General features: G+C 36.8%; 2 protein-coding genes and 1 long non-coding RNA gene across 23 annotated transcripts in view; 2 read left to right on the plus strand and 1 right to left on the minus strand.

Annotated features, from left to right (window-relative positions):
* Positions 1–4,874: 4,874 nt before the first annotated feature.
* GOLGA4 (golgin A4) lies at positions 4,875–72,748 on the minus strand. Of its 9 annotated transcripts, none has more exons than XM_050340566.1 (26): positions 72,585–72,748; positions 66,999–67,094; positions 58,342–58,440; positions 52,498–52,563; positions 50,983–51,270; positions 48,965–49,012; positions 48,494–48,550; positions 44,811–44,909; positions 44,152–44,290; positions 42,188–42,375; positions 41,182–41,265; positions 40,228–40,375; positions 34,026–34,204; positions 32,901–33,032; positions 31,715–31,888; positions 26,720–30,780; positions 25,920–26,041; positions 24,750–24,880; positions 20,835–20,948; positions 15,630–15,650; positions 15,383–15,451; positions 14,754–14,829; positions 12,828–12,931; positions 10,156–10,242; positions 7,670–7,733; positions 4,875–5,629 (listed from the first exon to the last, which is right to left on the minus strand). In XM_050340566.1, exons 1-25 carry the CDS (start codon positions 72,669–72,671, stop codon positions 7,704–7,706), a joined length of 6,699 nt encoding a protein of 2,232 aa, XP_050196523.1. In that variant the 5' UTR covers positions 72,672–72,748; the 3' UTR covers positions 4,875–5,629; positions 7,670–7,703. The 9 variants fall into 9 exon arrangements, with proteins under 9 accessions (XP_050196523.1, XP_050196434.1, XP_050196247.1 ...); XM_050340477.1 differs by having other exon boundaries at positions 31,715–31,870; positions 50,983–51,297; XM_050340290.1 differs by having other exon boundaries at positions 50,983–51,297.
* Positions 72,749–84,917: 12,169 nt separating this feature from the next.
* LOC126653250 (uncharacterized) lies at positions 84,918–90,391 on the plus strand. Of its 2 annotated transcripts, none has more exons than XR_007632203.1 (3): positions 84,918–84,996; positions 88,269–88,320; positions 90,057–90,391. It is a non-coding gene; the product is annotated as an uncharacterized LOC126653250 (long non-coding RNA). The 2 variants fall into 2 exon arrangements; XR_007632204.1 differs by having other exon boundaries at positions 84,944–84,996; positions 90,040–90,391.
* Positions 90,392–91,791: 1,400 nt separating this feature from the next.
* LRRFIP2 (LRR binding FLII interacting protein 2) overlaps positions 91,792–144,179 on the plus strand; it is a 55,072-nt gene continuing 2,684 nt past the window's right edge. The window contains exons 1-13 of one of the 12 annotated variants that reach the window (XM_050310715.1): positions 91,792–92,063; positions 102,565–102,669; positions 112,072–112,158; positions 127,147–127,191; positions 127,827–127,940; positions 128,356–128,427; positions 133,519–133,689; positions 133,984–134,076; positions 136,156–136,248; positions 139,696–139,797; positions 140,051–140,183; positions 141,473–141,522; positions 142,962–143,082. In XM_050310715.1, coding sequence (XP_050166672.1) covers positions 102,580–102,669; positions 112,072–112,158; positions 127,147–127,191; positions 127,827–127,940; positions 128,356–128,427; positions 133,519–133,689; positions 133,984–134,076; positions 136,156–136,248; positions 139,696–139,797; positions 140,051–140,183; positions 141,473–141,522; positions 142,962–143,082 — 1,171 coding nt within the window. In that variant the 5' untranslated portion in view covers positions 91,792–92,063; positions 102,565–102,579. Of the gene's footprint in view, positions 92,064–102,293; positions 102,313–102,564; positions 102,670–104,070; positions 104,188–112,071; positions 112,159–122,717; positions 122,737–124,768; positions 124,903–127,146; positions 127,192–127,826; positions 127,941–128,355; positions 128,428–133,518; positions 133,690–133,983; positions 134,077–136,155; positions 136,249–139,695; positions 139,798–140,050; positions 140,184–141,472; positions 141,523–142,961; positions 143,083–144,179 lie in introns of those variants that run through there. The other 11 variants (XM_050310724.1, XM_050310771.1, XM_050310762.1 and 8 more) reach the window with 11 other exon arrangements.

Genomic DNA, 144,179 nt, shown 5'->3' on the forward strand with positions numbered 1-144,179 from the left:
TGCCTATGTTTAAAAACCTAAACATAGCAGGTGCTACGTACGGCCATGAGCAGCACACTACAGAGCAGCCACGTCTCCCTGAAGGACCTAATTCATGCTGGCCATTGCCACTGCTGCATTCTTCCCTCTTCCTCCATTATTGTAATGAGCAAGTCACATCTAAAAAACCCAATGTTAAATCCTCCAAGAGATGCAGGATAGACAGAACTATAGATAAAGGTACACCTATATTCTCAGAGACTGGCATAGCAGTTTTGTATTTATTCACTCGTTGAATAAGGAGAGCACTGTAAGACCAGCTCAACTTCCGTAGTATTTTTAGGTAGCATGGGAATATCCTCATCTTGAGGAAAAGGACACACAACCTGGATCTCTCCTGGTCAAACTGTATCTATAGCAACATTTCTATGAGGTCCTACCACAGCAGAACCTGCATAAAATACACAGAAACTGTGCTTCATCTCAAACAGTTTAACATGCTCAGAATCATTATGTCCTGAATGTGCTATCCCTGAAGCTAAGAGGGGAAAAAATCCACACTTAACTGAGCCAGACACCACCTGTACTGAATTTTTGGTTGGATTGGATTTTAACTGAATAGCAGCACTGGAATCTTGGGGGTGAGGCGTGGTGTGCTTTAAATAAATGCAGGTAACACTCACCGTGGCTGCAGGGCTTCAACATGGGTACAGTTTCTTTCAGTGTGGAAACATGTTTCCGGGAAGTTGAAGTCAGAATTCAGTGCAGGCAAGAAAAAAATTCATTCTCTGAATACAGCTCAGCCTAATTACAATTTTCTTCATCATAAAGGAAGGCCCTAAATTTTCACCTTATCCTTCCTCCTTTTTCTTTCCCCTCTTATTTAACCACTGTTCTAGAAAGGCCACATAATTGGGGATACACTCTACATACACTCTGCTGTTCCTCCTCTTCCTTTAAGCAAAGTTAAATGCTTACAGAAATGCTGGAGGTGCAAGCTGTCCAGATACAACCAGAGGCAATCAGGCAAAGGTGTCTCTTGCCGCAGGCATGCAGACCTATTTTGGCAGCAGCACACACAATGCCCTCCAGACCTGGGACCTGGTAAGCCCCCAGAGCCACGCAGGCCTTGGTCTCCATTTGGAAAAGTTACCCACCAAATCTCTGGTTACAGCAACACACCTAATTAGAAAACAATGACTTTGTTCATTTGCCCAGTGGCCATCAGGTTTGACCTGGGCTGCCCTGGAAGCCACAACCAAGAAAAGCAAGTTTTGTCACAGCAGACTCCTGCACCACACTTAGCTCCATCAACATCCGTTGCTATACCATGATGTGCTAGCACAGCCATAAAGTAACACATGATGACCATGGGTTTAGTTACCACTTCAATGAAATGTCACGTGGTATTTAGTGGCAACTGTAGGAAATAATGGCTGTCACTGTTCTACAACAAAAGAATTCTCCATAGATGTACTTCCTTTGAGTCCATGTGCTTTTAAAATTACTCTAATGCATACAGGAAACCAACTCAATGTTAACAGAGGAAGACTAGAATCAGTGTGAATGAGAGCCTGAGAGAGAAAATTAAAGGTAGCAACTCCTAAATCATAGATAGACATGATGTAGAAGAACATGCAACATCCTGCTTTCTTCTGTTCTATCATCTCTAATTTGCCATATTACGAATATACACAACCAGAATTTGAAAATCCCACATTAGCAATGCTTTTGAGGACCAGTGTCTACAAGCTACACCATAGCTTGGTCTGGATATTCCATGCACAGTGGAGCAGCTGCCAGTTTCTGCTCGTATTGATGGCCTTAACAAAGTTGTAATGACACAGTAAGAGAGCTACCTTTTCTTGAAAAAGCAGATGAAAAATAAAATTCTCAATTTTACAAACTCCATAGAGGAAAAAAAAGTATTTTCTGTAGCACACACAGATGGACAATAAGATTGCATGTAAGAGTATGAATTACAAAAATCAAACCAATCTTCTCAGTATTCATCCCAGCTAGATTTGACCTAAAATGAGGATTTCAAATCCTCAGATACTACGGAACCAGATACCATGTACTACATAGGAGAGATAATAAATTTTAGCAGAGATCACCCAGAAAGAGATACTATAAATGGCAACACTGGAAGTTGGATGGATTTGTAGATAATGTTTTATGAAAAGTTTAAAACAGTATGTTGCTAGTAAATATCAGCTGAGGCACTGAAATAACACATGAATAGAAAACCTGGTATTTTTCATCTAAACTGGACACTAGAGGATGCTTGATAAACCTCTTAAGTCTTATCTTTATAAACAGATCTACACATTGTTTTCTGTGCACATGCATATGGGCCCATAAAATTACAAATATCATATATATATTGCATATAAGAACTGAGGTAAGGTTCAAATTAAGAAAATCAAAATACCTTCTCTCTCAGATGCATCCTTTAACAACCCAGTCTACATGAGCATGGCAACCTCTAACCTTTACTAAAAAGGCAGGCAAATATCTGATACAGTCTTTGACTTTTACCTATGTGTGTACAAACAGGGGTATTTTATAATCACAAGTATGTTTGGTCCGAAGCATATTAGGTTATACTCACATTAGCACTACTAGAATCATTTGACACTCCAACAACAAAAAAACCCACTAATCATGAAGTAACCATTTTCATGCTTTCACCTTAACTTGTTTTATTTATTTAAACTCTAAAGCGATGCCTTATTTACATATTCTCTTTAAAAAATTAGAAGTTAAAACTTGAGTCTGATGAAACTATTGTACTTAACACATTTTCCCATTATTCCTATGAGGAATGTGATTGCTAATGAGTTACATATAGAGGGAAAAAACCCTCAAACATTTTTTTCAAAATGTGAATATGGGTAGTGGTTACCTGATTTTATTTTTTAAAAAAACAATTACTTTCTGTTGTGGGTTGGGGTGGTACACAACATGGCTTCAGGATACCAGCTCCCTTTATTACAACAGTGCAGCTACTTATACAGTTCTAGATAACACATGTACACGCACCATTGGTTTACCACTAACATAACAACTCATGATTGGACATAGCCACACATGTCTGAATACAATAGGTCAGCTTTCCTGACAGGAAACCCATTCTGTGTTACAGTCCTTACTGTCCGTGGTTAACCCTCTGCCAGGTGTAGGCGTTCCATCTTCGTTAGCTCAGCTTATAGAGAGCCCAGAACCAGCTGGGCTCCCCCACAACTTTCTAATCCGTTTTGCATTCTTTATTTAAGTCATTTAAGGGAAGAAAATATTATTTAGTCCATCCAATGTTGTATGAATATTATATAGACTATTACAGTTTTTTCCACCGCACTTAGGTCATGCTTGACAAAGTACAGTCCATAACTAGTATCTTTCATGGAAAAGGGAAAAGAACAGAAACAGAAAACATGAAAAATAGGTTATCTGTGAGGACAAGAGTGATCATAGTGATACTCACTGTCAAAGTAACAGATCCCTGCATTTAAGTTCCCAAAGCCTACAACAACATATACCTTACCTGGAAACCCAAAACTCAAATATATGTTTTCGACTGCTGTAATGATAGCAACAGCAAAATCCCACAAATCCTCAGCCAGCCATGCAAGGAATAAGCTTTTCTCAAAGCCAAACATACCCATGTCAAGTCTGGTCAAGGTCGCTGTTGTGAAGGGCTGGAGGATGCCCTTCTGCTACCCAACAGCAGCAGCGAGAAGGGTTTACATTGGAAACAGTTACAAGGAGTAATGGACTTTTAAAGCAGATTTGATACATTTGATGGTTGATAAAAGGAAAAAGGTAGACCGCTGTCCCCTAAAAACCCCAGAAGCTATAGATAACAAAACAGCATAAAAAACCAGTTTTGCCAGAGACAAGGCAGTGGGAAATAAATATGTAAGTCTTGGTCCTTAACTATCAAAGGCAACCCAAGTCTCTTTAGACCTTAAACAGCAATTTAAAACCAGACATACTCCACTCCCTGTGGAGAAGGACTTGGGGGTTTCCATGGATGAAAATCTGGACATGAGCCAACAGTGTGTGCTTGCAGCCCAGAAGGCCAGTGGTATCCTTGACTGCATCAAAAGAGGACTGGCCAGCAGGTTGAGGGAGGTGATTGTCCCTCTCTACTCTTCCCTTGTGACATCCCATCTGCAGTGCTGTGTCCAGGTCTAGGGTCCTCAGCACAAGAAAGACATGGACCTGCCAGAGATGGTCCAGAGGAGGCCACGAAAATGATCTGAGGAATGGAGCACTTCTACGAAGACATGATGAGAGAGACAGGGTTGTTCATCCTGGAGAAGGCTCTGCTCATTGCAGCCTTCCAGAGTATGTTTTTACGTGAACAGATAGTGACAGGACAAGAGGGAATGGTTTTAAGCTGAAAGAGGAGATATTTAGATAAGATCATAGGAGGAAATTCTTTACTGTGGGGATAGGGAGGCAGTGGGAAGAGGTTGCCCAGAGAAGTTGTGGATGTCCCATCCTGGAAGTGTTCAAGTTGGATGGGGCCCTAAGCAATGTGTTCCAGTGAATGGTGTCCCAGGCAGGAGGGTTGGAAATAGATGATCTTTAAGGTCCCTTCCAACCCAAACCATTCTATGATTCTGTGATAATTTAAAACTTTTACAACACAAGCTTCCCCACTTACTACATTCTTACATCAGCTTTTCAGCTTATCATGTGTCTGTTTCACAGGTTGTGATCCCTTGAAAATCTGAAGGTCTCCACTGACTTTTTACAGTTTAATGTACTTGAGTAGCTCTTTTTATGAGAGCAATTTCAGCCTGGAAATATCTCAGCTAAGGATGTCTCAAACAGGAATAAGAACAATACTGGTAGATCCTTTCAAAGAAAAGTCATACCAAAGATGTTCCAAAATTATACAGTAAATAAACTTTATTTCATCTCAGCTCTATTTAGATTAGTGCTGTCAACAGTCACAGATCAGCATATGATACAGTTACATATTAACTATTTACAGGAATTTACAGGAACATACCTTTTCTCCACAAAAATATAAGTACAAAAGCTAGGAGTAAACAAATGAGGTACTGCAATTTGGATTTATTGTAGGCAAAAGCATATAGAAGTGACCTTTAGCAAACAATCAAGATCAAATCAGAAGAGAATAGTCAACGGAAGTTCCTAGTTCATCAGAAAAATCACCTCAACCACTACTCATTCAAAATGTATTGCACAATTCATTCAAAAATAAAAAAAAAAATAAATAGAAAAAACAAACAATTTATTTCAACTCTTAAAAAACACCCAGTAAAACCTGTATAGAGATACAGTAGTGGGTAATTCCTTCCTAGGATAAAGTCTTTTCTCTCCTTTAAAAAAATAACCTTTAACACAAAATAGAAGACAGTATTCAATAGAAGAGAAAGACTCATCACCAAATAACCCCTGATTAGAATTTCTGTCAAGGCAGTTTTAACTATATTCATGGTCCAAAGATGGTGCTGAGTTTTGGTTCCTGCTGTTTCATTTGTGACCTTGAATAATAGCTTTTCTTCTTGTCCCTTTTCAAGGGAAAACAACAGAGATATAAAAATATTTCTAAGCAGCAGTGTCATGAGACATTCTCATCACAAATTCTTCAAGATGGTCGTAGCCATGACTAGAAGAATGAAAAATTAGAAGAAATGAACAAATGTTACATTACTGACAGCAACTTCGATAATCTTAATATTAAAATAATGACATTATTTATTGTATGATTAGCAGGTAGAAGAATTTCATGTAAATCAAACTGCCAAATTATTAAGTGATTTTGAGCAAGCAATTCTATTGCAGTATCTGCAACACAGTTGAGAAATTGATGAAAATGAAATAAGCTGTAGCAAAACAGTCAGAAGTCTCACTGGAAATAGTCTACCACATCTCTGCATATTAATCCAATGAAACACAGGGTTGTCCTCTCTGCATAAAGGCCTATCATCAAACTTGAAATGATAATGTATAATTTTGGAGCTAGCAAAAAGCCTCCTCTACCACAAAAATACTGACTACCTTCACAATTAAGTCAGCATCACCTTAATTTCTAAGGTATATACATCCAAGAATAAGAGACAAAAATACTTGAGATGAAGTAAGCAATTGCAATCCAATGATGAGGTCTGAACAGTTTACATGTATACTGGTTTAATTTATGAAAGTGTAACTGGTAATTGCTGACATTAAGGTCAACATCAACAAGCCTTCAGTGGTATGTTTCAAATGCAGCTGAGAACATCTAAATTTTTTACACCAGCATTGTAACAGCATGACAAGAATGTAAGTTTCAAACATACCTTCTGAAATAGTGTTGTAAATAGCTTTGTTCCACTATTATCAACAATTCAATTATTTTCAACTGAGGGCTATTAAAAACAGTTGCTGATTTTGTCAGAAGTGATCAGGGCTAGGAGGTAAACAGTCCAAACTCTATTGTATTTTAAGTGCAATAAAGTGCATTCACCATTGTATTCAAAGGTTTAAAAAATCATGAAGTAGAAACCATGACTGTTAGTAAAGACGAACAATTTTTTTTCTTTGAAAGAAGTACTATTTTGTGTTGGAGGCTGTATTTGCATGACTGCAAGAGAGGAAGATAACTTATCAACTGCACTGTGGTAACTAGCAATGGAAACAGCCTAAGCTAATCTGTTCTGCTGTGGTGGTGATACAGGCCAACAACTACATTTGTAGCCAAGGGACAGCAACTGCTTCACATGCACTGAATCAATTCCTGGTAACTCTGCAAAGCTTTCCAGTTTGCAAAGGAGGAAAAGTTGAGCTGACCATATGCTATAGAATTTATCTGCAGAGTTTATTATACATCAAACGCCACTAGTGACTCAATCATAACCTTATCAGTCAGCACAGAAAGCTTTTTCCTGTGTACTTCCATATTGTATTCCTCCCTCAACCACTATTGCTTGCATGTTGCTTGTTTAGCTTGGCTAGTCTGATGCAACCTGCGTCTTTAGGCCTAAGTCAGCTGTTCTGTTCCTGTAATGCCACAACTAGCATTGCAGATTCATAATGAAAATAACTTAATAAAACCAGAAGGCACAATAAACTGAGAGCATAAAGCTCACCTAATTGTTCTCCCTAAGGTCTCTGCTTTAGCTCTGCTTGATATCAAACCAAAGCTGAGATTCAGAAAGGTAATATGTTTACACGCATATTTACACATATCCTAATCCCTCTACAAAGAATATTTCATCAATCTTTTTTAGAATAATTCATTCTCACATTTAAAAGATGTAATTAATTTCCAGTAGTACAGTACGCTTCCCACAAATCTGACTTATTTGCCTATTCAAAAAAGGAACTCATATAAAGACAAAACAAAGCCAAGTGCAACAAAATCCAATATTACATATTAATTAATTTAAAATCTGAATTTTTTCAGAGATTTCTGTAGCTAAATCAATATCTGAAGTTATGCTTATACCTCAAAAAGATCTGTTTTGAATCAATATTTACCATTTTCAAACTTGGCTTTGTAAAACAAAACATGATTAAGAGTAGAATAAAATTTACCATACACATGTAGAACAAATATTTGATTTTTAACAAAGGAAAACAGGCAAGAAAAAAGCAGAGGAATGGTTAATCTCATAATACATGTATCATCTTTAAATAAAACAAGTATGTATTAGACTTCACTCACCCACATGCTAACTAAGCACAGACTGATGGGATATTCAAAAGATACCACTGCGAGGTGAGGCAAACTACAAAGCCAGGAAGAAAAGAGCTTATTGGACTACTGTGTTAACAGTGTTATATAGTGTTAATAGATAAGAGCTCTGTGAACATCTACAGTTTACTGATGAGATTGCTGCAGTTAGAACACAATAACCATGTAGTAGAAACTAGATTAGTGAAGATGATACATTAATCTAGTATATGTTTACTGGCCTTGTACTGTTACAAGTTTTCAGAAACCTGTTAATAAATAAAAGCCCACTGAGAGGGTATATAATTACTCATAGATACTTAGTACCACATAATTACTGTAGTAGCACAATTAGTTAACAGTTTACACATTAAAATGACAGATGTTCTGGCGGTAAACTAAAATACAAACAAGCTTTACGTTAAAATACATATTTGTGTTGTAGTTCAGAACTTTACTGCTCATGAGATCTTAACACCAAATATTTTCAAATAACAATATTATTTCAATATTAAGTGCGGAGAAACATCACTACCATGTTAGTAAATGCCAATAAATAAACCTCCCAAAAATCAAGCATATTTCTTGACAGAAAAATTCATAAAGATCTAACTTTTTAGTTCTAAACAGAATTACGAAAGACTCACCGCCCAAAATAATTCGTGCTTCAGCAAACAAACCTAGTTAACTTCAAAAGTGAAGAAAAAAAAAACTACTTCCTTCATAATATGCCCTAGTATTTGAGTATCCATTAGATGTCTAATTCAATCTCTGTGGATTTGGAATGGAGAAAATTCATAGGCTAGATCTGAGCCAAGAAGAGACTGGTACGTCTTTTAATGACAATATCCTTAACAATCAAAACACTTGCAGCCTGCAAAATAACCCTCACCATACATTTTAGCCAAAATTTAATACCAAGGATGAAACTTGTTGGATGAATTCAAGTTAAAGTTTTATTTCGTATCAGAAGTCATGAAGGTCTCTTGTAGGAAGAACAGATTTCAAGTATCAAAAAGCTGAAGTGACTGCAAAATAAGGTCCATCTCCCTGATCTCAAAATGTTTCCTAAATATTACTCTAACTTGCCAAAACAAAATGAAACAAAAAAGCCTCAGCTTTCTATTTGAATGTCAGAGAGAAAATCATGTTTAGGATACATGGTACTTACTGGAGCTGCAGTATTATCAATATTTATATACTTCTAAAAGTATTTTAAACACTTAAGATTGCAAAACATTCTCAGACATACTAAGTGTCCAGGAAAATGCTGAAGTATTTAACACTTTGCTCAGATGTGATACTGTAAGCAAATGAAAATACAGATTTTTAAAAAATTTGTTTCAATGGATCAACAGGATTTTAATGTAACTACTTCAAATGAAACGTAAAAATGTTCAAATTTTTATTTTATTCTGGTTTTGCATGTGCTAAATAAATATATATGCAAGGCCAGTGAGAGAAACAGAATGGTATTCCTCTTCTCACTTTAATTCCTAATTATTTCACTAAGCTGACCCACAAAGGGAGGGATCTGGTATTGACTCCAGATACAATATACAGAAGACTATTACTGCAGTTTTTATTTTGATAAAAAGTAGCATCAATGCATAAAACAGTAACAAAGAAATGTAACCAAAGAAATGGTTATGCTCATATAACCTTATCCCTTTTTAGGTCTGCTTCTCAAACCCAATTTCACCTTTCAGGTAAATAGATCAGCTGGTTAATACCAAGAAAACATCACATAATAAATGTACTGAAACTGGGAAAAAGTTAACACTAAAGTGTTGAAGACTTTTATTTTTGACCTCTCCTGACCCAGAGTGAACTGACATATTTTCATGTTTTTTCAGTACAAAAATAAAGCAGACTCTTACAAAAAGGCCCCAACCCCAAACAAACTCCCAGCCTTGTTAGGCTACACACTTAAAATAAAATTGTACATATCTCACTTCAAACACATATCCCAGGTGATAGAGCTAATCAGTTTTATATTCTATAAGCAAAATGTTTTTGCAGCCTCTTGTTTTTGTCTGAAATTTTATTCCAGGACTGAAAAAATGTTTCTTAATATATATTTTCCATGAAAACTAATATGACTTCCACAGAAACTTCTGAATTTAAGAAACATGAATTTTCTGTCAGATTACTTTTTTACTTAGAAAATTCATCTGCAGAATAGTAGTAACGACTGGACTTGCTTTGTTCTGTTGTACCCATCACTATGAGAAATATGGCTTAAATGACGAGGAAAAATACTAGTAAAGAAAATATGCTTGCTTTTTTCTCACTCTTGTTACAAACTCAAATCTAGAGCTCGAATTTGATATTCCACTGACGAAGAGGGAAGAAGGAAGAGAAGGAGCTCAGTGGAATGTAGACACAGGTAAAAGGGGACTTAAAAATAAGTTTCTAATTCCTTATTCTTTAAACCTAATCCTCATGCATAAACTTGCTTTACTCATATAACTTACCATTGGTCGAGCATCTTCCCGTTCTAGTATCTTCTGAGTCTGATCTGCTGGGAACTTTAGCACTGTTGTTATAACCTTGGCCATTGTCTAAAAAGATGTATGTTATCTATAAGTAATTCCACATGCACAAAAATGCTTTGTAATACTTTAAAATTAATTTCATTTAAGAATACGATATACTATTTGTACTAATGTCAATGGAAAACAGTAAAATCAGTAAGATACAACTATTTGTTTCACACTGTATATGCACAACATATTCTGTGAATTATATGAAAACAATGAAGGGTCATCATTTCACATTATCACAAACTTCAGCTACTGTAATACGATGTGAGTTCTATGGTACCTATGCTCAAGCAATAGAGTCCATCCATAAGACAATGTATTGAACAAAGTGCAAGCTTAGAAAAAGCTGGCAATCTCGTTTCATACATCCCACCAAGAAAGAAGCAAATAAAGTTGGACTGGAGGGCAAGACAGTAAAATCCCCCTGCTAAGACACATACACACCTCAGTCAAGCAGTTTACAAAGAACGTGATAAACTACAGATTACATATTATGACTGTTATTCTGGATTCTTAAAATTTGTATCAACCCTCCACATTTCTCTTATGTCTCCAGCACTATAACCTAATTGGTGCATTCATTAATGTCTTCATAGTATTCCAGAACCATTTACAAGGTTGCATAAATGGCAATCCATCCTAGATAATTTGCACAGATTTCTTTGAACTCCTTTCAGTAAAGAGGAAACATGTCCATAGGTATCACCAACTCCACTACTGAATCACCTTTGAGACATGGTATATATATTTGTACTATAAAAGGAGATCATGCACAGTGGAGGGCCACCAAATGATCTTACAAGAGAAAATTAGACATAAAAATTACTCTTCTGGTCCAGGAAAATAAAAGCTGAGAGAAAGGTATATCTGTATTCAGGGGATAAATCACAATACAGATCTTTTAACTCAAGGATTGTGTTTGAGGGGAGAAAAAGCACGTCAATACTTTACTAACATGCTTAAAACAGTGTTAAAAAATTTTATCAATCGCACCATCACTGCTCATGGTTTTCCACTCAGTGTAGTAAGATGAAACCAGTTCTCAAGACAGAGTTCCATAAATTAAAGATTGTATGATATAATCCTGATGAGAGCAGATACTAAGCTCAGTGTCTTCCAGCAACACATCTAATGATTGAAAGGAAACCAGCAGATGAAATCAGCTTGAAACTACTTTTTGAAGCAAAACTGGAGACTGAAAGAAACACAGAAGCAAGACCTAAAGACAATTTTCTTTAGCACTGATTGTAATTTTGTTGCTATTATTGAAGAAATGCAAATTCTAGTATAGCACTGTTACAAAGAAAAAAAATGTAACAATTTATACTCCAAAGCTTTGAGGCATGTATAGAAATGTTTCGTATATCAGTGACAGATAGCCTTGATGAGCAAAAAAGAGGTTTCACATTAGGTTTTCTCGAATGAAAATTTGCTATGTGCATCAGCTATATGCAATAGTTGTCTGAAGCTGTTTCAAGACTTGTTTTAAACTCAAACATTGCTGACAGATTTTTTTAGCATTTTCCCTTGTCTAAGTCCCTCACAATACAAAATCATAAAATCTACTACTGTAGGTATTTTCCTTTAACTATTTCATTGTTTAAGTAGGAGAGCTATCCAACGAGCCACAAGCTTGTGAACAGAAGGTAACTAGTGATTCTGGGGTTTTTGGATCAGGGATTTCTATTTTTAATAAAAAAGGAATTAATATCACAATGAAAAATGGGATAAAAAGACAGAGAATGAGGAATCCCCTAAAGACAAGATGTTCTGCACAGTCCAAGTTTTATTCTGTACAGAGTACAATGAAGAACAAAGCTAATTAACATAGAAACCTACATAAAACCTCTTTGCTTTATAGTAGTCTAAGTTGAAAGCAGGGCAACAGTGGAAGAACTCCAGGGAGGAGGAAAAAACCAAATACAAAAATTCATCCAAGTAGAATTCATTATCCAAGAAAAATATTTGTGTTACAACATGCCTCTTTTGAACCTGGTCAATCTCTAAGCACCAGTACTGTACGAAGCTAGTAAAATTCCAGCTTAGGAATGATTTCACAACTTGCAGCATACAAGAAGCCTACTGAATAGATTTTCTCTATTTTTAAAAAGTAAATTAATACTATCTAAGATGCACAGATTTGGGAGCCCTATAAAACACCTTTAAGCAAAAACTGAAGAGATACTTCATCATCTTCAGTGCTATTAACAAACTATTATTTAATCCATTATCTGCTATGTTTGTGTCAAGATGACATCAAAAGATCACTTTTGCTAATATGCTGCTAGTACATTAAGACTGAATGACAACAGGACTTTTGCTAATAAAACTGTATCTATCCATAAACGTTTTTGTCTTCATAGGTACACTGGTGAGAGATGTGAAAGCCTCTTCCTCCTACCACTCATCTTGGCATGCTGACAAACTTTTAAGTTATGGATCATGCCTCTTTGGAAAACAAATGTGAAAGCCTATTGAATCCTGTGTCAGTAATAAACACCATGTAACAAATCACAAACACATGGTATTTCACATCTATACAGCAAGGGTGTTAAACTGTACTCTAAGCTGAATCACCTGTCACCATATACAAATTTCCATACCTTTGTCTCACGACCCATCATATATTCAAAGAGCACTTTCCTCAAGTATTCAAACTCTGTAGGCTCCCCAAAAATGGAAACGTCAGTATGGTGAAGGTTTCCATCTGTGTAAACAAAAATAAGGGCATATTTATACCGCAAGTCACTCATATGAATCTAAGTTTCACCAATGGCATGAAACTGAACAAGAACAAATGCTGGATTCTGCACTTGGGACGGCAGTAACGACAGCCCTGAAGAAAGGCATTTGGGGCTGCTGGTTGGCAGGAGGGTCAACAGCAGTCAGCAGGGTGTGCCCTGGCAGCCAACAAGTCAAACCACATCAACAAACACAGCATCACCAGCCAATCAAGAGAGGATGGTTATCCCACTGTATTTAGTGCTGGTGCAGTCTCACCCTCAGTGCTGCAGGCAATTCTGGGCCCCACCATTTAAAAAGAATGATAAGGTACATGAATGAATCCAGAGGAGGGCACCCCTGCTACTGGATAAGGTGCTGGAAGGCATGTCCTCTGAGAAGTGGCTGAGGATTCTGGGTTTGTCTGGTTTGAAGAGGAGGAAGCTGAGCGGTGACCTTACCACTCTCTACAGCTTTCTGAGAAGGAGAAGTTGAGAACTAGGTGATGATCTCTTCTCCCTGGTACCCAGTGCCACAACTCATGGAAACGGCTGAAACCTGCGTCTATCAGGGGAAGCTTGCACTTGATGAAACATTTCTTTACTCAGAGGGTAGTCAAACCCTGGAACAGGTTTCTTTGAGAGGTGTTTGACGCCCCACGTTTGTCAGCACTGAAGAGGCATATGGACAGTGCTCTTTAAAGCCATGCTTTAACTTCTGGTCAGCCCTGAAGTGGTCAGGCAGTTGGAGTAGGTAATTGGTGTTGGTTCCTTCCAGCTGAACTATGCTATGCTATGCTTCTTCCTACCTGCTTCTTTTCCAATCAGAACACACTGAGGAAATCTTTGATGACATTCCTTCCCAGCCCTGCAATAGCAGAAGGTATTCAATACCCATAACGACATCCCATCCTTGGCTCTGTCACCTTGTGGGAAGGTGACATGGACCTTTGGGGAGGGCGAGGGGGGGAAAGTGAGAGCTGCACATCATTCTGAGATAATCTGACCATCTGCAAAAATTTGCAAGGAATAGGTGTTAACATGTGGCTTCTGAAAGTCTCCTGAGTTCATCCAACAGAGATAGGTTTCCACAGGATGGCAAAACTCAGCATCTCTGATACTAGCGAGGCTCAGTTCTTGAGCCCTCAGTCTCATGCAGGATGTGTTCCTCAACTAAGCAGTCACAAATCTTCTGGAGGTAAGCAATACCTCTTCATTTCCCTGTGGATTCTTTAAAACAACAGAGCCTGAGAGGAACAGTACACCACCAGAGAGAAGGTCCAGTGGCCCATACTCTGTCTCCAAAGTAGCCAGTAACCAATGTCCAAAGGAGAGCACATGAGCAGTGCAAGTCTACATCTGTCAGTGTCCTGAGGGTGCTCACAGGCCTCAGTGGCTGTGATCGGCCTCCCCTGGGATCCCCAACCCCACTGGATCCTGCCAAGGGCCCAGAGGATGTGTTCCAGCTCAGTATGGGGCCTTCAGTTCCTGCCTGAGCCATGCTGTACATGTGCCCATCTCTGTCCCTGTCACCTGGGTGGGCCTGGGACCTGCACAGCAGAGAGTTCAAGAACTCTGATGTATAGAGCTCTTTTAACTGTATGACATAAAAGCCAAACAAAATGCTGTGTGATTTGCTCATCTGAAATCACACACCAACTCTATTACAACAGACAAGACAAAACAAGGACGTCACAAAAATATTATATGAGTGTCTTAAGGAGACTGACATTTTAATACATTGTCTAGACCAAAGTATATCTTTCAAACAAATGAAAAATCTATTTCTGATGAAAACTGTGTACTTACCTCTGTAGGGTGTTCCAACTGGTGTGACATACATATTCTTCTCGTAATTTTTCAGCCGGTCTTCCAGTACATGAATCTAAATAGAGAACAGTCAAAATGATAAATGGTGTTGACAAGTAAGTAAAATAAGCATCACTGAAACAGTTTTCGCTAAACATCATCTCCTATGAAACTACTTAAGGAAATGTGTGTACAGGTGTACATACGAATAAAAATAACTATAGATGTTATATATATATTATATAACCCACATTTTTATTTTTACATATATATATAAAGCATACATAAAAAAAGCACATGACAAATACCATCATCAAAAAGTTTTAGTTTTGAAAATAAAAATCCAGAATTTCATGACATGCACTGTTACCTTTATCACAGTGCAATTGCTTGGTTAACCAGTATCACAAGCATGTGGTATTTTCATTCTCAGTGAATACAAGAGTACTTTGGAAAGTACACAGATCTGAGAGCAAGTATGAGTGAAAACTATTTTGTTTGCCTACTATTTTCATAGTACCTTGTGTGGAGATGTGCCACATCATCACTTGAAAAGAACAAACCTTTCAATACTGAAAATACAGAGTATCAAACAAGAATACTTTTTACTCGTTCAACATCACCCTTACCTGCTCTTTCAATTCCTGCTCTTTCAGTTTTGAATCGTTGACTAATGTTGTCTTCTGTGCAAGCTGTGCCTGAAAGAACAGTCACATATGGAAATCATCGAGGAACTGACGAAAATACATCATAACTACCTCTGCAAAAAATCTCTTTCTCCTTTTAACACACAGAAAGTTATAAACAGCATTTCAGCTTTCAAACTGTTCTGAAACAGAAGTATTAGAGGGACAAAATAAGTAACGTGAGACTTACCTTTAGTTCTGTCAGTGTGACCTAGAACAACAACAACAAAAATTCAGATTAAAACACATAAAAAATCCGGAGTATATCAAGCACTGAAGAAAGAAATATCAATCATCTAGTTCTGATACAGTGGGTTAACTGAGGATGATAAAAATCGAAATTACCAAATACCCATGTACTTATAAAAATAACTAGTCTCATGGTGTTTAACTTAGTTGTATTGTCAGTACATAAAGCTTATATTTAAATTACCTCATTCAATTCTGTAAGACAATTATCACAAATATAACTTCAAAAACCTAGTGTTTCAAATCTTTACAAAAACATATTGGAGATGAATAATAACTGAATGAGTATGAAGTACATCCCAGGATACCCTAATACCCTATTAATACTATTTGTAATGGTTTTTTTACGTCAATTCTTTAAGCCACATTTCGAAAAGTAAATATTTACCTGAAAATGGCTTGAGTTAAGAGCTTCACGAGCTCTACATCTTGCAAAGATGTTTATGAAGTACAGAAAAAATTTTAAGCTGATATTTCTTTCAATGTTCCAATTTTAAGGTAAGTAATGCTTTAGTAGTTATGGGTATAAATCAAAGTTTGTAAAAGCATTTCAACATCAAATCATTTATGTGTGAATTTTTTTTCAAGGTAACCAAAACCTTAACAGAAAAGTGGTACATATTAGTTTTTTTTCTTCCCAAGCCTCTTTGGAATTGTGTTGAAAATGAGAGCCTTCCCCCATCTCTGTAGGCTGATAAAACCTGTAGGTTTTCCTACACTACACAAGCGGAAAGTAGGGGAAAATCAATCCCCAAACCTGTAAGTGCAATTCTTTCTTCTGAAGAGCTCAGTCATCTGATCAGACATTTATTTTCTCATATATATGGAGACAGTTTCTGATATTTTTACATCCAAATGATAACACTTAAGGTTGTTAGTATTTGTCAATTGTTTATTGCAGTCAGACAAATATTGTTCAAATATCTATCTTCACGTCAAAGTGAGTATGTTATGCATGATGTTTGGAGTAGGTTAACATCAAGCAGCACAGGAAGATTTGTAAGACAAACTTCTCTGATCTGGGAGTCTCCAACTTTAGACAACAAATGCCCACAAAAAATTGCTTCCAGTCAACAGAAGACTTCTGAGCATTTTTACTACTAGTGATGAAGCGAAAACCCCCCAAACACTAAAAGAGAAAAACGTTACAGAGCAACAAAATAAAAAGGAAATAAGATGAGACACAAAAAATACCATGGTAAATGTAGGATGATGGAATTCATTGGAGTGCACTGTAAAATGCAGATGTGGATTTGTACAGTTCTGCTCTGGTTTGCTGACAAGGCCCACAGACCCTGTCAAATTTTCTTATTTAGCTCTATAATGCTGCATATATATATTTTCATAGAATGCTCTATTGTATTGGTTGCAAATATGTGCTATTGCACCAGGTAATAGCAAAACTAGTTTCCTGCAGACATACCAAGGACAGGCAATGGACAAATTAAGACAGGTAAGAATTAAAAATGACAGCCCTTAATTTCTAAGGAGAACAAAAGACAACTATCCCTTGACCCCAGAACAAACTGTGTCAAAGAGTAGGAATCCTATCCTGGAATATTGATAAAAGAGGAACTGAAAGCCCAGTTACATCACTCTAAGTATTTGAGCTTTGACTGGACCAGAAGATGTACCAGGAGTTACATGCACATTATGTTTTTTTGAAATGAAATCACCACTGTGAATAATATCAAATAAGATATTTACATTCAGTTAAATCAGCTAGAAAAAGAAAGCTTGTGAACAATTTGCTAAACTTAGTTAAAATTCTCAAAACTACTCAAGAAAGTTTGATGCCTATATTCCACAGAAATCAGATAATGAACTGCCTTACACTTACCAAAAAAAAATAAAAAATATCCTGTTCTTAATCTGCAAGCACTTTGAACCAGGTTCTGTGGTACCTAAGTACATACGCTACCACACAACCTGGTCTTCCTCCTCCCCAAAAGAGAAATCATTTAGACTTTAAAACTAAGCTGTTCACCAGCAATGGAGTTCTCTGAACTGGCTTATACCTGCCACACATGGAACAACTCCTTTGAGTTTCTCCAAAGTCTGCCATGGAAACTCCAAGGAGTGGAGAACTGTGGACAAGATTCCAAACACAGGCTGTTTATTACTGTTTGTTTTGTTTATTGCAATCAATATTTGCAATATTCAAATATTTTACAGCTCTATGCTACCTTTGCAAAACTGTCTGATGCATTTCTGGGAAGAACTAAGGAATCAAAGAATTGCAGAATGATAAGGGATTGGAATGGACCTTAAAGATCCTCTAGTCTCAATCCCCCCTGCCATGCGCAGGGACATCTCCCACTAGACCAGGTTGCTCAAGGCCTTATTCAACCTGGCTTTGAACACCTCCAGGTATGGGGCAACAACAACTTCCCCAGGCAACCTAGTCCAGTGTCTCACCACCCTCCCAGTAAAAAATTTCTTCCTAATATCTAACCTAAATTTCCCCTCTTTCAGTTTGTACCCATTACTCCTTGTCCTATCACTGCAGTTCCTTGACAAGAGTCCCTCTCTGGCTTTCCTGTGAGCCCCCTTCAGATACGGGAAGGTTGCTATGAGGTCTTCATGCAACCTCCTCTTCAGAATGAACAGTCCCAACTTTCTCAGCCTGTCTTTGTAGGGGAGAAGCTCCAGTTCTCTTGTCAACTTTGTGTCCCTCCTTTGGATTTGCTCGAACAATTCCACATCCTTCCTAGGTTGGGGACTAGAACTGTACACAGTACTCCAGCTGGAGTCTCACATGAGTAGAGTAGAGGGATAGAATCACCTCCTTTGACCTGCTAGCTATGTTCCTTTTGATGCAGTCCAGGATTCCATTGGCTTTCTGGGCTGTGAGCACACACTGCTGTTGTGTGTTCAGTTTTTCATCGCCCACGACCCCAAGTTGTTCTCTGCAGGGCTGCTCTCAGTCACTGCTCTGCCCAACCTGTAGATGTGCCTGGGGTTGCCACAACCCAGGTGTAGGACCTTGCACTTTGCTCTGCTGAACTTCATGAAGTTTTGATCAGCCCACCTCTCAAGCCTGTCAAGATCCCTCTAGATGGCATCCCTTCCCTCCAGTGCATCAACTGCACCACACGTCTTGGTGGTGTCTGCAAATTTACTGAGGGAGCACCCGATCCCACTGTTGATGTGGCTGACAAGGATGTTGAGCAGTATCGGCCCCAGGAGTGACCCCTGAGGGACAGCACTAGTCACTGGTTTCCATGTGGACAATGAGCCATTGACCACAACCATTTGCATGCAGCCATCTGGCCAGTTCTTGATCCACTGAGTGGCCCATCTATCAAATCCACGTCTCTCCAATCTGGAGACAAGGATGTCATGCAGGAAAATGAACAATTTACACAAATGCTTTGTGTAAATCTAGGTAGATGATGTCAGTTGTTTTATCCCTATCCACCAATGCTGTAGCCCTGCGATAGCTCACCAGATTTGTCAGGCATGATTTCCCTTTTATAAAGCCATTTAGGCTGTTACCAATCACCTCTTGGTTTTCCTTGTGCCTTAGCACAGTTCCCAGGAGAATCTTCTCCAAGATCTTGTCTGAGACAGAGGTGAGACAGACTGGTCTGTAGTTCCCTAGGTCTTCTGTTTTCCCGTTTCTCCAGTCATTAGGGACTTTACCTGACTGCCCTGATTTTCCAAAAATGACTAATGGCTTAGCAACTTCATCTGCCAGCTCCCTCAGGACCTATGAATTAACCTCATCAGGTCTCATGGAACCAATTCAGGTTCCTTAGATGGTCTCAAACATGATCCCCTCCTACAGCGGGTCTTCATTCTCCTTGTCCCTGTATCTGCCTTTCATGACTTGGATGGTGTGGCCGGAGCACTTGCCATGGAAGACTTTGTCACAGAAGTCATTGACAACCTCAGTCTTCTCCATACCCAGGGTAGCAAGATCTCCTGTTTCCTTCCAGGGAGGGCCCACATTATCCCTATCCTTTCTTTCACTTGCAACGTATCTATAGAAGCCCTTCCTGTTATCCTTAATATCCTTGGCCAGACACAGTTCTAATTGGGCTTTGGCTTCTCTAAACTTGTCCCCATCTTCCAGTACAATTTCCCTGTATTCCTCCCAGGCTACCTGCCCTTGTTTCCGCTCCCTGAAAGCTTATTTTTTCACTCTGAGTTTGCTCAGCAACTCCTTATCCATCTATGGAGGCTTCATGGCATTTTTGCCCGATTTCTTCCTTGTTGGATGCATTGCTCCTGAGCTGAATATATGAATATATGAAATACCATTCCTAGTATATAGATTTGATACAACTTCCATGTAAATATGGTAATCCTTAAATAAATATGTAATCCTTAAGATTAATGTGTAATACGATACTAAGTGACCACCTGTGTTTATAGCAGACTTCCATAACTAAGTAGTTAAAACAATCAACAAACAAGTTCTAAAGATAAAGTAGTCTTCAGACTTTTCATAACCATATTTTAGGGTTTAGGAGTCACTTAAAGAATCTTCCTCTAGGTAACAGGATTATGTAAAATTATCAGTAGGTGGACAAGGGTTAATTAAGAATAAAAGGCAGTCTTCAACAAATGTTTCGGCTTTTCCTATTAGGAAAACAACACATATCATGAAATCGTTAAGAAAAGTAATACAAAGGGTGTTTTAAGCAAGTCCAAGGCAGAGGGGACAGACATTAGGACAGTGAGGTAATTTGTACGTTAAGTTTCTAATGTCAAATATATAAATTTACTCTCCCCAGAGCTGTCTGTTGTCAAGATAGAAAATTTAAACATAAGGTCAATATGAATTCTCATCAATGACTCAACAACTCATACACTTTTCCTTTCCTCGGTGTAATAACTAGTAATATTTTAATCAAAGAATTCCTCAGATTAAAATGTGGTATCAGAAACACAGAAGCATGAAATCAGTCTTCTTTCAATGAAGGCCATTCTGTCTATAACTGATATATTCAAAGCACTATTTCAGAACCCACTGAAATTTGAATTTTAAATATATCACACTAAAAAGGACTTAATGCCATTTCCTTTCTTTCTAAAGGGCTTTCAGTAAAAAACTGAAAAAACTTTTTCAGTAAAAAACTACAGATTTTCATGAAGACCAAGAATTTCACACCAAAACTTATAAAAAGTGTCAGCTCACTTTTTCATTGTTCCAATGTTCCTCTTCTGCAATCCTTTGTCGGCATTCCTTTTGCAAGTCTTCTAGCTGTGCCTGTAACTCATGAACTTTTGCTGTCATCTCTTCTTCACGCGACTTCAAAATACAGGGGAAAAAATAATTACCCATCTAATAATTGAAAACCTTAAGTATAGTGGACATAAAGCAATCAACAGAAGTTACACTATAGATGGAAAGAATATGCTTGAAATCTGGTATAAAAGCTATATACACAAGAGGACAACAGAATAGAACAAGAAACAAACCAGGGGTGCTCAACAATAAAGATTACAGAGTCACAACTACAGTTAGTTTTCTTAAAGATTACCAAAAAAACCTGTTTCTCTTGGGCACTAAACCAGCATTTGAGTACAATCCATTAAGTGTGTGAAGGTCATTATCTTCACGAAGGGGCAGATGATGATACATAGTTAATTCCTATACTCTAGAAATGACAAGGACTTCAATCGTTTCCTCAGTCACTCTCACAAAGATGGCACTAACGCAGTTTTAAGCACATTTTCAGAAACAATGACCAATGATTTCACCGTTCACAAGGGTCTGAAAGGTACTAGCACTGCAGGGGAAAGAAGCAGTGGCAAAAATGGTAGGAAGGAAATGAACTTTTCTTGCAGAGAAGAAAAATACGATGACCTAAAACCTAGGAAGTTAGTCTACCCAAATGACACTTTGCAAAAACAAGTATTTTTTTAAAACTGTGTCCCCTCTGGCCTTTCTGTGAGATCACATGTTAGGGACCTTATAAAACAGTACTCCAATTCCAAGTGTATGTCTCCACTGACAAATGAAACTAGAAGTTTAGTTTCACTCATGCTAATCACACAGGGTAGTCAGCTGACTGCCTTCTATGCATTAGTACTTCGAATAAAATTAGTACAATTAATCAACTGAAAACAGGTAAAGAACAGCTGATGGAAATTTTGTTCTATGAAAAAAATCTCAGAAGTACAAATTATAATGATACAGAATATTTACTAGAAAAGCAGGTGCAGAACTAGAATGCTGATCCAGGTTAGATTTAGGGTATGTCATTACTAAAAAAATAATTATTTCCCTGCAAGGCCAATTTTTAGTGTTCTTTGAACCCAAGATAAGAATGAAACACCTTCCCTCTGCAGCCGCTCAGCCCAAAAATCATCACCAAAAAGAAAAAAAGCACATCTGCTCTTAGTGAATGAGAAGTCATAGTATCTGAGCAACTTGTAAAAATTGCTGTAAAGTGTAAAAGTTTTAAGAATATCCATCTTCAAGAAAAATCTTGCTCAAACATCATGACCTCCAAACAGTTAGCTTCTTTTCATTAAAAAGATTTTTCTATGCTCTCAGAAGTATATCACCAATTATTGTTTCTAAAATTGTTTTTTTTTAATAGATTTATATGCCTTTAGTTAAAAATCCTCAATACCTGGCATATTCAGTGATGGTGGTGGTTGTTCTTGTGGCTTTTGAGGATTTTTGATTTTTTGAGGATTTCTAGACTACTGTTTAATTAAATAAATCATTTAATTAAATAAATTGCATGCACATCATTCTTAGTTATAAAAGGCAGTTAAAAGGCTGAAAAGAAATTCAACCCAAAATTATGAATGACACTTGTGTAAAAGGGACAATTTAATTTGTAATTTGAAATAATTAGAGATCAAGTAGGGTTCCAACATGCTATTGATCTGTATTTACAACAATAACTTATTGTTCTATACATCACCTGGCATACTCTGAAAATAAAATGCATGCCATTGGGATTTAATTACAGTTATAGACTAAGACTTCAGTGAAGTTATAGTTTCCCAAATCTTAACCCCAAAGCTGTATCCTGTACTCATACAGAAAGCATTATGACAAATGGAAGGATACATACTTGAAGTTAGGTATTTTACTTTTAGCTCATAGATAGGCTTAAAAAGCTAGCTGGAACACAACATTCATTTTTTCTCTAATTGTATACTTTAGCTAAAAAAAAAACAACTTAGGACCCAAATTACAGGCTATGCTGATTTACAAATCCTCTAATTAGGGAGATTTCTATGAAAACTTACGTGATAAAAGTTTTCATGAAAGATAAGAAAATACAACATAAAGCAAAAGTGGAGCACTTCACAAGTAAATCATGGGAAGTTTAACAAACTGAATGATTCCTGCTTGTCTTTAAGGATACATGCTCAGATCAAATTAGACTTATTTTTAGCATCACCAACCATGTTCAAAATGCAACAGAGAGCTACAAAGTTATATGAGCAAGATTCATTTTTGCTTTTGGTTTTATTTTTGCTTCATCTTCTTACCATTTGTGACAGAGATAATCCCCTCTGCATAAATGTTATGATGTAAAATTTTTCAAACCTGTAATGAGCCAAGTCAAGTATAAGTGGTAACTGGTAACTTTAGGCTAAATCTGCTGATGCATATGCTCCTATTTCTACCAGAGATCTCAATAAACATGACATACTTTCAATTTAACATAAGAATTTCTGAACTTTTGAGATGCTTCCAATAATTTTTCAGGTAAAAAGGTAAGAAAAATAATAAAACCAAAACACACATATACCCACAAAAGAAACATTTACTCTGAAATTTAAAATCTCAAACTACAGTTTATTGCAGTTCCAAGTAACTGTCATTGCCATCATCAATGAGATGCAAAGAATGGCAGTGTTCATGTCCCCCAACTACACAGAAGTCAAATCAGCCTAGACCTTCAAGATCACACAATGACTATAGCATGTGTGTTTCTGACCTACTTGCAGTATGGACTGCAAGTATCAGATAAGAGAGGAATTACACCTGCACAACTTCAAATCACATACCTATTTGGGGATAGAAACTGAGAACCTGAATGGCAGAACACTGCACACTGAGGTAAGAGAAATCTAAATCCTCCAGAAATGCATAATTTAGACCTATGTTTCAAAAAAACTTGATCTTTTTATATCATGCGATTTTTCTAAACTAAGAAAGAAAAGAAGGGGACTCAAAATTTAAAACTCTGATAACTCTACTCAGTCTGCTGGAAGTTGAAAAATCAAACACAGCAACCTGCTTACATGTAGAAATTTTTAGTATGAAATACTCAGTCATGTTCAATACAAAGAATTTTGGACTGGTAACTGAGCATAAGAAACCAGATGCTAACTTACATTTATTACTGCAGGCTCTATTACTGGGACATTCTCTTTTATTACATCATTTGTGCAAACAGGACTAAGATTAACAAAGTTAAAACCTGCATGCCAATATGATGCACAGTCTACCACTGAAAACCATTTAACCTTATGGTGCCATACAAGCAGGACTGGGTTAATTAACTTGGCTAGAACAGGAGCCATCTTTGGTAAAGTATCCTTAGACTGAAATTGGCTGCTAAGTTCTGGTTGAAATGCTACTAGAGCTAAACTATGTCCATCTGCAAATAGCATGCAAATAAACTGTTCAATACAAGTAAAAAAAGAAATCTCTACAACCATAAGAACTATGCAAACAGACTGCACCCAGAATAGAACACAACCTTACTTTAAGGGCTATGTTGCGAATCTTCACACAGCATCAGAAAAAGGAGATAGAGAGTGAGACTGACCCATAAGAGCTGTATTTAAATCCTTACAAAAAAACAGTACACCACTGCCAAAACTCTAGTAAAGCTTAAATGTCACTTTCCTTGTTCCAATCTGGTACACAAACTGCCCAAGGGCTTAATTTCTGATATATCCACAAAACACAGAAACAAACATCTTAATTGTGAGGTAGGTCACTAGACATATCAACCACAATTCAGGCAGTAAGATCTTTACTAGAAAGAATTACAGTTTTTCTGTCTAGCTATGTAATCAAAAAAGAGTTATTTTGAAATGTATGTAGTCATATCACTTTTCAAAAAAATACCTCAAGGATTTCTTCGTATTTTTTCACAGTTCTTTTTAGATCATCATCTTTTTCAACAATTTTTTTATGCAGATGAGTTGTCTCTATGTGATGATTTTCTATCAATTCATTTTCTACCTCCTGGGCTTTACCTATAAAAGAAAAGTTAGGTAATATTAAAAAAAGCTTTAAAAGCTTTTTTTTTTTTTTTAATTATATCATGACAGTATTTAAAAAAGTTTAAAGGTTAAAGGTAAGGGTGAAAAGCAACTATAAGGAAAAATTGCCAGGAAAATTCATTTTTCCACACTGCCAATAACTATTAAGTCACTTGATCCTAATATGTACAAAGTTTGTCGTCTGCAGTTTGGTACTTGGAGCAGTTTCTTCTACCTGGAACTTTTCTCTAGAAGTTAAGATGACAGCCAAAATCAACTAATTCTATCTCCTACTCTATCTAGATAAGTGACTGAAAAATCTGTAAATCTTCAGAAATTCCTAATCTGAAGAGGTACTTCTAGTAACTGTGAAGTCAAAACATAGTTTTTGTTCACTTCTCTAATCTCCAGCTTACACTATGGTTGCAAAAGATGGACAGAGAAGTTGAAATATGCTGTACTATAGTTATAACCACAGGGCATTACAATCACACACCATATTCAGCTGGCACCTGTTAGTGGTTACAGTGAATGAAATCTGCAAGATGCAGCTAAAAAAATGCCATTCTCATTCTCAGATGGATCTACCTTTCTCTAAAAGGCACCCTTCAGCACCATTCAACAACCGAGCGTTAAAGTTTGTACTGCTGAAGACAAAGTAGCACTGCAATGAAAACTTACCAATGTGCTTTCACCTGCAAAGTCTTACTCTTTTTTTTTTTCTTCTATACATATGACAAAAACATAGGTTATAATGGATAACTCTTGCCACGACAGATGTAAACAGAGCGCTAGATCAAAGATCCATCCTGAAGGGTAAGGATGAACACCTACACATGCACTTTCCTAATTGTACTAACGATAATATTGATATGTTATTTCCCGAGCATGGGAAGTTCTTCTCCTGGGTTCTCCAGGCATTCATAAAACATATGTGTTTATCACAGTCCCAGGTAAAATCACTTCCCCAAAACAACTGAAGATTCAGTTCTGACTATTTCACTGATTACGGTTATATTTGTTTTTCACTTACTGATTGTTTCTTTTACTGCTGCTTCCAATTCTCTTTCTTTTTGAGCCAGCTGAGTATTGAACTCTCTCATTAATTGCTTTAAGGTGGAGTTGTGCTTTAACTCAATGTCTTCTTGTTCACATCTGTACAAAAATGTCCAAAAAAAAAATACAGTGAGGAAATAAAACATTTAACAAGTGTGCGAGAAGAGTTTAGCAAGGTCAAAGATGCGGGAGTTTCTACGAAACTACTTTGGAATGGGATGGTTTGGAATTACATGAATTCTGTGAGATTCAGGGAATCTTTTTGTTCACCTCCTACTTAGTTCACCTGGAAAGCGTACATGTTTCATTTAAAAACAACCCAGAATTGAACCCTTTGAAAAGATATGGAGTTGAAGATCTGGAAGTAAAGAATGTGCCATAAAACCCAGAATTCTTAGGGAATTCGTTGCTTGAGAAACTATTAAGAGTGCTGAGCATTACACCACATTTTGCGCAATACGTATGGACAGTTCTTGATAACAGCTGAACATGAAGCTCTCAGTACTAAGTTTTAAATTTCATTTCCTGTTTGAGAAAAATAGAATTATATTTAATGCTCTGGTAATGCTGAAAATGACCACCACTGAAAGAGATCAGAAGCAGTATTACTCTGGCAAAAGTCAAACCTCTTTTCTTTCTGTTTCACTATTTTAGAAAAGTGAGAAAAAATTACCAGCCATTATTTCCTCATTAGAAACTGAGTTTTAGAAAAGTATTCTTGAGGTTTTAGTGGTTGAAGTACAGAAATGATAACACACACAGGAACAAAGAGCATACCTGATTTTCTGCTCCATTTCTTCTAAGGACTCCTTCTTTACTATATCAAGCTCTTGCTGATGTTCTTTTCTGAGAGTACGTAAGTCTTTTTGAAGATTATTAACCTCTTTGCGTAGTTTCTGTTTCTCCCTTTCAGTCTCTTCCAGTTTAGTCTGTAAGTCCTTCTGCTGGCTCTGCATATCACCTAGTAATTTCTGCAGCTCCAGAACAGATTTAGCTTTTTCTTCAGCATTTTCCTCAAAAGCTTTCAGACTGTCATTTCTTTCATCCAACTGTTGCTGTAAACATTTTATCTTTTCTTCATATTTTAAACTCGTATCTTCCATCTCAATCTTATGCACTTCATTTTTCTTCACTAGATTATTTTCTAACTCTTTTATCTTCTGTTCTAAAGATTGACTGACTGCTTCCTTTTCCTGCAATTTTTTCTGGAAATCTCCAATTATATTCTCCATATGAAGATGTTTTTGTTCTTTCCATTTCAATTCTTCCCTATTGCTTGCTAAATCACCACCACAACTAGCATGCTCATCTGCTAACAATAAGTATTTTTTGGTTTGCTCCTCAAGTTCCTTCCTGAGGCTTTCGGTCTTACTCTGCTCTTCCTGATGGCTCTTCTCAACATATTCTAGTTTTTTAAGGAGTTCATTCTGTTTGTTTTGAAGTTCTAGATTAGAGTCATTACTCTCCCGCTGTTCTTTCTCATACTTCTGCAATAATTCATCTTTTTCAGTTAAGCCCTTCTGTAACACATGCATCTTCTCTTCATATATCTGTTGGATATTCTCAAGCATGTTATTTTTTTCTTGTTCTACAGCAGCCTTTACACTCTCTAGTTTTTCCAGCATTTCCTTCTCTAATTCTGTGGAATCTCTTGTTGACTTAATTTTTAATTCTAAGGACTCAATTTTGGCTTCTCTCTCCTGCATTTTCTGTTTCAACTCTCTTAACTGATCCTCTCTATCTTGCTTAAATTTCTGTTCCTTTTCTTCCATCTGAGACATTAATTGCTTTCTAATAGAACCTATTTTTTGCTCTGCCTTCTTCTTCAAGTCTGCCAGCTTAGTGTTGTTCTCTGCATTCAGTCTTTCTTCTAATTCTTTCAGTTCCTCCTCTTTGCTTTTAAGCATCACTGACTTCATTTGATCAAATTCCCTGTCCTTTGCTTCAAAATCAGCTTTCAGTGAATCTATTTGCTTCTCAAGATTAAGAACTTTTTCTTCAGCCTTCTTATATCTATTGTCCTTTTCAAAAGCCACCTTTTCTGCCTCCTGGAGTTGCCAAGCTATCTCCTTTTTCTCTGTGTCTTTTTGTTCATTACACTTTTTAAGCTCCTCCACCAAGGATTCATTTTCTGAAGTTTTCTGAGCAATGTGTTTTTCTAGTTCAGCAATTTTTGATGCTTGTTTTTTCAATTTTGAGGTTAACTCACTTTCTCGCTTTTCCTTCCTGTTTTGCTTTTGTTCCAATTCACTTTTTAAACTATCAAGATTCTCACTTTGTTTAGCCAGCTGCTCCTTCAGTTTATTTAGCTCTTCATCTTTTTTATTGGTTGCAGTATTGCTTAATTCAAGTTTGCTCTGCAAATCTTTAATAGTATCATCATTTTCTGCAAACCTGGTCTGGGCTTTCATCTTCCACTCTGACAGCTGGGCCATGCAATCAAGGGCTGACGCTTTTTCTTGACTCAGTATCTCAACTCTGGATGATAACTCTTGTATCTGGTTTAACAACTGCAACTGGTCCTCTTGATGTTGCTTGCTTAACAGAGACATGGCTGCTTCCTTCTCTGTTAAACTTACTGTGCTTTCAAGTCTAACATTAAGGTCATTAATTGTTTTGTTGAGAGCAGACACTTCAGATTGTTTTTCTTGGAGTTCCTCCCTCATTGATGTAACAGCATTGATATTTTCAGATAACTCTTTCCTCAGCTGTGTTATGTAAGTTTCTTTTTCTGATGCTGCTTGCTGCTGATGCCCTCCCTCTTTCTGCAATTGTTCCTTTTCTGTTACAAGTCCTTCAATGTCAGCTCTCATGGACATAATTAAATTGTCCTTCTCTTGCAGAACTTGCATTGACTTCTGTAAAGAAGTAGTAGCAGCAGAATGATGCTCTGTTATTTCTCTAAGTTGAGCTTCTAGTTCAGTTATCTTACTTGTTTTGATTAATACTGCTTCTTTAACTTTTGCAGTTTGGCGCTCACAGTCTGCAATTTTGCATGTTACTATGCCAATTTTTTCATTACATTTCTCAATTAATTCATTGCCTTTTGTTTGCAATGAAGCTTCAACATTCTTCCAACAGGCATCTAACTGGGCTGCAAGTTCTCCTGACAACCTTTTAAACTCAGTTTCTTTTAGTTGAATTGCCTCTAATTTTTTCTCATAATTTTTATGATCTTTATACTGAGAAGATTGCACAGTTTGTAGTTGCTCTTCAAGAGTTTTCAGTTTATCAGCCAGCTCAGTAATTTTGGCTTTGTCCTTCTCTTCAACTGCTTTCTGTTTACTAAGTTGCTCCTGAAGTTTTGTCTGCTCTTTCAAGGACTGTTCAAGATCACTTTCCAATTTTTTCAACTGTGTTTTCAGGTCAGTTTCTGTATCTGACAAAGCATTCACCCTAGCCACTGACTGCCGTAGGTGTTCTTGCAATTCCTTCAGGCACTCCTCCCTTTTCACTTGTTCTTCCTTCAGTTGGATTATTTCTGTTCTGGAGTCCTCTTTTTCAGCAGTGAAGGTGGCAAGCTTCTGTTTCAGGTCTCCAACTTCCTGTTCTTTCTCTTGCAGTTCCATATCATGTTTTTCCTGGAGCTCTTCAACCTGCTGAGTAAGTTTCTTTTCCCAGCTTTGGATAACTTCTTCCAAGTTCCTCCTATGATCTTCAGCAAGACTCTCTAGTTGCTCTTTCTGATTAGATTCAAGTTTTGACACAGTTTCATTAATTCCAGCTGAGCTGGCATGTGCCATTTCCAACATTTTAGCATTGAATTCACTCTCTTTCTGACTGAACTCCAATTGCTTGTTTTCAAGCTCATTTTTTAGTTTAGCTTCCTGCTCAGTAAGTTTCTTTTTGAAAGTTTCCTGCATATCTTTAGACTTCTGCTTCATTTTTTCCATTTTCTTTTCCTGACATTTCAGTTTACTTTCATATTCTCCTTGTAAAGCACTAATTTTCTCCTCTGTGGCTAACAGTTTCTGCCTAAGCTCTTCCACTTGGTTGCTCTGTAACTTCCTCATGTGCTCAATTTCATTTTCCTTCTCAGTTAGACTTCTCTTCATCTCATCAGCCTTTCCTTGTAGATCCTTCAGTTGACATTCATACTGTTGTGTTAGAGAGGTTACTTTTTCACTGCTTTGCTCCTCTAGCTTTGCAGACACTTGGATAAGTTCAGCTTCAGATCTTTCAGCAGATTCCTTTAGTTTCTGTTCACGTGCTTTTAATTCTTCCAAATGTCTGTCTTTCTCCTCCAGGGATTGCTTGAGCTTGTTGAGTTCCTCTTTGAGTACCTTCTCAACACTTTGAATAGACATTTCATGATCTTTTAACAGTTTTTCAACCACTTCATTGTGCTGTTTCCTCTCTTCTTCCAACTTTCCTTCAAATTCTTGCTTTGCTTCACATACTTTACTATTTAATTGTGAGACCTCTTGTTCTAAATCATGACGTATTTTTAGTGCTTCTGATAGCTCAGAAGACAGTGCTTCTAGTTCTGTTTGTTTCACATCAAGTTTTTCTAATGTTTTTTCATTCATCTCTTCTATGTGTGCACAGAAAACTCTTTCTTTTTCTTTCAAAATGGTATCTATCTCTTCTTGTTGTTTCTCTCTTATTTTTTCTATTTCAGTTATTTGCTGTTGCTTTAAAATTTCCAGTTTTTCTCTCCAAAGACTTTCTTGCTGCTGTTTCACATTCTCCAGTTCTTTATTGTGTTTTTCAACCATATCATTGATTTCCTTACTGTGCTGCTTTTTTTCAGACTCTATGAGAGTACTTAATTCCTCTGACTGCTTTCTATCACCTTGCGAATACTTTGCAAGAGAGCTCTCCAGTTCAAGAATCCTCTGTTAAAGAATATAGTTTTAAAAGAATATGAATATTCAAAAGGTAACAATTTAATTAAATTTTTAAAAATCTTACCAGGCTGAAATTACTACAAGTCAATTATTCCATTATTTTACTTAATATCAACTCTTTTTATAAGCCTTTCATTCATTTAGTTTGTTCTCACCTTTGCTTCCAGGAAGGTGAGCTAGTTATTTAATAAAAAACTTTCTATTTCACTGCAATGAAAATAAACTGTGAAAAGAATGTAACTAATTCCAATAAAATAAGTCATGTGATATTTATGAGAGATATGTTTGAATTTTCTTCTTAAGCTAAAGTACCAACAAATAAGATGAAAGATACTGGGAATCTATGGTAGCACTAAGGAGTTTTGTACCTATCTATTGATTTATCTGAATTCCACCTCTCATAGAAATGCTGCTGTAAAGTTTGAATGCTTCTATAAGCAAAACTTCCAAACTAATATTTGGGAGTGGTGGAATAATGTACCAACTTGCATTAGCAGAAAATACAATCTTACCCATTACATAAAGCAGAAGACACTTGTAAAATATAAGTAAAATTTTTACTTACTAAAGTACCCTTATAAATGTTTTTAAAGCAGCAGTACCCAGAAATTGAACAGGTTGAAGTTTAACTTCTCTATAATGTACATAAAAATTATGTAGCTGGATACAAATTCATATCTCATGCCATGACATAAAGTTAATGTATTTCTATATTTTGTCACCTTATCTAGTAAAAAACTAGGAGCTGCAGCATACCATAACAACATGTTAAACTTCTGTTGCTTTAATCCCACAAGAAGCATTTTGGGATTAAAATGACCCAATCACAGCAAACCCACCCTCTATTTGTAAACCTGTCACAGTTAAGCACATACTGAAAGGACTACTTGTAAATGTTTACTCTTTTGGAATCTTTACTCACAGTTCTAAAAGTCTCTACTTCTTGATGCATCTTCTGAACTTTCTTGTCACACTCAGACTGTATGGCTTTCTTCTGCAGCTCTAATTCTTCTAAGGCTAGGGATTCTTGCTGCTCTTGCTCTTTAAGGGTTTTTAAGCACTCACTCTGATTTTTTTCCTGCATGAAGAAGTACAGCTAAAACAATAAACTATAAATACAATCATCACACCTTCCAAAACATTATGATAGGATATTTTCATTCCAGTTAATAGGAGTCATACACTAATCACCTTTATTTTCTACACACACACACACACATACACACACAGAGTTTGTTTTTATCTGTAAAAACAAAATTGTAATAAGTCACTTGCATTTTCTTTTCTTGGGAACCACTTGTATTCTAGTAAATTTTAATATTTACTTTTCACTAAAAACACAATGCACCCCAGCCTTTCATTTTAGTTTGTTTACCACTATTAATTGAGAATAACATCTTAGAGGAATAAAGGTCTGTTCTCCTTCGATTCCACTGTTAATATAATTTTAAGCTTCTGTTCCTTATAATTAAGAAAATAATCTGAGAAACAGGTAGAAAAATACAGGAAAGGACCTCAGTCCCAGTCACCATTCATTATGGAGTGGTATAAAAACCAACACAGTATTTGCTAGGTAAAATTACATGATGATCTGAAGTAGATTAAAGCTCATGAAAGAGCGCAAAGAATTCCAGTGATTCCTCCCAACCCGACCTAGAAGAAAATTCTTTTTCTGAGTTGAAACACTATGAATAGTTTACCCTGTTCACATAACACAACACAACCAAACATAACCATACCAACACTTTTCAAATAACAGCCTCATTTTTGGTACTTCTTTCACTCTAGATTGCTATGACTAATCACCAGTGATCCAGAGGAGGAAATTTAAAAAACAAGCCTAAATAAAATTTTCAAAAAAGGAAACCATTTCCAAAAGATGCAGCACCTAGTGAGAATTGACAGTAAGAAATCATCATTATTCAGTCTGGATCAATGCAGTTGCTTTCTTTTCATGTTGCTGAAGTCTCTAAGCTATTTGACTTTTGGAGAAAACTCATATATTTGAGCGCAGAAGGACTCTCACTATGGAATAGTATCAGATCAAGACTTGTAATCCCAACTCACACTTAGAGAAATGTCTTTCTACACATTTTAGGTTTACTTACAAGAGCTGCCTTCATCTTCTCCTGGAACACCTTTTCTTGTGCCTGTAGTCTCTCATTTAGCTCCTGATCTTTGGTAGCCATTTCTTTTTTATGGATTTTTTCTAGCTCAGCAACTCGTTCCTCTGAAGACTTCTGTGAATCAAAGTCAGAAAAGACTCATTTCAAAATATTAGGTAACAAAACACTTTGTATCATTTCTTAATGAGAAACACAGTGCAACAGAGAGAAAAAAACAGAATCATCTCCTTACTCCCTTTGAATAAGTAACAATGGGTTAATATTCAGTCCTGAGAGCTCTTATTTTCAGGCTTGAAGTTACCCATCTCCCTTCTCTAGTTTTTCACAGTTCTACTGAAAGGAACGCCACATTTTCTAAAGACTCTTCTACCAAAGCAAACTATTTTCAATTCAAACACGATAATGCATTGGACAAGGAACTTCTTTCTGCAGCTTTCCCTCTATTCTTGTTATTTCATGAGTGACAAAGTCAAGTAGTGATACTCTTTGCAGATAGTTGCCTACCATATGTGCTTTATATAAGAAAAATATAAAGCCTGTCTGTAATCCCCCTAAAGCATCAAAGTATTCTCTTAGAATAATTAATACCATTACAAATGTCAACACAAGAACTGTAATTTAAAGGCGTTAAAATTTTCAGCTTTGCAACTCATGTGCAGTACCCCTGCAATTCTGACCTGAATACACCAGATGAACCAAATTTTAGCAATTCTTAACCACAAACAATTAGGGAACAAGTTCTTAAACATTTACACATACTCAGCTAGGATAATGATTAAAAGATCTTAGTATTAAAACCCAAAATCCTGGTGGAGATGCATAAGTATCTTCTTCTTGACTCCCTTTAAAGTCTGAAGTGTATTTCTAATAAATAATTTTATTAAACACTGTGAAACAAAGAGTAATACTGTTCTTTTTTACATGCCATTGATGTACTCATTTTAAATTGTTAGAGGAAAAAAATACATGAGGAGTTTTCTACTTTGCTTTAAGTGAATCATTAATCATAGAAAATTTTTATAGACTTTATTAAACAGCAAAATTACAACAAAGCTCTGATATACTGATGTATTTTACAATATAGATTAATTTCAATTAAGCTTTTACCTTCATAATCTCAACCACCTCTTGTTTCACTCTGGTTAATTCCCGTTGAAGACTTAATCTCTCTTCTTCACTTGCCTTTTCTACCGCTTTAATTTTTTCATCCATTTCTGTCTGCAGTTTTTTCCGGGCTTCCTCTGTCTTTTGGGCAATAGATAGAGCCTTCTCAAGCTCCTCAAAAGCTGCCAAGAAAAATAAGTGTATGATAGTCAAGAAATATCTATGTCCTTTGATAGAAGAATTACATAAGTAAGAAAAGAATGAACTTAGGAATCCATCAAGAATTCACATGCGTTTACTATCTAGAGAAAAAAGAGAACAGACAAATAGCTGTGAATGTCTTCTTATACATCCCGTAGCTTCTATTTCTTCTCTTAAAATTACTATAAAATACATAAACCATGTAAGTGAATGAACTATGGCTCCTCTTCTGCCTATACTTGCTGAATAACTTTGAAAAAAAGGAAAACAGCTGCGCAAAGAAAAGGCAATTCACAAGTTGTTCTTCCACTAAAGCAGACAGAAACATAAACCAAGATGACTACTATGCAAGTCAGTTTTTAGTGAATAATGAAAGAGATCTTCCTGAATAGAATACTGAAACATAATACTTTATTTACTTAAGACGTGTTAACTATAAACTGTAAAACCTAGAGAATCTTCTCTTTAAACTTTGGGTTTCATACAGTCCACAGAGATGGCTTTGCATTTAATGTACACTACTATCAGTAGTGTACATTTTCCAGAAACACTGGAAAAATGCCTGAGTGTTAAGGAGACTGTCCTGTGCTTCTAAACTTCAAAATAAAATGCAATTAAAAAAACAATTGCTCCCAGAAAACTTGAATAGCTATGTTTCAAAAGAACACTAAAGCTACAGTGATGAAATTTATTTACACCTGTGTAAGATGCACAAATCCACTGAATCCATTTTAATTTACAAATCAAAAGCAATAATTCCCCATCTTCATCCCATTCTAAGGAGATGTATCTTAACATATTTTATCCACTTCCTAAATGATAAGTTAGATATAAAAAGAAAACAAATCCCTACATTGTGAGCTGGCTTATTACTGTTACTCAATACCAGTATCTGAATTCCTCACTAAAACTGATGGAAGAAGCTATAGAGAATTACACAAGACTAGAGTTTGATCACTATTAGAGAAATCTCTTTTCCTGAATGGATCACAAACATGGAAATTAGTCTCAGAACATTCCACTATATCATTATACTTTGCATGACAGAATTTTGGCAAAACACCTCTATAAAATTCAAAGTCACAGTGCCAATATCAAGACTGTAATTTATCAGAGCACAATCCCCTAAAAGTATATTGTTCTACTATACCATGGACTACTTGGATTCTAGTTTGGGAGGAGAGAGAATAAAATAATATTTGAAGTGTTATTAAGTATGATAAGCTTTCTTCCACTTAGTTCTTTCCCCAAAAGAAAACCGTAATAGATATGCATATCTCTGTTTTCTTTGATTCACTGTTACTTAGTAGCCATTCACACCAATTCTTGCAATCCTTGCTTTTTTTTTGAAGTATATTTAATAACATTGAGGCATAGTTTGAGAAGTGGATAGTAATTTCCATTCCACATATTTTGATAACATTTAAGACTGAAGATTTGAACCACAATCTATACTTTCGAGGCAATGTTGCAAATATGTTTTCAGGTAACAATTTCATAAAACTGCATTCACACAAATTCTGACCTTTTCCAGAATTTTCTTCTGTTTTTTAAGGAAGCCTTTTTCTGATTACTCACAGAAACAATTATGCTTTAGGGCAAAACAGGGCTGTTATTGACTCTGGCAATACCAAAGTACACTGTTGTATCCACTTTTTCACTCCTGGTTCTGCTTAAATACTAAAACTATTACAAAAAATTAGCAGCACCAGAAATTATTTCAAACAGGAAAACAATCTAAAATATATTACAAGCATGCACTAGGCTTATAGCTCCTTATGTTGCACAGTTCTTCAAAACTCCTATCAAGGTATTTGCCACCTGCAAACCACAGGACTCAAGTCCTCCCTCCTTGCTCCTCCGGGTACAACTCGATTATGAACACAGTCTGCAGAACTGTTTTTGGAGAATGGTATGGACTTCCCTGACGTTCCTCTCAGTCCTAACAAAAGCAGGCACAGCCAAGAAAAAATGGCCAAGTCCTTCAGTATTACAGCACTGTAGATGTTTCTTTAAAAAAAAAAAAAAAAGCAAATCACCCTACAGACCTTTACAAAGTATAGTTTGAAACTAAAGCCTGCAAGTACAAGACTAAGTTATTTCACTTCTCCATGTACATTTTCTGATTCTTTTTCTGAGCACCATGTGCTTTACTTTCATTTGAGAAACTGTTACTTCTGCAAAAGGAAAGAGAATGCATTTTCCATAGCCCACAAATCTGCCAAAGAGAAGGTCCAGGTTCACACTAGTATTGACTACTGATATGGAAGTGCTGAGCAACATGCAAAACAACAGCTGCATCACCATAATCACAAGCAGGATGCTAATACAAAAGCTATACAGAAGCTGATGGATAAAAAGCCAAGAGGATATGAAAGCACAAAGAAGCAACACTTCACAAAAACACACTCAGCCCTCTAAAAGTTGAATCATATGCATCTCAGGCACTTCTGGCACTTAAGCAAAATAGAACATTTTTATTGAAAGTAGTTAATTCTAGTGTAGCCTGACACAACCAAGTTTCAAACCAGCAGAGGGCTAAACTATTATCAGCTAGACAGAATATGGTCTCTATTATTAATGTTACTTTTAATCTGTGGGAGATTTTCATTCCACCATGTATAAAAACCTGGAATAAAGTCCTTGTTTTTATTTAAATACATCTATTCTGAATGCAGAGAGTAAAGGCACTGCCTAGTGTTCTTCTCCAACCTGCAGAGTGTTGTTGAGGGAAAGTCTTCCGACCAAGGACTGATTGAATGAAGTGTCACAAAGGCATATTAGCAAATTCGAAACAGTAACAAGCACACCAACAGAGTTTCAGGTGAGTCTTGTAAAACTCCCTTCACATGACCAAGCCAGATAAACTGGAAACCTTCCAGTGCAGAAAGTAAATTTAAAAAAAAAAAAAAAAAAAAGAGCCTGAGCAGAGTTTAAGAAGTGCAAGGTTGCAAAACTGATTATTATAAAACGTGTGCTGGAGAACTGACTGCTTTACCTACACCACTCCAAAGTAACAGTCTCGGTTCCCTTCGTCTTGCCTCTCCCAGTGAAGTATCCATGCCCCAAAGACACCTCCCTTACTTGCCCAGCGCTGCAGATTTTGTATCTTCCACTACAGCGCCATCTAGTGCTAAAAATTGTCAAGAAAGCACTAAACAGGTTGGCAAAGGGCTCAGGTAGCTTGTCCAAATCTTGAGAAACAAAGGTCGAATTAATTTCCTATAGCTGATTTATGCATCTAGGCAGGGTTTCAATGCACAGTCCAAGCTTTTTATTTTCTCTGTAGAAAGGGGCAAAGCATATGTTATTTAAACTTACAAAAGAAATGTTGTCTATAAAGAATAGCATTTGCTTTCTGAAGACACTGTTTACTGAACAGAATACAAGCAAGTCCACAAACTGCATCCTGAGAACTCAGAAAGGACTTATGCCAGCTAGTCCCAGAGGAAACAATATGAGTAAATTTACAAATACTAAAAAGAGTTTTGTTGAAAAAAAAATGAGTTGTGGTTACTTCAAGTCGAAATGCCTGAGAAGCACAGAATTTACTTTTTAGAGCCCAGTTCAAGCACCCAATGTGTGATGTAAGAAAACAGAGCCCTTACCCCAGTCCTGTTCATACAAGGCTTGGGAAAGGCACCATGATTCACTTATTGGCATGTGTGGATGCACAAAAAACAAGATGCTCTGTGAGATTTTAACACAATGTACCTTTAACTAAAAAAAAAATTATCTTCAACTGGGGAGACCAAGTTACAAGTTTATAAAACTTGGCAAAAAAAGCACATACATATCATTTTGCAATTTTATTACACAAAAATGCATTCACCTTAAATTAAACACAGGAACAATTCACTAAAGTCACTGAATCACAAGGAAAAATGACAGATATATAACACTAGGCAAGTTAGAAAGATGTTGTGTAAAACTATATCACTCCATTATAGCACCATGAAAGTAAATTTCAAGTATAAATGTATCATGCTAATCCTTATTTTGCTAAAACATAAATGAAATTAACATTTCTAGTTCATTCCATGAAATCAATTTTTCACTAAATCATCATATAGGAAGTCTAGAATTTAATGGTCCAGATGCAATTCTGTGCCAAGTGCTCTAGGATGACCCTTGCTTGAGCAGGGAGGTTGGACCAAATGACCCACTGTGGTCTCTTCCAAACTTAGCCACTCTGTGATTCTAAGCAAGTCATCTCATATTTACCAGCCATAAAAAAGAACTTTAAATGCTGACCTCAAATACATGAAATCACCAAATTCACAAAACCAGTACAACTCAAAGGTTGTGACCTAGAAGCAACTTTCAGGCTTTCCCAATACGTATGATGATTTTCTAAAGCGCCTGAACGATTTAGTTCAACTGTAGTGAACTACGTTCTCGTTGTCCATCACAGCATTTTTGGAATGCATTAAGCCAAGGATGTAATAGAAAAATCTATGAAAAGTCACCTTACAATTCTGTCTTGACTAAGTGTTAACTGATTTTCCAAGGTTTCCAACATTTATATATGCATGCTTAACAGAGTACAAAAATAAATGCACTCAAAAGTAAAGTTGATACTTACACACCATAAAAACTACCAAAAGTACTTAAAAATTTTGTTTAAAAAAGAGCACATTTAACACACATATCTCACCCTACAAAAGCGTGGTGTACTCAACACATTATTCATTTAAATGAAATTACTTCTCATTAACATAGGTTAGATTTCCAGGTATCCACAGCATCATATCTAACCCAATTTCAGCTTCTGGCTATGCAAACCCGAAGAAACTACTGTATTAAGCAGAACGTGTAGACATTACTTCATAATTAAGAGGTTTTCTACTGCCTCAAAAACCACTGTATTTCAAACAACTATGACAATAACTTCATATCTACAGATGTGTCAAAAGATTCTTCAGTTTCTTTATTTAATCATGAAGAGGAGTTTCCTAGTCTCCAAGTACTAAACAAAACACAACTTTAACAGGACTGACTGACTTTGAAGTATGAATTTCCAGACCTAAAAAGACACACACAACCTAACAGGGTAGGAGAGGAAATGATCAAAATGTTTGTTACTTTCACAAGATGGATGTTCAAGTTGCTTTTCTTTATTACAGCAGAATGATCTACCCAAACTAACCTTTAAAACTTCAAGTTCTGATCTAAATATATGTACATTTAAAATACACCACTACAAACTGTATTGTTTGAACTTCTCATTACTTTTTAGAGAAAAATACATATTTTATTCAAACTAACACTCGAGCTTCTGCCAAAAGAGTGAGCTCCTTTACATGCCTATGAGAGCAAATTAAATTATTCTAAAATAACTTGATTACAGTACAAAACAATTTATCTGCTTAAAAAACAAAGGCTTAACTTCACTTGAAGCAAAAGAAGAACTGTAAGCACACATAATTAATGTTACCTAATTTCCATCAAAAGCAAACTACGGCATGTAACAGTTACATAAATGCTATGTTCCAAGCCTGAAGCAAAAGGAATCATTACTGCTGTTTCACTAAAGAGAAATCCGAAATGCTTCCATTAGAATTACTGAAAGAAAATGCTTATTCTAGTTGTGACACTTCTTTCTATTTCTTCACAAACTCTTAAACACTGTTACGTTTTCTATGTAAAATACTGGTGGCATTATATGACAATTTATGGGTAGCTACAAGTTCCTCTTCCGAAGTAACACCAGCAAAAAACTATCAATTTTTTTTTTCCTACAAACAGAAAAGTACAGTTGCCCTTCAGCAGTTGCCCTCCAATCTCCAGTTTTATCGGTAACTGAGACAAACCAGTCAAAAACATCCTGCTGCCTAGAACTGAAGTTAGTAATGATGCTATCAGGGGTGATATGTAGAACGTTAGGAAAAAGAGCATCTCTTAATATCCATGCCAAACAACAATTGATGAAAGAGTGTAAAAGACCACACTGAAGCTTTCTACTGTTTAAATGTGAAAACTAATAATCTCAAGAATTTCTTACCAGCTCTTTCAGATTTTTCTTTCTGCTCTTTTAATTCCTCGCCTTTTGTAGTTATCTGTTTGATCCGAGCACGCAGTTGGGCTATCTCCTCCTCCTTCATTTCCAATGTTTCATGCATTTGTCGCTTTGTCTCTGCAATTACCATACCCTATGGAAAAGGTCCTTGTGATAAAAAGCTAGCAAATAAATAAAACATATAGCTGAAACAATTTCAAGCCAGGCCACAATCCTTGTCAGGAATAAACTGTAGTTTACTACTGCAAGACCAAAGATCATGGTATTTTTCTATGTCAGAAAACACAAAATGCTAACCAAAAAGAGGTAAGAATAGGAATTATTTTTAAGAGTATCCAAAATTTATCTAGTGGTGAGAAGAACTCCAGCAACCACAGACCATCCAAAAACTTCCTCCTTCTGACACAGATACTTTTCTTTGAAATATGCATTCTGTAAACAAACCCAAAATAAAAGCATTGTAGAGTCTGTGCTTCTCTTTAGAAAACATGCACATACAATGTTAGTCACATCAATTATTACACCACCAGAAGTTACTTCAAGTACCAAGACTGTGACTAAAAAAGAACCTTTAAGAAGCAAAAAAATTATAAATTCTTCATTTTCTGTAGAAACTACAGTTACTTTTCCTTTACTGTCATTTTCTAATTCATTTAATTGTATCTATCTTTATTTGTGTTCAGGGTTGGTTTTTTTTGTTTGTTTTAAAGCCTGACATCAAGAAGTGTATCCAGTATAATTGCTTCATCCTAAATATTATCATCTTGCAGTATTAAATATAACCCAACAGACAATACCCAAATACACCATAAAAAACTCAGGCAGTTTAAATTATTTATTAAAACATAAACTAGACCATGAGGTCACTAAGAACAGCTTCTAATACCAAGAAACAAAATATTTTGCATTTTCTTCCTCAAAATCTACAGTTTTGTTTACCTTGTCTTGCTCTAGCTGTTCAATCAAATTCTTTGCATCACGCAGCTGTGTAATCAGTTTAGTCTTCTCAGCCATGTGAAGGTCCTGAAAAAAAGACCCCAACCAGAAGTTGGTGGACAAACAGCTTAGGTTTGGCTCTTACCTTGCACTATGCCTTGGAGGAAGAACATAGAACGCAATCCAGGGAAACTGAAGTAAGTAGCTTTAAATTACTTTTAAATCTCCCAGTGGTAGGCTGCCTCATGGCTTCTATAATAATTCAGATATCTGAAGGCTTTGTTACAGCCTTCAAACATGGAGGTCTGAGCTGCTACAGTAAAATGAGAAACATGTCTAAAGCACCTGCTCTATTACCTGTATCTTGGCTTACAAGAGGATCTCAGCAGTGCAACATAAATGATCCCTGCTGGTCTTGTTGTGGAAAAGGTCCTTAAAATACTCAAGTCTTTCAGACCTTTTTCAAACCAGGTTAGTGCTCAGAGACAGAGACAGGACTCTGATTTCCACAACTGAAGTTGAATACAGCTATACTTAGAACATTTTCATGTTTCAATTACTATCAGCCACCTTACTTTTACTCCATACTTGACATTCATGGCCTTAAAAGGAAAATTGAGCAAAATATTAATTTATTAGCTTTGGGACTGCACTTATGTTCACTATGTCTTAAAGGCTTAGCAATGTTCCACTTTTCCCACTTCACCTTCTGTCTTTTGTGCTAAGTCAGTCTTCCCCTCACTCCAATTTACCACAACTACTTATTTCTGATGCCATTCTGATGGTTACTCATATAGTAAGTTTTCATATCCTACTTTACTGCTCTTGAATAGTAATTGCTGTTAATAGCTATGTAACAGCATGTTAATTCTGGGGGGTGCACCTTAAACTCCAAAAAAGTACAGGGACAGTTTGTTTAATGGTTTGCCCTATTAATAACTTTTGGAAATATTGGGAGTTCTTACTATATTTTGATAGCTATACATAAAGTTTAGACTATTTTCCACACCTTCATTTTTTCCAGTTCCTGAAGCCTCTCTTCTAACTGTTCTTGAAGTGCCTCCTTCTCGTTGGTTAATTGGGCACAGCGCTCCTTAGCTGACCGAATCATCTCTTTACAACGTTGTAGCAAGTTCTCTTGGCGCTTCACCCTCTGATTAAGAGTTTCCAGTGCTTTAACAGAATCTTCATTACCCTCTACAAGACAACACACCAACATCACCATATGCACACTATTTCCAAAACGCAGATCTGCATTCTGTATGGGCCATTCACTTAAGAGTTGGACTTGATTATCCTTGTGAGTCCCTTCCAACTCAGAATATAGTGTGATTCTGTGATTTGTCATTCACAATGGGGGTGACTCATGGGTCTCTAAAGAAAGCTATGTAAAGTCTGCAACACTTCCTCATTCCTACTGTAACTGTCAGAAAGGTGCTACAAACACACAGAAAACACACTCTTTCACACCATATTAATTTACAAAACCCAGGTTACTTTATCAACCTCAAAACCAAACTATTAGTCAAAAAGGTTTTTTATGCAATTAAAAAGTCATCGTAATACATATAAACCTGTCTGCTACTAATAAAAGAATCTGTACATGCAGTAAAAAAAATGAAGTAAAGCAAATCACATCTCTCAAGTGCCAAGCGCACAGATTCTTGCTTCCTCAGGGCTAGGTATGATGTTAGTTCTAAAACATCCAGGTTGGTAATACTACATTTGGTAGAATAAAGGTTATGCTTAGTGTCTTTCTGAGCTGTACTTGTAGAATCACAGAATGGTTTGGGTTGGAAGGGACCTTAAAGATAATCTAGTTCCAACCACCCTACCATGGGCAGGGACACCTTACAGCAGACCAGGTTGCTGAGAGTTCCATCCAGGGTGGCCTTAAACACTTCCAGAGACAGGGAATCCACAACTTCCTGTTACAGTGCCCCACCACCACCACAGTAAAGAGTTTTTTCCTAATATATAATCTAAACGTACTCTCTCTTTCAGTTTGAATCTCTCTGTAAAACTAGCACATTTGGGTAACATTTTACTGGGTATTTCTGCTCTGATGCTCTGGAGGTTCCAAGACTACCTGGCATGAAAATAGGATCAGACAAATTCAGAGGTTCTGTTCACAACCATAAGTCTTACACACGATAGTCCAGAAACAAACTCCAGCACAGGAAACATCCTGAATCCTGACTCTTACATTATTTACTAAGCACTACAAAAATCACAGCACTAGATAAGAGCATCTATCATCTATCCCTTCATATTATCCGTACATACAAAAATCATAGTAGATTTTTGCTGAACACAGTTGAACAAATACTGTTTCAAGATGCATGTTCACCTCTGCCTGAGCCTAGCCTTTTATGAAGGGTACCAATGAAGGAGATTTTTATTCTGTATCAGCATTATGATGTCCCCTACTCAGTAATTAAATATGCACAATACTGGGAGTCCCATTAATTCAAATAACCTCCCAGTGTGGGGAACACTTAGGTTATTCAATAACAGCAATACCAAAATTGATCTCTGCTTTTACTTTCTACTGATAAAGCCAATGGAAAAAACCCCTACAAACTCACAAACAAAAGTAGGAGATTAGCAACTAGACTCCTGTCTACATCTCCTCTCTAAACTCCAGGGATACATCCTTGCTTATGGGAGGTAGAATCTCTTAATCATGTTGAGTGGGGGTAGTAAGAACACCAACAAACCAATAATTACAATGTTATTATCAATACTGACAAAGGAAAGATCTATCAGAATTGAATTTTTAGGAAAACTTAGTATCTTAGATACTAGGATATCTTGTCTTCTAGTTGCCACATTGTTTTCAAAATAATTGTTTCCTTCTAGGAAATATATCCCTACTATGACATGTTCAGCCCTAAATATTGTTACTCCATCATAAATAACAGCAAGTTTATTCCTCAAAATTCAATCTCTTGAAAAAGCCACAATACATACCATTGCTTCCTGGTTCCATAATATTTTCTGCACCGACTTCTTTTGTTGGACTTTGAACTTGTGGTTCTGATTGCATATTTTGATCAAGCAAATCAGTGCCTATTTGACAATTCTGTAACCTTTGTTTCAGCAATGACACCTAAACAAAATGTTCTTTTTGTTAAAAAAACCCCAAGGATTCTAAACAGATCATATGTCAATCTTCAAAACTAGAGAGAATTAAATAAAGTTGGTATTAGTAAGTAGAAAATGGAAAAATCTGTCTGAATTTATGATTTTTTAAAAATCAGAATTATGCTTAAAATTAACAAAAGTGCTTTCATTATGAGTAGAGAAACAAAGACCAATTAAGCAAAACACAAATTTTGCCAAAGTAATTTTAGCTCAGACATCTGTTAATGTTGATGTCTTGATAACAAAGATATTATGAAGGTATTTAAGTGCAAATCAATCATATTTAACATCAGTGAGACTTTTACACATGTATGCTTTACCACAAAGATGTACCTAATTTCTATACAATCATAAACTCTCAAGAAGCTTTACAGTTTCACAGCAATTATAATAAAACATGGATATGCATTATAGGGAATAGACAGCTAAAAAGAAAAGGTAAAAAAAGCACTTCTGAAGAACACCTGTTGGGTAAAGTATCTTACCTGAGTCTGCAGCACACTAATAAGTTGATCCTTTTCTTCTAAGGAAGCATCAAACTCCTCCTGAAGATGTTTCTTTGCTTGTTGATCCATCTGAAGCTCCTATGAATAAACATATCTCAAATGAAAACTGAAATGTGAATTCAAAGAATGATCGAAATATTATGAAATAATATTTAAAATACCTCTTCATAGTTGTGACCCCAAAATACACCCATACAGTGGACATTTCTTTTATTATACAACATTCCACACAGTATAATAACATCCCATTACAATACCAGCATTAAAACAGCAACAATTTAGATTTGATACAAAATTATCAAGGACTCTTTCTTTCTTCCTAGAAGTAAATTCACATAGGGATCATTTCAAGCCTGCTCCTGAAAGACTGTTTTCCATGCACACATTTCTTCTGGAAGCTGAAGTCGGCACTTCAGTATATTCTTCATATAGCCACCAGATTAAGCCAACATAAACAGCAGAAATGTAAAATTCATTATGCTCATTAAACATGCCAGCATTCTAATAGGACAAATGCCATGTGTAAGAGAAAAAAGCTGGCCTTATTATTCCACAAAAGTGTCTCCAAAGACAAAAGCAGAGAATGCCAAATAATTCAACTATGTGGTTTTACTTGATACTTATGTGCAATTGTTTGGCTCAACACGCTTAGAAACTTGTAAATGTTACCTGAATGCATTAGTAGGATCTACACAGACTTATAATATACTTCCTGAGGGAAGTCTCATCTATTTACTTCCTATACTTTTAAGGTTTAATATTAAATTTTCTTTAAATAATTATCATTCTAATAGTAAACGAATTTAAAGTAATTCCCATCTAACTGCTTATTGAGAGAACCAGGACCACACACATTTCATGCATGCACTGTAAATACTTTCTGAAACCTGTATGTTAATTTTTTTGATGTATATATTCACTTCATCCATATATCTCTTCCAATGATTTACCCCAAGAAACAAATCCTTCTATGACTGCTATTCTGGAAAGGTCACTTGTATATAAGCAATCCTCACCCATAAACGTGAGTTCCATTAGCCAGGCAAAGACAGAGAATAACAGAAAGAAAGGATGAAAAAGCAAACAAGAGACAAAACACAGGGCAACAGATGCTTCCTATGCTGCTTTCCTCCAATTCTAAGTCTGCTTTTATGTTCTCTTGCTGTCTATCCCTTACCTCCAACAGTGAGTCCCCTGTCACAGCTGAGCTGATAACAGCTCTGAGAACCACAGCTGTGTGAGCTGAGCCTGCCCAGTCATGCACAGGCAGGACAGTAATGGAAGGTGTCACTGCAAAAATTCCTCTCTTCCTATATCCACTATATCCATTCCATAATGCTGCATTGCCTCAGGTTCTCAGCAACTACTAATCACACTTCTGCCTTCTGCTTTTGACCTTTAGAAGCGATTCCTTCCAAACGAAGCAAAGCAGGTCAGCATGAGAAAAAGTGCCAAAGAGATTTACTGAAACCAACACAGAAATGGCCCTTTTTAGATCCCAAAGTCCCTTCTGATCCTTTTCTGAGAAGGAGAGCACTGAAGACTGCTTGAAGACTGTTTCTGAGGAATTACTCCTAACAGGAGAAAACCAAGGTAAGCAAAAGACACATTGGCTTCTAGGGACTGTTTCACACTGTCAACTTGGCCTTAAAGGAGATAATTTATTCTTATCTGGCCCTCTTAGAAGAAACTTGTCTGATTCAACATATTTATGGGAAAACTATACTGTATGATGAAGAAAAGGATTTTCAAAATTAATTTCTGATAACCAATTATTACATCAATGAATGAACTACTTTTTTACCATTTTGGCTTCCACAATGGAAACTTACCATTGTATTTGTAATTTTTCTTTTGTGCCTGTTTTACCTAATGCTGCAACACTTAGGCTTCCAAAAGACTAAAACACAAATTTTGAAGTTTATCAATTAATGAAAAAAAATTTCAGTGTTAGGTTTGAAGGACTCCTTAAATCTACCAGATTTGTAAGAGTGAAATTAAGTTTTACACCAAATATATATATACAAATGTATATATATAAATCAGAAATATACATATAACTTATCTACATATATGAATCACCAAGACTACAACAGAAGTGCAAAATAAAAATGCATATGTCCAACCTTCTGTCGTAAACAAAAGGTTTAACTCTGGTATACATCTGCCTTCCTGACTTTATCAAGTAGCATTAAGCTGAAAAACTAATCCTACAGGAGCACATGGATATGGACTTAACATAGAATGAGCTTCTTTCATTTGACCTTGTAGTGATCCGGAAAAGAGACAACATTGGCAAACCACTTCTGTCAGTAATGCTGTGTCTCTTTCCTTCCTACAGGCTGACAATTAAGCTTAGGACATCATAACAGCCCAGGCACAGGCTCCAGCTCAGATGAGCACAGTACACTCAGCACTCTGCCCCACTGTTCTCAGCTGCTGGGGCAGAAGCAGCACAGATCTGAATCCAAATGCCACCCTGGTGGCACACAAAGTTCACTGTCCGCTTATCTGAATTACTCCCTGCATTGCTGAAGACTGCCTAACAATTTGGCTGTGACCTCCTCTGAAATGACTGGCTGCCTGGCCAGTCGCACAGGGACAGTTCCCTGTGGGTGAGCATGAGCCATGAGTACACACACAGTCGGATGCTCACAGTCCCCATCCCTCACCCCAAGGGAACAAGTCCTGGTCCCTGTCTCTGGGCAAGACACCCAACTGCCTGGAGGGAGCCTGCCTTCAGGGAAAGGTGAGACCTCACCACAGTCTAATGGCTCCTGCAACCTCCAGGCCAGTGCTGATGCTTGGCATGGTGCAGGCCAAAAGCAGGATTGCACTCACAGACAAAGCCTGTGGCTTTGGGCAAACTGGTTCCCAGCTCTCCAGCAAGATAAGAGCATGGACAGAGAGGTCCATGCCCATCTCCAAACCTGATGCTGCACTTGGTCTTGCAGCAATAAAATGGCTTCAGCTTCACATTGTGCTTCATCAGGGTCTGACAACATGGCTTTTGTGAACTTGCCCTTTTAATTTGTTCTGCCTGATCATCTGTACATTTTTTAAATAAGTCAACGTGTTTATTATCAATACCAAATATATTAGAGCTTCTCCTTTTAATTTCACTATAACCTAAAGAGACAATAGCATAACCTACATGATTTTATAACTGAAATCAAACTATACTAAAATCCAAAAAACAACATAGATATTACAAATGAGATAAAGATGAATATTTTTTAAAATTTTATCCCAGTATTTTTTTATAGTCACTAACATCTTTATTAAAATATGCCTCCTACTTGTATTTACCTAACACTAGAATTTGTCAATAACAGAAGAGCAACAAATTGCACAGGGACACCTATGGCTGGGCCCAACAATACTGCAACAACCACATACACTTCTACGTATTTCACAATGAACAAAGAAGTAGAGTTCAATGGGCTATGATGCACTGTTCCAAGAGTACAGTAACAAGCTGCTGAATGGAAAACAAGCCAGAGGAGTAAACCCATATGAAAAAAGAAAGTAAGCAGAAAAAAAAGTGCTCTATAATAGGAAACATTTTGTAAATTGAGCAAAAAAATCAAAACCTAGGCAGAAAAAGATCCTATGTAGATGTGCTATAAAGTAAACATGCAATCAGTAAAAGAAATTACTACCTCTCTCAGTTCTCCAATTCTGCGAAGTGCTTTATCCTGACTTTGACTCAGAATGCTCTTAAGAAAAAGGAAGAATAAAGATCAGGTATATTAAATGTAACTTATAAAAAAACATATAAATATATAAATAAATTCACAGAATTGTACTTCAGCAGAAGATGTAATGATTTGTATTTCTCTTTCAAGTCATGCTTGATGTGTAAGTATTATCACAAATTTCCAACTGTGCGTTGGCAACCAATCACCTGAACTCACATGATACAAAAAAAAAGGCTGGAGTACAATTGCTTCACAGTTATTTTGACAAATCAATATTAACCTGGTTTCCTTAGAAATCCCAGATAATACAGTCTTTTGTTATACACACACACAAGCACACACAATGCAGTGAAAATTAAATCTGTATTTGCACTACACATTTTAAGATTCAAAAAAGCATTCAGATAAGAAAGGATGAAAAGTATTTCTTACCTGTAGCTTCTTCTTTTCCCGGTGGATAACTTGATAAGCAGACACTAGCTAAAATGACAGAAATAGGGTAAAATGATGATAATGCATTCACTAATAGTCAGTGAAATAACTTCCTTAGTTGTATCGCTATCTGCATTTTCAAACTCTTCATTTGAGAACACTCTGTTGACAGAAATGTACTTTAATTTTCTCACTGTTTCCTTTTTCTATCTATAAAATATCTCCGATGTGTTAAAAAAAACCCCTACATCACAAAACAGTGATGTTACTCAGCATTCATGCACACTTTTCCCTTTGCTGAGAAGATATACCATGCTTCAATACAGGGGATCAAAACCCAACAGTATCACAAAGTTGCATCCCAGACAGCTACCCCACAGGGATGTCCATTTGTAAGAGTGCACGTCCCCGGGATGGGAGAGTATGCATTAAAAAATACATTTAGAAATTTCGCAAAAAAGGGTCTGTGTAATGTTCTCATCCCACGTGCTTTGCATACACCCAGCATACAGACAGACTGAAAGCGGGTAATATTTCTCATTGTAAGTTGACAAAGGATTTAACAAGTAACTGCACAATTCAGTTTAATTTAAAATTTAATTACAATTGCTAAAGTTGAAGTAGCATAATGGCACTTGGAACTAGAATACTCTGTTTTCAAATTGATGAAAAACTAAAGGAAAACACATCCAAAACACCCAAACCAGAAATCAGTAGGTCAAAATATAACTCCAAATTCTTATATAAAATAAGATTTTTTCAAAATTACTTCAACTTTCAAAGTCATATTTATTTTGCACTTAAAAAGAAAACTAAAACTGCTATGGATGGTTTCCCTTATCATATTTTTGAGATGCTAACTATGTATCCTACTTTGAGAGAGAAAAAACTTATATGTTTTAATTATTCATTATATATTGAAACTACTGTCTTCTAAGCTCCAGCAAAACAATTCTTTCCAATTGAACTAAAGAAACAGAAAAAAATCACCAAGCCTTTTTGATAGAGAAAATTAAGACTTGCTAAACAGACCACACTAATAGAAAACAAACAAAAAACCAAAACCCCAAACACCAAAACAAACCCACAAACTGAAGAATTTTCACTTTCAGCAATATTGTTTCACATAAACTTTAAAAAAATACCTATTATACTAGCTGGAAGAGAACAAAAAAATTAATGGGAGACAACTGTTTTTTCAGGCACATGCTGAATACTGCAATTGCTGTATACATATTTTAGATTCCAGGGATTTTGACACTAGCAGACAAAAGTCTGCACAGCAATTTTTGTATTTGAGGGTAGCAAACATTAAAAGAACTGTAAAAAATCAGTGTAAACATTCACTTTTAAATGCAACACAAACTTCAAAAAACAACAACACAAAAAAACCCAACACAAACAAAAAAAATCCAATCCCAAAACACCACCATCACTTAGACAGCTTTACTTTCCCAATAATTCGGAAATGAGTAAAAAACTACTTATATTTCACTAAAATAGCAAAAGAAATGGTCCTTGAATTAATTCCTTACAGGGAGTATCTGGAAATTACAGAGAATAGAACTTATTTCTTTAAAACAAAATGTTTGCCTATTACACATGCATAGAATATACATTGTGCGTTTCAAGAACAAATTTCAGAACAAAAGTAAATTTGCTGTCATGTGAGTACAAATCATGCTCAGCTCTGTCCTGAACTCCACCCCCTGCTACAGGCCTTCTGCTGAAACCTTAATAGGCCTACTTTCTGTCAGCAACCACTTATTAACCTCTACTGCTGACATGAGGAAATTATTTATAATCAAGAGAAGAAAAGAATTTCCATGATTTATTACCAGAAAAACGTTTGACCTCTCTAGAGGTCAATTAGAATTATAATTTAACTTTCATGTTAGGTTTAAGTTGAACCATTTGCTCCAAATAGGAGAACAAAAAGATTATCCACTACTGCAGTATCTGTAAGCCTCATCTTTTTCCCCTCTCTGCCCAGCTAAACCAGTCACTGCATTGCCTACCTCTGAGTATTTTCCCCTATAGTTGCCCAAACTGCGCTCCATTCTGCGCAGTCGCTGCAGCAACTGCTCTTTGCTGAGGCTGTCCATATTTCCAGGAGGCTCTTCTGTTTCACTTTCAATGTCAGAAGGTGAGTCAAATGTGGGACTGAGGGCATCCAGGTCCAGTCGATTCAGTGAGTCTCTTGAAGAACTTCGTACTAGGGACTCCTTAGAAGAAGAGCGGAATAGGGTCTCTTTCACTGGGCTTCGAAACAAAGATTCCATGGAGGAAACTCGGAGCTGAAGCCTCTGGGTGAAAGACTGAGTGTCACTTTGCTGCAAAAATTCAAAGCAAGTCATTACTTCTGAACTGCTTTTACATAGACAGACACACTAAAGCCCATGAAAGAGAGACCTGATCTGGACAAAGGGATGACTGTTGCCTGACATATGCATGACACCAAATAGCTGCCACTCCTTCAAAAGAATCATCTCCTTGCGCAGAAAAATCAAGTGTGTAACTACGAGACGTGGGCAATTTCAGACAGCAATTAAATCCAATAAACTACAGCCCTGATTTAAACTTTGAAAAGAATGTATTTCTGTGTAAACCCTTTAAAAAGTGAAGAATATGTAACTAATATAAATAGTTAAATTTACTACTGTCTCAAACTGAAAAAAACCATAATTGACTCACTTCCTGATGCCTTACAGAGAAGACAGTATTTATCTCAAAGACACAAAGGTATTTTCCTATCATGAACAAATATACTGTAAAAGTTATTATACAATAGTTAGTTCTAGTATGCCATCCTGAAAAGTGCTTTTCTTATTTTTATTTTAAATGGCTTTCTGACTTTTATATAAAATGAAATTATTGATTTATGCAGCTATAGTACTTATGCTGTTCTAAACCAGAAGATTCTGTGCTATGGTACTATATACTGCTGGTGCTACAGAAGTGATTTGAAAGCATTACTGCTCAATGTTGCCCCTACAATCAAATGTTGGGATGCATGTGCCAGGAGCCACTGACATCAAGCTAAAGTTTTCCCCAAGACATATTAAATGACTTACACTGTTACCACCAGTGACAATACTTTTAAGCCTATCAGTTCTCCTCCTTCAAGTAGAAATTAGCTTTCCAGCCTTGCAATATGCCCTGTACTCTTGAAAGAGAGGTTAATGCTCTGTATCGCATGATGGCTGTGCAACAAGAAGCATCTCAATGCAGGCAGTCTGCTAACCTGCCCTTACAAACAAACAAACAAACAAAAACCAACCAACAAACAAAAACAAAACAAAACAAACAAAAAAAACCAAACCACAACACCACCACAACAAACCTCCACACATCAGTGACAACACTTAATGACCAGCTAATGGGATTACACATAAACAAAATACCCTAGTATCCTGACAGGCAAGGACTTATCATCCCTACTCCAGCATGAAGATATATACTGGGCACTTAAGCCAATGTAACACACAACGCAGCAGGGAAGCAGAAACAAATCCCCCATATCCTCCACATACCTGTGGGGAGGCTGGTTCACTTCCATTATTTTCTGTGGATCCCGGAAGTGGTTGCTTAGTTGAATTCTACAATGGGAAAAACAACCATTAGAAAGAACAGACTACAAGGACTATAATTCACTGATTCCTAGAAATACCATCTGTACTTTTACCTTGTCTGTGTTTTTAGTACTTTCTTTAGAATGTTTATTAAGATGTCTTCATGCAAACAAGCTAGTTTGTTAAATTCAGAACAGACTGCTGCAATATACAGAACTACAAAGCAGTTATGTGTGCATGGATTAGTATGAGACATCTGCAAATGCTGACATCTCCAATTAAGTTACTCAGAGCAATTATTTATATAACATTTATGCACAAATCAAAGAAACACCAAAAAGCCAAAATGATAGCAGGAAAAAACTAATTGATGATTAGTGTTTTACAGCCAACATGAGTAAGAATTGGCTGTTACACTGTCTTTCTGTGTTTCACTGCACTGCAGGGTGGAAACTACCTGGAAAAGAGTGCTGGTAACAAACTGTTTTAAAGTCCAAACAAGCACAGGAAGAAGATTAGACTTTCAGAAAAAACATTCTGCAAAAAACTTCATGTGTACATTCCTCTGCACTCCCAAAGAAAGAAAAACAAAACACACACACATAAAAACCCCCATCCAAACCAATAAAATCAATACAACAGAAAACAATAGTTTGTGGTTTGCTTTTTCATTTGTTTGTTGGGGGTTTTTGTTGGTTGCTTTTTTGGTGGTGGTTGTTTTTTTTTACATTCTATTCCTAGCCTGTCTATCCTGCTTTTCCTATGTCTTATGTTCAGGTGTTTTCTAACCAACTCCCAGTGACTGGAAGCTGGATAACGTTGTCCCAGTTTTCAAGAAGGATGACCCTGGAAACTACAGGCCTATTAGTCTCAACTTTAGTGACCAGTAAAATTATGGAGAAGATTTTTCTAGGAGTTATTGAAAAACACCTGAAAGACACCACAGTCATTAGTCAGTCAGTAGAGCTTCACAAGGGGAAACTCCTACTTGTCAAATCTGATTTCCCCTTATGACAAGATTATCCATGGAGCTGAGCAAGGAAAGCCACTTGCTATAATCTTTTTAGATTTCAGTAAAGCTTTGGATACTGTCTCTGACAGTATCCTTCTGGACAAAATGTCTGGCACGCAGCTGGATGGATAAACACATCATGCAATGGCTGAGCAACTGGCTCATGGGTCAGACACAAAGAGTTAGGGGGTAGCTTCGTAAAAAGTGAACGGGGTAACATCAGACTGGTGACCTGTCACTAGCTGGGGTTCCACAGGGCTCCATGTTAGGCCCAGTTCTCTTCAACAGCTTCATAAATTCCTTGGATGCAGGACTCAAAGGTACACTAAGTAAGTTTGATGATGACTCTAAACTGGGAGGAGCTGTCAACTCCCTCAAAGGCAGGGAGGCCCTGCAGACAGACCTCAACAAATTAGAGGGCTGAGCAATCACCAACCAGATGAAGTTCAACAAGGGAAAGTGCTGGATTCTGCACCTGGGATGGGGCAACTCTGGATGTTCAGAGATTGGGGAAAGAGAGGCTGGAAAGCAGTGCCACAGAAAGGGAACTGGGGGTCCTGGTCGACAGAAAGTCACCTCAATGCAGGAAGGTATTAGGCTGTTAGAGAGTGTCCAAAGGAAGGCAAGGAGGATGGTGAAGGGCCTTGAGTGGCTGAGAATACTTGGTCTGTTCAGTTTGGAGGAGACTGAGGAAATACCTCATTTCAGTCTACAACTTCCTAGGGAGGGGAAGTAGAGGGGCAGGAGCTGATCTCTTCTCCCTGGTGATCAGTGACAGGACCTGAGGGAATGGCATGAAGCTCTGTCAGAGGAAGTTTATGTTGGATATTACAAAAGGCTCTTCACCCAGAGGGTGGCTGGGCAAAGAACAGGCTCCCCAGGGCAGTGGTCACAGCACCAAGCCTGACAGAGTTCAGGAAGTGTTTGGACTTCTTCAACATGATCTCTCAGGCACATGGTGTGAATCTTGGGGCTGTCCTTGTGCAGTGCCAGGACCTGGACTTTGGTGATTCTTGTGGTTCCCTTCCAACTCAGGATAATCTATGCTTCTAACCTATACAAATCCAGACAGTTTTATGCTGTTTAAACCCAGCCCACGTGAATTAGTAAAACATGCTAGAAACCATCTTGGACATGAATTTGCCCAAGAGAAGTAAAGCACTGAGGCATATCAAACAAAATATGGGTAAATTCACCTAGAAGCAGTGTAACTCTTAATTTTAAATCCAGTTGTACCCTGAAAGTTACATGCAAACTGAAAAATGTGAGGTGTACACATAACTGAAATTTCAATCATAATCCTCCTTGTATGTATCTGCTACATAAACACATTCACAGCTTCTACTCTAGATATGCAGATAAGCATATCTAAACATTAATGTGGCAGAGGAATGATACAGTGTTAAAGGCCTTTGAAAAGGTCTTAAGGAAGTACAAAAATACCATAGAACAAAGAGAAATTCAGACAATTAAGGAGTAGTCACCCAGATGCAGATGGAACGAAATGAGCAATAACCAGAAATACATGAAGTCTGAATTTGGAAATTGCACTTCACCTGGCTTGAAATCTGCATTCTGCTTCAGAACATGATCCTATGGTGGTGGATTTATTCCTAGCAGATTAACAGCTCTTACTGTGTTTTAATCTACAGCACTTCCACCTTTTATTCTCAGTGCCCTAACCCATTCTTTTTCGTTTCCTAATTGGAAAGTTAATAATATTTTCTGCCTTACAATTTACAAAACATCTACCACGCTAGTACAGGCCTGATAACAGAGGAAGACAAATACTTTACCAAGAATGACAAACTAACTGCATACACTTCTTCCAAAAATCATATATTCTGATATACATAAAAAAGAATTAAAGGAAACTATGAAGGGTTTGCACATGTAATTAATAAGAATAATTTAATATTTAATATTTAACATCTATTTTAAAACACAAGACTAAGTAGATTTATTAAATTTAATAAGGTTTTTATGAACATAAACCCCACGGATGTTGTTCCTTTCTGTGAAGATGCTTAAAAATCTGCCATTTAAAGATTTATAAAGATCTTCAAAAATGTAATTTCAAAACTAAACTAATGCCTCCACTTTCAGAATTTTCCTGCTTTTTATGTTGGTGTCTTTGTATTCAACCTGAGTGAACAAAAGTAGAAACTATATCTGGGGTTAGACTTTCCACTGGCATAAATTATAAAAGGGATACACTGGTAACCTTTTGTACAAAAACTGGACCACCACAGGTATGTAGCGGCTGCAAGTCTATGTCACTGTGCAAAGGGTTGTATTCAGGTGTCCACACACTGAAAGGCAACTATGAGTGGAAGTTGCTATATATAAATACAGATTCAAGAAGCTTTAAAGAGCTTAAATGCCCCAGCCTTTCATAAGTCTTATGCGAGCTTTCAGCAAAACCAGAATCACAGAGCACGGGCAGACATTTCAAAAGTCTTAAACCCGGCTGTTACATCAGGGTTTCTGGAAACCAAGGGAAGTCTCTCCTCCACAAACTCATTGAACAAACACATCCATATCTCTATCCAAAGACAGCTATACTTACAATCTCTAATAAAAAGTTTGTTTTTATTATGAAGATGTATAAATCAGAGTTCAGTTTTAACTGGAATACATTAGGGCGTTTTAGTGAAATTTACATCTCCTTACTTCCCTATTTCTGAAATGTAAACTAATTAACCTTACTTATTTCTCAAAGGTATAAGTAGATTAGTAAGCCTGAAAACTGAAAGCTTAAATGTCTTCATTTAAAAACATTTGACTATTCTCCCTTCTCAGGTATTCCAAAACTTAGTAAATTACGGAGGGAGAAAGGAAAGAAATCTTAGTAGACATTTTTTCTCCTCATTTCCCTTTCATTTTTCTTTAAAAAACCACAGTGTCCAACAATATTTTGAACAAAATGCAACAAAACCTATGCAGCTTAGTTAGTAAAGAGTTTATACTAACTTCATCTATGCCAAAAATATCCACAATTACAGTCACTTCTCTATGACATTCACTCTCTTAGATCACATATCACTTGCATACACACAGTTTGATTTAGCAGAATTAACATGCATTTGTGTGTGTTGATGAAACTTTCCCTCTCCTGTACCTTTAGTTTATCTAGGTTTCCCAAACATGCATAATGTATGTAGGGTGCTTTTTAATATATATGTTTTTATAATCAGACATCCTATTCTCTACCCTCATTGTTTTCTTTCTCCCCCTCCCAATTCCTACTGTGAGAGTACTGCTCTAGAGTTTTCAAAAAGTTCAGAGAAAAAAATCAGTTTTACAGGTATCATATTATTAATACACACTCGTACACATTAACAATAACTTGTACACCATAAATATTTGCTCTGGATGCAGTCTTGTATACAAATATGCAAGCCAGTAAATATGCCATTAAAGTACATACTAAAACATCATATAAAAATATCATTTGAGCAATCACAGAATTACGTTATTTGAAACAAAACTGTTTTAGAGATATTCTGTAATGTAGTGAAAATCAAAAAAGCTTAATTAAATTTGCAGTGAATCTTTAAGTAGCAATTGCTGGATCTTGAATTTGGTCAAAATACCTAGAACTGAAAAAAAAATTTAGTAACTATTTTGAAACTACAGATTTTCAGCATCTCCTCTCTGGTCCCCATCAAGAAGTTCAATCTTGAAAACACAACTGAACTAGTAATGAATCTATGTTTTAAGGACATGCTCTAAAAAAGCATAACCACTTGCAACAAACTAAGACTTTCCATGGATCACCATTTTAATCATTAATCATTGTTTCTGTCCAATCTTGTTTAGCCTGAGAGAGATAAGTCTAACACAACATGGTGTATTGTGCTACGTCCACCTCCTTATTAGATTTCTATCCTGTCACAGCTTTCAGTGACTTGTCATCTTCAGCCCCTGCATGACCAGCAAAAGAGCACTTACTCAACTGGAAAAGCAAAGTAATCATAAAATATCAGGGATGAGCTGGGACTCTAAGAAATACTGTGATTTGACTATAGACTCAAGAATGCCATGCCTCTGAAGCATGAGAAAGATGCCATTCCAGTCCTGTGACAATAGTAAGAATACAGTATGTGCCTATGTTAAAAAGCAGAAGTCTGCTTTCATCCCTATGCCTGCTTCTTTTTATTCACTTCTTGTCTCTTCTCACTGAGCTTCACCACTTATATACAATGAAAACATTTCCAGGCAAAGAAATGTATATTTAAAATAAAAATCAATTATTATAAAACAGGCTAGTTATCCTCACAATAATAGCTTCCAGGTTACCAACTAGATATAGATTTATTTCAATGTCTATGTGAAATAATTATTTCCTGCTACCATTAGTAGTAAATGACACGCAATCTTTACTGTAGACAGCAAAAAGCATTTAATTTTTACACAAAACCAATCCCAATGTTTATCCTATCCATTTATCTTGAAATACATACAGACATATACAAACATGAAGTGAAAGATTCTATGCAACAAACATACAAACTTGTGCAACAATTATTTAAAAGTTGTATAGGGTATGGTTACCTGTATAAGAGAAAACATGTTAATTTTTTTATGTTATGATAAATTCACATCATACAGCACACCAGCCAGGAGCTATCAGGTACTACCTCTGTGAAATTTAGTGCAGGGTTAGCAACAACGTAGTTAAGATAGATTTTTCTGTGAGAACAAGCCACAAGCAACACTAGGTTTGCCTTCTAGTACATTACTCTCCTCCACCTGCTAAAGGCATCACTAAGAGGGGTGGGAGGACTCACCACACCGTCACTCTGTGGCTTAGGTTGTTTGGTGGGATCCAAAGCAAAGATAGTATACTCAGAGAGAAAAGCAGGTTCTGCTATCATTCCGGCTAACAGCTGTCGTTCAATGTAAAAAGGAGGAAAATAAAAATAAATCAAGCAATAAAGAACACTGCACAATTTTACTCTTTTTTTCCATGCTATTAAAAACATAATAAAACGATACAGCAGTTTATGAGACGATAGATACTGATAAAAGTAGGACATAACCAGAAAATATGCATTAGATCATTTCAGAACAACCAAAATACAATTTTTATCATTTGGAAGTAAAGAAGTACACAATTTAAAAGACAGATCCTAGTTTAGTCAAAGATAAAGCAAATGTTTCAGGCACTGATACTGTAACTTTTCTAAACTTCTGTGAATGAGTTACCATCATATACCACTGAGCCCTATACACTATCAGTTACGCATGAACAACTCACTATTCTAAAAATTCTATCAGTATTTTTGCTTGCTTTTGACTATTTATCATCAGTGCTCTTAGACACTAGAATTCTAACTACATTTTAAAAAATTCCTTACATTGTTTTTAAACTACTAGGTGGCTATTCTGTAAAAATACCACAAGTTGAATTAACCATTTTATCAAGTCCATATCTAAGAAGATATTTAAATCCCTAGAGATGAAAGCATGAAGAGAAGGAGACTGGAATTTGAATTCAAACTGGATATATATATATATATGTAATGTAATGCAATCTAACGCTGTTAGGATGTGTAACATTTAAAAAAAAATTCTTCTCATGATTATACTCATATATAAAAGTTAAAGGTTCAACTTTCTTACCACCTGAGATTTCAGAATAGTGCTGTCTGTTGACTGAACCAAAACATGAAATGAAGCAAAATTGTTCTGAAATAATGAGACAAAACCCTATATCAAGTTACTAAATAGTATTTTTAGGAATCAAATAAATTACAATGTAAGTTAAGAGTTTGATTTACCTTTTTTTCTGACAGTTACATTGACTCCACTGCTCTAGTAGCTTAATTACATCAATTCAAATTGAGAGAGGAAAAATATTTTCATATGTAAGATCTAAAACCCTCCATGACTCTCAATTTATGCTCACAAAACCCTTTCAGAAAATGCAGTAAGTGGTTAACGTTCACTGACAGCCATATACAATAGCTTCTGATTGTCAGATTTGCCAATAACTAGCTAGATCTGAGAAACTCAGTTGAAAATTCTCACTTTTGAGTGAGATGGTCACATTTCTCTTGCTCCCAATCTTTTTCACCCCTCTGACCTCAACACACTTGCCCTATGCATTCACTGTGGTTGCAAGCACTTGCTGAGTTTGGTGAGATTGGTCACCAGTCTCAGCCTATTTGAAGTGTAATACTTAAAGAGTAAACTGTGTTAAAGTTCCTGCTATATACATTCAAGTGTGTAAAACCCACAGAAGTTTCTCTCCTCATCTGAGCTTTTAGGTAAAAGAAAAATAAGGAAGCTGATAAGTGATAATGATTCCAGAAAATCTGCCTCCAGTGCTGACGGTTGTAGAAGCTCATAGCCTCGGCCCTGCTATGCATTTTGCACATGTTCCTCTTCTTAAAAGGGTATACACCAAAAAAAAAAGGGCAAATATTATGTATGCACAAGTGTACAGACATACAGCAGCAGTACTACAAGCAAGCCTGGTGGCCTCACGAATTAGAAGCATGCAAATTCTCCACCACAAATAAAGTTATGAAATCTTTTAAGCTAAAAATTACTTTGTATGTTTAGAGAAGACCAGTTAAGAAAACACAGTTTGCAAAGCACTGACAAATGGATTACAGTAAATATTATTAACCAAAAGATTATGAACATTTTCAACACGTAACACCTATTAACTTCAGCTTAGTTAAGTCACTTTCAACGTGACCATCAAGAACTTCAGGAATCACGCACAATTTAAATTACCTCTTCATAGTAACAGCATGCTAATGTTTGTTTCTCAAAATATTAAGTTGTGACATTTCACCATAGCATTACTTCACTTAATCCTAATTCCATTATTTAGTACACCAAACAATTTGCATTGAAAATAATTCCTATTTGATCTCTAACAAGTTCACCAATCCAATAAAAAGATGTACTGTCAGTTTGCTCAGCATCTAAGAACTGCTAAGATTTTCAGTCATCCCTGGAAGTCCACGACTACGTTATTGCAGCCAAGTTCTAACAGGAAGCCTAGACATTAATTCTTTCACAAAGCATTAATTACAACCCCCAAAACTTACAAGTAAGAGACAGAGAGCTTTAAACAATGGCAGGAGTTAATTTTAAAAATTCACTCAAACTACCTGGTAGACTGACAACTCCTTTTTAGCAAGATTGGAAGATCCAGGCTATTCACTGCCTAAAATATGCCAATCCATAGTGTTATGATTTTGAGAAAAAGAAAGAAAAAACCATATGAATACAAACTGATACAGCACTGCTTGAGTTTTCAGACATACAACTCCAGGGTCTCTGTCATAATTAATAGTTTACACAAACAGTAGAATGCAATTCTGTTAAGTTTCACAGATGTTGATCAGATGCAAGAACATTTCTAAATAATCTCAGCTTCACCCTACTGTCAATTGAGTAAAGGCAAGCACAAAATGGAAGCAGCTAACCCTACAAATAAAGAAGAACAAAATACAGTACTGAGGCAGAACAGTAATCACTGTTATCAAAATGAAATTCCAAAGTATTTCTTCTTCAGTAGCCAAGACAAGAGTTTCACACTTCAAATAGCTACCAAAGACAGAATATGCTCAGTCATGGTCCAAAAGTGTCACTTCTTTAACATATTTAGAACTGGTTGTATCTACCCATTAGCGAGTTCATCCTCCATTCTTGGATGTTGGTGGGTGACCAACAATGAAAATATTTAAGGACTGGATCACAGTATTTTTGTTACTTTGACAGGTATGTTTTTACAGTTAAATTATAGACAGGGCTCTCTACTGAGTCCTATAATTACACTACTTCATACTTTCCAATATATACATGTGGGTTTATCTGCATTTTAAATTTTTTTAATCATCTATTCAATATGGCTTTAAGAACTAGCTGCCTAATTAACTTGGGGGGGATGTTAGGGAAAGGGGTATTAAAAGTAACTAAAAATTATTCACCTATGCATGGAAAACAGGCAAGAAACAACCTGCTAGTCAGCTAAAATTAAACAATATTACCATGAGATTCTTGCACTTAAGGATTTGTCCTAAAACTCACTCTGAATTATCTTAGGAGTTTCAGAAATATCTGGTGCTATACTATCTAATGTATCACTAGCACCACTTTAACACTAGGCCAGTATTGTGATCAGTAAAACTACACAAGCAGGGACTCCAAGTGGGATGAAGCATATCAGAAACAGAGCATGCAAAGATATAATTGTTTAACTAACCTCTGAGTGTGGGTGGGGAGTCAAGAAGGTCACCCATTGGCTCCCTGGAGCTGCCTGTGGCAAAGGGGCTTAAGTCCCAGCAGCGAAAGCCTGGGACAGTGAGAGTATGGCTGCCAGAGTGGCTCCTGGATGGTCACACAGGAAAGCTTCCTTAACAGGTTGTGATATGGCTGATCTTTCGTAACAATATTTAACTCTCATTCTGATTTTCTGGGGTAAGTAAAATCTTACTAACCAATGAACATTTGTATCTTGGAAAGAAAACTGCAAATGAGGTAAACTAGGTGATGAAGCCAAACACCAGGTGATGTTATATTTCCTTCAGTATTATCAGTGGAGGTTACTTTCTAAAAAACCTTTATATTTCCATTATTCTGAACAGTTTTTGTAGCCCTCAAGTCTGGCCTAAGATAAGAAGCCTTACTTCATCTTTAAGGACTTTCTGAACTCCAGAAACAACTGTGTCCTTGTTATTCTTACTCCTCCTCCTCCCTCTGAAGAATTACCATGCTCAAATCTTTCTTTGCTATGATTCTGATGAGTGGGGAGCAAAGGCCAAAGTACGTGTGATCACTAGATCAAAGGGTTTCCTTAACATACTGTGAAAGAAAAAGTAGAATTTAACAGGGATTTTGACCCAAGTCTCATTGCTCTGGAGATGGCAGTAGTCAAATGCTATACATGTCACATACATAAAATATGTCTGATTGCCAAAGGCAATCATTATACTTTTTCAGAAAAGAAGAGAATCAGTAGTTCCAAACTGCACATTAACTTGTATCAAGCAAATTTGAAAAATCATGCATTTGGTTAGCAAAGTGCTAACATTTGTAGTATGTCAACACTTACAAGTTTCTATAGTTGTATGTGGACAGTTTGCTATGTTATATACAAGCACAGCAAGAGAGAGGGAAGGGAATCAGACTACAAAACTTGTCTAAGAGACAAGCCAGTATTTGCTCATCTAGTTCAAGGAGTTAGATTCAGGAGGAATCTAGCCCCAGAAGGAGCCCCAGAATCAGCTATCAGCTAAAGGTTCAGAGTTTCATCTTTTACTGACAAGTAAATCATTCCCCCGAGTAAAATAAATAAATAAATTTGGTTATTTGTCCAAGTTGGGGAATGCCAGGAAAATAAGTTGTGAATCATTCAGTAGTTTTCCTACTTACAAAATATTTTTTTTAATTTTGTGCAATTTGCAACATACTCTTTTATGCCTCATCCCTACTGTGATCAGGCATAAGGAAAAACTGAGGAGCTGAAATTTCAAGGTTTCTCCCTGCAATTAAAAAAGTACCAGAATCTAAGAAAGCAGAACAGCATTTTCAGAAAGAGGTAGTACAGAAATCAAATACAAGTCTTTTCTGGTTTGCTTTTCATTTTCATAAGCAATCTAATCATGTTGGTGTAACCATCAGGAGTTGTAAAATCCAAGTTTAGATACATACAAATGTAGTCTTAAATTTGCATGTCAGAAAGGAAAAAGATAGATATATCCGAACCACTACTATCTTTGCATGGCAACATCTGTTAAGAACTACTTCAAATTAAGTTTGTCAACACAGGAAAGATGCAGGATTAGCAAAAGTACTGAAAGAGTATTATTTCAGCTTGATTTTTCGTGCTTTATTAATAGCCAATGATATAAAAATATTTCAATTAATTTAAAAATACTTCTAAAAGTAATTTTACAGCACTAAAGTGAGACTGAAAAGCACCATGGCTACTTTATCTTAAGCTGTAAGAAGAGTTATATATATTGTGCTCTGCTGTCACTTCCATAACACTCATGAGGATGTGAGTGATATTTCGATCTGCATGACTAGTAGGTCATCCACAGCAAGCTCTCAGTTGTTTGCTGTCAGCTGACAGTAAACTAGCTTTGTTTATCTTCTGCAGGTCAGCCTGACTTTTAAGTATATTGTAGAACAAAAAGAAAATTTTGAACTTCCAGCAACTATAGTGAATATAACTGATGCATTTCACCTCAAATTCTGTTCAAGAGTGAATGCAGAAACAGGTTGAAAACCAAACACTGTTCTTCCCCAGAAAAGACTGGAAGCACTAAGTAAGCATATTTTAATCATCTAGGGCCTTTTCAAATGGCACCATATGAACTCAGAAAGCATCTGACATGCAAATTGTCAGAAGAAGTTCTATGCATGTATCAATATACACTTTTACCTCACACTGTAAACATGAGCTACTTGCAGTAACAGAATACAGAATTAGACGGACTTCTTTTTCTTTATACATGAAAAAATTATGAATTTCTCTGTAACACTGCCACTGAAGATCCACAGATCTAATAAAATAGAATCTGTAGAAGAAAGTTGGCGTGAAAAAGAAACCTACTTCATATTCCATGAATGGAGCATACAAGTTGTAGGTTTATTTTAAACTGCATCTATGTTTTAATATAATTCTTTGATCAGACTAATGCTAAATTCACTCTGAAGTTGTTTTTATTATAAAAATATTCTGAGTATAAATCAAAGATTTCACATGCAATATTTGCAACTTTGATAATACGGAAGTAAAAATCCAAAACCATGATTATTGAAGACATACCAAAACACAGCCCACAGGGAGGACAGAAAACATACAAGGCAATGATGAAAAACTACTTTTGCTTAGCTTTCAGTAGTAAAAGGGTTAGCAATTATTCATGTACTGCAAGAACGCTTCAGCACATGATACTCTTCAAGTAAATATTTTTAGTGTATTAAACACTGTCCAGCAGTTCACTGTAATGCCACTGCCATTGACACCTGTCCATAAAACAACTGCCTGCTCAAACGAGAACACTGAAAAAAAATGCCCTCCAAAGACATAACGCCCAGGTAATCAGGGCATATATTTTCAGAGGTAGTATACAGTATCTGCATCTTTCTTAAGCATTGTAATACTGCTGAACTGAATTTTATGAAAATGTAATCCAACAAACAAATTTCAAAGACAATTATAATTATAATACTGTCAACATGTATGAGAAATGCTTGGAGAAATTAAATTTCATGTCTTAATAATTTAAACTTATTTTAGTAATATTTTCCATTTGATGTAAAACAGCCCTTACAAAAAAAGTATGAGGTTTTCATCCCCTTAGCACTTTACTACTTTCTGAATTTTTAATTAAAGGATATGTTTGACAAGTAAAATTGTCATGGCAGCACACTAAGCCCCAGAATAACTGTAAATCTGAGGGCATTTTAGTACTCTTTTCCCAGTCTTAATCTTATTTCTCCTTCTGCCTCTCTGATCACTCCAGTCTAACCACTGTATTTAGAGATCAATATTCTCCCAATGTAACTTGGCATGTCCTGTGGGAAATCCTTTACTTCTCCTGCTTGTCTGTAAAAGCAATCTGAAAATGGAGTTTGCTGGGGACAACGTACATCTAATAAAGTAAGTAGTTCTCCATAGAAATTACGAACACTTCAGAAAGCATTATATATACATACAGGGGACATGTCAGTAGCACCCAACAAAATTTGGAAATGTATTTATCTTTTTAATATGTTATCCAAATTGTGTTTTTTACTAAGTCAAGTGATTACACTAAAAAAGAAGATATGCCTTCAGGATCAAATACCTTTTTCTGATCTGGAATAAAAGGAAACAACTTAAACACAAGTTAAGGAAAAGTATTCTGCCTTTCAATCAATCAATCAGTAGGTTACAGCATTTGAGCAGAAAAACAGTTGGCAATAACAGGATAAGGAGTGTTACCACTGAAAAAGAATGGAAGATTTCTTCCATTTGCGGAAACAGCACCAAGTCAATGACAGACAAAAAACAGTGAATCATTTGCCCAGAGGAACATCACTGTCTCGTGGCTTCAATACTTCATATTTGACTACGCTTTTGTTGCTTGAAAAGTCTGAAAACCTTTACCAAATCTGTTCTTTAACCTCCTGCACATATGTATATACATACATATATATACACAATGGATACACACAAATAAAATAAATTTTAAAAAGGTACGGAATCTTTTGTTTACACTGGCCATCAGTGTACCCAACTCTCAGCATCAGCTCACTCCCAGGCCAGAGTGGTAGTTCTCATGTGGCAATATGCTACTTCCATACCCTTCATTAAGAACAGAAATTACTGAAAAACAATAATTTATCCTGGGTGACACTGCTTGCTGACATCCTGGAGCACCAGAATCTCTCTCCAGGGAGATCTCTCCAGGGACAGGGGGAAGTCATTACAGACATATGCCTATAGATATAGCTATGAAAACTCAATACTGCATTTCATAAAAACAAAACCAAACCATGACATACTTTTCCTTTCATTTCTACTACTGCAGGAAGCAAACTGCCAAGTTGTAATCACTGGTAGCATTCAAAATGGAATCAAATACAAATTTCAGGTATGACTGATTAACTCCTGAAGAAAACATGGTGTTAAATATTAAAGTGGATTATCTGAATTTTCTGAGTAGGAACTCAATACAACCTCTGAAAAAGTTCACAGAATCATTGTTTATGCTACAAGTCTCTTTCCATGTTCACTTAGTCAGGGAATTTTTTTGTTTGTATTTGTTGGTTTTTTTAATCAAGACACTTCATAAGAGCCATAGTACTCAATATGAAAAAAGATGAGTGAGGATTATCTTCTCTGTTTGCTTTATTATGCAAGTCAGGGTTACCCATCATCCTAACAGTGATTTTAATGATATTTTATGACTAATAATTTAGACTCAGTTTGGTGTGTTATTTGGTTTTTCTGGAGGGGATAGGGGTGGGTTAGGTTTTTTTTGGGGGGAGAGAGTGGAGTGGGGTGGGGCAAGTATGTTTAAGATTGATAATTATTAGTGGTTATGGTTAGAAACAATCACAAACTCCCTGTTTAAATCTTTTCAATTATTCACCTCAAATTACCTGTGCAGTTAACCGGATTCACCTAACCTTTCAACCAAAAGAGGCAAAAAAACAAAGTTAGTCTCTCTGAATGTAACTTCTAGCCCACTACCTCACTAAGTTCAGCTCAGGGGTAAGAATTTTAGTAAACTTTTTAAGTCTTTAGGTGTTTGAGTAAGCTTAAAGGTTTGTTTTATTAGTATCAAACACTTCAGTATTTAAGATAAAAACTGGACTATTCATAGTTATAAACATGCAGAAAATAGTGAGATTGAGGAATTAAAAAAATGTAATCAAGGACACAAAGGTAGATTTTTTTTAAGTTGAAAAACAGTTCTCAACTGACCTCTTTGTCTGGTGTTACAGTGCCTTCATCATTCTGATCTGTACATGAAGATGTCCTGCTTCTGTTGCCGGTTGGTGGAGGTGATTTGGAAAGGACCTACACAGAGATCATATATATCAACAAGTAATACTTTAAAGTCCAGAACTAATTATTCGGTATCATAATTTACTTCATCAATTACTAACTACAACATCTCAGTAAAGCCTAGTCTAGAACTGTTTAAAGAAAATTACTGTACGTGACAAGTTCTACCGTATTACAAAATCTCCAGAGCAGAATATGTCATGAATCAGCCACAAGAACATGCAACAACATAGGTTATTTTGATTATGTCTGACTATAGTTCTCTTAGACCACATTTAAAACACAAGCAACACAGTACAGTTACTTAAGGATTAAAAGTTTTATGATTTGACAGGGATTCAAGCACTTACAAGTATAATACCATTTGATTACTTTAAGAAATTAACAACAAAAAATAACAAAATAAAAACCCCACATTTATAAAATTGCATCTAAACAATGAGAAAGGACAGCAGAAAATGCCACATTTTATGATGTCAGTATGTACTTGTTGTTTCTATAAGCACTGAATATCTATTCACAGAAATTTTACAATTTCATGTCGGGTGATGTTCCAAAAAGACACACCAACCTAACCTAAATGTAGCTTGCCAGCCTCATAATTCAAACTTCAAATATAAAATTTTCAGTATAAACATAATGACATTAAAGTATCAACAAGCATATGCAAAAAAAGTAACTAGCAAGATCTCCCATTAGGTATATTCTACAACATAACCAGAATGAACAAAAAAAACCACCAAACCAAAACACTGTAAATATTTTAACAACTTGTTGCAGTATCATTGCTGAGGTTGCATACACAAATTCTGCTCTGCAACATGCCTGCCTCGTGAGACAGAGTTAAATGTTCAAAAACATGACTGACAAGAGTATCAGACCACTTAATAGATATAACCAAAATGCACCATTTTTCAGATAGTTACACATGCTTTATAGCCTAAATCTATAGGTACTTTTTTGTAAAATGCGGATACCAGTGAATTAATGCCAATATAATACAAAATTATTCCAAAATCAGTCATAGTTACTGGTCTGACCAAGTAGACCCAATGTCCTCACCTGAAAATAATACTCAAAATCAAACACCTTACCTAGTATCAAGCAGCTATTCACCACGAAAGCATTATGTCCTGCTGAAAAATTTCACATCAGAACTACTCATACTTGTTGTAAAACAATTACGATCTATTAATGCCAACAGCCTACTCTTCTGTTATTGCTACCCCAACCTAATGCCAGGGTTTTAAAGAAGATTGTTTCTGGCCCTCATAATACAGAAGGAAATTGATTTCCAAATGCTCATGAACACTTTGTCACTGTTTAGAAGCAGCATGAATATATATCTTTACCCTGCCCTTAACGGTTCTAGCCATTTCAGTGGCACTAAGCTCCACAGAACAAATATCTTATGCAAGGAACAGAAGGATTATGTACCTGAAGATAGCTAGACCAGAAGAGATGAAACAGGATAGCATAGTTAAGTTGGAAGGGACCAACTGCCTGACCACTTCGAGGCTGACCAAAGTTAAAGCAAGGCTTTAAGGGCACTGTCCAAATGCCTCTTCAACACTGACAGGCATGAGACATTAAACCTGTCCAGGAAACCTATTCCAGGTTTCGACCACCTTCTGGGTAAAGAAGTGTTTCCTCATGGCAAGTCCAAACCTCCCCTGACAGACATAGCTTCTCCACTTCCCCTCCTCAGGAAGCTGTAGGGTGCAGTGAGGTCACCCCTCAGCCTCCTCCTCTCCAAACCAGACAAACTCTGTGTCCTCAGCCTCTCCTCAGAGCACATTCCTGCCAGCCCCTTCCCCAGCTTTTGTGCCCTTCTCAGAACACATTCAAGTACCTTCACACCCTTTTTAAATGATGGGGCCCAGAACTGCACACAGTACTCGAGGTGAGACTGCACCAGCACTAAGTACAGTGAAATAACCACCTCTCTTGGCTGGCTGGTGATGCTGTGTTTGCATCCCAGGATGTGGTTTGCCCCGCTGGCTGTCAGAGGACACACTGTTTTCTCCTGCTGAGCCTCCTGCCAAACAGCACTCCCAGAGGCTTTTCTGCAGGGCTGCTCTCCTGCCACTCCTCTCCCATTTTAGACTCGTGTCTGGAATTACTCCATCCCAGGTGCATAATTTGGCATTTGGTTGGTCTTGTTCAGTTTCATGTCACTGGTGATTGCCCAACGCTCCAATCAATCCAGATCCCTCTGCATGGCAAGGCCTCTTGTCCCATGGGAGAGTCAGTAGCACCTCCCCGTTTAGTATTGTCACCAAACTTCCTAACCATGCATTCAACTGCATCCTCCAGATCACTGATAAAAAGATTGAACAGAACTGTCTCTAGAATTGAGCCCTGAGGAACACCACTGGTAACTGATCACCTGACAGATACTGCCCTGTTCACTGCAACTCTTTGAGCCCTGCCCTTCAGCCAGTTCTTCACGCAGGGCACTGTGTACCAGCTCACTGCACTGTTAGACAACTTGTTTGGAAGGATGGTGGGAAGACCAGTATCAAAAGCCTTTCTAAAACCCAGATCCATCACTATCCCTTCATCTACCAGGCCGGTGACCATACTGCAGAAAGTTATTAAATCAGTTAAACAGGACTTTCCCTTTGTGAATCCATGTTAATTGTGTCTGATGATTGCACTGTTCTTTAAATGTCTTTCAGTAGCACCCAGTATGATCTTCTTCATAACTTTTCCAGCTCCTGAGGTTAGCTCTGTAGTTTCCTGAGTCTTCCTTTATGCCTTTCTTGTAACCTGGAATAATGTTGGCTAGCTCCCAATCAGCAGGGACCTCCCCAGCTTCCCAAAATGATTGAGAGGGGTCTTACAGTAACATCTGCTGGCTCCTTAGTACTCAGGGATGAATCCTATTCGACAACATGAATGTATAAACATTCAACTGACACAACTGGTCCCTTACAATTTCAGTGTTCACAAATGGAAAGTCAATGTTCCCGCAGTCCCAGTCCTGACTCAGGAGGCCAGGCAGCTAAGGTCTCTCTGTACTAAAAGAAGGCCAAAAAAGCATTGATTTGTCTCAATTTTTTCTTCATCCCTATTTTTCAGATGATAATCTTCAACAAGGATCAGTCCAAGACACGTGTAATTGCAACAGCATTGTTTTCTGTCAGCAATTAGAAACAGATGTGTTCCTCAGACTGTGAGGGGCAGAGAGGGCAGGTATTCTCAATCTGACAGATGACATCAGTTAGCCAACCATTCATTTGAAAGAAGGAGGACTACAAACACCTCCTCAGAAAAAGTGTCACACTTGAGAAATTTTACATCCGGATTTAACCAGTCTTAGGTTAGTAAATTTAGTCTTAGACACAGTAAACCAAAGTACAAATGTCAAGTTCTACGCCTCAAAGTAGGAGGCATGAATAGAGCAGAGAGGGCATAGTGAGTGAAGCCTCTCTACAACAGAGTACAGGAAGAAAAGAGCAAAAACTATTGCAAGCACAAGTTTCACAAAACTAAGAAATCATAAGTGTTAGTAAAATTTGGTTTGAAAATGTTTCAACAGAAAGTAATCCACTTTAAGGATCTGAATTACTAAAAGCAAAGTAACAAAACTGTATTTCACACTTTCTGCAAGACTCCAGTACATTACAGGGCTCAAAACCTTCTCGTTCCTTCCTCGTTTACAGAATCTGTTTTCAAATGACAAATTAAGAGGAGACTAACCTATTTTACTTCTATGATTAAATTCAATTATAATTTCCCCCTAGTGTTACTTGAGAGCAACTGAAGAATAAGAAATACTGCAAGACAACTTCATCATTCTCTTTCACTATTTTACACAAAAATAAAACAAAAGATGTTGTAATTTTATGCTTTTGCTTTTCCATTCATGTCAAGCCCTGAATGATGTAATCTGCTCTGTCCACAGTACATCAGATTAGCTGTATAGACTAGGTTAAAGCTCTTGTATCAGGTTTCAGGAAATCTGTCAACATCAATTACAACCACCAGATAAAGACTGCAATATCCTATGCTGTTGGGTGCACATGGACACTTAGGCCCAGAGTTATTCACTAGGTCGATTTTCAGCAAATACCAACCCTTGAACACATGCACTGAGTATCCTGAACTAAGGGGATTACAATACTGTGCACAAGGTATCATAATTCAGCTGCTGTTTCTTGAAAACAGTAAACTCTGCAGCTGCACTGTACTGAAAGTTCACCACATATGCCAGTTCAGGACAGCACTCTAAACTGCAACTAACAAAATCATACTTAATTTCACTAACTAGAGAAGACACAGTGAAAGACCTCAAAATAAGAATGAAAAACTACATAAAACTTTATAGTAAACCCATCTCCAAAAATATTACCTCTATTTGACAAATGAGTGATTTAAAAAATACAACATAGCTGACTGTCAGCAGTTTTGAAACCATGCTCTAATACTGGGACCATGCGGTGTCAGATCTCCCAGTGGTTCAAATTACACTCAATCAAGCCCAGACAACTGATCACCCATTAGTCAAATTAACCAAATTACCTGCCTATAGCTTAACATTTACAGGATATAGAGTTTATATATCAGTTTTATTCTTTTAGATTCCAAGATGCAAAGGATATTTAAAACCCAGCAATTACACACGGGCAGACATTATAAACATGGAGTTTGCCAATACAAAGTTAACTTGTTGAAGCCCTTCTACCCAAAATTTCCTACGAAAATTTATTCTGTTTCAACACATGTAACATTTTTCTGGCCGCTATCACTTACAGAGATACTCTGCACCCATGTCATATCTAAAGTGCATTACTATAATTTTAAAATGATAGTTTCTAAAATCCAACAGTTAATGAAAGTATATGTAGGAAAAATAGGCAATTAAATTACAATTACAACAAATAAATAAACGCCTTGATCTCAGATGTATACCATATTCTCAATTCTTCCATAGTGGAAAAAAAAAGCAAGAATAAGGTTGAGGTAAGCAAACCAGCCCTGTAAAAGACGAAAACAAGAAGAACTTACAGAACTGAAAGAATAAACATTGAGAGAAAAGGATAACTGGAGATGTCAATGTTGGATTATTATTCAGCGCACATTAAAGCGTCATTATTGTAAACGCTAAAGACGAATCCCCTTTCTGTTTGATGTTCAGGCAAGAGATGGTTTTTACATTCCTCCACAAGACTGCCCTTGTAGAATGGCCAAACTGCGGTCTCAGAAGCATCTAGAGAGGCTTCCAAGGCAGGAGGCAGATCGATAACAACCAAGCTGGATGTCGAAGTTCCAGCGAAGCGCTGACAGCAAACCGGAGCGCGACGCCCGCCGGCCGACCCAGCTTGCAGCCCTCGGCCGGCCCGGCCTGCGCGGCGCGGCGCGCCATGACCTTCCTGCTGTCCGCCCGGCCCACGGCACACCAAGCTGTCCCCGGGCGAAGCGCGGCCCTGCCCCGGTGGGTGAGAGGCCGCCACAAGCCCAGCACGGCCCGGCGGCCCCGGCCCCGCCCCGCCGTACCTGCGGTGGGAGGGGGCCCGCGCGTCCCCCCGCCCCGCGCGGCGGCGTCTGCTCCTCGCTGATCTTCTGCTTCAGCTTCTTGAACATGGTGTCGGGAGGGCGAAGAGGACCCGAGCAGGACTGCCCGGCCCGCCGCTGAGCTGCCCGCGGAGCCACCGCCCCGCGCTCGACCCCGCGCCGCGGGGCAGGGCAACGGAGCTGCGCCTGCGCGGCCGACGTGGAGCCGAGCGCCTCGGCCGGCACGGTGCGCGGCGAGGCACAAACTTGTAGCGCAATGCCCGGCGGGCCCGCGATGGAGCCGCGGAGCAGCGCCGCCCCGCTCCTCTGCCGGCGGCCGCGGGAGGCGGTGCTGTCCAGGGAAGGGAGCGGGCAGAAAGGAGTCACCGCTTCCGTCAAGAGGGATGGAAAACGGAGCGGTACCTACCGCCCGCAGGCCCCTGGCGGCGCTTCCCCGCCGCCGTACCGCACGACCCCGCACGTCCTCGTGTGACCGAGTCCTCCTGAGCCGGCAGTGACCGTGTCGCGGACAAGCTTTCACAAGCCAAAGAATAGGGCAAGAAGGTAACAACAAAGTCCTCGTTTCTCGGGCTTGTGAAAACTTCCGACTAAATGCTCATCAACTGCTTTTTGAAACAGCCTGAAAGCCTATCTGCTAATAAGAAAGTCGCGTTGTTTTCGTTTACCCTGAAACCTTCTGAATACTCTTCTGTTTACAAACAGCTCTACGGCTTTAGAGCCCTTGTTGGATCACATCTGTGCATGTGTGTTCAGTCCTATCCGTGCAGATGCAGAGGACTGTCAGCAGTAGCCAGCATTCATTCTCCAACAATGGGACTATTTTGAAACACTGTATTGACAGTGACCCTCTACGAAGGTTAAGAAATACATGGTGCTGTTTGCAAGAAGTTATGAACCGCGCTGGTCTTCTGTATAGCGCCTTACTCAGAATGCTGCATACAATAATCACAAATGCCCAGAAATGTTTTCACAGAAATACGCTCCTGAAATCTGTAAGTAATTTGAGGAAAAAACTGCATAGGAAATGAATCATTTGCTGTTACGCTGACTAAAAAAAATAACTAAGATACATCTACAGCAAACATAAACTGTTTTTCCTAATTTTTTTTGCAACATGTTCAAATTTTTTTTTTCAGCAGACTACTTAGTTATAGATAAACTGCAACTGATAGTGATCCTTTTTGTGTATGTTCCTGTTAAGACTACTATGTGTACATCAGATGACAGCACATTCAGCTGATTTCTGGTGAGAACAAATGTTGATTGCAAACACCTTCAAAAAAGCTAGTCTGAACCTACAAGCTGTAATAGCCATGTATGTTATCTCTTCTATAGGTTAGCTTAAAACAGAGATATAGGAAAAAATCTCCAGGACTAAAAGGGCAAAAACATCTGAATAGCAGTCCATGAGGAAATAAGGCAATTAAGTTTACTACAACCATAAAAAAAATTTTTTTTCTACTTCAGGCAGGTAGCTTCTGCTTCCTCTAATTCAGAGGTTATCAAGTAAGAGGAGCATTGCCTAATGAACAGTTTGGGAAACCCTTTATCAATCTTCAGTCTCCTAATAAATCCATGATTCTCTCATACCTATGTACTCTATTATCTTTTCCTGTTCAGCATCTACAGATTACATTCTAATTTTAAACCTAAGTCACTAAATGTAGTATGTGAGTTTGATGGATAGATATATAACTGAAAGGACACTAGCTCCTACAGCTACCAAACAGACAAACACAGCTTTTTAATTATTGAATAAAATGTATCCAATATAAAAGAGAGCTCTGTATTATTTCCTTGGAAAATGTAAAGCCTGAGATGGTATGTTCTGAGTGTTTCTCATAGTACAGATGTTTTCACAGGACTAAAGGCTATGTGGAAGAGAACAAGTACAAGACTAGAAACTATGATGTTTTTCCTAGGCTAAGGTCTCAATTGCTACAGAAAATAGTAAGGTGATTTATTAATTGAAACTCTTTTAATGGGTTGCAATAATACTAACCTAGTAATCATCAGAGTTGGATATTTTCTAGGGAACTTTTTTTCACTACAGCAAGGTCTTTTTTTGTGTAAATTCCAAGGTACTTAATCATCTCCTGTTCTTCACAGGAGGTGCCTAACTTGGGTTTTAGAAAGAGGCGAAATAATATTTGTATGTATCATTTAATCATATTTAGATTGTTGGCATCTAAAGAATCAAGGACAGTGTGAAATTCTGTTTTTGTGAGTTGGTACAAAAAAACAGTATTTTGTGATACGTGGCTATGTATCTAGTATTGCTCCAATAATACAAAGTGGTATCCTACATTAAGCAGTAGTATCCAAATTCTGAAGACATATGTGATAGTTCTTCAAAACCCTATCATAAGCCTTAAAAAAGGGCTTTAAATGTTTTAGCATCTGGGCAAGTTTGATTAAAATATATTGCAATATATAAATCGTTTGCTCTAAACCCCACAGAAGTCCTGTGGTAAATGTCTGGAACTATTCTTCCATACACACACGCAGAGTGTCAGAATCCCACAGTTAACTGAATAGTACCTTATTTCTAGAGGGCTGATCCGATTGTAGCAGATTTCTTTGTAAAATTATAAGTAGTAGCTGAAAGTGAAGATTTGCCCCTCATCTTCCCTAAGTACACCAGTTAACATAGACTAAACAAGAAAAATATGATATTATGGTATTGTGAAGGATAAATGTATATCTGCAAACAACACTGGTTATGGTCTGTTCCAAATTAAATCTATAGCAGTTAAGGTATTTCCGTGGGAAAGGGAATAGAGCATGAATGTAAAAGACTATGTTTTCATAGCAGTCTAGACTTCTCGAAGTGTCAGCAATGCTGGCCCATACATCCCTGCCATCCCATTCCTTGCCTTTTGCTAGCTCCAGTGTTTGTCAGACTGTTCCCTTAGTAATTTCTGTGTGTTCAGTCAGCAGAAAACTAACCTGACAAAAAAATCAAGCAATTTCTGCTGACTTACTGTGCAGAGTCCCCAGAGAACTAGAGCTGCTGCAAGGAAGACAGAGGCACTCAGGTGCAGGACAGCTTTATGTTGTCAGTTATTTCAGAGTGCTTGGGAACATACAGTCTTTGGTGATCAATTTGCTTAACTTTCAACACAACTAATACCACTAAGTGCTACTTCAAGTTTGGCTTACAAGCAACTCTGTTACTGGGAGTATTGATACTATCTCAACCAGTAACTATTTTAGATGCTACTGATGGCTGAAGTATTCATGCATGTGGCCTTCAGCCAATCTAAGCTAATTTTTCCAATGCTGCCTTTAAGTTATTGCAGCTTTCTGGAAGTCGTAAAAAAAATCTGGGTATGAACTATGAATATGCCTTTCAATACTGTTTTCCACACTTTCAACATCAATTACTTTGTCAAAGATGTAAAAATTTGCTAGCAGCTAGTTCTTTCAATCCAGTCATCCAACACAAATATTAAAAGACATAGAAGAATGTAACATAATATATGTAGCATTTTTGATAACTTTTTAATATTGGTTTGTATTTTTTGGAAAGGAGGTTTTTCATGTTTGAATTTTTCTTTATTTCATCATCCTGCTCTTAAAACAATGTTGAATATTCCTATTATTCTGCCTGGATAATATTTGACATTGAGGGGGTTGCTTTAAAAAGAAATTAACAAGAACTGGTAATAGAGGAAAAAAACCTAAGCAGAAGGGAGCACTGATCATGTAATAGAAGTTACTGTCCAGAACTCACGTACATATCACTGTTCTTTACAGACAGTTTATGGAATGTTGCATCTGGTAATATTTGCAGTTTTTACTCCTATTCATAGAATGCAAAATACTATTGTTGATGTTAAAGCAGTCAGGGAGTGTACCATGCATAGATGCACAGATAAACAGTTTCAGTTCGGAAGCATTTTGATCACAAACATTACAAAAGACAGCAGTATATCTGACAGTGCAGTGAAAATTATGGTAACTCATTGTACCTGCAGCCTACAGAATGAGAAGAAATAGTTGTGCAAAATCCTTTATAGTTCTGTGATTAGAATACTAAGAGTTTTAGTATAAATAGACAATCAGAACATTTTTCTAGCCTGATCTGATTGTTATTTTTACTTTTTTATTTAAATGTTGTGACTTAACCACCAGATGACAGTGTTGTAGGAGATTATAACTATGCCTTTGCAGAGTAACTGTCAGTATTACAAATGCAAAACTATACCAACAGTGGGATAAAAGTTTAAAAACATTCGGATCAGAGAACTGACTAAACCCAAAGTTTCTATGTCTGCTATATAATCCTTCTGTGTACAAAGTACTCTAAGTAATTGCTGTGTATCAGATATTAAATTTCTTTACCACGTGCCTGACTTCTTATCAAACAGTCTATGCTATTTATTTGTGCATTCATATATTCACCTATAGTGCCCAGAGCTCAGTTAAGAAAAAACGGAGGGAAAAGGTTCATTAACAGGCGTTTGAATAAAGATGGTGAGTGACATGAGGGAAAAGTCAGATTTGTGAGTGTGTTCAAAACGCACGAGGCTATGAAAAGAGCAAGAGCACTGTCTGAAAAAACTGGAAGGTAACCTAAAAGCTGCAATTGTTCACACGGAGAAGCCAAGAGGAATTAACTCACTTCCGAGAGAAGAAAAGCTAACAGGCACTATTCCTCTGCACCTTGGGAGGGAACACAACCTCTCTGCTCTAGTAGGAAAGTTGTTCAGAGATCACATTTCATCCCATATACCTCTCTTTCCCAAAGTACAAAGTGCAAGATCGGCCACTGAAGAAAGACTATTAAGAACCACTGCAGTAAACTGACTCACTAGAGCCATCTTTTTTTGTGAATGGGAATATTTAAAAGTGAGTGACAGTATTTGATCCTGCAAGAGTCTGACTTTCCTAAAACAAAAAGTTTAATTTTATCAATACCATAAGTGGTGTTTCTCTTCTGCTTTGCCTAGAGTGTCAAAACCTTTCTCCTAACTTGTATTTTACTTTAATTGTACCTTAAAAACTCTGAATACCAAGAAAAGGGAGCCAATGATGCTATCAAACAGTAATCATTATCAACAGTGATGCTCGTCATGAGTTTGATTTTAAATTAGCCAGCAGCAGATGCTCACTTGAGTATTTTTATTATTTCTGTAATCACAGTGTAAATAAATAAATAAATAAACCCCAAAACCAAAATCTATATGGGTAGGGACCTTGTATCTAAAAAGAGATAATAACTTGCTCCTGAAGACAGATTCTTCATGACAGAGGAACGGCCTGATTTTGAGGAGACCTGGGATCTATTCCCAGACCTCCCAGTGCCCTTGTCACCCACAGTGGGCAAGCTATTTTGCATCTCAGTGCTTCTATTGGTATTTTAATGAAGAATAATGATCCTACCCAATTTCCTGCAAACAGGTCTTTAGTTTTTCTCTTATCTTGCCCAGCTGGTGATAAAAAGGTTAAAGAAATGAGTGCATATTTAGGTGCTTTTTAAGAATACTGAGACACATTCATAAGACACAACTGGGAGTGCTGGGATTTTTCTGATTCTGTGAAAATATTTTCCCCTTAAACACTGTCATTAAGAAACAGCAAATGGTTTTACTTAATAATTTCTAGTCAGCAGGGCTAAAAATACATGCAAAGATACTGAGACACTGAGTTGACAAGACCTAAAAAAACCCTAATATGTGTGATTCCTTTAGCTAAAATGCAGAACATCTAAAACAACATCACTGGAGATGCTGCACCCAGCAGAATTCACAGGTGAGAAATGTCACTAAGTCATAGCATAACTGATTCTTAAAGAAATGTACTTAACAATTGCAAGAGTCAAGGTAAGGAGCTATTTCAAGGTGAATCAGGAAGTATTTTTCCCAATTACAATATTGTATAATTTGGTATGTCATTAAGGAAAATAATCACTTTCCTTCTGAGGCCATCAGACTTATGAAGCTGATGGATGCAGAATATAGAAAACAGCAATTTAGGAATAATTAAACTAATTCTCTGCACCACAGTTCCTAGAATATAAAAAAGTAAAGCAAATACATATTTTTCTTCTGTGATTGCACATAGCCATTACGTATAAAAGCACAAAACCAACAGTTTTATGTAACTAGATTTATCAGTTAGTGTTCAAATTCAACCAGTTTCAGATTAGGAACTTGTCAGCGTTTGAGATAATATCCTGATACTGCTATATTGCTGCTTCAGTATTGGCATACTCAATTCCCTACTACTCATACTTTTCAATGAAATGTTTTGGAGGGAAATGTTTCTCATCCTTCTTAACTTCCTTTTCTAGCTCCTAGGATTTACTACAAGCTTTGCCACCCACTGAGTAGGGTGGAGTATCTGATTGAAGAGACCAAGGGCTTCAGGCTTGAAACTTCTTTCATGCTGACTTCTTCTCAATAACAGGTCCATGAGGCACTTCTACATAAGGAAAAGTCACTTGCCTTTCAGTTGAAAGTAGCAAATACTTCATCACCTCTGGCAAACTACTACAGAAACACAGTTACTATTCAGTATTGCATACATGTTATCTCACTTTCTTGAGGTGCTTTAGAAACAAATGTGTGGTAAATCTGATGGCATGCCCATAAACACAGATCGTTTCACAGGTGAGTAAAGTGAGTTCTGGAAGACTCAAGAGACTGCACAGCAACTTACTGATAGATATGGGATTGAAACATGGACCATTTGATACTGTTCCCAGATTTATAATTTAAAATATTTTTAAACCTTTGGTCTAGAAGACACCATTATGTAAATGCATACATACATAACGAAAAGAGATGCTTCCCTTGCTGCATTCTCGTGCCATTTCATCATTTCTAGGAGCTCACCTGTACATAAAGATGACATGCTGACATGCCTTTTTATTATCCGCCTTGTCTACAAAGAAACACTGCAAATGCAGAATCTTGAGATGTGAGAATCTTTGACTTGAAAAAGATATTATTTAAAAGGGAAGGAATTAGCAAACTGCTCAGAAATCTCCAACCATGTGATTTTGCATCTTCATCTCTTAACATGCACTATTTCAAATTAAACTCAGATTCTAATAATCAAATGGTTTTCTGTCAGACTTTGCTCACCTTATTTTTTCATTTTGATTCCACATTCCTCTCTCACGTGAAGTCTTTCCCTGCTTATATGGAAAAGGCCAGAGACACTGGGTTAAGAAATATAAGGTACAGGTCACAGAATAGTTATATTTCATTATTAATATAAAATATACCATCTTGATTTGCTATTATAAAATATTCCTTATTGATGAGTGCATCTATTAAAATGAATCACATACCTTCTAAATAGCAAAGTAACCGTTTTCCAAATATCCAAAATAAACTCTGATGCCTGTAATTGAAGTAATACAATGCTATGCTTACAGAAGGAAAAAAAAACCACCTTTAAAAGAAATGCTTATCACCACAAAACAGTGACAAGTCTTCAAGTGAGTATTTCCTCTGGTAATTTCCTTCAAACCACCTGGACTTTTACATGGCTCTTAAAGGGGGTTAAACAGGGGTTGCAATTATACAGCTACATTTATAATAAATGCAATATGAACTCAAACTATTCTGTCACGAAAAACTAGGCTGACCTCAACTTGTCCTGCAGCACCTGAAACTTCATTTGGAATAACACCAGTGGGAGATAAGAGAGATGCTGCATTGACGGAGACTGCCACAGTATTAAATTGCATTCAGTATATTTGGTCAGACAGAGGCCATAATCAAAAACTTTATCTCAAGAAAGATACTAGGAATTTTACAAGTTTTTACATAGAGCATAAAAAGAACAAGACAACTGTGTCATTTATTACTCTGTCTGGCTAAATGAAAATATTTCGAGCAATTTTTTTTTAGTATTTCCATCACTGCCAGGTCCTTCTTATTGTATTGTGAGCTTCTCATTCTGATTTAGCAGCACGTTGCATGCAGCCAAAGAAACTCAGAGTTATGATGTTTACTCAAGAATTTACAGAATAATGTTCATTCTGTGACTCTTTTTTATTAAACACATGTAATAATACTTCTTCACAAAAGTGCTACACTGAATTATTAACCAGAGATGAAGACCAGACCTGCTCAGGCAGGGAGGCCTGCTGTGGCTACTTAAGTCAGAATACACAGAACTCCTGCAAACACCAAGATATAATTCTGTCTCCTACTGGTAGTGACTAGAATAGGATTATTTAGTATTTGATTTCCAAGAGTAAAGTGTCATGTATTGTTCTTCTATTATCCTACCTTATTCAAGTTCATTCCTATAACCAATAAAAATAGCTAGAAATGTTATTTCTAATCATGTAACTCTCTCGACCTCTATTCACTTCATTCTTCAATATAAAGTGCCACAATGCAACGTACCAAGATAATCCTGCAGTTGGTACACCAAGACAAGAAAAAAATGGTTATGGTGAGAAAAAGTGTTGCTAACAGTTAAAATTTTGTAATTGTAATATAAAAGGCACACAAATACTTAAAAGGAAGGCATAACTTCCTTTTGGCTCTGTTCAGATACTGGAAGAAAGATAACTCTTCACATGCTGTCATAACGCATTAACCAGCATCACACTATTATATAATTCTTAGTCAAAATGAATCGTGCAGTATTTTCTTCTCTTCATCCACGTACTAAAAATTGTTTAAGTTAATCTAATTAGGCCCAATATGAATACTCATACATTCATTAATTTTATTATTCAAAGTACTTTTCTGGATATTTCATTCTTTATAGTCTAATAGTCTAGACTTCTGCTAGTCCGTTAGGGACAAATACTCAGCAAGTAACATGCTGCTTTTCTTCTTGCCAACCTCTGTTACAACATTTTAATTTCTTATAGCTATAAACAATGTCAGAAAGTTGCACTGGGTAATGTACTACCCACAAGCCACATGGGGTTTGGGGTCTTCTGGTGTAGTCCACTTAACATGTGCTCGAGTGGCAGCCATGTATGAAGGTTAGGTGTAGGGAGGTAACATTATGAAATCACAAAACACTATGAATGAGGCTGCTTTAGCTTCTGTGGTGTTGGTAATCTGGAGTACACAGTGTATACTTTTAAAATATTCTCTTGTTGCCATCACCTTATAGCCTGCAAACCTGCCTGAAACTAGTGAGCAGTTTTAGAAGTGACTTCTCTTACCTAAGCAGAATGAAATACTTCAGAATCAAGAAATTTGAAATAAAATATTTTACTGATTTTCTTCTTCCAGCATGGAAGTGATTTTTTTTCTTTTCCCCTTGGGCCTTTTTTTTTTTTTTTAAGAAAAGGTGTGCATGTTTTATCTGTAACAACATAGAATCATAGAATCATAGAATTAACTGGGTTGGAAGAGACCTCCAAGATCATCAAGTCCAACCCTTGATCCAACCCCACTGTGATTATGAGATCATGGCACTCAGTGCCACATCCAGCCTCGTCTTAAAAACTTCCAGGGACGGTGAATCCACTACCTGTCTGGGCAGGCCGTTCCAATGCCTGATCACTCTCTCTGTAAAGAACTTCTTTCTAATATCCAACCTAAACCTCCCCTGGCAGAGCTTAAGCCCGTGCCCTCTTGTCCTACTGCTGATTGCCTGGGAGAAGAGACCGACCCCCACCTGGCTACGACGTCCTCTCAGGGAGTTGTAGAGAGTGATGAGGTCACCCCTGAGCCTCCTCTTCTCCAGGCTAAACAACCCCAGCTCCCTCAGCCTCTCCTCATAGGACTTGTGCTCAAGTCCCTTCACCAGCCTGGTTGCTCTTCTCTGGACCCGCTCCAGCACCTCAATGTCTTTCCTGAACTGAGGGGCCCAGAACTGAACACAATACTCAAGGTGTGGCCTCACCAGCGCTGAGTACAGGGGAAGGATCACTTCCCTGCTCCTGCTGGCCACACTGTTCCTGATGCAGGCCAGGATGCCATTGGCCTTCTTGGCCACCTGGGCACACTGCTGGCTCATGTTCAGCCTCCTGTCAATCAGCACCCCCAGATCCCTTTCTGCCTGGCTGCTCTCCAGCCACTCTGTGCCCAGCCTGTAGCGCTGCAGGGGTTGTTGTGGCCAAAGTGCAGGACCCGGCACTTGGCCTTGTTGAACTTCATCCCGTTGGAAACAGCCCAACTCTCCAGCCTATCTGGGTCCCTCTGCAGAGCCCTCCTGCCTTCCAGCAGGTCAACACTCCCTCCCAACTTGGTGTCATCTGCAAATTTGCTGATGATGGTCTCAATCTCCTCATCTAAATCATCGATAAAGATGTTAAACAGGACTGGGCCCAGCACTGACCCCTGTGGAACACCACTGGTGACCGGCCGCCAGCTGGATGCAGCCCCGTTCACCAGCACTCTCTGGGCCCGGCCCTCCAGCCAGTTCTTAACCCAGCACAGAGTGCCCCTGTCCAAGCTGTGGGTTGCCAACTTTTTCAGGACTATATTATGGGAGACAGTGTCAAAGGCTTTGCTGAAGTCCAGATAGACACATCCACAGCCTTCCCCTCATCCACCAGGCGGGTCACCTGATCATAAAAGGAAATCAGGTTGGTCAGACAGGATCTGCCTCTCCTAAACCCGTGCTGGCTGGCTCTGATCCCTTGTCCATCCTGTACATGTAGATAGGAAGCCACTTTTTTTCCCGTTCCAGGTTATACTGGAGACATTACTTCTACGCTTACCAATGACAAATTATAAGGAACACAACAACTACTATGTAGTTTCAATCAACCCGTATTTTTATGTTTAGAAAGCAGTTATTATCCTTCAAGTTATATTTGGTACGATCTTTTACAAGCAACCCGGCCAAATGTTCCCTCCATAACAGGAAAGTAGATAAATGCAGATGCAGAACTGGCTATTCTAAAAATATGCATGGCTGTCTTGCTTACCAGGACTTGGTTGATTTTATGTCCCTCAGGAAACAGGCAAAGCTTGAAAAGTCAGTACACATCTTACTTATGCTGGTCTGGTGACTATTTAGTTTTTTCCTCAAAGCTTTTAAAGCAAAGCAGACATGGAGAGTTAGAGGAATACCATGACATCTTTGGTGAAGGAATAATCTAACAGCATGAAATGGTTATTTAAGTAATTGCTTGTCATTTGACACTGGGACCTGTCTGAGATTCCATTTAGCCTCCTTAGTTTTAATATTTAATTTATTAGTATATCCTGTTCTAATTTATTATATCTATAAACCCAAAAATTACAATTTCTGTTAGGGATTTGAAGGATTCTTAAATTGGTGGATTAACCCATTCTACTGTTATTAACAAATTCTAAAAGTATTTGTTTTCAGTCTTAAGTGATTAAATCAGCTGATGTAGATAATAAAGCAGCAAAGCTAAGTTGCTGTATAAAAGCTTAAGGCACAGTTCAAAGTATAGCTTTGTTCTGAAAAATTACTATAAAAACAGTATGAAAAAAATTCATATTTGTTGCACCTTTGTTCTGACACCAGATATGCTTTCTGTAGTCATGTAGAGAGATGGGGTAGGGTGGGTCTTTTGGGTTTTTTGGATTTTTTACAAAGAAAATTGCCAGGCACACAAAACAAACCTTGGCTCCTTTAATCACCCAGCATTATTTTTTGTTTTCATCTCACTTCCTGTAACAATGGTTCTCCATGCCAAACAGTGTTCTCATTACAGTTGTGTAATCCCATTTTTTAAAGGTATGCCCTTGGTGACATCTGTGCAAGCTGAGCTCAGATTGCATAAGTAACCAACTGTCTCTCTTAAGTGGATGCTAATAAACAAGTCTGCACAAGTAACTATATTCCAGTTTTTGTGTGCTCTCCCTCACTTTTTTAGCTGAGCTACTCAGAATAGTAAGTGTGCAAAATATTCAGGTATGAATCATCACAAAAGTTAACTGGCTTTCCTTTCAAGTCTTACAGAAATGTTGAACAAGACTCTCCTGTCACTTTTCAGAATTAAAACATGCCTGGAAGTAGAATTGTCCAGTACATACTGAGAGTGACACTGCTTGCTTTAATAGTGCTTTTACATTTGCTCAGCCTAGAAACAGTTGAAGACACATTCTTTCACTTGCATCATCTAAAGCTTTGTTTACTCTTTTTCAATTGGTTTGGCCTTTACTAATACAATTCAAGGTCTCAGAGTTGCATAGGTATAATTTACGATGTCCCTTAGCAATCATGATTATTTGCATCTTAATAACTCCTGAAAAGTCCTAACAAAACCTCAGCAATTGCAAATAATGTTTTCTTGTTCATGAATCAAGTATGGAATTCTACAACAATAAAGTTTATTTTAGATCAAAACTGCACATTACATACAGAAACATAAATATTTGCTTTTTACTCCTAGTTCATAAAGGTTGAGCTGCCGTAATCCCCAGAAGATTCAACATGAAGTACACAGAGAGAAATTTGCTACAAAAATCTAAGTAATCAAGTATGTTCAAGCTCTAAAATGCATTGTACATTTAAACGAATACTATCAATTTAATTAAGTTTAATTAATTTGTTTAAATATTTTCAAATTCCATATTCACTTTTTACTTTGGCCAGTTTGAATGTAACAACCAGACATCTGGAGTCTTCTGGTAGCTTCATTCTCTAGTTGAAGAGATCTGCATATTGTCATAAGAAAGATTAAAGAGGGATATGCTGTATTAAAATACTGTATAAAGTAAATTATTAAATTAATAACAAATTTCATCAGGTTAGACTTCACAGGCAAGTAGAGCACGGTTTAAACTGTATTTATTTTAAATTAATTATTATGAAAATTTCTGTAAATTTTCCACATTTTTCTTCTTCCTTATTGATACCTAGTGTTTGAATTCCATTAGCACTGCATTTCCCTAAAACGTTCAGAATAGAAACTCACCTTTAAAAACAAAACCAAAAACCCTAACAAACACTTGTACAGCGTGATAGACCTAAAATTTCAAGCATCTGAGCTATTATCTGCTCTAACATGATCCAGTAAAGCTGGTTTTGCCCTAGATCTCAGGTGCATGTACCTTACAGACAAATATTACTTAATTCCCAGCCTTCTGCTTTTCAATTCAGCAAACAGAATTATTAAACCCAATCTGCTTAATTGCAATGGACTGTTTCTCTCAGGAGTACTGAGCATCCATAGCTGCCAGTGACTGCTCAGGTGCTGTAAAGTAACTGGACCAGAAGTGATGGTGATTAAGCCTACAAAGATAGTACAAAGGTACCACTGACTGGCTTCTGTGAGCAATATACAGATTGGACAATCTAGAAAGTATAGTTCAGAGCCTGACATTTAGAATTTAAATTTCAGTGTCCTTATGTTTCTCCACTTTAACAGTACTCGTATAAAGGAAAAATCCACCTTCACCTTCAAAGGATGATGCAACTTAATGTCCAACATATACCAACAGAGAAGTCCACTGAAGCTGTGAGCAGCAGCATAGTCTCAATGTTGATGGAAAAGAAGCATCTCTCTCAGTTTGGCTTTCAGTTATTCCATTTGGTTATTTTTAGAATACATTAAACAGAGGGCCAACTTTGTTCCTGGAGAAAATGAATAAAGACTCAGTGAAAGCTATTTTTGCTATATGAAGAACTTGAGAGCATTTTGATTTTGAAGAGAATTGTAAAGAAAGGTAGGAAGCAAAAATAAGAGCATTTTAATTTTTATTGTATTTTCTAAAGAAGACAAAAAATCATAGTAGATATGTCTTAGTTATTAAGAATTTCTTCACCTCTTCATTCCTAGTGGGAACACTATAGTAAGTGAAGATAATTTGGATTGTAGGGACATCAGACATAGAAAATTTGTCATAAAACCCCATTAGATTTTTGTGTGTTATAAAAATCTAAATATTAAAAAGACATATTTAAACTTTACATTCCAATGACATTTCTACATTAAAAAATATAACAGGCATCAGAAAAGTGACACGGAAAAATAAAAGAGTACATACTAAAAGATTCACATTTACTCACACTTAACACAGACACTGCTTGTTAGTTTTGCAAACTCAACAAAACTGTGTAAGAGTAACGTGATTCCTCTATGTGGCTTGTATGTCATCAGTAAAATCAACCAGCATTTACAAAATCCTTCTCAGGGATATATAGCACATAAAGAATAGATCATGGCTTCAGATTGAGTTTTCCAGAAGGATCTTAGCATAGGAATTTATCAATATTTCTATATATATAAAACAGAACATAAAGACATTTAGAATTACATCCTGTCAGGTCTGGAAGGATGATGATACTTGGATCTCTAGTTGTTTTTACAATGGAATAATAAAGAAAAGTCCTATAAAAAAATAAATATTTTGCTATGCCTTACATAAACACTTTCAAAGTAAAACTTTAATTTTTAAATTATTTTTTTCCAGAATATAGTTTCACATTTTCTTTACAAATAAAAACGTTTCTCACAAACTCCTAGTCCACAAATCTTGTTAAGATATTTCATCATTTACCTGGGATTGATTGAAATAATGCGTCTTCCCCTTAATTCTTACTAACAAGCTGATATTGGGACACTTTTAAGAGCACTCCAGTGCTTAAAATTTTACTATATTAACGAGAATACTAATCCATAGCAATTTAAAAAAAATCTTCCTATAAACACACTCTAAACATAAACACATTCTTTACATTATTCTAGTGCTTATTTCTGAAAGACTTTAAAAAAAGGCAAATACAAAACCACACCAACCAACCAACCAACCAAAAAATTACTAAAACAGTGAAAATAAAAATCTAGAAAATAGGGACCATTCTATTAAAAAGTGTTTGGTCATTGCCTAACCTGTGTTAAAACAGAATTTTCCTACAAAAGACTGTATTTACCTGGATGTCTAGATTTTGGGGAAAACACTGGAATACAAATTTTTCAGTTAATTTTACCCATAGCTATTCAACCTTTTCCCTGCTGAGGATGCAATGGATCTGAACCAAAACAACTCATGCAATTCTGCTGCTGGATAGCACCAATCCCCATCAAAATGCATATGTATAGACATAATTCCTACTGTGCCCTACAGATTTTTGCAGTGCTAAAGTAAATGAGGTAAAGGGAAAAACTAAATCTCAATGATTCTGCAGCCACCTAGCAATACCAGAAACTTTCTAGTCTACATTAACCTCTTGAAGAACAGTTGAGAAATGTGCATATCCCTACACTAAGCAGCCAGAGATTTTGAATGCTTGTTTTATCTCCACTGCTTGGTAAACGTTATCTGTATGCAAAAACCTTACATAGAAAGCCTGCTAATACTACTCCAATGAATTCTATGAAAGATTTAAATAAAGAATTTCCTGATTATGTTCAGCATACAGTCTGTATGCATTCTGCTTTATAACTATTTCAAATATTCTCTTAAAGTCTTAAGTTGTTTCCCTTCATTTAGAGTTAAGTCATGCAACCCTTTGCTTATTGCTTTGAATGTGACTGAAAAGCAACATTACTTTGAATGTACTTCAACAGAACTGGTACCAGGTAAATTTAGAGATCGTTTGACTGTGCCACAGGATTACTGATTCTTTTGCTCCGTTTACTTTTCCCATAACTAAAAATATATTCTATTAGTCTAGTAATTTAATTTTAAACTGCCCAACCTCTGTTTATCTAACTTTTATATTTAACTTAGGATGTAAACTATCTGATTGTTATAGTTTCCCAGACCTTCTATTTTGTAGATACATTCTGGGTTCTTATAATTTCAGAGTTAAAAAATTGGTGCAGAGAAGATCACATACAAAAGATCATCCAAGGAAGGTAATGCATCTTTTTTGCTTCCTCTTGAAATTTTAAAAAACATATAAATGCTGAAATTGAAAACATTTATTTAATATATGTGTCTGTGTATCTGATGACAGAAATGTACCTTTAGCAGAAATTAAACTCTTAAGAAAAGGTAGGGAGGACAGAAATGGGCAGAAGCTCCTGTAAGCACATCCAATAACTGTTTTGAAAAGCAAAACAAAACAAAAAACCAAACCAAACCAAACAAAAACAAACAAACAAACAAACAAAAACAATGAAAACTTGCTCCCTGCATTACAAAAGTGGTTTGCACTTCTTTTACAGTATAGGCACACAAAGCTGATTTTCCACATGTCAACCTGAGTACTATAACACCCCTTTTTGTGGGGAGGGGGTAACAAGCAATTACTAACAACACTGAGAATCTCCAAAAGAGAGAGCTGGGGAAAAAAAGTATATTCAATTGTGCCAAATGAATTGCTGAGTGATGGTATCTGAAGTGAGGAGAGATAAACTACTGGAAAGGAAGACCATAAAATGTAGAGAGAAATAAGTCAATGGAGGTGGTCAGAACTTTTTAAAATGCTCCTAAACCAATCAGTCTCCATCAGTAAACCAATCTACAATTTAAACTAATAGATGAAGTTATTCTTTCCAAAAAGGAAGGGTGGCAGGGGTGAGAGAGAATAGGGAGGATACATAAGCGAAAATACATGGAATAGCATTAGGGATTCAGCTACACTATAATCTTACATGTGTGCTATCAGTATTACATTCTTAATCAGAAGGTGCAATACTCACTAGACAAAAGATTCATGGGAAGATTAGAAATGTTAAAGAGTGGGAGAAAAAAACCCAAAGATATTCAGAACTGCACAAATAGCAAACATTGCACAGAAAACACATTTTTTTCTCTCATAGAAGCTGGTACAGTGACAAAATCTCTTAAAAAATGTATACAAATTATTGCAGGAAGTTGACATTGTTGAAAGTATTCCATATAACTGACGTACAGATCCATCCCAGACATACTTTCTTAAGCAACAATCACTCTAGAAAAATCTAAGATTTCACCCGTGAATTGCCTCAACTGAGCAAAACAGTTTCAGAGAGAGATTTTGAGAGAAAAGGGAAAGGAGAGAGTAAAGTAGTAAGTTCAATTACATATGACAAGGGATCTATACTAACCTACTGTATAAGAAGACAAGAGTGAAGAGAAAAAATATTCAAAGGCAGATCCAGTGATATCTCATTTATTAATTTACTTATTTTAAGCAGAAACTCATTATTAATAGAGCAAGCTTTACAGTAGCTTCACTAATAATTTGATCAAAGTGTATTCATAAATGATTGTATATCTGGTAACTGCAGTCATTTCATAGCAAAAGTTCAAACGTAACTTTAATTTTCTGGCTTCTAATTGAAGGTTTATAATGAAACAGAATATGACCTGTTTAGTTACTCATTAATGTGTCTGAACTCAGAATTGCTACTGTGACATCCTGTACCACTGCCTGTTCTAACTGTGCACTGCTTCTCAGTCAAGTAAACAATTGTTCTTTCAAGTGACAAAAATGCATGTTTGCTCTAAAGGAGACATTTTGCTGTATCATTACAGAAAAATGTGAAGTCTATGATATCAAAAGACTAATGGTATAAAAATTCAACAATACATCATAGAAAAATCTACATATGATAGAAAAAAAATTTGCCCTTTATATACATTAACAGAGAATCATCCCCTGCAGACCTGAGACATCCCACATTTCAGAAGACTCTATGCAAACACTCAAGAGTGAACAAACCAAAATGACCCAAGCTGTTTTTAATGAAGATTCTCCACAAAGCCCAGAAAATCAGTGAGCCCTTCTGCAAGAATAAACATCAAATAAAACCGAAGATTTTAAACCAGTAATTTTTGTTGGTGTTTTCTACAGATAGTCCATGAGAAACTTTCTACTTCATTTCCCTACAGTGAGATCATCTTTAGCTATAGAAATTAATGTGATGTTAAAAATAAGCATGGTGAGGTTATGCTGTATGATGAGCTGAGGAAAGAGATTGAAACAGTAAAGGGTTTCTCACATGGAAAATTATAAAATACTGATAAAACACAATAAAGATGTTTTACATTTACTTTAATAGATGTAATTCACTTGCATGTTCCTTTTCCTTTATGTACATCCCCTTGGGCTTTTGAACTCTAGGAAGGACTCTGGTGAATGGTTTTGAGTCTTACCTTGTTATTTTAACAGTGCTTTTTCATTCCCATGCGATTTCAAACATACAAAATGCCATGTCCTCTAATCATCTCTACACTCTCAGAGACGCCCTGCACTTAAAGACAGGTATTGAAAAGTAAACTACTACAGATCTGATCCCAAGTGTATCTGATAGCAGAATCTCATCAAGTTTCATGACTGTTAGTTAGCCTAGCCATGATGATGATGATGTATAAATTGGAATATACGTAACAGTAATTTCTTTATTTTCTGTATATTATTCTTGGGGACTGTGACGGTTGCATATATTCCAGTTTTGATAGTACAGAAATCCGGTAGTGTTTGGGCCAATAGAAGATTAAGTCGCAAATGCCTGCATTGGGTTTTTACCCATGACGCCTGCCTGGCACCCACCGCCGTAAACCTTGCGAAGCGCCGGTGTGCCGAGAGTGCCCTGTGCCCTGCGGACACCCGCCCGTGGGGACACCCGCCCGTGGGGACACCCGCCCGTGGGGACACCCGCCCGTGGGGACACCCGCCCGTGGATCGCGTTGCGGTTCCGCGGCGGCGGCCGCGACTCCCGGAGCTCCCGCACCGCCGTTTCCTGGCCAAGGCCGCTCGACAGGAGAAAAAGCCCTGTCTGAAATCGAGAATGAAGCACAGAGTAGAAGGTCTCAGACCTACCTCTCCCCACCACAGCAGCGAGTCGGGCGGCCTGCCCGGTGACAAGGGGCGGCCGAGGCGGAGAGCGGGCGCCCTGCAGGGCACGCCCGCCGTCCCTCCCTGCCTGCCCGGAGCCAGGAGCTCCGCCGGGGCCGCCGCGCTGCCCCCGCCCTCAGGGGCGCCCTCCGCGCGCACCCCCTGCGCTCGCGCTCCCCGCAGGCCGCGCGCACCGGCCGCGGACCCGCCCACCCGCGCCCTGGCCGCCGCCGACACCTCTGCGCATGCGGCCGCACTGCCCGCTCGCCTCTCCCTCCGCCGCGCCTGCGCGGTGGGTCCGCCGGCCTGTGCGCGGGCCGGGCAGTGCTGTGGCGCTGCCGGTGCGGTCGCGGTGCCTGCCCCGCTCCCCTCCCCTACCCTCTCTTCCCTTCCCTCTGCTCCGCGCCAGCCCCTTCCCCCTTCCGCGGGGCCTGCGGGTGGTTTGAAATTCACCGCAGTCTCTCACCCCCCCTTCTCGGTGTGGCCGTAAGCGCCAGGCTCTGAAGGGGTGGAGGCAAGAGCGCGGGGCGGGGAAGAGGGGGCGGCCTGGAGCGGTGCGGCTCGTCTGTGCCAACAGCTCTGGCTCCTGAAGCCCCTCACGGGGAAGGGACGGGAGGGGGCGGTGGAGAGGGTGAAGCGAGGTAGCGGCTGGAAGGTCCGTGTCCGGCGGCTACCGTGATCCGGTCTCTGGGCGTAGGGAGTGAGGGAAGGCAGGAGCCTGAGGCGATTCCGGGACCCACGAGCTCCTCGCAGCCGTGGAAGCGGTGGAGCACAGAGTGAAAAATTCCCCCTCCGTACTGAGGCGTCCCAGCGCTGCGGCGGGCTGACCCGCAGGTAAGGTTTTCTGAGGCCCCAGCGGGCTAGGGCTGGGGGCAGGAAGGGTGTCCCAGACACAGAAACCCGAGCGGCGAAGCGGTGTGGGAACCCGGTTCTTCGGGTTTAGAGGAGCGGCTCGGCCGGGACTCCCCGGTCAGACCGGTGAGCAGAAAGGGAAGCGGCGGCTTGGGGCGGCGGTGTGCGCCCCTTCCGTGTGGCCGCGATCGGACCTGTTGCGGACGGGCCGGGCGAAGCCGGGCCCGGCCCGAGCCCTTCCGGCCAGAGCGATCCTTCCTGCTGGCCCGCGGGGAGATGCCGTGCGGTCCTCGGGGCTGAGTGGGAACGGCAGAATGAGGCAGAGGGGGAGAAAGAAAGATGTGCTGAAATCCCAGCGGTGTGTTTTTCGGTGCCTTTCTCGCAGTTCCTCGGAGCGCGTTGCCGCCGCTTCCCTGTTCCCAGAGCGGTAGGGCGTGCCCCCGCTGCGGCGAGCTGCGGTAGGAGTCAGTCAGGCTTGCTAATGCTTAGGCATTTTGGATTTTTATTTGTTTCGGAGCACGTTTCTTTATTCTTAGTATGTCTTGTTGCTATAATTGTAAAGAGGCTGTTGATGATGGTAAGAGAGATGGGCACATTCGTGGCTTTGGAAGGAGCCCGGAAACAGCCCTGAACTATGATCTGCTCCATGTGTTTTAAGTGATTACCGGCTTGGATCCTAGTATGACGCTTTGAAGGACGGTGTTATGTATTTCGCTGAAAATAAAAATGTTTTGTAGGTGAAGTAGTACTGCGTTGAATTTGTATGATCTACTCGGTCACTCATTTTAGAGTGATGTACAGACATTTTTGGCTTGAAATAAGGAAGATCTGGGATCATTTTTATCCCTTTAAAGTATCGATGTTAGCGTCCAATACCTATGGAGATGTATATGGGGGGTTATTACAAATTTCCTGTAAGATTAAATCAGTGCTTGTCCATTCTTTAAACATTCATTGTGCCTTGATTGTAAAGCAAGGGAATTAAATATATTGGGGCCCAGAAACAGTTATCTTCTTAATATACGTCTGCTTCCTTGGTTAATATAATTGCTTCGTGATGATGTAAGAATAGATGAAAGGTGCTTTAGCAGTACGAAATGGTTTGACGTATGTGACATGCTTTTGCTGTCGTTTCCTGTTCCTTGGGTTTGGAGATGTTTACCTTGCCGTGAAGTCAGTTTTACCTGAACTGAATTCTTGGCAGTAACTGCGAACTTGTGAATAGAAGACAGTTGTGTGCAATGTGTCAGGTGTAATTTTGTTGCCCTAAACATCAGTACTTCTTGTGAACTGACACCAAAGGATTTGGGTTTTGGTGTGTGTGTGGTTTGTTTTTTTTTTCCCGGGCTCTCATTGTCTCAGAAGATAGCACAGTACTTTAACACGTGAACTTTCAGAAAGTGCTGTTTAAATTTGACTCTAAGTAGTGGGGATCTGTAGAGCATATTAAGACCTAGACTTGCATGCAGTGCACAAGCTGTCTGTGCATATATCCAAAACACCTAGATCGCTATCATGTGTAATTGAATACTTCTGGTATATAATGTCAGCAGAGGATTAGAAACAAATAATGGATTTGATACTATGTTGCTGTTTATGTTTATAAGATCCTAATGTGAAGATGTGTGGTAGTAGTCAATGAGTACAGTCCTGTAGCGTACAAAAAATTATTAGAACTGCTTTCTGAGAAAGTAATCCAATTTTATTATCTTACTATCTGGAAACTAGGTAACATGTAAATGTAGGTAATGGACATTCTGTGATTATTACACATCCTTCAAAAATTTTATGTAAATAAATAGAGTTTATGTAAATAGCACATGTCTGCTTGTGAAGATGATAAAGTTCACATTTTCTTGAGTTAGGCTCGCAGAGTTAGACCTGCTTCTAGGGAAGAGGTGAAGGGGTGCCTACCAAAGGGCCAAGTGAGAACAAGTGTTTGTAAGCCTACCAAGTCTGCCACCACAGCAGAGAATTAGTTAGCAGGAATGATGTCAACTGATAAGAGTTTTCTCCAACTGCTATTTCATCTAAGGGGTACCCAGGACAATCTCTTCCTCTTGCTTCCGTAGTTTTTCTTTGTTGTACTGTAACTGTATCACTAGTAGAAAAGAGTGTAGGAGTGTATTAAATTGGTAATGGAAAAATATTTTAAATAGTTGCAGCTTGTTACAGAACGTGGGTTGTTACCATGGGGCTTTCTACTTGTTTCATTAGAAAATATGGAGCCTCAATATAGTAGCAGTGTTTTGTTTTGATTTTTAATGAGCAACGATTCATTCTTTTGCAAAATGATAGAAGGGATACTCATTTTGAAAAAGTTGACGGTGTAACAAAAGTTGACGGTTGTTTCATCTTAGAATAAACACTTCTGGAAGATCCTTATGGTTTATTTTTTATTATGTATTTTCATCTTTTTTTTGATGCTAATTATAGTATTGTCATTACCTTACAGTTTAAAATTGCACTTCAATTCTTAGTTTGTTCCTGTATCTTCAGCATGTATGGTAGCACTGATTCTAGAAAAGTTTACACTGCTTCTCTGAAGCCTACCTATGGTTTACATTATTCCCTGAGAGATCCTTTGGTGAATGACCATTATGAGAGAGCTTTGCAGATGCTTCATGTCACTGATAATAATATCCTGTACGTACTGTTTTATTTTGTGCAGCTGTTGGAAGCTGACTGGTGGAGAACTCATAGTTCATAAAATAAGTGCCACCTCTTGAAGCTGCATCACTGCATGATGTTACCTTGGAATTTTGGTAATTTGTGAAGTCTGAGGAAGGTCACCAAAGATAGCTTGGTGGATCAGTAGGTGTCTCATAGTTCTACAGGGCTGTAGAATACCTTGATACATTTACTGTCTTGCATTGCTTTAAGTTTACCAACACTAACCAGACACTGTTACATTTTATGGATTCATCAGGCACTTGCAGACTCTTGCAAACTGCATAATGGCTTTCTGGTTGTCTTAAATGGTGACTTCCTGTTCCTCTATACCTTCATAACACCAACAAACTGAGGGATTTGAACTCCCTCTAAGGAATTGTAATTCTATTACTAAACACCATGAACTTATAAGAAATTGTATTTCTCAGATTTTAACATTGCAAATATATTGCATTGAATGTGTATTTTTTTCCTGAAAAAGCTAACACGAGCTTGTCCACTTGGAGCAGAAACTTTGTGCCAACAGTTTCTGAACTGGGCTATGATTAGAGACAAGCAGTTTCTTTAAGGTGGAAACACTCTTCATCAGCTGGAATAACATTGCCTCTAACATAATGGTAAACACTGTAATCTTTTGGCAGATTGTAATTATATCCTTTTCTCAGTCTTTACTTTTTCCCTTTAATGTTAGACTCTTTTACTCATAGTAGCAGCAGTACTCATAGTTTGGTTTCAGTTAATTTTATTCTGAATGAAAATTCCTAATGAGTTCTTAAAACTATTGCATTAAACCCCAGCCTATTTCTCTCTCACTCCCTACCACCCCTTTGTCAGGTCGTGGTCACCCTGTGATCATACAACCCTTTTTCTTTCTCAGGTGCTTTTGGGCCCATGAGCAGACATACCAATTGCAAAGGAGTACCCTTGTATAGAGTCTTTCTTCTGAGAAAGACTCGGGTCTGTCTTACGTAATTTTAACTCATGTAAAGTAATATATTTTTTTTCTATGTCCTTTAGAGCTTGCTTTGACAAAGCACTGAAAATCAATCAAACAAGATTGATTTCCAGTTTGATTCTTTATATTTCTTCTGAAATACAAATGCAAACTTCTGCTGTTTTGTAGTACTAATACTTTTGGCTTTTTTGTAGCTTTGTGTTGCTAGAGCTGCAGTTTTATGAGACAGTTCTTTAAAATTACTGCACTGGGTTTTCCACTGTTTTTCTGAGCACATTAACTTTTAGAACTTACCTTTAATTGCAAGTATGGTAGCTTCCATACCTTCACTCATCAGCAGTATTCATTTCTTGAAGTAAAGAGCAAGTGTTCAGTTAACTTAAGAAGGATATGTAGATTCTTTAATTTCATCATCATTGCACAGTACTCCTGCTTCTTAGTTCTTTCTTTTTAGTTAGGTGTTTGACAAAGCTTTTGCTCTGTGTATATATTGCACAAGTATTTTTTTCAGTATGTTAAATATTTGTGGAACTGACAAAAATCAAAATGAGTTAATACTGTTTGTGATTTATCAGCAACCTGTGACTGTTTTTTCAGGTGAGGAATGGGTTTTTTTTTCCTCATGCTTTGTACATTTATCCTCCTTATGTATAAACATTTCTAAAATCATTTGTCCAAATAACCTTGATTCAGATTCTGGTTCTAATAGACAGTGACTCTAGAGCAGGGTTGTCCTTCTCTATTGTTGAATATATGGAGATTGTGTCTACACAGGTGAATTTTAATTATCTTGTAGTCTTGGTTGAAAGAGAAAAGGAGAATTTTGGTCTGTTATTTATAGCCTGTTCACACTATAGTATCTGGATGCCTTGTATGTGTGCAATGCCAAGTATGCTGGCAAACACCCAGGCATTTAGAACAGGTGGTGTCATTGAAGGTGGTGAGTGACAGGCCCTTAAATTATAGTGTAGCTTTTTTTTTTTTTAGTGTAAGATGGGTCACACTTTTTTCTAGGAAGCAAGAAAGAAACAAAGAGATCTGAAAAGGTAATAGAAAGACGAGTAGACAGCAAAGACTTTGGGAAGAGTTAAGATTTATATATGCCTGAATTCAAGACAAATGAGAGAGAATTTGAGGGATTTCCTCACAGCTATTCTGGTTTGTTTGGAGACTTCAGACACTTCAGTGTTTTGGAATGAAATACAACAGGATGTCACTTCATCCATTGTGTAATACAGTGTGTAACCCTGCCTATAGTAAGAATTAAGCAAGTAATAGATGTGACTTGAGAATTCTGAACTGTAAATGTAGCAGATATTATAATGTTCTTTCCTTTTATATTGACTTACCTGAATGATAAAAGATAAAACCAACTGTTCTTTGTCTGGTTGTGTTTTGGAATTCTCTTTAGCTATTTTTTTATGAAAATTCTAATGTTACAGCGTGTATTAAATTCTTTATCACATGCAGCAAAATAATTTTTCCTGTAATTGGAAAGTTATGGAAGTGAAACACCTCAGAAATATTTCCACATGCATATGAAGTATTGGTATCTTGTATTTTCTTGAGAAGTAACATCATGATATGTATAGTATTAGACTAATTAGTATATTAGCAATAGGTTTAGATTTCTGTAGTACTGAACTGTATAACAAGAAATTAAATACTCTGACATATGTCAGCCTAATTAGAAGTTACATGGAATGGAAGAAATTGTGTCAAGACTCTTGAAGAAATATTAAACATCTTACTAAAGAAAGTTTATACTGAGGTTTATTTTCAAAGTTGACAGCAATAATAACTATAGAATCACATATTTTCTTTTGGAAGAAATCTCTGGAGGTCACCCGTTGCCCAAAGTGTAGTCAATTAGAAACAGTTTCTCAGAGCCTTGTCTTTTTACTGTCTTTAGGTATGGATTTTTCATGGCCTCTATAGGTCAATGTTTAGCTGTTCTCTGTTCTTCAACTCCAGGGTCCCTTATCCGTACATGATTGCAGCTGGATATATGGGCACTCTAGATTTGCATGTACTTTTGCTATTCTCTAGTGTATGCTGTGCTATGCCCTAATGCCTGTGCAATGAGACCATACCTTACAAGCTCACATTGATGCACTTAAGGTGTGTACTGACCCTCCCTGTACTGATCATCTGCTAGCTGGAGACCAGGAACTTGGATTCTTCAGGAGAGATGCGGTACTGTCTGGCCTGAACAGATAGTATGATACAGTCAGTGGGGTGACGTCTGGCATCAAAACAGTTTTTTACTGATGCTGTTACCTTTCCAAAGTTTCTCACACTGGTACAGACTTGAATTTTTTTTTTTAATATATATTTATTTTCAGGAGGATTCCTTTATTTCAAACACTTCTTTCTAATTTCCTACTTACTATTTAATTTCCTGCTTATTTACTGATGACCCTCTTGTTCTTCAAGTGTGACCAGTTTTGGGCCAAAACCTTGTCAGACAATTTTGCTTATTTGATTCACACACACAAAAAATTCCGTCTTCACATTTGTTATTATCCAGACCATTTTGCCAAGGATGGACCTTGCAAGCCACTAAGCATTGGCCCTACAGGTTGCTTAGTCTTTCATGTGTTCCCAGTGTTCTTAGAGTAGCCTTTCTCTTTGTCCTTATCATTCTTTGCCTGTTTTGACTTCAGCTGAGCTTTGGCTTTCCGAATTCCTTTCCTAACTCCTCCTTGTAGGCAGAGGTAGCATCTCTCTATACCTTCTGTGTAATCTGTCCCTACTCCCTCTTGTGTTTGGGCTCAGTGAGAGTTCTGTGTTCACCCTAAGTGAGAAGCATGGCAGATGGCGGGCAGAGATGCCACACTTTCCTTCCTCCACAGTGGCTGTCACAGTTAATCCACAGTGAGACTGAGATGAAGTGTATTTTGCTTATTTAAAGCATCAGCATATAATTTTTATGAATTTACTACTCTATGTAAATTAGTACTTAATGTTCATCTGAACATAGCTGTACTAAAAATAGCTATATAACTCATTACATTCCTCAAGTCTGCCAGCTAAGAACATTTCACTGAATTAATAAACCCAAGTTAGTTGTCTGTTAGAAATGGCATGTTGTTTAAAGGATGTGAACAAATGCAGTTCAAGTCTATGATATGTGCAGTTACTCTGTGGTTTTTGCGTATGTGGTAAACACTTAAGAAATATGGCCCTTAATGTACAAATTAAAATAACTTCATTTCATGCTTAGTGACTTTGAGTAGATAGGTTGGAGTTCTGTTCTTACATGAACAGATCTGTTGTAATGCCAATTTTATTATTTTTCTTGTGGCTAATGTATAACCTTGTCAAAGTCTTCTGTAGCAGGAGGAGTATTAAATTGTGTTGGTGTGCCTTCTAGTTAGGGCCATATCTGCTTTTAATATCAGAAGTCAGCCAATTAGAGTTTGTGAAAAAAGATGCAGATTTTTGGAGACATTTATTCTGAATATGGACAGCAATCAGTAGCTCTGAGCTGAAACCTTTGCCACAGAGATCTACAATTTGCTTCTGCATGTATTTATCTAAATTAACCTGAGTACAAAACATGTTTGCTTGATTGTTTTTAAGACTAAAAATACAAACTCTTATCAGGTGGATTAACAGTGGCAATAATCATGCCAGGCCTTATCCCAGAGTCTCTCTTTACCCTGATTTTGAGCTCTGTTGTCCTACTTCTAAGACCCCTCCTAATCTCTGATAAGAGCAAGGCTGGAATCTTGTATTTCTTTGTGAAAGTGTGCTGGTACCTAATAACAGAATTAAAGCTAAAACAAACAACAATAACAAAATCATGTTGTGGAAGAGTAACAAATAAATTGAGCCATGAGTCACAGACAGGTGTTAAAAACACTCCCTAGCAGGTGAGTCTTGTATATTGGTCTGAACGTCTGTATTTTATCCAAACACTTTGCACTGCTAAATGAATGAACAGCATATGAAAGAATGGATGGAATCCAGGGGTGTACTTATGTCCACTCTTTCCCATCAGGAGTGTGTTTCTTACTGGACAATAGTACTGTATCTTCTGTGACCCATTAGGGTACTATAGTTTTATTCCCCTACTATTTATCTGCAAACACTGCAAGCTCTCCTTTAAGATCTTAATAGAAAGGAGTTCTTTTGCGCTTGCAGTATTGATCTCAGAATAACATCTTGAAATTAATAGGATTATTGTATAATTGTTGTATCTGGCCTATGCAGATACTGGCTTTTAAGAAGGGGAACATTTAGTTTCACAGTATCACAGAGTGGGTCAAGATGACCACAGAGGGCCATCTGGTCCAACCTCACTGACCAAGCAGGGCTGTGCTAAAGCAAATTGCACAGGGTTGCATCCAGACAGTTCTTGAGTATCTCCAGAATAGAGATTCCACAGCCTCTCTGGGCAGTCTGTTCCAGTGCACGGTCACCCACACAGTAAGGAATTCCACCTTCCTCATGTTCAGGTGGAACTTCCTGTGTGTCAGTTTCTACCTACTGCCTCTTGTTCCATTGCTCAACACTGCAGAGAAGAGCATGGATCCTTCCTCTTGACACCCTTCCTGATACTTATATATATTTTTGAGGTCCTCTCTGGGTCATCTCTTCTCATGGCTGAACAGGCCCAGTTCCCTCAACCTTTCATCATGAGAGATGCTCCACTCCCCTAATCATCTTTTTTGTCCTCTGTTGGACCCTCTCCAGGACCCTCTCCATGTCTCTCTTGTACTGAGGAGCTCAGAACTGGACACAGCACTCCAGATGCAGCCTCCCCAGGGCAGAGTAGAGGGTGAGGATCACCTACCATGACTGCTGGCAGTGCTTTTCCTAATTCACCCCAGGATGCCATTGGTGTTCTTGGCCACCAGGACAAACTGCTGGCTCATGGACAGCTTGTTGTCCACCAGGACCCCCAGGCCTTTTTCCACAGAGCTGCTTTCCAGCAGCTTGGTCCCCAGGCCATACTGGTAGATGGGGTAATTCTTCCCTAGGTGCAGGACCCTGTACTTCGTTGGATTTCAAAAGGTCCTGTGCTGCCCATCTCTCCAATTTGTCAATGTCCTTCTGAAGGACAGCACAACCCTCCAGGGTATTAGCCGCTCCTCCCAGCTTTGTGTCAACAAACTTGCTGAGGAGGCATCCGTCCCTTCATCACTGATGAACAGTTAAACAATACTGGGTCCAGTATAGAACCCTGGGGGACACCGCTAGTGACAGGCCTCCAAGTACACACTGTGCTGCTGATTATGACCCTCTGGAGTCTGCTATTCTGTCAGCTCTCAGTCAGCCTTGCTGTCTACTCATCCAGTCCACACTGCTTGAATTTGCCTATGAGGATACTGTGAAAGTGTCAAAAGCCTTGTTAAAGTTCAAGGTGGACAATATCTGCTGCTCTCCACTCATCCATCCAAGTAGTTGTCTCATGCAGGAGACAATCAGTTTCAAGTCTTTGCTGTCTTTTCTCTCAGCAGAAGATATTCTATTTGCCTCATCTGAGCACATGAAGAATAGTAAAATACCTGTATAATTTGAAGCAGAATAAAAATCTTCTTGCCTGCAAGGAAAAGAGAGGACTAGCAGTGTAAACTTAAGGGGGGAACAAAAAAGGCATAGAAGCTAAAATATATTATGAAAAAACATGCTGTGATGCTACCTGGTGTCTTTGAGTGCCAGAAAGTACTCCAATGAATTTTGGCTTTGTGATTGCCTCATAAAATAATAAAGTAAAAACTTCGCTTGTACAGAAATACCTGTCACGTTATTATTTGTTTCTTCCTCCCCCTTTGAATCAGCTGTAATCAATTACTGAATCTTTGCTGGTTAGACCCTGTATGAAGGATAGTTCTTGTACCAGTTCAGTTTCAAAAGGATAGCTAATAGTAGTTCCCTTCTAGACCTTTTCTATTTGCAGGAAGAAATTTTTGTTCTAAATAAGGTGTTTTGTCACGCCCTGTGTGGGATAGTTATCTTGTTGATATGAAATAGCTGAACTACCACCAAATTGTAGTCTGATGCTGGGAAGGACCTGGATGTCTAGAAGTAGGATTTCTTTACGATATTTGAAAAAAACTAATAGAGGTTTTTTGTGGCTGTATGGCCTCTTTTGTTTTGTTGGTGACTTTCATATGCTTGCAATTGATAAGAGGTTTCTGGAAGAAAAATAAGAGGGTACTTTTTGTATTCTGGATATATGATGCTAGCGTATTTCTCTCTTCATTTCCCAAATTGTGAAACTTGTTATGCAAGAGAATGGTTTTTTAGCATAAAAAAGTCTTTATTTCTACTGTGGTAGAACTTGTACTTTAGAAGACAGCAGTTCTTCTCACAACTGAATGAGAACACTTGTATTAAAATTAAACCTCATCTAACCTGCTTGGATGCTTAGAAAAGTTTGTCAGCTGAATCTGTCTTTGCTTTTTGGAGAGAACTCAAATGAGCATGCAAATTTAATTCTTGAACCCTTTGCTGCTTGTAGTTTTTTTCATATCCATAAATTAAAAGGATACTTCTTTTTAGGAGTTACGCAAAGTGACAGACTGCAGAGGCTTTGTTAATGAACTAGGAGAGTTGACAGCTGTGCCTGACCTTGAAGCTGCAGTTAAACTGGTGGGTTCTTTTGAGTAGAGAAATGCTGTGTGTGTGCCTTGTGGGGTGCAGGGGTGTTCTATAAAGCTGCCACAAGTTACTGTGATAAAGTTTTACCAATATGTGCCAATGACCTGTAGGTTTCTTCAGTATTGTATAGTAAAGAATTGGAAAACTTATGACATTTTGAACTGTAGATTGTTTGTTTGTTTGTTTTTAATTTCGGATCTGAATGAAAACTGAGCTTTGTCCTGTTTATGTTTTCAAATACAGATCCAGATAATAAAAATGGGAACTCCTGGATCAGGACGGAAGAGAACTCCAGTGAAGGACAGGTTTTCTGCAGAAGATGAAGCTCTGAGTAACATTGCCAGAGAGGTTTGCTAATTTCAAAGTGTCTTAAATTCAAAAATAGGGATGAAAGCAATCTCATTATCCAGAAAGTTACAGTTTTTTAAGCTGTGCATAAAAAAGTGTAATTAGACAAAAGTATGACAATTAATACAACCTAAGAATATTTTCAATCAAAAAATCACATTTACTGAAATGTCATCACAGTGAGGTAGTAATTGTATGACTAGTGTAACTTTACAGAATCATACTTAAATTTAGCAGATATTTCTACAGGTAGTTACATGCTTAAATGAAAAATAAAGTTGCTATCCCAAGTGTAAAACTAAAAAAATTACACATTTATCCTATTACAATGTGTAGTATTCCCAAGATGGTAAATACAGTGTGTTAGTGTTGAATGACTAATAGTCATATTAAAATATATTTGTAATAGATTCTATTTCAAATATGAAAAGTCATGTTTCTTTCAAACTAAGCCTAATATTACACTATACCAAGAATTTCACCACCTGAAAAACAGATGACTGGAGATAACCAGTGAAAAGTGCAATTAACAAGAAGTTGACACCAAGTGGAATTTTTTCCCTCTGAATATAGGAAAAAGGCAACTGGAATTATAGAGGTCTGTTTGGACTAGAGCTTTTCTGGGAGGAAATGCTGTGTCTTGGGAACAAAAGCCTTAGTACTGTTCATATACAAGTGGATACGGAATCTTTGAGCTACATTATCTGCAAAGCTGCTCACCCTAGTATACATAAATGAGTGCAAAATGCAAATTCAAATTGACTTTGTAATGTAAACTGTCTATATATGTGCACCTAAGACAAAATAGATTGGTGATAAGTCTTTGAAAACAAAGTTTCTTTAGGCCTTTTCAAATGTATCCATCATAGACTGCAGGCAAAAGATGGGCTTTGCCAGTAAAAAAAAAAAAATTCAGCTGGTAACTTTTCAGAAAGTGATGTTCCTATCACTCCTAATGGAAGTCTTGCTCTACGAGCTAAGTTCTGAGGGGGTCTCTGAATCATGCATGGTCTCACTCCTCAAATTATTTCTCTCAATTTTTGGGGAAAACAGTTAATGAAGAAGAAGGAATGTGGCCTTAAAATTCTTTGAGTATTAGCATGGTTCCAGTACAGTAACGTCAACTTGCCATTTAGCTGGAAAAAGAGGTCTCAGTAGCAAGATATAATAAATATTTTCTTACTTAAAATTACTGTTGGGCTTTGTTCTCTTACATTACTAAACCCATCAATTAAAATTTTGAGCATGAGTGTAAATTAAACAAAAATCAAGGGGGATTTACCCTTAGTCCTAAATGAAATGAATACTGGGACTCACCACTATAAGTGTTATCTCACTAAAATAATGTGAGTTGCACATCTGTTCCAGAAATTAAAGGTATATTGTCTTTTCTCTTGTCAGAAATGAATTGGAAAAGGAAATTGCTGAAAAGCTCATAAGGCTTATTCAGTATTTTGAGGTTAATCTGAATCTGCTGAAGATAACCAAAATTTTTATGCTGATCATGTCTTTTAAGGGGTGGGTATTTCATATAATCTTTATCTGTTTTATGCCTAGTAATAATTCTTAAAACCTAGTTGAATTAAAGTGGTCTAAATGTTCCTTCTGATTTTCTCATTAAAATTATTTTTTCTCTGGTATTTTTCTATATTTTGAGCATCACCTTTCATGGCTTGTTAGGTAGAAGAAAATTCAATATATTTCAGAATGAAATGGTTTGTTATCCTTACACAGACATTTTCAAAGTTGCGTATAGCCCCCTTTCTTCTCTTTTATTGCCTTATCCAGTGACGAACGCTGTGGTGGATGGGGAGGGGGAACCCCGGCGCAAGAAGCCTTTCCTTTTACCCCTTGCTCTGAGGGGGGGAGTGCCCTCCCCTTGGTTCCCCCACCCTGTGGCGCCTCATGGCCCCCAGAGAGACCACTGGGTTGTCAGTCAGGCAGCAGGGAAGCAGGCAGAGAGAGTTTATTCAAATTTCCCGCAGCTTATAACGATTCTGGGAGGAAGGGAGGTGTTACAAACCAACCAATTACAAGAAGGGGTTAACAGCCAATAGGTGAGTTTCTAGTTATCTCTCAGACATTCCAAGGATACATTGAGGGGTTTTGGGAAGAAGAAGGGTTACACAAAGAGTCACAATCACCATCTTGGAAGCATGGTCAATTTAACAACGTTACAAACGTCTGCATTCTTTTATATCCTAAAAGCATACTGCAACAATCCAGGTTTCTCTTCAACAGTCTTAATTCAAAATTACTATCCAGTTTAGAAGTCGTGTGAAAAGTTCTGTGTCATCATGAATATTGTGTACACACAGCATATACTACTGTCAGGTTACTAATCCCTGGGTCAGTATAGGAGAAGTTGGCCATCACATCCCTTGTCAAACAGTGGCTGTTGTCGTTGAATTGGTAGCTGTAACTCATAGTGTTAGCCACCTTGTTCTGAAGAAAACATACTCTAAAGGAACAGGGTGCGTTTCTTAATTCGTTAACAGGCTTTTCTGCTGTTAAATCCTAAGTTCTGTCTTTAAATAACATCTGATTTTACTGTGCTGAATATATGCCTTATCATTTGAGGCTTGGGAAAGTTTTCAGTTAGTATGCTGACATACGGCATGTCAGTTCTCAGTGCATGAATATATAGAGTAGATATAGTTTGTTCTGAGGCCATTATCTCAGCAGCATAACTTGCTTATCTTTTATTGTCAAATGGTGTTTTGTTCCTCAAATTCCTCTCCTGAAATTACCTTTTTAGTAGATGTTACTTACTACAGTAGGACTGAGTCCTGTAATCCACATGTTTTCTGTGGAAAGTGTTGTAGGTATCAAGAGATAGCAAACAGAATATGCTGAAACAAAAGGCAGCACTCAGAATGATCTGCATGGTGCAACTGCACAGAAATGCTCTGGGATTCAGAGCAGTCACAAAATGGTACTAGGAATTATCCGAGTTTGTAATAGTAGCAAAGATCTCTAATGTAGTGTATGACATTTCAGAGTGGTTTTTCTCCAAAAGTTTGGATTTCGGAGTGTACTAATTTTGTTCTTTGTCAACACTTTTAATTTGACAAAATTGCAATTTCTGTGTTCTATGGCATGTGTCAAAAAAACCCCAAACAACGTGGTATCTTGCGTTGGTACCAGTAAATACTGCTTTCTAGGAATTACCGTTTAACGAATTCTTTGGTATTGATCCACTAAATTAATTTCCATATAGTCACTTTTCTGCACTCGTTGAATCTGATTTGTCATTTTATATGAAAAATATTTAATGTAAGATAAGCACTATCATAGGATCTGAGGGCCTCTTCGTCTTTGATATTTCTTTCATTTTTTCCATCTTTCCTCTTCATCAGAAAACTTTTTTTCCTTCCCCTCTGCTCGTACTTACTTCTGGTATGTAGCGAGCTCTATCACAACTTTTCCTTGCTGTGGGAGTTTGCATCGAGACAAGCTTTTTTGCAGTGTCTTTGTGCTAGACACAAATATGATAAAGCATCAACTAGAGTGAATTGATGCGTTATTCCAAGAACTTTTGCGTTACTAAACCTCTTTCTTTGGGACCTACTTTTTATACTGTCATGTGTTATTCTTCCTGGCATTGAATTCCCTTGCTCACTGGAACTGGGGAAGAGTAAAGGTGATGTACATATACAGGGACAGAGATCTATCTAATCATATTTTTCTGGAAGCAATGCACTCTCCCTCTTACTCTGTGTCTGAAGTGAGATTAGTTGCAGTTGATCAGTTTGGCATCTTACCCTGGTACAGTAGACTTTATCGTGTTTGTTTCAAAAGCTGTGGGAACAGGTGTAGGTATATTGTCCATGTGTTCCCTGCAAGGCAAAGAAAAGGAACTCTGAGTGAAATGCATACAGTTACATTAAAGTGGAGTAATGGCAAGTGTATTCTAATTATAGCAAGATTAATTTGAAGGCAACTTATCTCTTGTAAGAAAAAAAAAGACCTATCTCCTGAAAATATAGAGAGTTCTTTATACCATCTTCTGATTCTTTCTCTAGCTGATGTAATGGATTCTGAAACTGTTAACATTCTCAGATTGACAAAGAATAAAGCCACCTGGTGTGGAAGACAGCTTCTTACGTCGTGTGGAAAATTCTACCCTCCCAAAGTACAGATAAGGATTGTCTAGCGTAACTTCAGGCTCCTGGCAACATTATGTTCTTATTTGTTAAACAAAAAGGATTCCTACATAACTAGATAAATGAAAGCTGAGGTTCATGTTCTCAAGGTTATGTTCACAATCTACATTGGATACAGCTGATATGATCTCAAGATCTGTTTTCCTTTTGGATTTGTTATGGGGACTCTCTGCTCATTAAGGTGTTTTGTGGACAGAATATCTTCAGCTGAGTTGTCCATCACTGCTTCACTTGTCTTTGTAATTTACAGACAAGCTGTGTTCATTTTAAATATTTAGCAGTAACCTGTCATCACCAGGCATCTTCTATGATTACCTGAAACTTCTTTCTCCAAGACCAGCTTTATTTGCAAGAACAGTGGTTTCAGTCACTTCTGTGTTCTTACACTGACCGTGGTTCAAGCTCAGTTACAATGAATATAGTGAGAAGTCTGACTCTTGTCAGCTCACCGTCCTCAATCTGATAAGCAACTGTTGGAAGGCACAACCAGGATTTACCATTCATAGCCTTTTTTTCTCCTCCATGCTTCCATCAGTAACCCTTCCATTCTTCACGGCTGAGTAATAAGATGACAGAGAATTAGAGCTTGTGGATGACAACTGCAACAGCATTCACTTGATTTCTGCCTTATAGAACCTTGTCTCTGGTTCTGGTGTTTTGGTTTTTTTTTTTCAGGAACTGTTCTCATGACTATTTTCACTGTGTAGCAGGAGCCTTGAAGCTCTTAAGAGGTGTTTTCTCATGGGAAAGGAAGATTAATTTGGATTTAAAATTCACTCTGTAGTTGCTCAGACTTGGAGTAGAGTGTAGTTCTTACTTTAGTAAAGATGTCATGTTACTGAATTGTCACGGTAGAAAAAGCTAAGAGTTCAATATTTTTAAATGTTGAAGGCTAGATCGTGAATTTACAAAGAGAGTTAACAACACAGTCTTTTTCTTATTGAATCTATTCAAAGCTCAGTACCGTTTTTTCTCTGCATATAGCTTCAGCTTCTCTTAAAAAAACAAGCAAAGCCTCAAAGAATCCCACCCTCATACATATTGCATTTTTGGATGCTAGATGATTTTTTAAATTTGTTTTATTAAGCGATCTTTAGTATTAATTCAAAGTTTACTTTGCTTTTGTTTTTAATAGTGGTAAGGATATTTTATATATGTATATAAGATACTCTAGAGATTTTCTAATCTATATATGAAGATGTAAAATAAATGGCAAAAGAGTAAGAGACATCAGAAATAATAGATGAATCTTAAGCCTTTAAGTCATGTTAAACCTTAAGATTTTGTTGTTTATATTCTTTGCTTTGTAGGCAGCTGGAGTAGGGACATCAGAAATAAGGGGAAAAACGATCCTTCTGAGCAGGCATAAGAAATACTTTTGGCACATAATTGATGTTGTTACCTCAGGTCCATGAGACCGTAAGGAGATGAGGGTGAAAAGCATGGAAATGAGAATACAGAAGAAATGAGCAGCAGAAGAGAGGAATGATAAAATGGTTTGGATTGGAAAGGACCCTACAAATCTTCTAGTTCCAACCTCCCTGGCACATGGGCACAGACTCTTTCATGTTTGCTTAATAAGAAATGATGAAATAAACTTCAACTTGCCGTGTGCAGTAAAGTATTAAGAAATACGGTGAGCGTTTGTAAAACGCTCACCCTGCAGCTTGGCCCAAGCCGGCAGGGTGTCCTGGTGCCGTGCCATGCAGCCCGTGGCAGGCAGGGAGCCCCGCGGCAGGGACAGGCGGCGCGCTCGCCGCCGCCATCTGGTGGAAGAAGGAAAACACTCCTCAATCAAAAGGGCCTCCTGAGTTGGAAACTGCGGGACTGTGAACGCTGCATAACGCTTGGCAGAGAGAGAAACGAGTTTCACGTGTTGTAGTCCATGATGACAGAATAATTCTAATTTTTTCCCAGGTGAATAACATTTTATTATAGCTTATATTTTATCCTTATGAAGCTTTTATGCTGAATCTGAGCTAATTATTAAATCATCTTCTCCAGAGTATGAAAATTAAAAATAAAATACTCTTGCTTTATAGTGAATTCCTTCTTGCAGGCAACGGAAAGGACAAAGATGCCTGTCTATAATATGGAGACAGATGTTATGCTTCTCCTTGCTGAGTATGGAGGGAAACATTTATCATATCAGTTCCATGTACTACCATACCGCTTACCTGGGTGAAGAACTTGGTCCAGTTACAGGATGCATCCCACCAGGTTTCACTTACGCCAGTGATGTCAAATCTCTGGGACTGGGCCAAAGCTTCAAGCTCCTCTTCTTTGTTCCTTATGCTGCATGCATTGGTGTAGAAACATTTCAGATGTGGTACATTGTAGCCAATACCTTGTGAAGCAGATTGAGGGATCCCACGAGTGCTTGTTTCCTCAAATTTTGGCATACCATCCCATGGCTCATCACTGGCAAGCCTGGTTTTGCCCCTTTCCTCCTTCCGAGCTAGTTTAAAAGCTCTGTCGATGAGCCCTGCTAGTTCCTGCACTACAAACTCTTTTTCACCTCTGAGACTGGTACATCCTGTCAGCTGTCAGTAGAGCAGGTGTTTAGTAGATCATCCCATGATCAACAAACCCCAAATTTTATCACTTACACCAGCCTCAGAGCCATGCATTGACCTGATGGATCTGCCCATTCCTATCAGTATTCTTCCTTGGTACCAGAAGAATCGAGGAAATCATTACCTGTGCTCCTGATCCCTCTACCAGTCGCCCCAGGGCCCTGAAATTTCTTTTCATTGCCCTTGGACTTCTCTTTGTTATTTCATTTCTTCCATTTTGAATAACCCATAGTGGACAGTAATCAGAGGGCCTTATTAGACTGGAGAGTTTTCCAGTTTTCCTTACCCAAGCCCCTGGGAGACAGCAGACTTTCCTGTGAGTTGTGTCCAATCTGTATATCAAGCCCTCCATTCCCCTTAGAAGGCAATCTTCTATTACAACTACCCTTCTTTTCCTCTTGACAGAGGAGGTCTTGATGTGGGGTACAGGTGGTGTTGTTTTAGGAGGCCCCACTACCCCATAAGGACCTTTGCCCACCTCACCAGTTGTCTGGCCTTCTAGTTCCAGAGCCTCATACCTGTTGCAGAAGGTAGCAACCCTACCTGTCAAATTCTGTGAAGAAGGAGGAACCTTCCTCCTGGTACGTGCAGTGACCTGCTTCCAGCCTTCATCTTAACCAGACCCACGACTAACAGTCCTAACAGTCACTGTGTTTTCCTTAGCAGATATTTAAAACTTTATTTCAATGTAGCCAACAAAATTAATTTGTGAAGGGTTTGTTGGGGGTAATTCGTTTCGCAACTTTTACGGGCTTTCTTCAGTAAGGCAACAGAGTGAATAGCAGCATCCAGGAAAAAACCTATATCCTTTGGAATTAGAGCTGTTTCTTTTTGATTGTTAATTTAGAATTTCAGGTACTTAGTTATGAAGATTTATATGAGTGCTGTGTTGGTAACATGAGGCCTGTGCTCTAACAGGTCTGCTGAGAATAAAAAAGTACTTGGTGTCATGACCCCTCTCAAATGTTACTATGATTTGTCTCTTCCTTTTAAGTTTGGTGATGGAAGCCCGAGAACTGTGCTTTCAGTTAACTTGCCAAGTTTTTTTGTCTTTTTTGGAATTGTGTGATTTTTAGAGGCATCTACTTGCTCAGATTAATAATTGATGTAATACCAGACCATTTCTTGCTAAAAAATTTCTCTAAAAAAGATTTTTTTTTTTCTTCAATTTCAAGCGTCTATTTTATGACTAATTACTGTAGAATTCACTTGTGTTTTATCAAGGGTTTAGTAAATTAGAAGAAATGGAATTTCCCCTCTACTGTAGGAATCTGAAAGTTTTAAGTCTCTGACTGTAGGACTAGGAGAGTGGTGAAATGTGAATTGATTTTCAGCTTGAATCAGTAAACAAATTAACTTTTTATCTTTAATGGTAAAGTTTTGTCAAAGCCTAAAGGCTAGATGCAATGTCTTCTGTTTTATAGACAGAACTCAACCCAGATATATCAGAACTTTGAGTCCTTTCTGTACTGCATCCCTAGCTATATGACAGTTTATATGCAACAGAGTGATAATTACAGAGTAGGGCTGCAAAGGGGAGTACTTCCTTTTCCATGGGAATTTCCTTGCTTTACTTGTGTGTTGTCATCACGTAGAAGGAAAAAGATTATATTTTGGCAGTCAGGAGTCTTGAGACAGCCTTGGAATTGTTTTATCTGAGTATGCAATATACAGAAAAACAGTCTTCATGAGATTCATTTGAAGTTAAGACAAACGATTTTGAGCAATAAAGCTATAATGTGTCTGCCTTCTTTCTTGTCATTATTCAATAGATTTGTACCTATAGTTTAATAATAATTTGTAGTTTAACTCCAGCTTAAAAATCCCTTTAATTTTTGTGAAGCACAGTAAAAAGTTTTATAAGTTTCCAGTGTTTTACATAAACCTATGCTGTGATAGTGGTAAAAGCAGGGGAAAAAACCTATCCTTAATCAAAGGCAAAATCCCACTGAATTTTACATTTTTAAGAAGTTCTACAAAATTAAATGTTTTGGTTGTTAGGAGTTCTGAATTTTTGGCTGCTGCTGTTTCTCATAAATTTTTAATTAACATTCAGTAGGCAACTGGAATTTTTGGTGGAAAACCTTCTTCAGTGGGTTAGTATTTCAAGACTTTAAGACAGAATTTTTTGTCAACTCATTATTCAAACATGAAGAAATTGAGTTTGTGCTTTCCTCAAACATTAGCTTTATGGCAAACTTTATTTCCTCATGATTAAATTTAGGGTAGCATTTAGGGAAGGAGGAAATTCTTTACTGTGAGGATGGTGAGGCACTGGAACAGGTTGCCCGGAGAAGCTGTGTGTGTCCCGTCCCTGGAAGTGTTCAAGGTCAGGTTGGATGGGGCTCTGAGCAACCTGATCTAGTTAGTGGCACCTGGTCTGCGGGCTGGAAGAAGATGATCTTTAAGGTCCATTCCAGGCCAAGCCATTCTTTGATTCTTTTATCAACATGTAATTCTTTTGACTAGCAATGATATCTGTAAAGTTGGGTACGTATTCTTTCTGAAATTTCTTTCTGAGAACTCTGAATTCTTTACTTCCTCTGTATTGTGATGTTTGAATTTGAATGTGTAATTGTGAAGAGATTATTAATTTGAGTACTTAAACCATTATTCAGAAAACATGTTTTTAACTTTCAGTATTTTCAACCTACTTGTAGGCAGAAGCCAGACTTGCAGCCAAACGAGCAGCTCGAGCAGAAGCAAGAGATATACGTATGAGAGAGCTGGAGCGACAGCAAAAAGAGGTAGTGTAACTCATCAGGAATTCTTATAAACCTGTCCTAAAATTATTAACATATTTTATTTACGCATTTTCATAAGATTTTTTCTTTTAGTGTAATTCAGCTGCATGCTAGTATTTTCAGCATTAGGATTGGATTATACTGAAAGTGTTCACAATAAATAACCTATTGTCAGGATATTTATTTTTAAAAAATTAATAAAATTGGGGTAATATTTATTCATACACTTGTGTGTTGCTCCACACATTTCTCCTAAAATAAAAGTTTGCATTTCTTGAAAAAAAAACTCTATAAACTAGGTTTTCAGCAGTCTGGTTATTTCATGGTTATTGTATTTAGTTCAGGTTTTGACATTGCGTGGAGAAGATTGAGAACTTATTCTTTTTAATGATTATGTTCAAATCAGTGGATTGCTGATATTTGGTTGTTGTGGGGAGGGGTTTCTGTGATAATAACAAGTGCCATTTGCAAAACAGTTTTTGCCTTAATTTTATCTGGTTCTTCTTAGGCCACAGATTCAGGTTTTGAACTGCTTTAGGTATCTGGTATTATACTGAAGGTTACATGGCAATTTAACTAGATTTTTCTGAATTTTCAATTTAGGAATCCTGTCTTGTGTGGTGACTAATTTATATTGTAAATGGTTTGTTTGTTTTTCTTTTTACATTCTGTAGTTTTCTCAGCGTTCATGTGATAGAAAATGGGCTCATATCCAGAAATGGATGGTAGGCTAAAATCACCTGTTGTGCATGTTTTTGCCATTCAGAGAACTAACAGGATTTGAAGGAAGTAATTAACTAATGGTTTGCTGTGTGTCATTTCGAAGTGTCTTATAAGCAATTACTTATAAACTACATATTGATGTGGATATCCAGGGCACTTTATAGCAGCAAAAAACAAACTATGGAATGACATGATTTTCTTAAAAAGAAATGTTTTGTGTTTCCACCATGTACTGGCTTAAAGTCATTAATCTATTTTATATGAAATGAGATTAGTTTCAATTAGGTAAATGTCTTAATAATAATTGTGTCAATTTCAGTTAACTTCTTGTACTTGGGTTTATAACTTTTTTCCTTAGTGGTCTTGCATTTGCTTTTTTCTTCGTTTGAGTAACATGGCAAATCCTAGTGTTTTTACAGGTGATTAAGTCACTTTTATGACTTAAAAATCAACTATGGATGATTGAAGAAACCCTTGTTTTCAGTTAATAATGATGAAGTATTTGGCTGCTTATTCAGGTTAAAACTAATAGGGAAGGCGTAAAGATAGGGTTACAACCTGAGAAAGCTGCTGCTCAATTTATTCTAAATTATCACAGAATCATAGAATAAACTGAGTTGGAAGGAACTCATAGGACCATCAAGTCCAGCTCCTGTGCAGGACATCCCAAGAATCACACCATGTGCCTGAGAGCACTGTCAAATGCTTCTTGAACTCAGGCTTGGTGCTGTGACCACTCGCCTGGGGAACCTTTTCCAGTGCTCAACCATGCTCTGGATGAAAACTTTTCTTGATACCTAACCTAAACTTCCCCTGACTCAACCCATTCACTGGTCACCACACAGAAGAGATCATTACCTGTCCCTCCTCTTCCCCTCTTGAGGAGGATGAAGACTGTGATGAGGTCTCCCCTCAGTCTCCTCCAGGCTGAACAGACCAAGTGACCTCAACTGCTCCTCATACGGCTTCCCCTCCAGACCCTTCGCCATCCTTGTGGCCTTCCTTTGGACACTCTCTAATAGCTTAGTGTCTTTTTTATATTGTGGCACCTAAAACTGCTCACAATATTTAAGGTGAGGCTGCACTAGTGCAGAGCAGAGCGGGACAATCCCCTCCCTCGACCGGCTGGTGATGCTTTTGCCCGATGCCCCTGAAGGACACAGTTGGCCCTCCTGGCTGCCAGGACGCTGCTGACTCATATTCAACTTGCCATTGACCAGGATGCCCAGATCTGCAGAGCTGCTCTCCAGCCTCTTGTTCCCTAGCCTATACGCACAACCATCTCAGGTGCAGGATCCCACACTTTCCCTTGTTAAATCTTTCTTAATTTGTCGAGGTCTCTCTGCAGGGCCTCTTGTACCCTCGAGGGAGTCAACAGCTGCTCCCAATTTAGTGTCATCAAACTTACTTGGTGTACCTTCGAGTCCTGTGTCCAGGTTGTTAATGAAGATGTTGAAGAGAACTGGGTTTAGGATGGAGCAGAACCCCCCCAGTGGGGGGGTTGCCAGTCTGATGTTATCCCATTCACTATAATGCTTTGTGTCTGACCTGTGAAGCGGTTGCTCACGCGTCACATAACACAGTTATCCAGCTGTATGATGGACATTTTGTTCAGAAGGACACTGTGTGAGACAATATCAAAAGCTTTACTGAAGTCCAAAAAGATTACATTTATTGTCTTTCCTAGATGAACTGGGTGGGTTTCCCTGTTGCGGAAGAAAATCAGATTTGACAAGTAGGATTTTCCCCTCATTAAGCCGTGTTGGCTCTGACTGATAACTGAGTAGTCCTCCATGTGTTTTTCAATACCCCTTGGAATAATCTTTTCCATGATTTTACCAGGCACTGAAGTGAGACTGACATTATTGCAATGTTTCTTTAGAGAGTTCCTTTCACAAACTTCATGGGCCTCCTAAAAAGGTATATGGGAGATGTGAGAGTTGTTCTGGTTTTTAGGAAAATGTTTACTGCGTGAACTGTGTGAAGGTTTGGATCACCAAGATTTAAGTAATACATGCAGATATTACCCATAATTTCAAACAGTTTAAACCACAATGACATTTAATTGGCAACCCTGCTGAGAAATCCTAAAACTGTCATTAGAATTTTATTTGCAAAAGTTTGCTGACTTTATATTGTCTCTTTGCTAAACTGACATTTGTGTATATATTAGTTCTCATGTTACTTATAAAGAAGAACAACATAGATTTCTGTTATTTCTTAGCAGAATGCACATTTGAAGGTTTTTTTGCTCAAGAACAAGGGTTTCCAAAAAGTGGAAGACAGATTGCATTTGTGAGCAATCTCCCATCAAAATCAATGCCACTCAACTGAATACCACCTTCCTTTAGCAATCCTAAGAGATACATCTGTTACAGGAGATTTCTGAACACATATGCACTGCTTTCATGGACTGGGAGACCTAACCTCTGTATCAGTTAACATGCATAATTCAGACTTAAATTGTTAGAAATCAAGCTTGATAGATACCAGCAGCAGCTATCTGTTTGCAATATGTACTGTAATACTTTATCGTTTGACCTGATAATGCTGAACACTTAACACTGGCTTTCTATTTTCTGATTGAATGTCAGGAAGAGACTTGTTACCTAAGAACTAGGAGGAATCTTATGTAAATAGCAAACTGTCTGCTTGCCAGGCACAGATGTTACTAACAGGTATTTGTCCATTTACACCAGGGACACAAAACTGACACATTTACAATTGGCAATGATCTGACTATATTGTGTTGAAAAGTTAAATAGCATAAATGCTCCTTTTAAACTTCAAAACAGACGTTATAGAGAGGAAGACTAAAATATCATTATGAAATGAACGTACCCTCTCCCCCAGGAAATTTTCTTGCAGAATTTTAACTAGGCCTATTGAATAGTCATAAAATAATATTAAACAAGTTAATATATCCAGTGGTAATGATCACTATGTGATCATAAGCAGTAGGAAAGCCAGCTTTAGTCTTTAGATGTCCATCTATGATCTGGAGACAAAACTTTTAACTCTAAAATTAACTGGCTTACAATCTTTAGAATAGTTTGACATATTGAAAACAGTAGGAAGGGAGTAATTTAAAGAAGAAATTACCATTTCTGGTTTTAAAGCCCTGTTGTAGCCTTCAGATTGGATAGTTTTAAAATTATTCTTAACATGTTTACATACTGTAACCGTTTGAGATGTTTATGGCATGTGAAACATTTTAATGTTTTAATTTTAAGCTAGTTGTGGGTTTGCCCTTCTTCTTCTCATATATTCCTTTTTTTGAGCCAGAATGAACATTCTCTCATCTTTCAACAGAACAAAAGATACTAAGGTGCCCTAGCTAGTTATCCTCTCTCAGATTTTAAAACTTGGGGTTATTATTTTCCTTGTCACTGCAGAGCAGAGCTGTTTGTAGATTGGTTTGCTTAAGAAGCTTTGTTCCTATAAAAGACAGAAAGATTAAACCATTGTCTAAAAAAGAGGGTTTGAACTGAGCAGATAACTGAACTCATTTAGGTGGGCTTACCTAGAATTTCTTTGACTGCTTTGGTTATTTTGTCTCATTCAGTAAAGATTAACAGTTAGAATTAAGTTTTTAAGTTTATTTCATATATTGATATATTCTTATAATTTCATTTTCAAGAGTTCTTTGAATGTCAGTGCATCTCACAGGAGCAGAGCAAGTACCTCCAGAAGGAGAAATCTTGTGGTGTGCAACCTGGAATGAGCATGCTTTTTATTTATAATGCGTTGTGTTCACCTTATAATGTTTTCTGTGTCTACTTACCAAAGCAGTAGTTTGGTGAAAGCATGAATATAGAAAATGGTATTAATGGGACTGCTGTAACTATTGCTGTAATCAAACACTTTGTGATACCAAATTTGGGGGCTCAAAAAAAGTGCTAAGTGAAGTTATCTTCAAGACAGAACACTTAGAAGTATGAAGAGAATTTATCTCTTCAGTCTCTCTCTCCTAATGTCCCCAAAAGAGAAGTAAAATAAAGTGACAAAGGTTGTGCTTCAACCTTGATAGGTACAAAGATGTTGCTAAAAGTTATTACAGGAAACATTTTTCTCTTTTATGTTGTGATTTTAATACTATAGTCAAAGCTGAAATACAGAAATTTTAATTTTTCAGTAATGGGTACTTCTGTATATTTTGTGGTATTCCTAGTTTAGGCAACTGAACCATTTGTTAGTAGACTGTTAAACTGTTAATGGTTATAAAAGGTTTAACTGTTAATGGTTATAAAAGGTTTAAGTGTTGGGATGATAATGATTATCTGAGTAATCTGTCTTCATTCGCCAGTAGCAAGGTTGCTTATTGATAAGTAATAATTAAAGGGAGAAACTGTTTTTAAAAAATAAACAGTTAAGTTGGTTAAAACTGATGCAGTGTCCTATGGATACTGTATGGTAATACTTCTAGCAACATAAAAAGGTACCATAGTCTCTAAATTACATATGTAACATTAAAATTTTATTTAGTATATTGTTAATATTGGATATATTGGAACTATTGAGGTAATATGAAAACAGTATGAAATAATATTAACTAAATCTGTCCTATAATAACTTATAAAAAAATATAAACTCCATATATAAAATGGAATTTTTGGTGTTAATTTGATATCTAACAGAAATTTTCAGATAGCTGTCCAAAATTATCTCACTTTTCATAAATTGGGATGCTGTTGGGGAAAAAATTAGTTTTTATTAAGTGTTCCAGCCTCAGAATGCCCTTTAGATTGGATAAATGGCATTCCTTCATGTATAAATTTTCATTTTTTTAACATAATTTTGATTTTAGTTTCATTTTCTTTTACTTTAGTATTACAGTGCTAAGGATAGATCTTCAAGATACTTGGTTAACTTTGCATGTCTTTGAGTGAAGTGTAGTGACACTAACTAGCAACTTTGAATTACTGATTTTAAAAAGTATGTAAACTTGCACTGTCACAGTTTCAAACCTAGAATAGTTTCATGATTCTAACACTTTCTGTAGAATGCATGTACAAACTTTTTCAGGTTAAAAAGACAGCTGTCTTTCGGTAGGCACTTTTTAGTATTTATTTGTTATTTCTAAACTTTGTAGTGAAGTGACACACAGATTAGACTTGGAGGACATTCTTTAAAAGAAAAAAAAGTGTCTGTATGCATCTATTTGCATTCTTCATTTCCATATAGAAACTTTACTTAATCTAATAGAAAAATATTTCAATCCTGAAAAAAGCAGGTGCTTTGTATACCTTTACTTGAAAAAATTCTTTCATATTTTTATGAAGAGGTAGTAGAGTGCATCATATTCATAATCATATTATGACACATAAGATTTGTGTGTCTTCTTAAGAAAAGACAAGCATCAAGTACCACAAAAAGCAATATGTAATCAACTTAAAACACAGTTTTTGTTTAAACAGCACTGCTATCTGAATTAGCTAGAGATAGACAAGCACAATATAGTGCTTAAAATAGTCTGTATTACTAAGGTTTTTTAGTTTGTATGTTGGTTTTCATTTTTTTTGTGAAATGTGAGCACTAGCTTAAGCAAAGTCTGTGTTAATCAGAATAAAATTGGTTATAGTTTGATTTATCAGATCTTTTTAACACAGTGATAAAAGCATGGCCTATTTTTCTAGTCATGTAGTTAGAATTTCTGTAGTGTTTCTGTTTTAGGTGAAAAACCCTTAAATCACTGTGTTCAACTTCTTTATGTTTTAAGACTGAAGATACTGTTATAGAGCAGTATTCATTTTGTAATTTTTATTCTTAGAGTCATGTTTACAGTGAATCTTTATTCCCATAAAGATTTATTGGTTAGTTTTCTATATATAGTATTCATTATAAATATACAAAGTGTGTAGAGTTATATACTGATACAATTGTGGATAAATTAATTAGCTTACTGACATTTGCATAAATGTTTTTAGGAAAAAAGAAACCTCTAGTATTGATCAGATTCTGACCTGAAGTGTGTTTGTATCAGTCCAATACCATCAATGAAATGAATCTAAATAGAAATCCCATTCTCCTGGAGGTCTGGGGAAGGCTCTTGGAACTATTTAAATGTGCCACTTCTCCAGATCAAAGTTTATTCAGTCAGGATGGATATATGTTTTCTATTACTACACTTTTCCCCTATCAGATAGTTAGAAATATTTTAATACAATAATATTTTTTAATTTTTAATAAATATAATAATAATTCAATACAGATTGAATTTTCCGTAGACCTTGACATTAACCCAGTGACTTATTTAGAAAGGCGCGTAGATTATTGGGATCTTGCAGAAACTATTCTGTGAAGTTTAGTGTGTAACATGTGAATGTAGTGTCAATAAATTAAATATTTTGCATGTAATTTTTCAGAGGGTTTTCAGTGCTGGTTGCATCGGGGGTTGGGGGAGTCAGAGCAGCAGTGGACACTTGAGTTGAGAGAAGGCTGAAGTAATTTTTCTATTTACTTACTGTTATTGTATTACAGCATTTCTCCATGCACTTTTGAGGTGCTGTTTTCCTCTTCCCTCAGTTCCTAAATATATGAATAATATGAATATTTCTGCTTCCTGTTGCCTATTAAGATATGAAGTACTGCATTCTGCAGGCACTACTTTTTGCCATCTCTTCATCTGTCTGGTTTTTTTTTTTTGAATGTGTATATAAATTTTTTGCCTCACATTTACCTAAATACAGAATTTGTGTAGAAAGTATCAAAACCCAACAGAAATGAGCCAGACTTTCAGTATGCACACTTCAGTATGCATGTGAAAAACAGTGGTAGGGTACAGGCTAATTCTGCTCATGTAAACATTCAGCCCCTATTAAATCATTGGGGATTTCTGTCGCCTCTCCCCAAAATGCTTTGATTTATGATGGCATCTAATGGAAAAAAGATCAAGTAAACAATTGTACTAATTATTAGCAAGTTTTGTCAGTTATGTATTTCATGCTGCACTTGTCAAACTTTTGGAGTTTTCTTATTTGTTAAGGAGGAAAAAGTCACAAAATATTTATTATTTTGTTTGAACATGGCATTAAAATATAAATAATGCTGATATACAGAGTACAGCATAGTTTTGGGGATTTTGTGCTTATATAAATTTTGAGTCAACCATAGGCAAAATTTTACAGCATTCTGTACAAGTTGGGAACACTTGGGCACTGTTAAGATAGAACTTTTATTTACAAGACCTACAGATGCAACCTTTGTTTTCTCTCTTCTTCCCCTCCTCACCCTCAGAGTGGAATTTACTATGATCAAAGAAATTATAGCAACCTTGGATATAGTAAACCAGTTCCTTCCGACCATATTCGGGTCTGTCTCCTTTTCTTATATTAATTTCATTATTTATATAAAATATGTATATTTGGGTTTACTTACTTATGCTATATTATGCAAACTTTTCTTTTTCCCTCTATGACATTTCAAGTTATTACATTCACTGGTAGTTACAGTTACCTTTTATACAAGTAATGTATGATATGTAGATTACTCTTGTGTTTTGCATGTGGCATTTTAAATTTCAAATAACTACTGTTTCATGATTGCTGTATGATATACGAAAAACAACTAGCAGCTGTGACAGTTGCTGTTTCTAATTCCTGTCTTTTAAAAACAACAAAAAAGAGTCTTAAATGTTTAACAGCATTGTACTACTTTTTTTTCACAGTAATATAAATGATAAAACAATGCTCTGTCATGAGATGAGTAGTATCTTCCAGTACCTGCAGCTACTGCCATGGTCAGGTTTAAATAAGTAGCTAGAAGAAATTGAAATGTCATTTGAAAACTACTTAATTTCTTATCATTCTCTTCCACAAATCTTCTAAGAATACTAGATTGCTTTAATTAATGTTTTAGTTTGATTTCAAAGCTAACTGGTTTTCCTGGAGGTTTTTTCCACATTTTTCTTAAAATTTCTGTCTATTATAGATGTAAAATTTAGCATTTAAATCTTTAGAACTTTGGGGAATATAGAGTAAAATATAAAATAAAAATTATGTACACAGAAAAGGTGTTTCTAACTTTCTCTGTTCTTCACACTATAGTCATCTTCTCTATACAGTTATCCAGTGGCACCAACTAGGAGTTACAGGGTTAGTACAGTAAAATAATATCTCACTTTTTTTTTAATATGTTTCAGTGGCCTGCAGAAATATAAAATGACACTTTTCTTCATAGGTCTCTCCTTCTTTAAGCACTGGTTTGATAAGAAGTATGTTTCGTTCATAAGGACTGTTTGCATGGCTGCCTTAAATTTGTACTGTATGCCCATGAGGCGTGACATGTATAGTTTTGATATTTTTAGAGTTGTAGCTTTTTTTTGAGAATATGCACAAAGACAAAAAAAAATTTATCTAATTCCAATCCAAGTGTGTCATTTTGTGGAGGTATTCAGTTTAATGTTGCTACCATTGTTAAATTGTCTCTTTAAAGTATTTTAGTAGTTGCTGTTTTACTGTTCTTTTTACAGACAAACATAATGTTTCCAAATGCAGCAATGATGCTGAAGGACACTGGGGTTAGACATAGTTAATCCAAGCATACTAAATAACAATTCCATGTATAATATTAAAAATGTGTTTAGGGAAGTTAAGCATTTGAATAGGAAAAGTCGTTGTCGGGAGATTACTGAAATTTGTGGTAAATACACTTTGAATACCTTTAAATAGGATGCCTTATTTAAATTTAATAAACACACAAAAATGCAATAGCATGATAACCCAATCTGCATCTCTATAGCTAGAAGTGCCATAAGAATAGCTAAGATAGCTCTACAAAAGGTTATCTTTAGAAAGTGACATGCATGCCTGAAACTTTGTCTTTTGCTGCCACAGTAGTTCAAATGCAAACTATACTGCCATTTAGAGACATGCTAACCTATGTAAAACATCATCAAGTATTCTTATGAAATATTTTTAAGTAGTTAGTGAGGTCTTGTTCTGCATTTGGATTGCAAATCAATAATTTACTTTCTTTGTCTTTGTGATATTGTCAAGAAAACATTTAGAAGATTCAGTGAGAGAACAAGACCATAATGACTGCTATTACATTATACATGTAATTCTAATTTCTGCTAGAGATCTCTTCATAGGTAGGAGCAAAGCAGCATGAAACTGTAAATATTTTTCTTTTTAAATTGTGTTACCCAGAACTGTTTTTATTATCCAGTGCATTAATTGATTTCAGCCTTGCACCTTTAAACACTCTCCTTCTGTGCAGGAAAACCTGCACAGATGAGCATAAAATAAAACTGATAACTGTACAGCATAGCTTCAGTTCCCAGGGTTCAAAACAGTTAAAACCAAATTGCAATTTAAGTATTTTATTTTATTTTATTATGCATATAGTTAAGATCTGATTTTTTAAAGCTATTTGACAGTTTTCAAAGGAATTCTTAGATCTGTATTTCAAAATAGACATCCCTAGTAGTAATAATAAATGCTGGTGAGAAACTTTAAAATTTGTTTGTTCTTTCAAAAAGTATAATATTAACTGGATAGGATAAGATGAATTACGTGACAGTGCATAAGAATTATAGTGTATGAATGTGTCATAATAATTTCTGAGACTGGATGTAAATGGTATTTCATTCCTTCTTTCTCAGGCCTCATTGTATGGTGATGGAACTCATATAGTTCTCACACTCTTAAGTGTAATAGGCTTTTGGTTGTTTCTTTAATTATCTTTGTTTCCTGTAGACAAAAATCTATGAAAATTGTGAAAATGTCCTTCATAACTTTTCTTTAGCCATCTGAATACAGTTATTCCTCGAGAGCAAGCTCAGTCCGAAGTAGTCCTGTGGTGAGCGTTCCTCTTGCATGATTGGCTGAGTGGTTTGACACTAACCAGCAGTTATGAGTATGTACAACTGGGATTGTTTTACTGACCAACACACAGGCTTGATTTTTCAATTCCACATCAAAGAAATTTAATTTGTCGGACAAAGGTGTGATTTTTAGCAAGGTGTAGTTTTAGCAGTAGGACTGTAAACTGTAGAAGGAATAAAAAATTGGGTATTTTAAACATCTTCTAAATGTTTGTAATCTATATAGTTGGAAGCAACTGCTAACTGAAGTGTACTACATTGTCAGGGGTGCCACCCTGTGTCATAGTTGGGGCAAGCACATGAAACATACTTCTATACATGCGGAAAAATCTTTCTCTTGGGAAAGAGGACTAATGCAAACTTTGTTATATCATGCAGTATGAAGTAGTTTGCTCATTTTTATGGTGACTAGGATTCAAAATTGAGAGAAATTAATTTCTGGATCTTTATTGTATTAAAAGTGTCCTTCCAAAGTTGGGGGTTTGTGCTGCAAAGTGATTTAAATAGTTTTACTTTGCTTCTGCCACAGAACAGCTGCCTTAGTTTCACTGGTACAGCTGCTCATTTGTCATGCTACGCAGAAAAAAAAGTAGATCAGCGTTCTGGTCTGGGCTAAATTGAAATGTTCAATTCTTTTTTAATCTTTCATGTATTAACAGTGTTACAGATACTAAAAAAATAAAATAAAAACAGATTTTTCAGAAACGAATGTTTTTAGCTGTAACAGATATCAGAGTGAATTTTTGAGGGTGAAGGAAAAAAGGTATTTTTGCTGTTGCTTTATGAAATTCCAAAACTTAAGAGGTATTAACATCCATTTGTAGTCTCTTGAACTGAGAAAATACTTCTAGTCTCCTTAGTTTTTCTTAACACTGAGATTCATTTTTTCAAGTATATACTTTAAAGTTATATAGGAATATATATAATCAGATCTCAGTATGCATATGTTATACCAATAATGCCAAGGTACAAGTGAATGCTTAGTAGAGTTCACAGTATTTGTTTAATGAAATAATCGTGCAAATCTGATCCAGGTGTTCATCAGCAAACTGTTTTATGTATGCCTCTTATATATGTAATATCTATGTACATTTGCATAGAAGACACCTCACTGTCTTTTAATCAGAATGAGGCTACATGTACATCCAGTGCAAAGAAATAATTTTTTTTCAACAGTGAGATATAGGTCAGGACAGTATATTTTCAAACTGTTCATATAAAGATTTTTCTCTCCTATAATCACTTCTAAAACTAAATATAACGCTCACTGTAACTTTCTGTCTTTTGAAGTAGAATATAATCAAAATACTTATGATAAACCTACTCTTCTCATTAAACACTGTGTTTAATGTGCATAATGTTTCTCAGTTGAATAATTCACTTGAATTCCCATGGCAGTTGTAATTATTGCAGTGTGATTAGATATATTTTGCCCTTTTTAACACATGATGTGTAGCATTGGCATTTTTTTCCTCACCTTTTTAGGTGCCTGTCTGACATTCATCTTTGGGGAGTAAGCTTGTCTTCTAATGTAACATGTCTTAAAATTATGAATGAGAGGAAGCCCAGATCATTTTCATATTCAACTAGCACTGTTGGGTTTGTGTTGTTTTGAGAAAAGACAGCATTTGTAGAGAAAAATAATAATTTTTATTTATCAACTTCTGACTGTATTATCTGTCTTTATGATCTGCAAACTTTTTTTAAAAGGTAATTTTTGTATTTGTGTTTAACCCTAATTTTTTATTACTCTAATTGAGAAAAATAACGCAATGGTAAGTGTTCATTGCTTTTAGTTTTAGATTCAGTGAACTATTAAGAATAAAAAATGTGAAGAGCGTTTAAAAACAATGCCTATGCTAAATATATCAATATGGCACAAATAAAATATATCAATGAGGCACACTTTTTATTCATTTAAAGTAGCAAAAATCTTGAAGAGTAATTAAAATTTTATAGATGTTAGAAAAGCAAGAATAAATGGCAATAATGAAGATTTAAGTTAGGACTTCCTATTTGGGTTTTTTTAATAAACTTTTGCTCATTCTGTGGTGTCGTCTTCAGTTCTCTTTCACCCTTCTCCTTATCTTTTGAAGTCCTCTGATTTTTCTGATCAAAGTGAAACTGCTGCTGACTATTTTAGTCGTTCCAACCGCAGGGGAAGCATTGTTTCCGATGCAGATGAAGGCCTGAATAGTGTGAGTGTAATGCTTGTTGTTACACTGTGGGGAATGCAGCAAACTTACTAACCACAGATTTTTTTTATATATACTCTGAAAGGGTAAATACCGTAAAACCGTTCAGAGTAACTTCATTGCAAATAGGCTTATTGAGGGTTTGGGCCTGTTTTTTGTATGAAAGTGTCTTGAGTGAATTTTTTAAAAGCATGCTGCTTTACTTTAATGGAGATTTTGCTTGTTGCTAGAAGGATGTGACAAGTGTAACACTTCACATTTGCTTCTGTGTGTGATAAGCTCAAGAATTTCTTAAAATGTAAAATGTTTGGGTTTTTTCTTATGAAAATTAACAATTCTTGCGGGGGGGGGATGTACTTTTGGAATATTATTACTTGTTTGAGTGACAAAAATACTTAAAACTGTGCCCACAGGGTTCATTCATCCAGTATGAGATTTTGTCAGGATCCATTACTGAAGCACTCCTTGTTGGCTATGCACTTGTACTCCATCCCAAGTCAATAGATGATATTGCAGGAAAATTATCGTGATGGTTTTCCTGTGCATGCCTTAGCCTGAATATTGTTTATTCCAAACCTAGCTGCCTTCTCTTTCTTGCTGCTGTTAAGTCCTAAAAGGTCTTGTTACTTGCAGTCAAAACCTTTCTGTTTAATAGTGTGGGGAAAAAAGAAATTTCTGTTCTTTTGTCTTTTGAAATAATGGTCAGGGTTAGCCCATGCACTAGGCAGAGAGGTTGTGAACACTGTGCTCATTTAGTTGAGCAGATGGAATGCTGTGTGGTGATCAGCAGCATGCAAGTGCTTGCTTAGTTGAGAGCCAAAGTCTCCATACCCTGACTGAGCAGTGAAACAAAGGCCAGCAGCCTTACACTGCAGTTGGTCAGTTTGTTCTAGAAACTGCAAGAAGCTCCACAGTTAGGTTAGTGTTGCACTCTGATGGGTTACAAGGCTGGTGAGACTTAGCTAAAGCCACAGCTGACCTGGACTGTTGGAGGCAGTTCTACTTTGAATGGGAGGCTAACAGCTGGAGTACTCCTGCAACAACTCTTTCTGTGACTTTGCATTTAGATGATATTTAATACTGTTATAGTGCTATCTAACTATAATAATGCACATTATTTGTCATCTATACATCCTCAAAGCATGACAGGCTGATCATTTCTCTAGCTTAAACTTAGAGGTTTTTTCCATAATAAAGTTGACTCTCTGAAACTAGCGCTCTGCTAAAAGAAAAGGTGGAGGCTGAGATGGTATTTATGCTGCCTTCTCAGTTGCTTTTATCATCATCATTATGTATTATTGGATTCCATATTTTTTCAATTGAATCAGTTGGATTCTTCACATCATTCTTCACATCATTTTATCATCTGAGTGGTGACAAATTTTGCAATTTACAATTTCAGTACATCATTGGAGATGGTGAATTTGTCCTGGAAAAGCAATATTGCTTCTATAGAAACCACAATAAAAGGAAAAAGAAAGGTCTTATAAAGTAGCATTTGTTTCTGCTGGGATTGCAGTGGACTTCAAAATCTCTTGTCCCTGGCCTGGGCAAAAAACCAGTATTATTTGACAAGCAAGATATTTCAGATACCATACTAAATACTTGTTTTGAAAATATGGCAACAGGTCTAATTCCACCTATTTTGATTCATAGAAATGTAGAAAATGTGGAAATCTACAGTATAATTTTGCAATAGCAGAATTTCCTGAATAAGAGGGGGTGTTGTAGTTCTTTTGCTTAGGCTTCAGTACACAAAATATTAATTGAAATTATTTTGTAGGTTGCTATTAATTAATACACTTTAGTTATGGGCTTTTACCTGAATCAGTTTTGTCCTGATGCAATTGCAGATTTTACCAAAGAGATGGAAAGAACAAATGTGTTTTCTGTTAACTAGGACATTCACACTGCTGTCACTGACTGCTGAAGTGTACTTGCATGAAGCTTTGTGTTTGTTATGTCACCAAGTGTTGTAGTCACTACTCTGTTGAAATTTAAATATGTTGTTTTTGTTCAGTACTGGTAATGACTTTTTAAAAACTTTTAAAAAGGAGCTTCTGGCTTTGTCTTTATGAGCATTCATTTATTTTGCAGTTGATATTGTTTTTCCTGTATTGATCTATGCTAACATCTGGAATTGTTCAATTTTTTTGTTTTAAATATTTCTCAGTGTCTTTGAACAAAAGATGATGATTCAGTAGTCCCTCATAGCAAAAGGTAATCACATTCTCTATTCTTTTTCAGCTGGAAGAAAAGAGTGAAAAATCACATTCAGAAATATTTTCAAGGGTAAGAGATTATTTAAAGTCAGGGTTTATCCACAAGTTCACAATTATTGAAATAGTTCAAAAAGTAGAAATGCTTTTTTAGCAGAGATATTTTTAGACATATATTTTTATGTCTCAAAATTAATACTTTGTGTCTTTTATTTCCTGAGGAAAAATTTTTGTTCTTTAGTTTACTTACTGCCAGTAATAATTTTCTATACAATTTTTTTCATGTTAGAAATATTTATTAGGAAAGGCTAAATTTTAAGACCCTAAGGCTATAAAAATCCATATGCTGTATTCTCACTGGAGACTTCCTTTTGAATCCTTGATGGCATAAATTATAATGTTTAGTAATATTGTAAACTTCTACAGTATTTCAGCACTAACAACCACCTTATGAGTGTCTTCTGGACAGATGACTCAAAATTCTAATGTTCTGATAGTTCTGATTAATAAGTCATCAAAGAGGAATCAACATTTCACCAAGAAGAAAGACAAGTGCTGGAAAATAGTTATGGAAAATATTGTCTATAATATTAAGAAAAAGAAGAGAGAAGACTGTTCTGTGACTGTGAAGAAATTTATAAAGAATAATGGCAATGATAACAGATATGACCATATGATTGCTGATACAATGGTTTTTTCCTTTTTAAGCCCTCATCTCGCAATTCAGTAAGTGCAACTCCTCTGAGTGGCAACTCGTCTAGGAGAGGAAGTGGAGATGCAAGCAGTTTGGTGGATCCTGATGCCTCCCTCAGTGAATTACGGGTAAATTGCATTTTCAGATAATTTGGAATAGGAAGATTTTTTTTAATACAGATCTTCTGTAATAATAAGAAAAGTTATGAGGATATAATTTTCAATCATGAATGATTTCTTTATCTTGGTAATTGTATTTGTTGTGTTCATAAGTCTTTATGGTGCTAACAGTTCAGCTTATATTAAGATAAAACTATGTTTATGTCAAATTTCAAACAGTTCTGTCCTATCAAGATGTCTTGGATTCAGGGATATAAACAAAATCTTAATTTCCATGAAGTTGTTGTGAATTAATTTTAATTTCTGGGAATTATTGCAGGTTTTGTCATTTGACAGAAGTGCATGTTAAACCTTTTAATGCTTTTTTGACTATTAATTATTTCCCCATACTACTTATGCAATGGTTCGTTCCTATATCCTGCAGGATATCTATGATCTTAAGGACCAGATACACGATGTAGAAGGGAGATACATGCAGGGACTTAAAGAACTAAAGGTATCAGGACTTCTCCCAAGCATGCATTCTGTATGGGTGTTTTTGGGTAGTAGAGTTATCACCAGTTTTGCTAACATATTGTGGCTTTACTAACAAATTTTTAAATTTCCTTAAAGCATGTATCTAACTTTTAATGCATAAATAGCATCAGTTCAAAATGTACATGAAATTGTTTATGTTCATTATTTGATTAACGTTAAGAGTATTAAACTTTAATGTTTTGTGTGTATATATATATATATATATATGGGTGTTTCCTGGTAAGATTATGAGAGGTTCAATTTGTATTTTTTAGAGTTTTATTGGCAAATAAATAGATATTCTGAATAATGGCTAGGTATTGAATGGGGAACAAAAAAATGGGAGATAGCTATGGCAAAGAACATAGGTATTAGTATTCCAAGTTTCAGGAAATACTACATCTTCTAAATCAAAGCCAAACTAATAAATTTGAAAGATATGCTGAAATCAATTGGGGTAGGCATATTGCTTGCAGGAGAAGATTAATTTTGTTTTAATCCTTTGCCATTAAGAAATATTTTTTCTTTTTGCTTATGTTTTTTTGTTGCCCATTATGCTTGTCTAAATAGTAGGTTCTTCTTTGCAACATTAGGTTAATGAGTGTTAAGGAAAGTTTCCTGTCTGACCGTCCAGGTGCCACTCTGGCAGTCACACTCCATCACCCAAGACTTTCACTGCTGGGACCGAAGCCCCTTCACAGCAGGTGGCTCCCTAACTCGCCTCACACACCACTGTCACCATCAGACAGGGTTTTCTTACAAGCTCAACCCCAGGTTTCACATGGCAGAGTCCCAGATATCTGGTTCCTTTAAGTAGTTTTATCACGGTGCAGCAACGCAAGACCAGCTCTAGCTGGGTGCCTCCAAGGAGGGACCCTGATCCAAGCAGTCCCTGGGCTTTTATATCCTCGCAGTCTATGCCTATGATAGTCTGGGGTCTTCCTGCTGAGTCATCAGCTCCTGCTGTGTCTCTGAGGCTGTGATGTGCTGATGCCACCAGTGCCTGTGCCCTTTGTTGTGTTTGTTGCTGGGAGGTCCAGCTGTTTCCCCCCATGCAGGACACAACCTGCAGCTTGCACTGCAGCCACACACCAAGCTACCTGCACTAAGTGTAGTCCTCCATATGAAATTTATCTGTATTTTGACTTGTTTATACTAGTGTGTATGCTTTTCTTTTTAAGTTTTCACACAGTTAACAGTGCAGCTAAAACTGAATACAGCAAATGATGTGGCTTAAAAATCTTTTTCAGGATATTTGTTTTGTTCTCTTTCCTGTTGTCTAATTGTGAATGGTTCCACATAAAAGTAAAGATATCTTTCCATATTTGTTTTATATTCATATATAGACTAAATTTAATGAATGCTTCTTGTACTGGAGCATAGAACAGTGGGATATTTAACAACTTCCTTGAATTTCTTGGATTAAACAGTGTATTAGATGGTATTTTAAAGAGAAAATACGTAATTTGAGCTGTTCAGTGTAGCAAAAATTTTACCTCTTTTTAGAGGATAAGTAACTTTGAATCTGATAGCCATATGCTCAGATTAAGTATGTTTTGGTTTAATTACATTGCCATATGAAGATACTTTATAAATACTTTAAAGCACAATACTTTAAAAATACTTTAAAGCACAATAGATTACAGATTATTAGACATAGCTATGATTGAATGTAATGTGAGATTGCTTCATATTTTCAGAATGGATCTAACTCTCATGCTTTTGCATGGTTGCTAGCATCTCGTGACTACTGTTCCGAATCATTGCTGATGCATTGTTATTTATTGTAATCTATTAAAGTTACCAAAGAGCACAGTGTACAATAAACAGCAAGATCTTCATCTAAGCTTGACTTTCAGAATTAAATTGCATTTTATGATGTTGCTAATACTAAATAATGTGTTCCTAAGTTGATTTGCATTCCATAGAGATTTTTTCAGGAACCCTTCTTTTTAATTAGGAAGGTATTGCCTTTTCCTCAACTTGTACTTTAGCAGTTTTGTCTTGTGTATTTTAGAAGAAGTACTAGCATACTTCCATTTACACTATTTTTAAGGGGATTGTTTTCAGTGGTTGAGTAACAGGGATTTTTAATCACACTCCCGATCTCTCTGGTTGCCCATCCCTCATGCTGCTAAAAATGTGAGCTTTACCTACAAATATGCTGAATGTCAGCAGAATGAACTAATGTGGATAGTTCTGATTTAGTTAAGTCTTCAAATCTTTTCATGTCTCAATTTCATTCAGTTTTCTTGGTCCTTTCTGTATTTCTTTGTATCAATTAGAAAGGAATCCTTTTTCTTTCCTCAAAATTTTTTTTATGCTGTTTACAATGAACTCTCTTGATGTCTGTTGCATTGAATGATCTTATTCTAGCCAAGTAGGCTAGTTTTTATAGCCCTTTGACTTTACTGATAGAATTGTGGGTGGTATTTTTTCATAGCTTTAGGTTATGTGCAGAGCCTTATCCATTTTCATTCTGGCCTGTTCCCACTGCTTCATCCTCAGAAGTCCCACTGCCTCCTTAAAGTGTTTCAGAAATTATTTAAAATCCATATTATTTTTCATCAAAGTGGAAGACTTCTAAAAATTGTGTGGAATTCTTGAACCACAGGGAACATGTGTAATACTTAACTTGAAAAGAAGAAACAGTTTCAAAGAAATCTTTGCAATGTTCCATTTTTTTAACCCATCTGAGACTCTTAGACATAGCTTCGTTTCTCTCTCAAAAGCAGTTTTCACTTATTAGTCTTTAAATCAATTTGTTCCTCTTCCATAACTGCAGATTCCACACCCCCTCCTCCCCCAAATAACTCATTGATTACTGACATTTTGCTCCAATGTTTTAAGCCTCAACCTAATCTTCTCTTTAAGGCTGGAGTCCTGGAACATGTGGCCATCAGTAAGAGACTGATACAATGGCCTTTGACCTTTGGAGGGTTGGTTGGCAGTAGACAGATACATGCCAGTTTATTGTTTTCAGTGTATCTGATAAGAGGCTGTAGAGAATACAGGGCAGACACCTTTCTAAGGGAAATATGCAAGAGACAAAAGTTGCATTGTTAAGAGCAGAAATTCCAATTAGAGCTCAGGAAAAAGACTTTACACAACGAAGGCAAACACTGGTACAGATCATCCATCAAGGTTCTGTGGTGTAGATCCCTGAAGATACTTAAAATGAACAGTGAGCAGTGTGATCTTGGTTGGCTCTATTTAATTAGGAGATTGGACCAGATGGTATTCAGAGATCTTTGCCAACCTAAACTACTACATGACCCCAGTCACCACACTCACAGAAACAATGAAATTGGAATTTTTTTCCTCATTATATGTTTTTGTTAAGTTTCACATCTCCTCGTAAAATTACTACAGCATTCATTATAATCCTAGTACTTTTCTCTTTTTCCTCTAAACTGGATTATTCTTTGGAAGTCTTTGGAAGGTTTGCAGTCTCTAGCATTTTTTTTGTAAATCTTTACATAACTGGTTATACTTACAGCATCACAAAAAATGTTTTCCCTGGTTTAATCTTAAGAATTACTTGAAATACACATACATATGTTATTTTCTTTTTTCTCTTTTCTCTTATCCTGAGAGTTGTCTCTTTTCTCATTCTTTTCTCTTATCCTTATGAGTCATCTTTGCTGTTTGCTATTTACTGCTTCCCAGATGATAATGATATGTTTCGTGTATTTTTCACAACTTAAACTGTTTTACCTCTTCTGATCTCCAGTGGAAAATTCTGGAACTCAGTGAGTGAAATAGAAAGGTATAAATACCTGTGATTATGATAAAATTATAAAAGCTAAAATACGTATTTAAAGGACAGCTTTCTCAAAATGGAGATTTACAACATGGAATAGGGTTTGGGGATAAGGGGTTTTTTGCCTTTCTTATAGCGGAATATTGAACCGTGAGTTGGTATTTCTAAAAGAAGACACAAATATGCAACAAAAATCTTTGCGTAATTTTACTGTATAAGAGATAGCACTCTTCAGTGTTTTCTTAAGAAACTTAGACTGTTACCACCTTCTCCCTTAATATCTTAGTCCTAGTGTTCTGTTTTCTGGAAAACCCAAGGTTCATGCATTTCCTGTTCTAGTATTTCTACTGTCATAATACAAATAATTAAAATTGGAAATTGTGCTACTTATGCCTTCAGGGAACAGATTACATGAAATACTAGAAGATTTATAGTAAGTCACAGATGTACTTCGTAAAGTAATTGGCTTAATGATTCCTTTTCAGTTCTAAAATTAGGACTCTGTGAAAATCAATTTTTATATTTTTAAAATCATACAATCATAGACCGTGAAAAGATTGGAATAGACCTTAAAGATCTTCTAGTCTCAACCCCCATATAATGCTTATTGAAATAATTGCATATTTAAAAGTGCCTGGAGTGATATTTGTTCTAAGTAGTTAAATGGTTGACATTTGTTACAGTACTGAAAAAAAACCAGTAGGATAATTAAAAATAGGATAAAATGTTAAATGGGAGAGAACTGTGTAAGAGGATATACAGCAAGACATATGTGCACCTTCAGGTAGAGAATCAAGCATGTGAATCTTTACATGCCTTTTATTTTTTTGATCTTAGTAGGAAATATAAAGACAAAATATCTGCTTAAACAGAGAATCCTTATTACTGAAATAATGTGACTGTCTTAAAACTTTGAATCTAAGGTAATAGAGCACTATTTAAATAACGAACATCAAGTTAAAGCTACTCTTGGAAATGTTTTTGTGATCTCTTATAGTGATTTAATTGTCTGAGTTCTCTCTGTCAGGTTTTTTGCCTCATTCTGAAATGTTTTCTCCTGCATCCCTTGAAAATATTATAAAGCTGTGATACTACAACTGTATCCCCATGAGTGGTGGCAGAGTAGAAATGCCACTGAATATTATTTTATGTTTTTCATGCTTTTGTAATGATAACTTTTCTTTGCTGTGTATAACCTAACTTGAATAATGGAAATTGAACTGTGACTTGATATCTCTAAAGGGAATATTTTAAAGTTATATCTGCATCAAAAAGTTAGACTAATACAAACGTTTCTGCTGTCAATAGGATTCGCTAGCTGAAGTTGAAGAGAAATACAAGAAAGCTATGGTTTCCAATGCTCAACTAGACAATGAGAAAAACAACTTGGTTTACCAAGTGGATACTTTAAAGGACGTTATTGAGGAGAAAGAAGAACAGATAGCAGAGTTCTATAGGGAGAATGAAGAGAAGTCAAAGGTATTTTTTTTTTCCTGATTATAAATTGTAGACTTCTGGACTATTTAGTAAGAACAGTTGAAAACTTTCAGACTAGCTTTTCTTGTTAATACTGTGCTTAAGCCTTTATGTCATCTTTTCTCTCTCCTCTACATTTAATGAAATAAAATCTTCCATGTCATATCTAGAGAACTTACCTAAAACACTGATTCAGTGATTTTTTTTTAACACCTTAGTAGGTAGAATTTCTCAAATTTGTTGCATATTTCTTACATAACTCAAAAGAAGTATAAATAATTGATTTATTTAATATAGGAATTGGAAAGACAGAAACACACCTGCAATATTCTGCAGCATAAGCTGGATGAACTAAAAGAGGGCCTTCGACAGAGAGATGAATTGATAGAGGTATGTTCATATAAGACAGTCTATGATAGAACTTGTGCAAATAAATATTGTGAACATTTTGAATGGGAACAGCCATCATATACAAAACAGGATTGAATATCATCTTGCATTTTTAAGAAAGAATTTATCTTGTTTTAGTGGGTAGAATTTAAGCTACTAATCTCCCTAAATTTATAAAGTTGAGAATGTCTCTGTAGGGCTTTTAAATATGTTACATCTTGTAACATCCTTAAGTCTTGTGAGAATTGTGGTTCTCTCACAAATGTTCCTAATATCTTTGCTTTGTTGTCAGGGCAGAATTAATGTTTTTATGGCCGAAATCTTTTTTCCATATCTAGAAGTTCTGATGCGTGGATAATACCAAATGTTATTCTTTGCCTTTCCCAAAAGTTTCCATTTCAGTTATTTCAGATTTTTGAGAGCATCAGCCACTGAAGTTTGCAGTAGTGACTGCTTGTTTGCTTACTAGGCAAGCATAAATATAGCAACACTGGTCAGCATGTTATTGGGTCATAACCATGTTGCTGGGTGTGCGGTGTGTTCTTTTCCCTCTCACCCTATTCTTTTTCCCTTTTGCCCTTCTGGGAATAAATCCATGTGCCCTAAAATCCCAGACTATTATCAGTCTTCATTTTAAAATGGCCCACAAAAGTACATATATATATATATATGTACATATATATATATGTATGTAGTCAGCAGTTTGTGGGTGTCTATTTCCCAATGATTTTAGTTAAAACATTGAAATTTGTAGTTCAATTAGTACATCATTTTCCTGCTGCCCTTTGGTTTCAATAAAAATTGATGATTTTTAAGTGTATGGGCCAGTTTCCACTATCTGATTTTCAAAAGCTATATAATATTTCACTGATCCTTTATTTCCTCGCTATGTTCTTGTACTCTCACTATGTACTCTCACTATGTACTCTCTAGGTAGTACAGTAACTGCAAAAGACTTCTGAAAAGTCTACTTAAAAAAGTTCTACTTTGAAAGTAATATGCATCATGAACTAGAGTTGATATGATTTACTAGCAGAAGAAAAGGAATAAGATTAGCCTCAGTTATCAGCATTTTGAATCACATAAATACTGGCAAGCAAAAAACCCTAGAAAATTCGGGTTGTAGCTCTCTTACCTGCTCTAGATTATCTTTGACTTCACTGAGAATTAAAAAATAACTTTGTATGTTCTTGTTTGGCTTTATGTTATGTTTTGATGGGGTTTAAGTGTACTAATCAAGAATATACAGTAGATTTACCTGGAGTGTTTGCTTTGGTAGAATGTAGCATGTGTTGAATATTCACAAATGCATCCAGTCCCTTCAAAGATTTGACCCATATTTACCACTTATTTGAACAATTTCTCCATCTATCAACAATAACAGAAAATCTAGCTAAAGCCATGTAGCTTTTTGCAGGAGGACATTGCCTTCCATTCCCAGATGGATGTGAAATCCAGTTCACTCATTAAGAGGGAAAAAAATGGTCTCTAGCCCTAAAAATTCTTATGACATCATACCTAAGAATTTTAGTTGTATTTACAGGGCAAGCAGCAAAATGTGGTATCAGCTAAAAAAATAGGACCATGTATTCATATAGTATCAGAAAGCAGTATTAGCAGCTGTCTTTCACTTCCTGGATGCTTGATTCAAACTCTCTATACTTGCAAGAAGATTTTTTTTATTATGTAAAACATTAATAAAACCACTTGTTAACATTAGTGTTCACTTCCAAAGAGGACTTGAACGTATCTAGAAATTACAACCAGGGTAATTATATTTCTATAGAAAGGATGTTATCCTGAGACTGCAGGGGGAACAGTTACTAAAGAAAAGTAGCTCTAAGGTGCATTAAATTCTCTCATCAACATTGATTGAATAAAATTAATTACCATTCTCTTGCATGAATTCATAAAAAATATATTACATTAAGCTGCATGCTGTTTCTGTAACTTCATGCTCATAAACTCTTCAGTTGACTTTTATTACTTAATTTCCTTTATCTATTTGAATGTTTGTTTTTTTCCCATTTCCTTACTTCTCTTTCCTCTTTTATTCTTCCCTCATCCTATTTACTACAGGAGAACCAACGTATGCAGGAGAATATAGACTCCATAACCAAAGAGGTGTTTGATCTCCAGGAGACAATTAATTGGAAAGATAAAAAAATAGGGGTATGAATCAAATATGGGAGGAAAGGTATTTTTTTCAATTTAGAAGTAGATGGATGCCCCCTGCACCCCAAGGAATGCTGTGCACTCCAGAGAAGTGAAGGCCACTCCCAACGTAAATGTATAAAATGTTTAACAGTCTTTCTCATCTTTAGAAAATTAGCTACACTTCATCTTTACTTGCATAATGGTGAATAATGGTAATTAAATCTGTAAGATAGACTGTTGCACATCAAATTTTATAATTTTTACAAAATATTTACAAAATTTTATAATATTTACAAAATATTTACAAAATGGCATGCCTAGTGCTAAAAAACATGATCTTGAATTGACTTCTGCAGCCAACCTTGTGCATTCCTGTATTGCACTTCTGATCTTTCCAGGACTGTTTGGCTTGGATGCAAAACTGAACCAATCTGGTTTTGTGATACCACACACAAAATGCCAGAGGTACCAGCTTTTGGAACTGAGAGTTGGAATCTAAACAATGGTTGTGTGGGAGCTTTTGAGGAGCATCTGTAGGGTTTCTGTATAGGAGGGAAGGTGGTACAGGAAGAACTGCAATGATACTCTCTATGCAGGTAATGTAAGTCAGGCAGGGTTTGTCAGCTTTACTTTTGGGCAGCACTGAAGTCACAAAACTGTCTGAGTCAGCCTGATCCTTGGTGATAACTGCATGACTCTGAACTTCTGGCTGTTTGGACCACAAGTAGATTGCCTGGAGGAGATAGGGAGTTATTTGAAAGCCTCTAGAAAGAAATTATCTGCATCTTAGCAACTCCAGGGTAATTTCTCTCTAGCTAAATTTTACACAGGATTTCAGTATATGCAGATTTCTTTGAAAATTGTTTTATTTGCTGGAGTTCAAGTCCTTTTGAAAAGTTATCTTTTAACTGATGGTGCCCAGTTCACAAGCTCCCTGCTATACTGTCTTATATTTATTTCATATTTCAGTCTTTCAATCCATATTGTGATATTCTCTTCCATCATTAAAAAATTTCAACATTCTTAAGTTTTTCTGGACATTCTTATTCTGAAATCCTTTTTATCTTACATTTACCATATTCTTTCCATACTTACTTTTCACATTTGTATACCTGACTGTCTCAATTTATACAATATTTTTGTGCTCTTTCAAATACATTGCCAGAGTTAGTAGAGAGCATATGTAATGTTCAAATACAGCTACCAGCTACTTTTTTTTTTCTTTTTTAACTATCTCAAGATTGAAATCTCTAAGTTATGAAAATGTTAAAATGTTGCTCTTCTCTTTCCCATATCTATAAACACTGACATACTTTTTGTAGCTCAGTTTTTGGGTCTTTCTCTGTACTATGGAGAAAGACTGCTCCTACTATGGAGCAGATTTGCTAATTTTTACTCTATTCCAGCTTCAGAGATCTCTGAGAAGCTTCACAATGTAGTCTATAATTAGAATTGTAATGTAGTTTTACAATGTATGCAAAACTTTTGCTGTCTCAGAGAAAGAAAGGGAGGTAAACAGAACAAAAATAGCATGAGTTTCTTTTACACCTGCCTTCATATGTTGTCCTGTTTCTACAATGATTGAAATTTGCAGTTGTATTTTATCTTAAATTAGATCAGTATGAGAACACTGGACTAAAGCTTCAGATTATTTTCCTGAAATATACAGCTGTTTTACTGTTTGGTGGCTCCAAACTGTGCAAGTATTGCAAATTTGAAATTGGTAATGGCAACTCTGAGTTTGGTATAGATTTCATGGAGGTTTTTGGAATATTCAGAAAATAAGACCCCAGACAAATCTACTTTCTGCCATGTGATTTTACTCATACTGGTATGTAAAACATGCCCATAGAGCTTAGTTGTTCTGATTTTTGTCCTCTGCCCCATAGAGGAATTGCAGAAGTAGTGTTCAAAATCTGTGTCATATTACATTAACCCCTGAGCATACAAACACTAGGATTTTTACTAAAGTTTTCCAACATTGAATAAAGATTATTAAGCTCTTCATAGGTAGAGATGTATAGTGATGTCAGTTTCATTTTCTTTCCCATCAGAATTTTCCAATTTCCAACACTTGTGCATTAGGGAGTGAGGTTTGCAACGTTTTTTGGGAAAGTCAGCATCATCACAGGACACTGTCAAGGACGTAGGATCTCTGTCTGTAGCGTGATTCTGGGCCTCTGTGTCCATTCTCTCAAGGGGGGCTGAGCTTACTTTCCCCTCTTTCTATGCCACTATTTTTTGAAAATGACAAAGATAGATGAATCTTTTAAGTGGAACACAAAATGATGTCATGATTAAGGTTTTTCACACTATTTATGATGTAGTTAGAGATCTACTCTGTGTTAGGAAATAATAGAAACACTAATGAATTCTTAAACTAAGATGTGACAACTAATGTTTTCACAGATATTGAATTACCTGTATTTTAAATGTTACATTTACATGAAAATAAACAAGTGCATCAGCACTTTTTTAAACTTTCTGTTGAAATTGAGTAATGCATTGAAACACTGCTCTAGTATACTAGATACAGATCCTAGGTGATTATGAGAGTTCAGCATACTGCCGTTATGTATTACAGTACAAAAGTGTACACCTTCATTTCTTTCTTGGTATCAGTCCATTCCTAAACATTCATGCGTAACATAAGGTTTAGTGGGATAATTTTCTTGGCAAACTGTGTGTGCTTTTGCATTTGCTGTATGGTGAGGATTATTTGTAATGTGGGTAATATTAAAATTGAATAGAATACTGCAATGCTTCCCAGTCAAATGAAAGTGTCTGATTAAGTGCCAGGTAACAGAGCTGCAGCATAGGTAGGCAAACCTACCTACATCCATACTGCACTTTTAGCTGCCATACTTTTTTGTGCTAAAATAGCGATACTAGAGTTTGCTGTCATTTTTTCTCTAAAACCAAGTGCTTTGGTTTTAGTAAATAGTGGTTTTAACCCTTAAGCAACTAGTAAATGGACTAGTATTTGTACGTGGATACATCCAAGGTCTTTTATGATGTACAGTGTCTACTTCTAGACCCCGTAAAAGGTAAAGAAATTAGTTCAATAGATGTAATGTTTTAGGATCTTTTCCACTTAGTGTCAGAAGTTTTTATTTCTGGCCACAGAGTGCCTGTATCAAGAAGAATTACTTACTTTTTTGGTATTCAGTTTAGTTCATAAAAATTTACCAAAAGTAGGTTTCACTAGATAAAAATCTGTTATAGAATCTACTAAGACTTGCCTGGGAAAAAAAAAAAAAAAAGACAAATGCAGCATGAAGCTAAATATGCAACTTGTAGAAAGCAGTTTTCAGAGATATATGTTAATATATATTTTAAAAGCCCTTTTAATTTCTTTACTTTTATTGAGCTCTTTGTATTTACTTGTAGAAAATCTCTCTGCTATCTGTCATATGCTTTTTCTCTGTGCCATTCTTTTTCTTGCTATCTGCCTGAGCCCAGGCCCTAGAAAGACAGAAAGATTACTTTGACTGCATTAAGAATGAGCGAGATGAGCTCAGAGAGGAGTTGGCTGACCTGAAGGAAACAATGAAGAGAGGAGAGGTATGTTGGTAGTAGTTACTTTACAGTAACAGAAATCCAAGAATAGGGCATGAAATCAAGGTCAGTGAAAAAGAGGAAGAATGGTTACTATTCTTGTGGAGCCTGAAAACCTGACCTTATGGTAGAATAAATGGTCCATTTCATTGTAACTGTTTCAATTAACTTCAAAAGCTCTTAAAAAACTTTTCTGTTGATTTATATTTTACAGTTTTTCTTGTACGAGTAGGTTTTTTTCTTTCTTTTGTTTTTTTAGAAATATGGATTAGTTATAATTCCAGATGGCACACCAAATGGTGATGTAAACCATGAATCGGTGGTTAGTGCGATAACAGTTGTATCACAAGAAGCTGCTCAAGTCTTGGAATCTGCAGGAGAAGGACCACTAGGTAAAAATATCCTAACATACCTTATGGAGTGTTAGAGGTCTTTGTTTCCCTCCTGTTCACAGTGTGTGGGATTTACAGCTGCAGACAGATAGCTGTGATGCTTCTGTAACACATACTTACACAGCTTTCAAGATTGATTTTTTTTTTTAGTTTTTTGCTTACACTGAGTAAAAAGACAGATGTTATATTTTGAGGGGGAAAAAAAAAGTATGTGCTTGTATGTTTGAAATGTATTAGTTCTCTTGGTCCAGTTTCTGTTTTATTACTGTCAGAAAACATCTTGCCTAAAAGTTTAGTCTTTTGTATTAGTATGTTTTCCATTGTGTTTCATGAATATAATTCCTCAGAACTATGTATAATCAATGAAAGAACAGCAAGTGCAGTCTTCCATCACATTCATTAGAAAAAGAAGTTTTAAAAACATTCAAAAAATGACAGGGACAACAGAAAGGTACATATTGGGGGGGTAATAACTTTAACTTGCTTTTATCCTTAGGTTGAACAATTTGTTGTATGCATAGTCAATCCACTGTAAAACTCTGTTAACATGTGAAGGAACATATCTACCTACTTGCAATATATTTGTGCATAATAAATAATAGTTATGTATTTTTGTATTGACAGAAATTAGACTTGATGCATATTTCTGCTCTGGCTCCTCATAGGGAAATACAAATGTCATTATGCTTTGTTTCTGTCGAAGTTACAATTTCTAAGGGAGATGCTCTAATCTTAGCATGGTGTTGCTTGACAGACTGTTTTGTAGCCATAACTGAGCTATTGACTAATTAGAGATATTCCCACATTCCCAGGAGTCCTTTCCCAAATAATATTTTCATGGTTTGAGAACAGTTTTTACAAACTTTCTAAACATATGGGGAAGCTTAGTGGTTTCTCTGAAGAGATAGCATTGTCTGAATGAGAAAGGAAAAAGAGTATAAAATCAGAAGAAACTTTTGTTGGAAATGGCAGTTCTAGATATTGGGACAATATATTTTAGTATTAGTTTTAGTATTGAAAATATCCTCAGTTTTTAATTTGCTTTGAAGATTTACTAAACCCGGAGGTCTTGCTTTTAGAATTGTTATACTAATAAACAGCGTGAATGAAATATTTTTTTCTTTTTACTAACTGAAGGTTAGTGTGTTATTAATGAGATATCAAAGTTTTATGGTCCCAATGCTATTAGCTTTGAAGAGCATTTTATTTGAAATAGAACAAAAAGTTATGAAAAACATATTTTTATTGTCATTTTTTTCTGATTTTTAATTGGATTCTTTGGGTTTTAGATATCAGGCTACGAAAACTGGCTGGAGAAAAGGAGGAATTATTGTCCCAGGTAAAATAAGCTATTCATTTTAAAAATAGACTTTAGTGTATTCTATTGCAGACTAATAATATATTAGTAATAAACACAGATTAAGCACCAAAAGTGTTTAATCAAATACGTAGGCACTACTGCAAAATAAAATACTCAACTTCTTACCTCATTGGCTACCAGGAATTAGCAAGTCCTCTCACTAGTGTCCTCATCCATATTACTTTGATCTTGGTTGTTAAAGAAACCTCATTTCAGTAACTGGTTAGCTGAAATCTAACTTGCTGCTGACTCTGTTAGTAGTGCATGTACTTAAAGCTCTTTTGTCTTATGTGGAATTACTGAAGTCAGTAAAATACATTCTCATAAGCTCAAGTGGCACTTTCTTCAAAATTGCTAAGAAATACTATTTCATTGTTCATTTTAGTTACTCAAATAGAAAATTCGTATTATCAAAGTAGTTGTATTTTAATACAGTTCAGTATTGAGAAGAGAGGGCTCAAGAACATATATAGCCATTGAGCAATTGTTAAGAGTACCATAGTGTTGGTTCTTCTAATTGAAGACATTGCAAATTTAAACTGGTGTTGTGAACATTGTTTTTGCAGGGAATGTACCTTAATTATAGTATAGATGTTTGGGTTGTAATGTCAATAAATTATAGCATTAAATTTAAGTACATAAATATGTATGTGCATATATTTCACTATGTAATAGTAAAAATCACTAATCCTGTATTTGATTTGTATCATGAATGGGAGTTTTGCAAGTATAACTTCCATACTGCTAAATCTGTAGGGCAGTATTTTTATAAGAGTGTCAAAACGGTAGCTCCCACTTCTTTAATAAACTCCGTACACAGTGGACATAGCTGAGAAATCTGTGTTCCCTGACTAATGGAAAAATCACAAGACAGCTGCTGTAGCTTGAAATGGAACTGTTTAAAACTAATGTGCATTACAGACTTGCCTAGGACCATTGTTTCTAGGTGGACTGTGAGAGAGGACCTGCAAAAAAAGTGGTGAATTATTGTCTCTGTAAACTCACCAGGACCTTGTTCAAGATTTTCATGCATGTTTAGAATGCAAAAGATATGCAGTAGAAGAAATCCATAAGTGGAGTTTAATGCCATCTACTCCTCTGAAAAGTGAGCTCTGTTAGTTACTGTGTGCTCCTGCACTGTGCAGATATCCCTGCAGCACTGATCAAACTATTGGTTTTGAGTTGTGCATTGGTATGCAGAGGATGATTCACCAGTGATGGGGATGGAGGGCTGCAGCCACAGGCCTCAGGACTGGCTTCCTTTCCTCTCCTACATGGCTCTGCTACTTTTGCTTACAGAAGCTTCTCAGCTAGTGGCATCTCAGGACTGCTTTGCCTTTTTACCATTGAACATTTAGATACACAACTAATGAACTTCTGGGAGTCTCTTTTTCACAAAAGAACACTTCCTTTTTCAGGTTAGAAAACTGAAGATGCAGTTAGAAGAAGAACGACAGAAGTATTCTAAAAGTGATGGCATGAATCCAGATGTCATAGGCTTAGAGAATGGTTCTGACTTGCAGCTAATTGAATTGCAAAGTAGGTATATGATTACTGTTCAAAGTTATTCTTCCTGCAGAGAGGAAACAGACCTTCCCACTCCTTTTGTTGTGCAGTAGTAGTATTGTGAATTAATATATTGTTGAGCAGATAGGTTTTTGTTGGTATATGTCCTTGCATGGAACTTCTCGCTGCAGAATAGCTTAAAAATCTGCCTCTTTCAGTGTTGAATAACTACATACTAGGAAGTTATTTTTCAGTTGATAACCTTGCCTAGAGTGGGTGCCACTGCTTGAATAATTTCAATTTTTAGACCGTAGAATTTCACCTGAGATTTTTAAAATATATTCTACCTAATTTATTTGTTGAATCTTTGATACAGAAACTTAATCTAGAAGACTTGTCTTGAAGCAAAACATGGATTCAACACAATATTCAGTGTTGCTTTATGGAAGCACTAAGCTATTTTCCTGGAGCCCCTGGTGGTCTAGTGGTAAAGGCGCTGCGCTATCACCGCGGAGACCCGGGTTCGATTCCCGGTCAGGGCCACTCCCGGGCAGGTGGGGCTCGTTAGCCCTTAAAGGCAACCCACCTACGTCCTAAGGACCTCGCTGCCACCGTCCAAGCTCGCTTGGCCCCGGCAGATGAACCTTAGGATTAAAGGGTGGGCTCAGTTCCGCGCACACTGTGTCTCACCTAAAAAATCCAATGCGCCGGCTGGAAGGTGTAAAGACCTTCCCCGGATCTTCGCTCGCGAAGACTGGCCATTATTAAGCTATTTTCCATTCCAAGCAAGCTGTTTCTTCAGCTGAAAACTTTACTTGTTTGACAGACTGTCTTTAATATGTTTGTGTCAATGAACATGAACAAAGTACTGGCAACGTCAGGGCTCAAATGTAACACTAAAATAAATTGCAAAGAGCCTTGGAGTTTGTCACTCAGGTTCACACCTTGTGCTCCTTAAGATTTGAATATTATTACAGATGTCTAAGGTAAATACTGTTGGTATTATGTCTGTTGTGGTCTGACCCATTTTGCAGTATGTGTTGGTTATTGTGTTGATTCTTTTTTTTAAGTAATGAGTTTTCTATGTGTACTCATCAGTACATCTGAAATTTAGTGCACACTCCTACAGA

Source organism: Myiozetetes cayanensis, unplaced genomic scaffold (genome assembly GCF_022539395.1).
Source record: "Myiozetetes cayanensis isolate MyiCay16 unplaced genomic scaffold, myiCay2020 scf1, whole genome shotgun sequence".
Taxonomy (NCBI): domain Eukaryota; kingdom Metazoa; phylum Chordata; class Aves; order Passeriformes; family Tyrannidae; genus Myiozetetes; species Myiozetetes cayanensis.

Excerpts from the sequence above, each read along its gene's own strand:
- GOLGA4 (XM_050340290.1), bottom strand. The coding sequence starts at position 72,671 with ATGTTCAAGAAGCTGAAGCAGAAGATCAGCGAGGAGCAGACGCCGCCG. Across the intron at positions 42,376-44,151 it reads TATGGAACCAGGAAGCAATG|AGGGTAATGAAGATTCTGTT; the intron begins GTATGTATTGTG and ends GTTGTCTTGTAG. Across the intron at positions 41,266-42,187 it reads AGGAACTGGAAAAAATGAAG|GACCTTCACATGGCTGAGAA; the intron begins GTGTGGAAAATA and ends TCTTTTTTTCAG.